This window comes from Chiloscyllium plagiosum, unplaced genomic scaffold, assembly GCF_037043375.1.
Source record: "Chiloscyllium plagiosum isolate Xiang-an unplaced genomic scaffold, Cpla_swu_hap1 HiC_scaffold_1, whole genome shotgun sequence".
In the NCBI taxonomy this organism is placed as follows: domain Eukaryota; kingdom Metazoa; phylum Chordata; class Chondrichthyes; order Orectolobiformes; family Hemiscylliidae; genus Chiloscyllium; species Chiloscyllium plagiosum.
In genome coordinates this window covers 146,059,236-146,203,414 of record NW_028270139.1, presented here as the reverse complement: position 1 = coordinate 146,203,414, position 144,179 = coordinate 146,059,236, and positions in this window count along the sequence as shown.

Below are 144,179 nucleotides of genomic sequence, written 5' to 3'. Positions count from 1 at the left end.
CCATTACTTTGCCTACCACCGAAGTAAGACTAACTGGCCTGTAATTCCCGGGGTTATCCCTATTCCCTTTTTTGAACAGGGGCACAACATTCGCCACTCTCCAGTCCCCTGGTACCACCCCCGTTGACGGTGAAGACGAAACGATCATTGCCAACGCTACTGCAATTTCCTCTCTTGCTTCCCACATAATCCTAGGATATATCCCATCAGGCCCGGGGGACTTGTCTATCCTCAAGTTGTTCAAAATGACCAACACATCTTCCTTCCTAACAAGTATCTCCTCTAGCTTACCAGTCCGTTTCACACTCTTCTCTTCAACAATACGGTCCCTCTCATTCGTAAATACTGAAGAAAAATACTCATTCAAGACCTCTCCTATCTCTTCCGACTCAATACACAGTCTCCCACTACTGTCCTTGATCGGACCTACCCTCGTTCTCGTCATTCTCATGTTTCTCACATACGCATAAAATGCCTTTGGGTTATCCTTGATCCAAAGATTTTTCATGCCCTCTCTTAGCTCTCCTAATCCCTTTCTTCAGGTCCCTTCTGGCTATCCTGTATCCCTCCACTGCTCTGTCTGAACCCTGTTTCCTCAACCTTATGTAAGCCTCCTTCTTCCTCTTTACAAGACATTCAACCTCCCTCGTCAACCAAGGTTCCCTCACACGACCATTTCTTTCCTGCCTGACAGGTACATACATATCAAGGACATGTCGTATCTGTTCCTTGAAAAAGTTCCACATTTCCACAACATCCTTCCCTGACAGCCTATGCTCCCAACTTATGCTCCTCAGATCCTGTCTTACAGCATCGTATTCACCCTTCCCCCAATTGTAAAACCTACCCTGTTGCACGCACCTATCTCTCTCCATAACCAAGGTGAAAGTCACAGAATTGTGGTCACCATCACCAAAATGTTCACCCACTAACAAGCCCATCACTTGTCCCGGTTCATTACCGAGTACCAAATCCAATATGGCCTCCCCTCTGGTCGGACAATCTACATACTGAGTTCTGTTTGTTGCTATTCATGATTGGGGGAGTCCCACCACTGTGTGCCACATCTGAATTTGGATTTTGCAAGCTTGGTGATGTTGGTTCTTAAAATGTACTGAACCAAGGTCAGTTCTTGCCTCCACATAAGCTGGTAAGAGCCCATGGTGTTAGGAGGAGAAAGTGAGGTCTGCAGATGCTGGAAATCTTCGAGGAGAAAGTGAGGTCTGCAGATGCTGGAAATCTTCGAGGAGAAAGTGAGGTCTGCAGATGCTGGAAATCTTCGAGGAGAAAGTGAGGTCTGCAGATGCTGGAAATCTTCGAGGAGAAAGTGAGGTCTGCAGATGCTGGAAATCTTCGAGGAGAAAGTGAGGTCTGCAGATGCTGGAAATCTTCGAAGAGAAAGTGAGGTCTGCAGATGCTGGAAATCTTCGAGGAGAAAGTGAGGTCTGCAGATGCTGGAAATCTTCGAGGAGAAAGTGAGGTCTGCAGATGCTGGAAATCTTCGAGGAGAAAGTGAGGTCTGCAGATGCTGGAAATCTTCGAGGAGAAAGTGAGGTCTGCAGATGCTGGAAATCTTCGAGGAGAAAGTGAGGTCTGCAGATGCTGGAAATCCCCGCCCTGCCGTGTGTTCACCATCCCTCCAGACTTGCCCCTCTCTGAGGATGAAAGATCAGTCCTCAGCAGAGGTCTCACCTTCATTCCCACACGTTCTCGGGTCAATGAATTCAATACACGGAGTGACATCGAACAATTCTTCCGCCGCCTTCGCCTCCGTGCCTTCTTCTTCAATCAAGACTCTCGCCCACCCTCTGACGACCCCTTCTCCCACCTCCAACACACCCCGTCCACCTGGACAGCCCGTGCTGGCCTCCTACCTGCCCTCGACCTCTTCATAGCAAACTGCCGCCGCGATATTAACCGCTACCTGAACTCCCACACCCCTCCCACCCACTCCAACCTCTCACCCTCGGAACGCGCAGCCCTCCACTCCCTCCGTTCCAACCCCAACCTCACCATCAAACCAGCTGACAAGGGAGGCGCAGTAGTAGTTTGGCGCACTGACCTTTACACCGCTGAGGCCAAACGCCAGCTCGCAGATACCTCCTCCTACCGTCCCCTTGACCATGACCCCACCCCCCACCACCAAACCATCATCTCCCAGACCATCCATAACCTCATCACCTCAGGGGACCTCCCATCCACCGCCTCCAACCTCATAGTCCCACAACCCCGCACCGCCCGTTTCTACCTCCTGCACAAAATCCACAAACCTGACTGCCCCGGACGACCCATCGTCTCAGCCTGCTCCTGCCCAACCGAACTCATCTCGGCATACCTCGACACGGTCCTGTCCCCATTAGTCCAAGAACTCCCCACCTACGTTCGTGACACCACCCACGCCCTCCACCTCCTCCAGGATTTCCGCTTCCCCGGTCCCCAACGCCTCATCTTCACCATGGACATCCAGTCCCTGTACACCTCCATCCCCCATCACGAAGGACTCAAAGCACTCCGCTTCTTCCTTTCCCGCCGTACCACCCAGTACCCTTCCACCGACACCCTCCTTCGACTGACCGAACTGGTCCTCACCCTGAACAACTTTTCTTTCCAATCCTCCCACTTTCTCCAAACAAAAGGAGTAGCCATGGGCACCCGCATGGGCCCCAGCTATGCCTGCCTCTTCGTAGGGTATGTGGAACAATCCATCTTCCGCAACTACACTGGCCCCACCCCCCATCTTTTCCTTCGCTACATTGATGACTGTATCGGCGCTACCTCGTGCTCCCACGAGGAGGTTGAACAGTTCATCCTCTACAGTAACACCTTCCACCCCGACCTCAAATTCACCTGGACAGTCTCGGACTCCTCCCTCCCCTTCCTAGACCTTTCTGTTTCTATCTCAGGCGACCGAATCAACACGGACATCTACTACAAACCAACCGACTCCCACAGCTACCTGGACTACACCTCCTCCCATCCTGCCCCCTGTAAAAACGCCATCCCATTCTCCCAATTCCTTCGTCTCCGCCGCATCTGCTCCCAGGAGGACCAGTTCAAAATACGTACAACACAGATGGCCTCCTTCTTCAAGGACCGCAATTTCACCCCGACGTGGTCGACGGTGCCCTCCACCGCATCTCCTCCACTTCCTGCTCCTCCGCCCTTGAGCCCCGCCCCTCCAACCGCCACCAGGACAGAACCCCACTGGTCCTCACCTACCACCCCACCAATCTCCATGTACAGCGCATCATCCGCCGTCACTTCCGCCACCTCCAAACAGACCCCAGCACCAAGGATATATTTCCCTCCCCTCCCCTATCAGCTTTCCGTAGAGACCACTCCCTCCGCGACTCCCTTGTCAGATCCACACCCCCCACCGACCCAACCTCCACTTCCGGCACCTTACCTTGCAACCGCAGGAGGTGCAACACTTGCGCCCACACCTCCCCCCTCACTTCTCTCCAAGGCCCCAAAGGAAACTTCCATATCCGCCACAGATTCACCTGCACCTCCACCCACATCATCTACTGCATCCGCTGCAGCCGGTGTGGCCTCCTCTATATTGGGGAGACAGGCCGCCTACTTGCGGAGCGATTCAGAGAGCACCTCTGGGCCACCCGGATGAACCAACCCAACCACCCTGTAGCACAGCATTTCAACTCCCCCTCCCACTCCACCGAGGATATGCAGTTCATTGGACTCATCCACCGCCAAACCACAACAACGCGACGGTCGGAGGAGGAGCGTCTTATCTTCCGACTGGGAACCCTCCAACCACAGGGGATGAACTTGGACTTCACCAGTTTCTTCATCCCCCCTCCACCCATCTTGTCTCAGCCGAATCCCTCCAGCCCGGCACCGCCTTCCTGACCTGCAGTCTTCTTCTTGACCTCTCCGCCTCCATCCTACTCTGACCTATCACCCTCACCTTGACCTCTTTCCACCTATCACATTTCCAACGCCCCTCCTCCAAGTCCCTCCTCCCTACCTTTTATCTTCTCCTGCTGAACACTCTCTGCTCATTCCTGAAGAAGGGCCTGTGCCCGAAACGTCGAATCTCCTGTTCCCTGGATGCTGCCTGACCTGCTGTGCTGTTCCAGCAATAAAGTTTCAACCCATGGTGTTAGGGGCAAGATAATGGTATAGATAGAAAATTGGCTGACTGGCAGAATGCAGAGAGTTGGGGATAAAGGGATTGTATTCATATGGCAGCTGGTGACTAGTTGAGCTCATAAGGGCCCATGTTAGGACCACAACTATTCATGTTATACATTAATGATCTGGGTGAAGGAATTGAGGGCATTGTTGCTATGTTTGCAGATGACACAAAGATAAAGAAGGGACAGGTAGTGATCAGGAAATGGGGAGGCTGCAGAAAGACTTGCACAAACAAGAAGAGTGGGCAAAGAAGTGGCATATGTAATACAATTCAGGAAAGTATGAGGCTATGCACTTTAATGAGAAGAATACAAGCATAGACTACTTTTGAAAGGCTTCAGAAATCTAAAACACAAAGGGACTTGGGAGTCCTAGTTCAGGATTCTGTTAAGGTTAACATGCAGATTCAATTAGCAGTTAGGAAAGCAAATGCAATATTAGCATTCATTTCAAGGTAGCTCGAATACAAGAGGGGAGATCTACACTGAGACTGAATCAGGCTCTGGTCAGACTGCATTTGGAATATTGTAAGCAGTAATGCATCCCATATCTATGGAAAAATGATTTGGCATTGGAGAGAGTCCAGAGCAGGTTTACAGGAATGATCATAGAATTCCTATGGTGTGGAAGTAGCCCAGTTGGCCCATTGAGTCCACATCACCCCTCCAAATAGCATTCCACCAGACCCATCACCCTCTTATGACTAATCCACCTAGCCGGCACATCCCTGGTCTCTATGGGACATTTAGCCTCGCCAAAACACAACCTGCACATCTTTCGATGGTGGGAGGAAACTGGAGGGCACTCAAGCAGACAAGGGAAGAATGTGTAAAGTCCACATAGACAGTTGGCCGAGGATGGAATTGACCCTGGTCTTCTGGCGCTGTGAGGCAGCAGTACTAACCACTGAGCCAGCATGCAACCCAGTTTGTGGCGGGGAGGGGGGAGTGGGGGGCAAAGGACTTGTCACGTGAAGAATGGTTGACTTCTCTTGGTCTCTACTCAAAGGAGTTTAGAAGAGTTAGGGGGTATCTGACTGAAACTTTCAAAATACTGAAAGACCTCGATAGAGCGGATGTTTCCACTGGTAGCAGGACAACCCTTTGGAACTGAGATTAGGAGGAATTTCTTCAGCCAGAGGGTGGTTGTTTGTGGACCTCACTGGCTCAGACGGCTGTGGAGGCCATGTCATTGAGTTTATTTAAGATGGAGATAGATAGGTTCTTGTTTGGTAAATGGATCAAGGGTTACAGAAGAAGACAAGAGAACGGGGTTGAGAAATATACCAGCTGTAATTGAATGATGGAGCAGGCTTAATGGAATCATAGAAACCATGCAGTGTAGAAAGATGCCTTTCAACCCAATGAGTCTATGCTGACCCTTAGAAGAGCATCCCACCCAGATCAGTCCCCTATCCTAACCCTCTAGCCTGCATATCCCTAGACACTTTTATAGAGTAATTTAGCATGCCCAGTCCACCTATCCTGCACATCTTTGGATTGTAGGAAGAAATCAGTACACCTGGAGGAAACCCACGCAGACATAGGAAGACTATGCATACTCTGAACAGTCACCTCGAGGATGTAATTGAACCGATATCCCTGACACTGTGAGGCAGCAGCATTAGCCATTAAGCCATGATGGTTTCTAAAATTGAAATTTATGGATGTTTGTCTTTATGCAGTAGAGCTAAAAATGTGTTGCTGGAAAAGCGCAGCAGGTCAGGCAGCATCCAAGGAACAGGAGAATCGACGTTTCGGGCATAAGCCCTTCTTCAGGAATATAGGAGAATCGACGTTTCAAGCCTTTCCTGAAGAAGGGCTTATGCCCGAAACGTCGATTCTCCTGTTCCTTGGATGCTGCCTGACCTGCTGCGCTTTTCCAGCAACACATTTTCAGCTCTGATCTCCAGCATCTGCAGTCCTCACTTTCTCCTCCTTTATGGAGTAGAGGCCAAAATGATGGAGGATCTTCTTGTTTGTGTTTTTTAATCATGTCATGAAACTGTCAATTTGAAACTGAGGTGACTTTGATGCATTCCAGAGCTTTGAAATGGCCCCTGTAGCAGATACTGGATTCTGCACCATGTATCAGAGTGATACGGACAATGTCCAAGAGAGTTTGGTTTCAGTCTTCAGCTTCCACATTGCTTCCAAACATGATCATGCGAACCCTAGATAGCACAGATCTATGGCATTTGTTCTCCTAGTTAGGAAGTTCAAACAAGTTTGTCAAGATCCTGCATTGCTGCATTATTAGATATGCTTCTGCCAGTTATGAGATATCCAATGCCTTTGTGATTACCAGTGGCATAAAGCAAAGATGATTTGTGACTCACTAACTTTTCAATCTCTTCTTTATTGCAATGCCAAAAGGAGTCACCAGACATACGCCTATGGGTTTCATGAGGTTCAGGAAAGTTTTGTTACAACTTTGAGATTTGTACCATCAACTATTATGTCCAAAGCTTCATATTGTGTACCTAAGCTGACCGAAACATAACCTTGCTTTTGGAGGCATTGATTGGGGAACCAAAGGTGTTCGCTGAACTTGAGAATTTATTTGCCATTGTCTGGATGCCTTCCTTGTTGACAGCTAGGACATGAGCTTATTAATTCCTTTTTTTCATGTTCAGAAGTGCTTTTTCACGCAACTTAACAATTCTTTTTCCCATTACCAAATCACCCTCTGTATTATGTTTTCTTCTGTTAACCAGTAAATTACCAATATTTTGCAACTGATTCGCTTGCATGTTAAGGGCAATGGTAACCATCAGAGGTGAGGAAGAGGGAGATGGAGTTACATCAATATGGAGCTGGAAGGGGGCTCTCTGATTACCATTTCTGTAACTTTATTGGAAGTACACAGATTGGAGAGATTAAATATCTTCCCTAAATAGAACCTCATGATATTTGTGGGTCTGTCACTGGTGATTTTGAATACCAGTTCAGATATTCTAGCTTGGAAAAGAAATGCCATAGACCAGGTCAGCTTGCACTGTCAAAAGCTTTAATTGGACCTACGAACAACAATATGTAGGTACTGATGTTGCTTTCTTGCATTTCTTGTAGTTGTTTTGCTGTTCCATTATAGTTAACCCAAAAGTTAGCTCTACAGTCAGAGGCTGCCTCACACATATTTAACAAGGTCTTAACCAGGATCCTTGTAAGGATCTTTCCTGTGAATGAATCTAAATATTTTCCTCAGTAGTTTCTGCATATATTTTTGATTCTTCTATGCTTCCAGTTGCTGACTATGTTGACATCTATGGTATCCTTTTGAATTTTAATCCCGTGCAAGATAATCTTAAAGATGAAATTAATTTTGTTAACTTGACATCTGTGGTCAGGAAATTGTTGGAATCTACGATTAAGGATTGGGTAACTGATCATGGAAGCCCATGAAGTTGAGGGTAAATTACTGATATAGATAGGAGATTGCTTGAGTAGCGGGAAACAGAGTTGGAATAATGGTTAAATAATCAGTTTGGCAGGATGTGATTAGTGGTCTCCTGCACAGATCTGTGTTGGGGCCTCAATATTCACAATATTCAGTAACGATAGTGGTGTAAGTCAAATATCCAAATTTGCTGACAACACAATATTGAGCAGTATTATAGATAGCATGGAATAACAGCATAAAATTACAATAAGATATTAATAGTTTAGGCGTATGAGCAAGTTATGGCAGATGGAATTTAATGTAAGCAAGTGAGGTTATTCATTTTGGACTGAAAAAGGTTAGATCAGGGTATTTTTAGCTAAATAAAAAGCGAAATACAGTGGGTGTCTGACAATTTTTGGGGGTTCAGGTGCATAACTATTTAACATACCACAAACAGGTACAGAAAATAGTCAAGTAGGCGTCTGAAATGCTGTCCTTCACATTTAAATGGCTGGAGTATAAGGATGCGAGCATCATGCTGCAGTTATATGCAACCATAGTTTGACACTACTTAGAGTACTGTGTGAAAATCTGGGGACCGTGCCTTAGGGAGGATGTTTTAGAGGTTTAGAAGGATGTTACCTGGACTTAACAAGTTAAATTATGAGGAGACATTAGACAAATCAATTCTTTATTGTCTATATTTTAAAAGAATAAGGGTAAATCAATTGAGGGAAAGACAGGGTGGATTAAGATAAACTACCTCTGTGGATTGAAGATTGTAGAACCAGGAGTATAATCTAAGAATTAGGGTTAGGCCATGCAGGAAAGATGTTAGAAAACACTTCTACAAGCAAAGAGTAGTGGAGGTTTGGAGCTCTCTTCCTCAAATGGTACTCGATGTCAATTCCTATCTTATATTTAAATCTGAGAGAGAAAAATCTTTATTAAGCAAGGATCAAGGGATATGGCAGTTAGGTGGAGTGAATCAGCCATGATCTTATTAATGGTGAAGCATGCTAAGGGGGCTGAATGGCCAAATCATAAAACATATAGAACATAGAACATAGAAGAATACAGTGCAGTACAGGCCCTTTGGCCCTCGATGTTGCGCCGATCCAAGCCCACCTAACCTATACTAACCCACTATCCTCCATATACCTATCCAATGCCCGCTTAAATGCCCATAAAGAGGGAGAGTCCACCACTGCTACTGGCAGGGCATTCCATGAACTTACGACTCGCTGAGTGAAGAACCTACCCCTAACTTCAGTCCTATATCTACCCCCCCTTAATTTAAAGCTATGCCCCCTTGTAATACCCGACTCCATACGCGGGAAAAGGTTCACACTGTCAACCCTGTCTAACCCCCTAATCATCTTGTACACCTCAATCAAGTCACCCCTAAACCTTCTTTTCTCTAATGAAAACAGCCCCAAGTGTCTCAGTCTTTCCTCATACGATCTTCCTTCCATACCAGGCAACATCCTGGTAAACCTCCTCTGCACCCGTTCCAGTGCCTCCACATCCTTCCTATAGTATGGCGACCAAAACTGCACACAATATTCCAGATGCGGCCGCACCAGAGTCTTATACAACTGCATCATGACCTCAGGACTCCGGAACTCAATTCCTCTACCAATAAAAGCCAGTACGCCATATGCCTTCCTCACCGCACTATTTACCTGGGTGGCAACTTTCAGAGATCTGTGTACATGGACACCAAGATCCCTCTGCTCATCCACACTACCAAGTATCCGACCATTAGCCCAGTACCCCATCTTTTTGTTATTCTTCCCAAAGTGAATCACCTCACACTTAGCTACATTGAATTCCATTTGCCACCTTTCTGCCCAGCTCTGCAGCTTCTCTATATCCTGCTGTAACCTGCCACATCCTTCCTCACTGTCAACAACTCCTCCGACTTTCGTATCATCCGCAAACTTGCTCACCCAACCTTCTAACCCCTCTTCCAGGTCATTTATAAAAATGACAAACAGCAATGGTCCCAAAACAGATCCTTGCGGAACACCGCTAGTGACGGCACTCCATGAAGAAACTTTGCCATCAACTACTACCCTCTGTCTTCTTCCATCCAGCCAATTCCTAATCCAAACCTCCAACTCACCCTCAATGCCATATCTCCGTATTTTCTGCAGTAGCCTACCATGGGGAACCTTATCAAACGCCTTACTAAAATCCATATATACCACATCTACCGCTTTCCCCTCATCAACCTCCTTCGTCACCTTTTCAAAGAATTCAATAAGGTTTGTGAGGCACGACCTGCCCTTCACAAAGCCATGCTGACTATCCTTGATCACATTATTCCTATCCAGATGTGCATAAATCCTATCCCTTACAATTCTCTCTAAGACTTTGCCCACAACAGAAGTGAGACTCACCGGCCTATAGTTACTAGGGTTATCCCTACTCCTCTTTTTGAACAAGGGAACCACATTTGCTATCCTCCAGTCTTCTGGCACTACTCCTGTAGACAACGAGGACATAAAAATCAAGGCCAATGGCTCTGCAATCTCCTCCCTTGCTTCCCAGAGAATCCTAGGATAAATGCCATCAGGCCCAGGGGACTTATCTATTTTCACCTTTTCCAGGATTTCCAACACCTCTTCTCTACATACCTCAAAGCCATCCATTCTACTTATTTGTGACTCAGTATTCACATCGACAACAATGCCCTGTTCCTGAGTAAATACTGAAGAAAAGTATTCATTCAGTGTCTCCCCAATCTCTTCCGCCTCCACACGCAACTTCCCACTACTATCCTTGACTGGACCAATTCCTCCCCTAGTCATTCTTTTATTCCTAACATACCTATAGAAAGCCTTAGGGTTTTCCCTAATCCTACCGACTAAGGACCTTTCATGTCCCCTCCTTGCTGCTCTTAGCTCTCTCTTCAGGTCCTTCCTGGCTACCCTATAACTCTCAATCGCCCCAATTGAACCTTCACGTCTCATCTTGAGATAGGCCGCCCTCTTCCATTTAACAAGGGATTCCAATTCCTTATTAAACCACGGCTCCCTCGCACGACCCTTTCCTCTCTGCCTGACAGGTACATAATTATCAAGGACACTCAATAGTTGCTCCTTGAACAAGCTCCACATATCGAAGGTATGTTCCTAACTATCTCTGTATTTTACACAACCAAATCTCAGCTGCTTATGAATGCAGATCTCTGTCTGGTCTATGGGCTTTGTTTTGTTTGGTTGATTTTGATTACCTTTATTATCTCTTTAGTTGAAGGAATGAAAGACAAGTGCTTTTTTCCTCGAGTAACTTCCAAATTTGATGGCAAGAATCTGGTGATTCGCAGAAGTCTCAGTTGAGAAGTTTGATAATGTGCTCATGTCATCTTCCCAATAGAGATGCCTTTATCAGTCATTAGTTCATTTCCATCAGATGTCAGGATAGGTTCAAATGTTATGGTAGATGGACCATATTCATCTTCAACATACTGGAAAAGCACTTGCCACTCAGCTGGATTTTGCAGGTCCGTCATGAAGAAGTTGAAAAATGTGGTGCTGGAAAAACACAGCAGGCCAGGCAGCATCCGAGGAGCAGGAGAATCGACGTTTCGGGCATAAGCCCTTCAGGAAGAAGGGTCACTGGACCCGAAAGTTAACTCTGCTTTTTCTCCACAGATGCTACCAAACTTGCTGAGTTTTCCAGCAGTTTCTGATTTTATGGAAGATTATCAGCTTTTGATTCTACAAATCATTCTACATTCCTCTTATAGCATGCTAGTACTTATGTTTAGCATTTTGAATCAGCTTGATGCAAAGTTTTTGACTGTGACCCTGTTAGCAAACTTATTTGTGTGACCTGTTTCTGTTTGTGGAGGGGTGAGATCAAATCCACATTGATGCTTGCCATATGCCAGAATATCTACCAATGTCTTGAAGATCAGATCATGGAGCTGTTTCTATTCATTTGCTGTATAACATGAGAAAGGATGATTAAATTATACAATAATGTTAAATTGTGTAGCAAGTCTAAGGCGATAGTTTAACTCCTTCAAGAGTTTGACATCAAACTTTGGCCACGTTTGGCAATTAAATTTATGATGTTTGGCTGGCTCCTAAAATCTTAAAATTCAGCTTGTCAGTATCTTTCCTGTCATCAGTATCTTGTGTGACATGAGATATTATGGTGTCAGTTTTTCCTTTTTATCTGAAAAGCTCAAAGATCAATTGTAGTCAGAGCTATGAACAGCATAAATGTAAGGTAGATTTGCGTTCAGGGGTTTTCAGGTAAGATTTTGTTCAAGGTCCAATATTATTCCCTGTGTTTAGTGTGGGAGTTAGTGACAATTTTGCTTTCTGTAAGTGGGTCTGGAATATTGTGGTTAAGTAATATTTCCCTCTTAACTAGTTTCACTCAGTTGGGAGGGGATAGCACAATTGGGCCATCACCTAATGTATAATTCCAATCTGATTATGTTCATACAGCCATTCACACAAAGGTACAAAGAAAATATCACAGTCACATACCTTAATTAATGGACAGCAATCTTTCAGAGCTCACCTATTAAACCTGGAAAGCATATCAAAATCTTTTAACTCTGATTCTTGCATGTGCTAATACTATGCCTGAGTAGTCACATGATAGGTATCTGAAAATTCAGAGGGACTACTCTAATGTGTCAGCATTGCTTTCCAATACCCATTGTACCCTAGTGCAGGGCATCTTTTAGACTTTCACATTAATACTGCATTTTCTTAATAGCTTTTTTTTGTGCTATGAGTGCATTAGATTAGATTACTTATGGTGTGGAAACAGGCCCTTTGGCCCAACAAGTCCACACCGACCCGCCAAAGCGCAACCCACCCAGACCTATTCCCCTACATTTAACCCCCGTCACCTAACACTATGGACAATTTAGCATGGCCAATTCACCTGACCTGCACAATTTTGGACTGTGGGAGGAAACCGGAGCACCCGGAGGAAACCCACGCAGACACTGGAAGAAAGTGCAAACTCCACACAGTCAGTCGCCTGAGGTGGGAATTGAACCCGGGTCTCTGGCGCTGTGAGGCAGCAGTGCTAAACACTGTGCCACCGTGCTGCCCACAAAATACATTTGTGAAATTATATGAGCTGATTTCACTTGCCATGCTAATATCCTTCAGAGATTTCATCTGTCTCCTGAAATAGTAGCACTCCATTCCAATTTGTAAAGCATGCTTGAGATCAATCTTCTGAGTCAAATGAACAAAGTTATAGGAATTGTTTTTCACCATAGTTGAATGTGGAATTTGATGCCATTGGAACAAACAGTCAATTTGATTGACACATCATCTGTCATCTTGATATTGTCTCTATCCACCACTGGTGCTTTTTGACTACAGTGAGTACCAACCACAAGATGCAGTCCCAAAACCCTTGACCAGTACTACTTATGAGAACAAGGCAAGCTGGTGCATAAATACAACCCCTTTTCCAGGTTATGGTCCATGTTCAACACCATTCCAACTTGGAAAATTAGCAACACCATGCTCTCAGTATTTTCAGGTCAAAATCCTGGAACACAAAAACTAAGAACACAATGGAAGTTACTTCATCACATGGACAAGTGGATTCAGGAAGGTGGCTTACCAGTAACTTTTCAAGGGCAATTAGGAATAAACACAAAACAGTGCCAGCAATGTCCCATCTTATGAATGATAAATACAAAAAAAAGGCAAAGTACACACTTTTTGTTTCCATTTTATTCCTTGTGTGAGGAAAATCTAATAACTGATGAGTGATGTTCTGCACAAAAGTGTAACTCATGAGTAAAATTTATTGACTTGTCTCTTTTCCTGACATGTAAAATACATTTTCAGGACCTGGTTTGCTTCCACTCCTACGCAAAAGAATTAAAGGTAAACTTGTATGGTACAATAAAATCCTTATCAAACAGCCTTGAATGAGAGATTTTCTTTCTTTTTCCCCAGCGCTGTGCCTGTACAAAATATAACCTTTGCTAGAGCAATTAATGTCAAATTAATTGCTTAAAGTAGGAGCTACATTCTACTTAATATTGAGCTTGAGGTATACAAAATTCAGCAAAAAATGCAGAATATTGAATATTTTGTGGTAGAATCATGGTCAACTCATGTTCAGAAAGGAAATTAGTCCTTTTTTTCAACTTCTCAACCATTTATTTAGTCTTTATCACATTGTTGTTTGTGAGAGCATGCTGTGCACAAATTAGTTGCAGTGTCATAGAATCATAGAAGAATAGAGATGTACAGCACGGAAACAGACCCTTTGGTCCAAATTGTCCATGCTGATCAGATATCCCAACCTAACCTAGTCCCATTTGTCAGTACTTGGTCCATATACCTCTAAACCCTTCCTATTCATATACCCATTCAGATGCTTTTTAAATATTGCAATTGTACCAGCCTCCACCACTTCCTCCATCACCTGATGAAGGAGCAGTGCTCTGAAAGCTTGTGACTTCAAATAAACCTATTGGACCTGGTTATAACCTGGTATCGTGTGACTTTTGTCTTTATCTATTCCAGTCCAACACCGGCACCTCCACATCATGGCTACGAGAACGGGTCAGTGCCTAGTAGTTCCCTGGACGATGACTTATGTTCTTGTCAGAAACAGTAGAAAAATTGGACCAATTTGTACTAGATCAAGCCATACTGGGTTTTGAAGGTTCTTTTTTGTTCAGAACTAGCTGAGGTAGACATCTTGCCTCTGAGGTCCTTTTTTTTTTGGCTTGGCTGCAATATTCATACAACGCAAGGAATTTGTCATCCTAAAACAATGATGTAATCTTTCGCCGTCTGGTTACTGTGAGTCAGAACCTTGCAGAATTTATGGTAAATTGGAATCATGTGATACCCCCATTATCAGTCTAGTAAAGTGCTAATCTTTCAGAATATTTAAGCAAGAAATTATAAATTCAAAGAGTACAATTTAGGATCTCTTTCTTCCTCCCTCTGACCATTACATTCCTCCAATCAGAAATAAAAATTAATATTTTTTTAGTTATATGTCTAAGGAAACAGAAAAGATGCAGTGCATTCATTCCATTCCCTCTCAAAAGACAAATATGGGTAGCAGGAGAAAGGTCAGTTTTTTGCTGCAGTCTCAGGCCACATAAGACAGGCACAGGAGATTTAGGTCACATTTGGTGGTGTAAGCTGTGGATCCCAACTTGTCTGTACATTCCTCAACTTATGGACTGGGACAATGATCTGTCCTGGTTACAGTATTTGCTTCTCAGTCTTGTTTTGTCCAGCTCCAGGATCAATCAGTGCACGAGGTGTTTCTGAGAAGTTGAACTATGTTGGGGAGCACCATTGGTTGGATTTCCTACCTGACCTGTTGGGACTCGGCTGAGAGGCATTTTGATTTATCAACGGGGGTTCTCCTATTATCATGTTCAAGGGTTATCATTTTAATCCAATATTTTTGCTACGGGAATATCCCAGTCTTGGATAAAACTTGTTTCAAACATAGGTTGTTCGTTCCAACACCAGCAAAGAGAGAGCTTTTTATTTCCACTCTTGAGACGTGGGTGTCCCTGGCTGACAAGAATTCATTGGCCATTCCTAGCTACCCTTGAGAAGGTGGTACTGAGCTGCCTTCTTTAACGACTGCAGTTTATGTGCTGTATGTAGACCCACAATTACCTGAGGGAGGGAAGCAAAGACAATATATTTCTGATTCAAGCTTGTGTGTGGCTTGGAGGGGAACTTGCAAGGAAAGTGCTGTCTAACGAACTTTAGTGAATTTCTGCAGTGCACCTTGTAGATAGTATACACTGCTACCACTGAGTGTCAGGGTTTGAGGGAGTGGATGCTTGTGAATGTGGTCTGAGTCAAGTGGGCACCTTTGTCCTGGATGGTTCTGAGCCTCTTGAGCTACACCCAGCTAGGCAAGTGGAGAGTATGCCATCATATTCTTGACTTGTGCCTTGTAGGTGGTGAACACGCTTTGGGGAGTCAGGAGGTGAGTTACTGGCTGCAGTATTCTTACTAGACAAACAGGTGGCTGGAAAAACACAACAAGCCAGGTGACATCAGAAAGTGGAGAAGCCTAACCCTTCTTCAGGACTCTTCAATAGTCTTAGCCTCGGACTTGTTCATATAGCCACTATCTTTATAAGGTAAGTCCAGTTGAACTTTCGGTTAATGATGGAGGGGTCAATTACTAGGGAATGCAGGTTTAAAGTGGGGGGGGGGGGGAATGTTTAAAAGAGATGTGTGAGGCAATGTTTTCTCACAAAAAGTAGCGAGTGCCTGGAATGCGCTGCCAGAGGAGGTGGTGGAAGTAGACACAATAGCAGCATTTAAGACCACCTGAACAAATACATGAATAGGAAGGGAATACAGGGATACGGATCCTGTATGTGAAGACAGTTTTAACGTGGAAGGGCAAAATGTGTCAGCGCTGACTTGGAGGGCCAAAGGGCCTGTTCCTATGCTGTATTGTTCTTTGTTAATTACTATTACTGTACTCTTGACAATTTAGAATGATTTTACACTGTACACTTCTGATCATATAAAGTCAAGATCAATGGTTTCGAAGGCCATATAAATTAAGTTAAAGGTTGTTTTGAAGCAGCCATTACCTAAAATAGCAAAGATGTTGAGGATGCTATTACATCTTACAGAATGAAAACATTTTCTTTTTTAATTGAAATGTGCCCAATTAGGTATTCTATAGTAGCTACTTGAAGTTCCAACCCAGGTAAAAGACATTTCATGTTAAGATGATGGTCACATCCCATTCTGTGAGGAATCACCATTCCCACATTTTGGTTGCATTCAATTTTTGTGAAGGGATGGTCTAGTAGTGTTACCACCAGACTATTAATCCAGAAGCTCAGCTAAGGTTCTGGGGACATGGGTTCAAAGTCTGCCATGGCAGATGGTTAATTTGAATTCAATAAAAAATATCCGGAATTAAAAATCTACCAATGGCCGTGAAAATGTTGTCTATTGTTGGAAAAGCGTATCTGGTTCACTTTTCTTCACGAAAGCAAATCTGCCACCCTCAGCTGGTCTGGCCTACATATTATTCCAAACTCACCACAACGTGGTTAACTTTCAACTGCCATCTGTAATGGCCTACCAATCTACTCAGTTGAATTAATCACTATGAAATCTCAACGAAGAACTGAAACCTGATGGATATCGCTTTCACTGTCGCTGGATTAACATCTACAAAATCCTTCCCAATGGATGTTGTGGGTCAATTTATAGCACATGTACTGCAGCAGTTTAAGATGGCAGCTCAACATCACCTTCTCAAGGACAACTAGGGATGGGCAATAAATACTGGCCAGCCAGCAATGCCTATGTCCCACAAGTAAATCTGAACAGAAATTTGGAATTACAAAAGACTGGATGACAATTTGTGAAGATGTTTTTTTCCAAGCCCATGAAGGTTTCATGTCAAGAAGAATGGATAATATTTTGTGAAGAATGTTCATAGCTTTTCTGGAAATGCAATTAGCTTTATCATCCTCCTCCAATGTGTGGAAGAGGATGCAACTTTTCTTCAGGGATTCTGAGCCAGGGGGATAAACTTGATAATCGCCAGGCTCAGTTTTGTCAATTCAGGAAGAAATTCCTATGGTAGCTGACTCTTTTGATCTTGATGCAACCCATCAAGACCTCTCTGATATTCTTACAGATCACCTGAATAATTACATTAATGATCAGCATTGTACATTAGATTAGATTCCCTACAGTGTGGAAACAGGCCCTCGGCCCTACAAGGTTACACCGACTTTCCAAAGAGCAACCCATCCAGACCCATTTTCCTCTGACAAATACACCTAACACTATGGACAATTTAGCATAGCCAATTCACCTGAACTGCACATCTTTGGACTGTGGGAAGAAACCGGAGCACCCAAAGGAAACCCATGCAGACACAGGTAGAACGTGGAAACTCCACACAGCCAGTCGCAGAGACTGGAATACAAACTGGGTCCCTGGCTCTGTGAGGCTGCAGTGCTAACCACTGAGCCAACATGCCACCTATCTGTTGAAGATTTGATGTAAGTTGCAATATTTTCTTCTTTGCAAGTTGGTCACAATGATCTTTCAACTAGCAATATGTGCAGAATGTGATGCGAACATTTAAAGAGTGCAGGGAACAGAAAATTCTACACATGCAGCAATATTGTACAGGAGGTTGATGGTAGTGAGGTCAGGGATAAGTTTACAAGGTCTTGAGAGGGCACAGGCAATCAGGGTGTTGGATTGAAATGTGTGTACTTCAATGCCACGAGCATCTCCATTTCAGTGTTGATTAGGAGGCAAACTCCTTGGCCCTTTGGCTTACTCATGCGATGTACTGAGGGACATAGATAAGATGCAGAGCTGGGCTGGGGAGTGGCAAATGGAGTTTAATGCAGAAAAGTATGAGGTAGTTCACTTCGGAAGAAATAACAGGAATACAGAGTACTGGGCTAATGGTAAAATTCTTGGCAGTGTAGATGAACAGAGAGATCTCGGTGACCAGGTGGATAAATCCATGAAAGTTACCACCCAGGTTGAGAGGGTTGTTAAGAAGGCATATGGTGTTTTAGTGTTTATTGGTAGGGGATTGATTTTCAGAGCCATGAGGTCATGCTTCAGCTGTACAAGACACTGGTAAGTCTGCACCTGGAGTATTGCATTCAGTTCTGGTCACTGCATTATGGAAGGATGTGGAAGCTTTGCAAAGAGTTCAGAGGAGATTTACGAGGATGTTGCCTGGTATGGAAGGAAGATCTTATGAGGAAAGGCTGAGGGAGCTGAGGCTGTTTTCGTTTGAGAGAAGAAGGTTGAGAGGTGACTTGATTGAGACGTATAAGATAATCGGAGGGTTAGTGAGAGATGTTTAGTGGACAGTGAGAACCTTTTTCCTCGGATGGTGAAGGTTAAATGAGGGGACATAGCTTTAAATTGAGGGGTGATAGATTTAGGACAGATATCGGGGACGTACCTTTACTCAGACAGTAGTAGGGGCGTGGAACAGCCTGCCTGCAACAGTAGTAGACTCGCCGATGTTAAGGTCATTTAAATGAGCACACATATGGATAATAATGGAACGGTGTAGGTTAGATGGTCATTAGATTAATTTCACAAATCGGCGCAGCATTGAGGACCGAAGGGCCTGTACTGCGTTGTAACATTTTATGTTCCATGTTCTATTTTTCTATATTCCTGAGGAAGGGTCACTTGACCTGAAAAGTTAACTCTGATTTCTCTCCACAGATGCTGCCAGACCTGCTGAGCTTTTCCAGCAATTTCTGTTTTCGTTTCTGATTTACAGCATTTGCAATTTTTTCAGTTTTTACTTGGATGAAATAAAAACTAGACTTAAACTTCCAGAGGGAACTGAGCTGCTGTGTGCTCTGTTTTACAGAGACATGGCTCACTCCTGCGACACCTTACTGTGCCTTACAAACTGAGGGTTTCTCCATACATCGCATGGACCACATAGTGTTTCTGAGTAAGCCAAGGGGCCAAGGAGTTTGCCTCCTAATCAACACCTTCTGGTTCTCAGACATGGCGATCCTAGCTCCCCAATCCGAGGATATCTAGCAATTAAATGTCATCCCTACTACCTGCTGTGAGAGATCTCCTCCACCAACAGTCTACATACCACCCTATAAAGAAGTGAAGAGTACTCTGGATGAGAATTATACCCTACTCCAAATGAACTTGAGATGGAATATCCTGAGACCTTCTTCATTGTCGCCAGTGACTTCAATCAGGCCAACCTCAAGAGGGTGCTGCCGAAATACTATCAGCTTCTCCCCTGTCCACTAGAGAAGAACATGCTTGACCATTGCGACACAACGATCAAAGGTGCCTACCCCTCCATATCCCGTCTGCTCTTTGGAAAATCAGATCACAACATTGTCTTCCTCCTCCTGGCTTCCAAGCAGAAGTTGTAATGTGAGGACCAGTGCATCCAGTAGTACAGTGCTGCTCTGAGGCAGCGGAAGAGCATCTGTGAGACTGCTTGGAATCGGTGGAGTGGTCCATATTCAAGAGCTTAGCAGCCACCTGCTGTATGCCACCACATTATAGACTTCAATATCAAGTGTGTAAAGGACTGCATGCCAAAGAAGACAATCCTCATGTTCCCCAACTGGAAACATGGATGAACCAGGAAATCCAGGTATACATTGCTCATGTCACATGACCTGGACCTTTACAGAAAATCCAGATACAACCTCCGTGAAGCCATTAGAAATACCAAGAGGCAATACTGGACTAAGTTGGAAACCCAGACTAGCCACACAGACACTGCTGTCTGGCAAGGTCTACACAGCATGATGGGCTATAAAATGAAGCAGATCAGAATAGCAGACAAAAATATATCCCTCCCTGATGTGTGTGGAGGACTTCATACTGAGGAATTCAATCCAGGTATTCCTCAACAGGAAACCCTGGATGAATCAGGACATACAAAACCTGCTAAAAAATAGATGTTAAACCTTCAGATCAGGAGACCAACTCAAATATAAGGAATCCAAGCATGACCTTTGCAGAGCCATTAAGACAGCCAAGGACCAATACCGATCTAAACTAGAGACCCAGATAGACACCTGGCGACTATGGCAAGGACTGAATGACATCACAGGTTCTAAAAAGAGACAGTGCAAGATAGCAGACGATGACATATCCCTCCCAGATCGTCTCAACGCCTTCTAGCAGAAGGCTTTGAGCATAATTTTGGCAGAGAGTAACACCTATTTTGACAAGTCCTGACATACCTATCCCAACAGTCACTACATCAGAGGATAGATTAGTTTTTCTTTGTGTGAATCCAAGGAAAGCGATGGGACCAGACGGAGTACCAGGCCATGCACACAGAGCATATGCAAATCAACTGGCAGAGGTCCTCTAGGACATCTTCAACCTCTCCCTGCAGCAGGCCACTGTCCCTGCCTGTTTCAGGAGGGCCAACACCATCCCTGTGCCTAAAAAGGCTCATGAAGCATGTCTCAATGACTACTGCCCAGTGACCCTAACTTCGGTGGTCATGAAGTGCTTTGAAAGGCTGGTCATGGCATTAATCAACTCCAGCCTCCCCAGTACTCTTGGCCCACTCCAATTTGTATATTGGACCAACAGATCCATGTTAGATGCCATATCACTTGCCCTTCATTCCTGCCTAGAACACCTTGACACCAAGAACAACAACGTAAGAATCCTACTCACTGACTACAGTTCAGCCTTCAACACTATTATTTCCTCGAAGCTGATTACTAAATTTAGTGATCTCAGACTAAGTCCCATTTTTTGCAACTGGATCCTTAGTATCCTGACCCACAGGCCACAACCAGTGAAGATTGGGGACCATATTTCATCCTCACTAACACTTAACACTGGAGTGGGGTTGCGTACTCAGCCCTCTACTGTAGTCACTGCATAGCCATGACTGCGTTGCCAAATACCAGACAAATGCCATTTACAGATTGCTGATGACACCACCATAGTTGGTCAAATCTCAGATGGCGATGAGACAGACTACAGATGGGAGGTGGAAGACCTGGAAAAATGGTGCACTGAGAACAACCTAGCTGTCGATGCCAGCAAAATTAAGGAACTCATTATTGACTTTCGGCAGGATAAGACTTATGCTCCCCCCCTACACATTAAATCTCAGAGGTGGAATGAGTGGAGAGTGTCAAGTTCCTTGGAGTAGTCAGCCACAATAAGCTTTCTTGGACTCTTCATGTGGAAGCACGAGTTGTAAAGGCACAACAACATCTCTTCTTCCTCAGGCAGCTGAGGAAATTTGGCATGACGGCAAATTTGGCATGGGCTATAAAATGAAGCAGATCAGAATAGCAGACGAAAATACATCCCTCCCTGATGTGTGTGGAGGACTTCATACTGAGGAATTCAACCCGGGTATTCCTCAACAGGAAACACTGGATCAATCAGGACATACAAAACCTGCTAAAAAATAAACGTTAATTCTTCAGATCAGGAGACCAACTCAAGTATAAGGAATCCAAGCATGACTTTTGCAGAGCCATTAAGACAGCTAAGGACCAATATCCATCTAAACTAGACACCGAGATAGACACCCGTCAACTTTTATAGGTGCGCCCTCGAGAGCATTCTGTCTGGATGTATCACTACCTGGTATGGCAACTGAACCATTCAAGATCAGAGACGGTTACAGAGAGTGGTGAACTTGGCCTGTATAATCACAAAGGCCAAACTCCCATCTGTAGAATCCATCTGCCAGGCCCGCTGTCAAGGAAAAACCACCAATATTCTCAAAGATCCATCCCTTCCTGGCAATGTTTTTCTACAACCTCTACCATCGGGGAGAAGATTCAGAAGCTTGAACACGCACACCAGCCAGTTTCAAAACAGTTTCTACCTTACTGTTGTTAGAATACTGAATGGACTCCCAAACTCTTAATATTTGCCTGTACTTGTGTTTTTTGTTTTTGCTGCTGTTTACCTATTATTTACTTATCTATGCTACTTGACTCTGTAACCTACCTGTATTGTTCGCAAGACAAAGCGGCACGGTGGCCCAGTGGTTAGCACTGCTGCCTCACAGCGCCTGAGACCCAGGTTCAATTCCCGCCTCAGGCGACTGACTGTGTGGAGTTTGCACGTTCTCCCCGTGTCTGCGTGGGTTAACTCCGGGTGCTCCGGTTTCCTCCCACAGTCACAAAGATGTGCAGGTCAGGTGAATTGGCCATACTAAATTGCCCGTAGTGTTAGGTAAGGGGTAAATGTAGGGGCATGGGTGGGTTGCGTTTCGGCGGGTCGGTGTGGACTTGTTGGGCCGAAGGGCCTGTTTCCACGCTGTAATGTAATGTAATCTAATCTTTTCACTGTGCCTAGGTACACGTAGCAATAAATTCAATTCCATGCATTCAATGCTTTTTCTATTTGGTTTGAACTGAAGGTCAGTGAAATGGTGTCACCTGCCCCAACAGCTTCTGATGCACTTGTTCCCTCAGTCACCACTGCAGACAGCAGATCGGCCTTCTTGAGAGTGAACCCATGAAAAGTGACTGGCCCAGATGGAGTCCTCAGTCATGCACTTAGATCTTGTACAAACCAGCTGGCAGATGTATTCACTGACACCTTTAAACTCTACTTACTATGATCTGAAATTCCCACTTGCTTCAACAACTCCACTATCATCCCAGTATCAAAGAGGTTAGCACTGCTGCCTCACAGTGTCAGGGGCCCGTTTTCAATCCCTGCCTCGGGTGACTGCCTGTGTAGAGCTTGCACATTCTCCCTGTATCTGCATGGGTTTCGACCGGGTGCTCCAGTTTCCTCCCACAGTCCAAAGATGTGCAGATCAGGTGAATTGACCATGCTAATTGCTCATAGTGTTAGGTCCATTAGTCAGGGGTAAATGTAGGAGAATGGGTCTGGGTGGGTTACTCTTTGGAAGGTCAGTGTGGACTTGTTGGGCCAAATGGCCTGTTTCCACACTATAGGGAATCTAATCTAATCTAAAACACATCTGACATGCCTCAATGACTGTCACCCAGTGGCTCTGATCTCCTGTAAATATGAAGCACTTCGAGAGGTTACTCAAGGCTCATATCAACAATAGCTTTCCAGCCTGCTTCAATCCCTGCAATTTGCCTACTGGAGAACAGGTCCACAGCAGACGCAATCTCCCTAGCCCTTCACTTATCCCTGGAACGTCTGGATTTTAGTGATACCTCCATCAGGCTTCTATTTGTTGACTATCGCTCCACCTTGATAATATAATCCCAACTAAATTAATCTCCAAACTCTGAGACCTAGGTCTCTGCTCTGCCCTCTACAACTGGATCATTGACTTCCTGACCCATAGACCACAATCAGTGAAGGTAGGCAATAGCACCTCCTCCACGATAGTCCTCAACACTAGCACCTCACATCAGGATCAAGGGCTTATGCCAGAAACATTGACTCTCCTATTCCTTGGATGCTGCCTGACCTGCTGTGCTTTTCCGGTGTCACATTTTTTGACTCTGACTCTCCAATATCTGCAGTCCTCACTTTCTCCCTGTTTACTCATGACTGTGTGGCCAAATTTCATCTGACCTTCATCTACATGTTCGTTGACGACACACCATTGTGGGCCAAATATCAAATAATGATAAGACTGAATGCAGGAAATGGATTGATTCCTTGGTGGTGTGGTGTAAAGATAACAATCTCTCCCTCAATATCAGCAAAACTAAAGAGCTTCAGGAAGCAAGGAGGAGGGCACACCCTTATCTACATCAATTAAGCTGACATGGAGATGGTCGAGACCGTAAAGTTCCTAAGAGTGATGATCACCAACAATATATCCTGGACTATCCATGTTGGTTTGATGTTCAAGAAGTCACAATGCCTCTTTGTCCTCAGGAGGCTAAGGAAATTTGGCATGTCCATAAGGACTCTTACCAACTATCTTAGAAAGTATTCTATCTGGATGGATCACGACTTGGTACAGCAACATTTAAAAGGCATTTGGATGGGTACATGAATAGGAAGAGTTTGGAGAGATATGGACCAGGTGCTGGCAGGTGGGACTAGATTGGGTTGGGATATCTGGTCGGCATGGATGGGTTGGACCGAAGGGTCTGTTTCCATGCTGTACACCTCAATGACTCTATGACTCTATAACTCCTCAGGCTAGGATCATAAGAAACTACAGGGAGTTGTGAACACAGCCGAGACCATCACGGAAGCCAACCTTCTATCCATTAGCTCCATCTATACTTCTCAATGTCTGGGAAAGGCAGCCAACATCAAAGAAGACCTCTCCCATCCTGATTATAATATTGTCCAACTTCTTCTGTCAGGCAGAAGATACAAAAACTTAAATACATGTACAGCAGGTTCAAGAACAGCTTCTTCCCTGCTGTTAGTAGGCTGCTGAATGGACCTCTCCAATTACAAATCTAGTATAGATCTTCCTTTTTGTGGACCTTCTTTGCAGTCGCACCTTTATATTCTTTGCTCTGTTCAATCACCTTATGATTTTTGTTATGAGCTGTCTGTACTGCATGCAAATAAAAACTTTTCACTGTACTTAGGTATTTGTGACAATAATAAATCAAATCAAATGAAAATTGTCAGATGTTTAGTAATCAATGCTGAAGTTAATTCCATGTCGTCTTTTGTAATGTCAGAATGTTTTGTAATAACTGACAGAAAATGCCCCAGACATTGATATCACCATCCCTGGGTATATCCTGTCCCAGCAACAGGACAGACCCACCAGAGGTAGCGGAACAGTGGTATGAAGTCCTGGAAGTTCCCATTTTACCCCATAAAGTCTTGTCACACAAGCTCAGGTATGGGCAAGGAAACATCCTGATGCTTATCACCTCCTGAAATGCATTCACTTAAAGGAGGGCAATTTCCTGAAATGTTTCAGTCAAAAATGTTGTGCTAATTGTATTGAAAACTCAGAAAGAATTTGAGAAGAGATGTAGAGATGGGGTTTAATGAATATGCAGCTGAGCCTTCAAGATAAGCTGTGACATAACTGTGACCTTGATAATCACACTGCCAGTAGCAGTGGTGGACTCTCCCTCTTTATGGGCATTTAAACGGACATTGGATAGGCATATGGAGGATAGTGGGCTAGTGTAGCTTAGGTGCACTTGGATCGGCGCAACATCGAGGGCCAAAGGGCCTGTACTGCGCTGTATTTTTCTATGTTCTATGTTCTATGCTGGTACTGTGCTCGGAGATTAGAGCTTTTGAAAGCACACAGCAAGCCTTATCATGGACAAAATCCTCCATTTATTCCTCCTCTCTGCATTTTATCCAATAATCAGTCTTCAAACCATGCCAATATATTAGCCCATTTATTCCTTCTCTGTGCATTTTATCCAATAACCAGTCATCAATCCATGCCAATATATTAGCCCAAATCACAGAGCTTTAATGTTGTGCAACAGTCTTTTGTGTTACATTACTGATTCCCTTCCAAGAATCCAAATAGACAATATTTACAGCTTCCTTTTTGTCAATAATACTGTTCACAACCTCAAAATTCTCCAATAGATATGTCAAATGGAATTTTCCGTCCATCAGACCATGTTGAATTTGTCTAATCATGTTGTGGTTTTTTTAGTTGTATCCTTCCTATACCTATTAGTAATAGATGTTTTTGTTAGTTTTCTATACTACAAATCACAGACTAATTTGATTTCCTCTTTTCCTCGTTTCTTAAAGATCAGGTTTGGATTATTGTATTTAATTCGCTGGAGTGTTCTAGAATCCTTGAAAGTTGGGAAGATGAAAAATGAAGCCTCCACTAACGCTGAAGCCACATATATCATAAGACCGTAAGACATAGAAATAGAAGTGCAATATTCAGCCCATCGAGTCTGCTTCAGTGTTCAATGCGACCATGGCTGATATAATAATCTTCAACTTCTTTTTTTGCCTTTTACTCATGAGTCTGTCTATCTCAGTCTTGAATATATCTTTTAAGAGAATAAATTCTTCCTCATCTTTGTCTTAAATGTTAGACCCCTTAATCTGAGATATTCCCTTATATTCTAAACTCTGTCTCATTGCGAAACAACCTTTCTGCATCTACCTGTCAAAGCTCAAAGATTATTTCTTTTTGCTCATTCACAGTCTGAAGGAATTGCTGGCTAGGCCAGCATTTATTGCTCATCCATAATTATTAAGAGGAGAAAGGGAGGACTGCAGATGCTGGAGATCGGAATCGAGAGTGTGGTGTTTGAAAAGCACAGCAGGTCAGGCAGCATCCAAGAAGCAGGAAAATCGATGTTTCGGGCAAAAGCCCTTCATCAAGAATGAGGCCTCATTCCTGATGAAGGGCTTTCACCTGAAATGTCAATTGTCCTGCTTCTTGGATGCTGCCTGACCTGCTATGCTTTTCCAGCACTACACTCTTGATCATAACTGTTAAGAGTCAACTGCATTGTTGTGAGTCTGGAGTCATATGTAGGCCAGACCAGGTAATGACGGCAGTTACTTCCCCTAAAGGATATTAGTGAATCAGATGGGCTTTTCCTGACAATGGATAATGGATTCATGGTCATCATTAGGCACTTAATTCCAGGTATTTATTGAACTTAAATTCATCAACTGCCATGGCAGAATTTCAACCCAGCTCCCCAGAATATTACCTGGGTCTCTGGATTAACAGTCCAGCGATAATACCACAAGGCTATCATCTACCCTTCAATGTTTCAATAATGTCACCTCTCATTCATCTATGTTCCAACTGCTACAGGCCCAATCTACTCAACGCTGACCCACAATTCCTTCATACCTGGTGTAGAGGGACTCCACCTCATGGTTTTGAAGGAAATATATGAGGGGATTGTGAGAGGCATTGGTGGTGATCTTTCAGGAATCACTGGAGTAGGGAAAGGTCTGAGAGGACTGGAAAATAGCTTATGTAACACTCCTTTTTAAGAAGGGAAGGAGGCAGAAAGTGGAAACTGTAGGCCAGTTAGTCTAATCTTGATTTTAGAATCCAGTATTATGGATGAGATTGGGGAGTATTTGGAAGTGATTGGCAAAATAGATTGAATCAGCACAAATCGATCAAAAGGAGGTTGGGCCTGACAAATCTGTTAGAATTCTTTGTGGAGATAATGGATGCATTAGATAAAGTAGAGATAGTAGATGTGATCTTTTTGGATTTCCAGAAGGTCTTTGACAAATTGCTGCACAGGATATAAGATAAATTGCCGCAATAAGATAAGACAACCCCCATGCTGTTAGGGGCAAGATACTGGCATGGATAAAGGATCAGCTGACTGGCAGAAGGCAGAGACAAGGGGACTTTTTCAGAATGGCAACCAATGATAAATGGAGCTCCTCTGGGGTCAGTGTTGGCACAGCTATTTATGTTCTACATTAGCAATCTGGATGAAAGACTGAGGGCATTGTTGCTAACTTTGCAAATGACGTGGAAATGTGCTGAGGTGGCAAGAAGGCTGCGAAGGATTTGGAGAAACTAGGAGAGTAGGCAAAGAAATGGCAAATGCAACACAATATGGAAAAGTGAGAGGTTATGCATTTTGGTAAAAAGAATAGAAGCATTGTCTATTTTCTGAATAGCAATCTGAAGTGCAAAGAGACTTGGGAGTCTCAGTTTAGGATTCTCTTAAGGTTATCATGCAGGTTCAGTTGACAGTTAGGAAAGCAAATGTATTGTTAGCATTCATTTCAAGAGGGCTAGAATACAAGAGCAGGGATGTATTGCTGAGGCGCTGTAAGGCCGTGGTCAGACTACATTTGGGATATTGTGAGCAGTTTTGGATCCTGTATTTAAGGAAATATGTGCTGGCCTTGGAGGGGGTCCAGAGGAGGTTCAAAAGAATGATCCTGGGGCTGAAGAACTTGTCAAAAGAGCAGTTGAGGACTCTGGATCTGTACCCAATTGACCTGGGGTAGATGTTTCTATTAGTAGGAAAGTTTAGGACCCAAGAGCACAGCCTCAGAGTGAGGGGATGACCTTTTAGAATTTGAATGAAGAGGAATTTCTTCAGTCAGAGGATGACAAACCTGTGGAACCCATTGCTGTGGAAGCATGTCAGCCAAGTCATTCAGAGTCTTTAAGGCAGAGATAGATATGTTCTTGACTAGAAAAATGATCAAGGATTACTGGGAGAAGACAGAAGAATGGGGTTGAGAAACATAATCAGCCATGTGCAAACATCGGAGTAGACGCATTTGGCCAGATGGTCTAATTATATGGTTTTATGGTATCAAGCCAATGAACCTTCTCTGGACTGCCTCCAATGCCAGTATATCTTTCCTTAAATAGGGGCCCAAAACTGTTCACAGTATTCCATCTGTGGTCTGACTCATGTCTTGTACAGTTTTAGCAAAATCTCCCTAATTTTATATTCCCCTGCCTTTGAAATAAAGGCAATTTGCCTTCTTCTTTTACCAGGTGAACTTGGATACCAGCATTTTGTGTCTTATGGATGAGGACTCCCAAATCCCACGATTTGTATCTTTTTGCATTTTTTTTAATTGAAACAATATTCCGCTCCTTTTATTCTTCCTGTTAAAATTTATAATCTCACATTTTCCCACATCATGTTTCATCTGCTAAGTTTTTTGCCTACTGCCTATCTATGTCCTGTTGCAGACTCTCTGTGTCATCCTCACCACTTGCCTTGATACTTATTTTTGCTGTCTGACAATTTGACTGAGTCCATTCAATTCCTTCATCCAAGTCATATTATGTTGTAGAAGATTATGCTCAGCACTGATCCCTGTGCCAAACAACTAGTTACAGGTTGCCATCTTGAAAACCGCTCCCCCCCCCCCCCCCCCCCCCCATCTTAGCCCAATTCTCTTCTTTGTCTTCCCTTAGTTGGCCAGTCCTCTAACCATGATAATATTCAAACCACCAACACTATGAGCTTTCATCTTATTAAGTAGCCTAATGTGGAGCACCCGATCAATCACCTTCTGAAACTCAAAATATATTGCATCCATTGCTTCCCTTTTATCTATCGTGCTTGTTACCTCCTGAAAGAATTGTTGTAAGTTTTCAGACCTGATTTCCCCTTCATGAAGCCATGCTGACACAGCGTGATCATATTGTGCATTTCTTAATTCTCTGCTATTTCATCCTTCAGAACAAACTCCAACATTTTTTCAATAAGAAATCTTAAACTCAATGTTTCTTTTAAAATCACAGTGCATAGTTCTTCAGGTATAGGACATTTGGGAGCTATTCATCCTTTTAAATTTTCCAGCACTTTGGCATTACTGATATTATTAACTTGAGTTTCTCATTCCTTTTGTCCCATGGTTCCCCAGTATTCCTTTATGTGCTTTGAGTCTTCAGTTATGAAACAAGGTATATTTAAGATATCTGATTCAAAGAGATTCATATTTACTTTCATTAATCTCTCCCTTTTAAAATATGTATTTACATATCCTATTTTCAGCTGTTTTAACATAGAAAGAGGCATAGGCCATTCAGCTCCTTGAACCCATTCCACCATTCACTGAGATCATGGTTAATCTGTGACCTAACTTCATGTACCTGCCTTTGCCCCGATATCTCAATACCTTTCTTTAACAAAAATGTATCTTACTTCAGAACTCAGTTCTGAAAAATAGTCACTAGACCCAAAACGTTAAATTTGATTTCTCTCCAGAGATACTGCCAGCTCTGCTGAGATTTTCCAGAAATTTCTGTTTTTGTTTCTGATTTCCAGCATCCGCAGTATTTTCTGCTTTTTAAAAATTTATCTGCTTCAGATTAAAAACTAATAACTGATTATCCTGAACTGCTGTTTGTGGAAGAGAGTTCCAAGCCTCTACCACATCAGTGTGTAGAAGTGCTTCTGAACATCTCTCCTAAATGGTCTGGCCCTAACATTTCATTTATTCCCCCCAAGTTTGAGAATCCTCAAGCAGTGGAAATGGCATACCTTAATCTACCCTGTTTTTTCTCGTTAATATCTTGAAGACTTTGATCAGATCATCCCTTAAATTCTAGACAAGACAGACATAATTTGTATAATCTCATCTCTTAGCTTTGCCCCTGAAGTCCAGGTTTAATCTTGTAAACCTACATTGTACTCCCTCCAAGGTCAGTATATCCTTCCAAAGTAGTGCCCACATTTGGTCACAATACTCCAAATGGGATATAACCAAGGTTTTGTATAGCTGTAGCATAACTTCTGGATTCTAACACTCTAGTCTGCTGGATATCAAGGCCAGCATACCATTAACCTTGATTATTTTCTGAACCTATTTAATGGTTATCCATTCACTTAAAAACACTGTAATCCTCAAATTCATTCTTTTTTTATCTTGATTCTGTGCTCTTCTTTCAATTTCTTGAGGTTCTTCGAGGCTGGCACATGTCTGATGCCAATGTCTGTGCATATGGGATATGTGACTGGTGCTCATGGAGCATATCCTGAGATATTGGTGCCCAGTGTCCAACTTGGGGTCTCTTTGAGCAAAAGCAGAGTTGAAGTCACCAGGTAGCTACACTGATTTCCATGTTGAGATTTCTCAACGTTATCTTGTTTGCCGTGTTTGGTAACATGGAAAGTTGAATATTAATGAGGAAAGTTGTGTCTTACTAAAGCACATAAAAAGCTGTAATCCTCATTCATTGGTAAATCATCATTCCCTAGCGAGAGAGGCCTTGTGCTCAGCAAAAGCATAAAGTTGCAGTGAAATGCTCCAGACACTGAAGTAGAGTTCACTATAATTCTTGTCCAATTCTGACAAAAATCTCATTATATCTCATTTATCCTCCTGAGACTTTTATAAGATTCTGCACTATTCTACTATTAATTTGGCTTATCATCTTTGTACTGCCTCCAGTGGGATTTTTAATTCCTCAAGGGAATGTATATCCTTTGAGTACAATGAATTAGCAGATGGAGATGAAAATTAAGCTCACATTTGGAAAAATGCCATGTTTCTGGTTCAACCTGAAGCAATAACAAAAGAGAGGCATGGAGCTGATGGCAAGCTAAATATAATTGTGGCATGGAGCTTGATCTTTATTTTGACAAATTTAGGACTCATCCAAGCTGTCTGATTGGGAAGAGGCAGCTGGGAAGGGGGAGCTCTGACTTAGGTGCATGGAAATATCTGTGAACTTTCTTGCCCAGGGCTTAAATCCGCAGGAAGGAGGTGGAGTCAGGATTAAATACCCTTTGCCATGGAATTCACCAAGGGGCAGAGCACAAGGTTTTGCCTTAATTTGTGGGAACACATTACAAATGGTAGAATACACCATTGTAGCTTACATAACTTTCATTTGTAAACTTGCTATTTATATTCGTTTACCAGTACATCTGTAGACTATTCATTAAAGATTTATTCATGAACTCAGAAGATTAATAAACTAGAATGTCTTTTCAGGAGGCACTTTCAAATTGTCATAAAACTAATTACATTTTAATTCAACCAATTTGTAGCAATCTTTCCCATTCTCCCTCTGGTTGTATATTTGATGCAAAGCATATTAAATTCTGTTAGATTTCTGGGAAGGCACTGGAAATCCAGATGTCATCTGTGGGCAGAGTTGTTTGGAAAATAAATTACATAATTTTCATTGTTTCTTAGTCTGCTAACAGTAAGAAAATATTTGTAACAGGTCTTCAGATTGGATATTTGTAATTTAAGAATGAGGCCCTACCAGGGAAAATCAACAAGGGGAAAAATGCTTCAACCCACACTTAGGTTAATCTAGATCCATTAAATACAATGCAATGCAGTCATAAAGAATAAGTTCATTCAGTTAATTTTCTATTTCTTTACATAGCAGCATAAGAAAGCGCAAACACTCAAAGGTGGCACAGTGGCTCAGTGGTTAACACTGCTGCCTCACAGCACCAGCGTACCAGGTCTGATTTCAGCCTCGGGTGACTGCCTATGTGGAGTTTGCATGTTCTCCCCGTGTCTGCGTGAGTTTCCTCCAGTTTCCTCCCACAATCCAAAGATGTGCAGGTGAGGTGAATTGGTCATGTTAAATTGCCCATAGTGTTGGGTGCATTAGTCAGAAGGAAATGTGTCTGGGTGGGTTAATCTTCGGAGGGTCGGTGTGGACTTGTTGGGCTGAAGGGCTTGTTTCCACACTGTAGGAAATCTAATTTTTTTTTCTCATAAGGTCTATTCCTTTCTGCAACACAATTATGATTTGCACTGTAATGAACTTACTGCACAAATAAAGGTTTCCAAAGAAGATAAATAAACCTCTAGGAAGATTGAATTGAGAAATATCTCATTGATGTTTTACTCTGTCATGGCCTCTGTGTGATCTGAACTTCTGAGGAAATTGCCTAAGTATCTCTCCTTGCAAAGGTATCTCAGAAAAATGGTAGAGTGTCTGGACAATAATATTAAGAAATCTGGAACATGGACCTATGTAAGATGGTGATGTTTAGAAGTATACTTTTCATTCAAAGTGAAATCAAGAAATCAGGATAAATGCATTGGATTGCAAACTAATGTGCAGTTCAAATAGAAACCCACTGAGGTGAAGTGACAGTTTGACATTTTTTCACAGTACTTCACAGAAAAAGGACACCTGAGATTTGAAATGCAAAGCAAAAAAAGACTAAATCTGGTTCTAGATATTTTCTAATCAATCAAACTGTCTGCTCCAACCTGATGGCAATGCTCTCAATGATGCTAACCTGATCCTATCATTCATTCTCTCCCGAGTACTTTCTGGGCGGCACGGGGGCACAGTGGTTAGCACTGCTGCCTCACAGTGCCAGAGACCCGGGTTCAATTCCCGACTCAGGCAACTGACTGTGTGGAGTTTGCATATTCTCCCCGTGTCTGCGTGGGTTTCCTCCGGGTGCTCCGGTTTCCTCCCACAGTCCAAAAATGTGCACGTCAGGTGAATTGGCCATGCTAAAATTGCCTGTAGTGTTAGGTAATGGGGTAAATGTATGGGAATGGGTGGGTTGCGGGTCGGTGTAGACTTGTTGGGCCGAAGGGCCTGTTTCCACACTGTAAGTAATCTAATCTACTTGCCACTGCCAGGATACCTTGGAATAGCCAACTATCCCTGGTGCCAGCATTAACTTTAAAAAGCCATTAGACACCTGGACAAGCATTGTCAGAGCAGAGTTGCGTTGCACACAATTGACCATTTACTCCAGACATGCAGGGAAGACAAATATCCCATAGGTCCTGATGGATGGATGCAGCAGAGAAGGGCTTATTCCCCAAGATCGGCAGTGAAGGCCACAATACCAGACTCTGTCAGCCTGGACTGAGTGGCCACTTGAGTCAGTGTGGTCTGGAGCAATGCCCAAAAGTGGAGGTAGAAAGTCAATGACATTCTCCATTCTACTCAGGCAAGAGCTATCTCCTTTTCTCTGTTATCTCATATTCACACTGCTCTACATTTCTCTCAACAAGGCTCATGATCTTCCAGTCTTATGATTGCAATGCATTCACTTTCATCACACTCAAACCTGTATTTCTGTACCTCAAGGAATATACAGCTCACCATCAGGCAGAAAGACCCAAGGCTGCTTTGACCTGCCCACATTCTTTCATCAACTTATGAGGAGAACACATAACCGCAACTACCCAAGTTGCTGACTGCCCATTTCCAAGTTCCTGGACTGATATCAGAGGCTGAGTCAAGACTGTGGTGCTGGAAAAGCACAGCATGTTAGGCAGCATCCGAGGAGCAGAGGAATCAATGTTCAGGCATAAGCCCTTTATCAGGAATGAGGGGATATCAGAGGCTACCCTATTCTGACTATGGCAGGACTCCATAACTGAATGCTATCTCCCTTGATGTGACTAAAGACTGCTGACAATTATGAAATTTTCCTTGTTTATATCTGCACTAAATGGCAAAGAATGACAGAATTACTGTATCCCTAGTAGCTCTGGCAGAGCGGGGAATGGAGGAAAGTGGAAGAGGAAAAGCAAGAGATGTATGGTCATCCACTTAGGTTTAAAGCACTAACCAAGTGAATGAACAACCTTGAGATGCATTCTGGCCTAATGTGTGAGCTGGATTTGTATCTGTGTGTGCAATATACCCTTGCAGTAGCATTTCAATGCCCAGGTTGCCAGTGCACCAAGATATGCTGTACTGAAATGCAGGAGCTTCCTGCAACTGATTTGGAGAGGTGTCATGAGGGTTCTGAGATGCTGGCACATACCAGATGCTAGCATCTGTAGGTGAAAGGTGCATGCAGCTGGTATCCAAGAGCTTGCCCTGAGGTATTGCTGTCAGGTGTCTAAGATCATGGCCCAGAGGTCAAATGGGAAGCTGGAGCCAGGCACCTGCTTAGACTTTCAAATCAGGAATTGTCAACATCTACTTTCCTTGTGATAGGATAGGAAGTTGCTTATTAATGAGGCAAGATTCATTGTTACTAACACTATTAACAAGCAATAATCTCAGTTAATAGACATTTCCCAATTGTCTAGCGAGAATTTCACAAACTCTACTGGAAAATGCAACCATTTACTCCTGATGTTGACTTAAGCCTGATTGGACTTCTCAAGTGATTCTCCCAGATTTTCCATGTTGGAAAGCTGAGAGTGAATGCTGGATTGTTTTAGTCATTGTCCTAATCTGTGAAAAATGTGATACCCAATGAAAGAGTTTCATGAGACGTGTTTTGGTTTTATTAGTTAGTTAATGTGAAAGAATTTTTTTTTGGTTTCATGTATTAGTTGCCCTATTTATTAATTTGTTAATTAACTTAATTTGATCCATGTTGATGTGAAATAACATGTGGTTAGCAGAGTTTTGAATGAGGCCAGATTTATGTAAGGGGGAGATGGGAAACTGGTCAGGAGGACATTGAAACAATCATATCAGACGAGCTGAGGAAGGGCAGAGCTGAATGATATCATAATGGTAGAATGAGATAAACATGGTAAGCATCTATAAAGCAACCTCTCATGAGCAGGAAGAGATTCCACTCTCTGAAGGATAATTTGTGACATCCTTTTGAGGATACTTCATTTCAAAGTCAGTAAGCTGCAGGAAAAGCTTTATCCTTGCACCTTTAATGGAAAAAAATGTCCTCATTACTCAAATAAGAACACTATATAAATGTATGGTCACTGGCGAAGAAGACATTGGCTTCAATAAAGACAGAAGGTAGGAAACTGCAATGATATAAAATAAAAGAACTGTGGTTGTCGAAGGTCTGAAACAAAAAAGGAAGTGTTGGAGAAACAAATGGATCAGGAAACATTTGTGGAGAGAAAAACAGCATTAAAACTTTGAGTCTCGTGACCCTTCACCAGAACTGAAATGATGAAATGTATGCAAATGATGGAGTTTATGTTTGTGGAGGGGCAGAAGGAGTGAGCCCAACGTGTGAAGATGGTGAAAAAGCAGAAGCAGACAAAGTGTTTGCTGATGATACATTTAAGACTCTAGGCTTCCCATAGCCAGCAGTCCTCACTCCACCATTGCTGCAGCTAATGCCCTGCCATCGTTTCAGGTGTCCGTGCATCGGGCTTACAAGCCAGGAGTCACAGCTCCACCACTGCTGACATCCTACTGCTATTGAAGGAGTCCACACATCAGACCGACAAGCCAGGATTCACTACCAACACCATTCTGGCCTCTCTTCAATCTTAGGTAGACGAAGTAAAGAAAATGATAAAGAGAAAAGCTGAGAAGGAGAGAGAAGAAGAATGTGGCTGGCCTAGGGCAGACTGGCTCAGCCGAAACACTACCGACCACGTGGAAAAGTGTGGTGCCATGCACTTTGGAAGGGAGAATAGAGGCATGGACTACTTTCTACAGTTTGGGAGTTCTAGTCCAGGATTCTGTCAAGGTAAACTTGCAAGTCAGTAGTTAGGAAGGCAAATGTAACAATGGCATTTATTTTGACAAGACTTGAATATAAAAGCAGGGACGTAGTTCTGAGGCTCTATAAGGCTCTGGTCAGACCATATTTGTAGTATTGGGTGCAGTTTTAGAACCCACATCTCGGGAAGGATGTACTGACCCTGGAGCATGATTAGAGGAGGTTCATGAGAATGGTCCCAGGAATGAAAAGCTTAACACATAGGGAACATTTGATGACTCTGGGTTTATACTTGATCGAGTTAAGGATGGGTGGAAGGGTGGGGAGATCTAATTGAAACGTACAGAATACTGAATGGCCTGTACCGATGTTGGGAAAATGTTTCCATTGGTATGAGAGACAAGGATCCAAGGGCATAGCCTTCGAGTAAAGGGAAGACAATTTAGAAGGTAAGGAGTGTGAGTATGAGCCGGAGTGTGGTGAATCAATAGAATTCATTGCCACAGAAGGCTGTAGAGGCCAGGTCATTGAGTATATTTAAGACCAAGATAGATCGGTTATTGAGTATCAAGGGGATCAAGGGTTATGGGGAGAAAGAGGGAGAATGGGGATGATAAACTTATCAGCCATGATTGAATGGCAAAGCAGTCTCAGGCTGAATGGCCTAAGTTTTGCTCCTATGTCCTATGGTCTAAAATCGACGTTTCAGCTGAGACACTTCATCAGGACTGACCTGCTGTGCTTCCCTAGCTCCACCTCTATTGACTCTGGCTCCCAGCATCGACAGTCCTTACTATCTCCAAAACTTTATGTAAGTCGGACTTAACAATATTCATTGCCTCTGACTTCACTACCTTTTGAGGCAAAATGTTCCTAAGTCACTCATCCATCTGAGAGTAAAACATTATCCTCATCTCTCTCATAAACAGGTGGCAACTGAGTGACACCAGTGTTTCCTCCCAGTTTTGGACACACCGCAAGAGGAAATATCTTTTCCATGTCCACTTGGTGAAAACATTTCAGACTCTTACATATCTCATTTAGATCAGTAATTTCAGTAAATGCAAAGCAATTTCTCTCTGAAGTCCTCAGACACAAAACAGCACTGTATATTAGAAACACAGCTATCACCATGGTTGTAGCTTGGTCTATTACTCTTACAGATCCATCTGCCAATTTAGGCACATATAGGTAAGGTAAATAGGAACTTGATAGTTAACACTGACATTTACCATGTCATGAAGAGCCTCACCTTCATTGTGAGAAGTCATCTAAAGACTAATGGAAACAAGCCCTGTCTGTCCAACCTTTTCTCACAGGAAAATAGGCACCAATCTGGTCAACCTCCTCTGAACTATTTCCAATGCATTTACATCCTTTCTTAAATAAGGAGACCAAAACTACACACAGTATTCACAGTGTGGTTTCATGAATACTCTGGAAACTGAAGCATAATACTCTTTTGTTTATGTTCAATTCCTCTCATTTTAAAGGTTACATTCCTATGAGCCTTCTTAACTGCTTGCTGTGCTCACTTATCAACCTTTTGTTATTCCACATTTTGGAATTCAATAGTTTTTCTATGTTGAAATAATACTGTTCTATTCTTTCTGCCGAAGTAAACATCTTCACATTTTTCAAGATTATACCCTATCTGCCAGGACTTTTTGCCCATTCTGCTAACTTATCCGTAACAGGGGAAACAATGACCTCATGGTGTTAGCACTAGACTTTTAATCCAGAAACTCAGCTAATGGTCTGTGGATATGGGTTCAAATCCTGCCATGGCAGATTGTGAAATCTGAATTCAATCAAGAATCTAGAATTAAGGGTCTACTGATGACTGGGAAACTATTGTTGATTGTCGGAAAAACTCATCTGATTCACTGATGTTCTTTTGGGAAGAAAATCGTTACCTGGTCTGGCCTATGTGTGACTACAGACATAACAATATGGGTGACTGTTAACTGCCCTCTGGGCAATTAGGGATGGGTGTTCAATGTTGGCTTAGCTTAGAGACATCCACATCCTGTAAGTGATTGAAAAAAAAGTGTGCATCCCTGTCCTGTCATGTTTGCAACATATTTTCCTACTTTTTGTCATATTGAATTTTTCCAGTATCCGATTATAACCTCTTTATTGATTAACACTAATCTTTTTGACAATGGACCTCAAGCTAACCGGCTTAGATGTTTCCTGATTCCTCCCTCCTCCATTCTTGAATAGAGGGGTTACACTTGTCAGTTTCTACTTTGAAGGAACCTCACCAGAATCGAATGGATTTTGGAAAATTAGCACCAACAGATTGATTTCCTCAATAGCCATCGCTTTCAAGTCTCTGGGATGAAATCCATCTGAATTCAAAGACTCATCGGAATGCAAGTCCATCAGTTTGATGTGTAATGTTTCCCTGGTGATTGTAAGTTCACAATGTTCCCCTCTTTCTTCAACCTCTTCATTTGTAGATATCACTGAAGTATTTGATGGCATCATCCATATGAAATTCAGAAACCATATTTGGTTCATTTCATCCATTACTTTATTCTGTTATTAATTCCTCGTAAGAACTAACACTCATTTTATTTAATCTATTCCTTTTTATCTATTTTTACACTTCCACCTAATTTTCTCCCAACATCTAATTTATTTGTCCTGATTATCTTTTCTGTCATTCTCAAATGTGATTTAAATTCTGACCAGTCAACTGACCTGTCACTCATCTTCACACAATTAATATTGATTTGATTTGTTTTCCGTAGTCACACGTACCTAAGTACAGTGAAAAGGTTTGTTTTGCAAGCAGTACAAGCAGATAATAGGAAACAAGGGTATTACAGATTAAAGGGTGCTTAGACAGAGCGAGGCATACAAGATTATGGCTGCACAGGAGGTGCACAAAGCAAGATCAACATTATTTGAAATCAGAGAGTCCATTCATCAATCTAATAACAGCAGGGAAAGAAGCTGTTCTTGAACCCATCGCTGCATATACTAAAGCTTCTGCTGGACGGAAGAGATTGTAAAAAGCATTATCGGGATAAGTGTGATCTTTGATGATGTTGGCACCCTTTCCCTGGCAACGAGAAATGTAAATGGAGTCCATGAATGGGAGGTTGGCTTCCTTGATGGTCTGGGCTGTGTACACAACCTTCTGTAGTTTCTTACAGTCCTGGGCAGAGCAGCTGCTGTACCACGCCATTATGCACCCAGATAGAATGCTTTCTGTGGTGCATCTGTAAAAGTTGGTGAAGCTCCTTATGGGCATGCTAAATTTCCTAAACCGCCTTATGAAGATGAGGTATTGTTGTGCCTTCTGAATTGTTGTATCTACATGGGAAGTCCAGGACAGATTTTTAGGTTATTGTCTCTCCAACGAACTTGACGCTCCAGACGCCCTCCACCTCAACTCCCTCGATGGGGCATATTCTCCTCCTTTCTTCTTGAAGTCTTGTGTTTCCAACATTGAGAGAGAGGTTGTTATCATTGCACCATGATACCAAGCACTCTATCTTCTTCCTGTATTCTGATTCATTGTTGTTCGATGTCCATCCTACCTATGTGGTGTCATCAGCAAACTTGTGGATAGCTTTTATAGGGAATTTGGCTGCACAGTCATAGGTGTACAGGGACTACAGTAGGGGGCTGAGAACACATCCTTGTGGGGCCCCAGTGTTGAGGATTATCGTGGAGGAGGTGCTGTTTTCTATCTTCACTGATTGTGGTCTGTGGGTCAGGAAGCTGAGTATCCAGTTGCAGAGGGCTGGCCTGAGACCTAGGTCTTAGAGTTTCGAGATTCACCTGGTAGGGATTAAGGTGCTGAAGGCTGAGCTGTAGTCAATAAGTAGGAGCCTGCCATAGGTGTCTTTGTCAATCAGATTGTCAGGCAGCATCTGAGGAGCAGGAGAATCGATGTTTTGGGCATAAGTCCTTCATCAGGTGGGCACCACACTCTTGGAGCATTGGTCCTTCATCAGGTGATTGAAGGAACAGCGCTCTGAAAGCTAGTGCTTCCAAATAAACCTGTTGGACTATAACCTGGTATTTTTTTTACTCTGTACTTTTAACTTTGTACACCCCAGTCCAACACCGGCATCTCCAAATCATGACCACATTCTCGACTCTGATCTCCAGCATCTGCAGTATTCATTTTTTCCTTGTTATTCAGATGTTCCAGGGATGAGTGCAAGTGAGGGAATGTGCTCTTTCCTTAAGTTTGACATTTTCCTTAACTACTTTAGTTAACCACAGATGGAGAATCTTTTGGTTGTTATTTTCTTTTTAAGTAAGACTGTACTTCTTCCAAGTATACTGAAATATCCTACTGAATGTCTGTCATTGCTTCTTTAAAATATATTTTCTGATTAAACTGTTCAGAAATATTATTACACACCACTGGAGTAGGTGGAACTTAAACCCAGGCCTTTTCGCTCAGACTTAGGGATATACCACTTCACCAAAGGAGTGTCTTCTGCCAATGCTTCTTTAGTGATTCATCTCCACGTTTGATATTCTTGAATATTATGTAACCCTCAGTGGATAAAGTAAAGGCGGTCAGATCATAGTTATTTCTTTCAGTATGCATGATCAATTTGTTCACATTGTTATGAATTCAACATGCATTCAGATCAGACACTTTAAGTTTGCCTTTTTGTTATCTTTATGGCATCTGGTTTTGACTCATATTCTGAAGGTTATTCTCTCTGTCCGTTCTTGCCATTTTCTGGCCTTCATTTCCCGCTTTACTGTTGTTACATTGACCCAAGTTTGAACCCTTACCCCTACTGTTTATTTTAATGCCCTCTCTAAATAATCACAACACATCACCTGCTCTGTCACCTTTATTGTTTTAATTAGAAAATTAATTAAATATACTATTCTCTCTGTTGCTGACTGCACAAGCCTAATCCATACAATCCAATAAGCTTTACCACTTAAGATTAAGATAAATAGTGAAATCATTAGTTTCTTACTTCCTTCTTGCCATAGTCTCAAATAATTATAAGTTAATTACAGGCTTTTGAGAAAACATGTTTCTCTCAATTTCAACATTTTATACATTGTCTTTAACAATACTTAGAGAAAATGAGGACTGCAGATGTTGGAGTATCAGTCAAGAGCGTGGTGCTGGAAAAGCACAGCCAGTCAGGCAGCATCCGAGGATCAGGAGAATCGACATTTTGAGCATAAGCTCTTCATCAGGACTGCTGTAGAGAGAGAGGAGGAGAACTTCTTCAAGGTAGGCATCCTTGGAAGAGACTTTGCAGTAAGGTTACAATCAACTGGGAGAAAGTGAGGACCGCAAATGCTGGAGTATCAGAGTTGATAATGTGGTGCTGGAAAAGCACAGCAGGTCAGGCAGCATCCGAGGAGCAGGAGAATTGACATTTCGAACATAAGCTCTTTATCAGAGGAGCTTATGCTCAAAACATTGATTCTCCTGCTCCTTGGATACTGCTTGACTGACTGTGCTTTTCCTGCACCACACTCTCGACCCTTAATAATACTTAGTCCTTAACCAAACATTTTTTCTACAATGTCATCTTTTTTTTTCAAAACTCAATGTATTTATCTTCCTCTTTGTTCCTACAGGCCTGCCTCTGTGTGCTCCACTCCCAATCAACTTACAGCTTTCTTGTGACGTGACTGTTTTTCTCTGTTTCTTTCAAAATATCTGCGCCCCCAATCTTTGGCTTGCTTGTTCCTCTAGGTAAAGAGTAAAGGGAAGACCTTTCAGAACGGAGATAAGGAGAAACTTCTTCAGCTAGAGAGTGATAAATCTATGGAATTCATTGCCACAGGAGGCCGTGGAGGCAGGGTCATTGAGTATATTTAAGTTAAGCTAGATGAAATTTTGGGTATCAAGGGGATCAAAGATTATGGGGAGTAAGTGGGAGAATGGGGATGAGAAACTTATCAGTCTTGATTGAATGGTGGAGCTGAATGGCCTAACTTCTGCTCCTTTCTCTTATGATCTTATGGTCATAGGTGCTGCTGACTGCTCTCTTGAAATGCTGTGCTTAGCCGCTTCTCCATGTGCTACAGTTTGCCTGTTGCAAGATCCTTCCCCCACTGTGTGGTTGACTGCCTGTCTTGGGATCCTGTGGTCCTTTAAGCGCTGCTGACAGCCTGTCTCCAATTCCTCTGTATACTCAGTCCTTCCAAAGCCTCAGTTTCTCTCAAAGCAGTTAAGAGCCAATTAAGTATTTTTGATGTATTATCACTGTTGGAATAAGGAAATGTGGCAGCTCATTTGTGCACAGCAATCTCCCACAAACAGTAAAATGATAAAATCATATAGCTTTTTTAAGTAATGTTGTTTGAGGAATAAATAGTGAAATGAGCAGTAGTGATGTCTCCCCTTCCTTCATAATAGTGCAAAGGAGTTCTTAATGTTTACCATAAAGTATCTCAGTAAAGGAAATAATTTATATTTTAAGCAGATGAACCCTTTATTAAAGTATTAGCGGAATACAAGTTCATGATGTTATGACTTAAGTCTAATATAAGTGGTGGAATATTTCAAAATATTTTCTTTTCAGGATTTCTTTGGTCTGGTATAAGAAATTCTGTTTCGAATTAAAATCTTAGAATAGCAAAAAATACAGGACTAACCCTAACCCTATTGTAGCTTGAGAGAAAATTGCTCAAGGCTTTCAGATGAGAAGGAGACTGGGGGAGCAGGAAATGAATCTGCTGAAGTTTTTCTGACTAGTCAATCAATCAGTTTGGGGTGGCACAGTGGTTAGCACTGCTGCCTCACAGCACCAGAGACCTGGGTTCAATTCCCACCTCAGGCAAATGTCTGTATGGAGTTTGCACATTCTCCTGTGTCTGCGTGGGTTTCCTCCCACAGTCCAAAAATGTGCAGGTTAGGTGAACTGGCCATGCTAAATTGTCTGTAGTGTTAGGTGTAGGTGTTGCTCTTCAGAGGGTCAGTGTGGACTTCTTGGGCCGAAGGGCCTGTTTCCACGCTATAAATAATTTAATCAATAACAATGTCCTTAGAGTATGGAGGACAGAAGGCTTTTCTCAGTGACTTTTTATTCCTCTGAAATCACGTTGCCGACAAAATGCAAGTAACCTGGACTTGGGAAATAACTGCATGAAATCAAAAATGGAAGTGCTTCACATTCCTATTGAAGGGCTCATTAATATCAAAAGCTTCTCGTTCAGTTATCTTAAGCGATTGCTAATCCTTATGTTTTTGTCAACAATACTTATTTTTGATTTTGAAATGGGACAATAAATATGAGGCTGGGGAAGTAGCTGGGGAAAATTTAATAGACTAAATTACTATTTTTTTTAAAGCTTATTGAGGTACAATGAAGATTGTGTTCTTAAATTTCATAAGAGAGACAGCAGCACTTCAAAGGTAATTCTTTTGAAGTACTTTGGGGTATACAAAGGACCTCGTGTAAATGTCAGTTCTTTCTTCCTTCTTTCCTTTTGTCATGGCGTAATGAAAGAACATTTTCATTAGAAGTCTCTCATTTGATTGCACTAACTACATTAGTGGAAATTGGTAGGCAAATTTTCCCTCCCCTGATATATGGCCTCAGGTGAGACACAGTATAGGATTATGCAGTGTTCAGGTACTAAAGCTGTTGTACTATGAACCTGATTTGTTAATACCTGAGCATTCGTATGAGTGATCTACAATTTTTACAAACACAGCGGTAGTACTTGAGTTAAGTAAAGATATAAAATAGGATATGAGACAAAATCATGCAATTTGATTAGGTTTTAAACCAGCATTGTGCATCTTTAACTCTGGTAATAATTGAGCTCTTATTTACACATGGAATTGATGACAAAGATCTCCTTGTTAGAAGTGTAAACTCCATTTTAATGTCGGAAACATAGCAACCAACTTGTGCACAGCAAGCTTCCATTCACAGCAGTGAGAGAAATGGTCAGATAATCTGCTTTAGGAATGCTGATTGAAGGAATAATATTGATCAAAACACTATGGTATCTTTTAGAACCAGGAGGAAACAGGACTCTCTGAACCATGCATCAGCTGCAAATGGATATTCTGGAGAAAAAGTTGGTCACAATAATCATAAAGTGTGTTCATGGCTGTGCAAAGTATCTGAATTGATTAAAAAGAACGATAAGAAATTCAGGAATTTTCTTTGTGCACTGTTGTAACAAAATCATATAAATTGGTTCATGATTTCATTACAATTAAGAAACCTTTTCTTAAGGGTTAGATTGCAAAACCATAGTCATTCTTAATTGATTTTGAAAGTTTTGAAATGTACGAGCTTGAGAAGACGACCTGATATGTTGTATTATTTCACATAACTTTTTATTATTTGCTGAAATATATCCAGACATAAGATTTATCTATATGTGGACCAAAATAGCAAGCATCAATCTTGAAGATGGACAAAAAAAAGTTTCAAGTGAATATGACAATGCTTTGTACTGTTGCCAAAATTGTTTAACCTGCAAAAAGAGCAAATATTCAGAGAATGAGAAAGATCTCCAGGAGTAAAAATTGGAGGCTGGAACTGATAAAATCCTGTGGTATGCTGATGACACAGCATTCTTTTCAGTCTGTGAAAGTCCCAATTCTAAATCAATTGTCCACTTTAAACCCACTGCAACATGAACTAGCAGAAGCAGAGACCAGTCATCAATAATCCTTTCATCTGCAATTACTGCAACTCACCCTACTTACCTGAGGATGTTTTCTAAAATGGACAAATTGCCCATGGAAGCATAAAGTGTTCACAGTGCTATGCTCATCTATAAAGATTTTAGTGGCACTGAAAATCAAGTTTAAATGTGAGTTATTTAATAAACAATAGTCACATGTTGCTGAAAATACTATGCTTCTTTGATTACTGACTAAGTATTAATTTATGTTGGAGACATAAATAATTGGACATGATTGACTTTACACTTATTAAATGAGGTAATTTATTTGCCCTCCTATTTCGATCATTATAATTACCACTTTAAATTAGATTTCCATGAATACTAAAAACAGTGATTTGCAAGGCTTAACAGTACTTGTGATTAAGATTAATGTAATGTGGCTGTTCCTAATTTTGTTGTCAAAATATTGGTACAGAACAAGCATGGATTATCCATATTAAAACAGAAAGATTAAATACCACTGTGCGTGGTAGCACTCTAACCTCAGTGTCAGAATCAAGTTTCACACCAGTGATTTGAGCACAATGTAGGCTGGAATTAAAATAAAAAGTGCTGGGAGTAATCAATGGGTGGCAGTATCTGTGGAAACAGAGCTAACATTCTGAGTGAAACGACTTTTCATCAGACATCAAAGGAGTTAGATATGTGATGGATTATATGCTGTTAAAAGGAGGAAGGCAAGAAAACAAAGATAACTGGAAGACCAGGTAGATGCCAGGAGATATTAAATTCCAAACATTTCTCAAGAACATAAGGCAAAGATAATACTTATAATAAAGAAACAAAGCACAAAATATAATAGCAGAATAATGAGCATACCTGGCTAAAAGCAAAATCATGAAAAACACAATTCAGACAAGTGCATGGCAAAAAAAAATCGAATGGGAGACAGAATTCATGAGTCTAGAAGCATGTAAAGTGCCTAATCAAAATATGAGATGCTGTTCCTTCAGCTTGTCTTGAGCTTCAAGGAATATTTCAGTAAGCTGAAAACAGAAATATCAGCACAAGATACCATAGACCAAATAAGGTGGAAGAGGAGAATTAGGCCATTCAGTCCATTAAGCTCCTTCACTTAATAAGCTCTTGGCCAATCTGATAATCCTCAACTCCAGTTTCCTACCTTTACCCAGGAACGTTTGATTCCCTTATTATTTAAAATATATCGATCTCAACCTTGAAAAGACCCAATAATCCATGCTTCTCCAACCCTGTGCAGTAGACAATTCCACAGATTCACTGCACTTGGGAATCAGACTTAAAATGGCAAGTGACCAGAAGCTCAGAATGATGCATGCAGACTGAGTGGAGATATTCTGCAAAGTGGTCACCCAATCTACATCAGGTCAGGTCAATATAAAAGACATTGTGAGCAGTATTCTAAAGTGAAAGAAGTACAAGCGAATCACTGTCTCATCTGGGAAGTGTGTTGGAGGCCTTGGATGGTGAGAAGAAAGGTGTTACACTTGCATGGGAAGAGGATAGAGTGTTAGCACTAACTGAGGAGTTCAGCAGAGTGTCACTACTCCAGTAATGTCCTGGAGCAGAGCTGATGATCTTTAGTAGCTTCAACCACTTTCTTCATGCAAAGTATGGCTTCAAAAAGTGGAGCGTTTGCCCTCTGATTCCCATTGACACTGGTTTTGCTCAGGCACCTTAATGCTAATCTTGGTCAAATGAGGCTTTGATGTCAAGAACAATTACTCTTGCCTCACCCAGTGGATGCTTTCTGTTGTTGGAAAATCTAGAATGAAGTGTCACTGTTAAGAAATAAGCTTCACCCATTCAAGGCAGAGATTAGAACTTTCTTTCCTGTTGAGGATGATAACATCCTTGAATTCTCTTTTCTTCAAAAGAAATTTCTTTAAATACCTTTATCGCAGGGGTAGATAGATTTTGATAAGTATCAGGGCTAACTATTATCAAGGATAGCAGGGAATGGAGGGTATTCAGATCAGTCATTATCCTAAATGGCAGAGCACGCTTGAGGGACTGAGTAATCTATACCTGCTCGTAACTTGGATCTTTGTAATGTGATTAATTTTCATAATTGTGATGATACTATAGCTTTAAGAGGTGTAATCCTGTTTTCTTAAATGAAGAAGGGTTGAGACAGAGGTGATGAATATTATACTCTAAGCCAATAAAGTAAACAGCTTGTGAGGCTCTAAGGTTTTTTTTTAAAGTTGGAACAACAGAAGGAGCTTCAATGGGTGGGGTCAAGCTCCCACAGAATCAGAATTTATAGTTTTAGTGTTCTGCAGTTGCTGAGGATTTGAAGCTGAGTGTGAAAGCTCTTATTCCACCCTCTGTTGGAGACAAAAACTGGGGTCCCTTCCTGCTGCTGGAAGTCTATTTTATTGAATTTGCATTTGCCAGGGAAGTGTTTATGGGATTTTACTATATTGGGACGGTTCATTAGTAGAGATAATATATTTATTATTTTGTTAAACATTTTTATAGAGTTATAGTTAAGCCAATTCTTTTATTTTTATTTTATCTATACTTAAACCCACCCAGATCCATTCCCCTACACCTAACACTATGGGTAATTTAACATGGCCAATTCACCTAACCTGCACATTTTTTGGACTGTGGGAGGAAACCCACACAGACACAGGGAGAAGTTGCAAACTCCACACAGACAGTTACCTGAGGTGGGAATTGAACCTGGGTCTCTGGCGCTGTGAGGCAATAGTGCTAACCACTGTGCTACCATGCCGCCCATTGGTAGGTTAATCTTTCATTCCATAAATCAGCTTTAGTGAATCTCTTTCAAATAGCTTCCAAAGCCAGCGTAGCCTTTTTTAAATACGGGCATCAAAACTGTACAGCATTCTCCATATAGGCCTAACTAACACACTGTAATAAGTCAAAATTCACACAACATCGGGTTATAGCCCATCAGGTTTATTTGTAACTGCTCCTTCCTCAGGCAGCTAGCCTGTTGGACTATACCCGGGTGTTGTGTGATTTTTGACTTTGTCTACCCAGTCCAACACTGGCACCTGCGCATCACAGTTGGAGAAAAATATACCTGCTCTTAAATTCCAATCCCTTGCAATAATCACCAAAATTCTAATTACTCAGTGCTTTCTTAATTACTCAGTGCAACATTTTAATACACGTTGAATAACTTTCCTGCCCCCCTTGTAGTCATTGCCATCTCCATCGCCAGATCATAGCAACACGATATCTGGAGGAAGAGCGCCTCATCTTCCGCCTAGGAACCCTCCAACCACAAAGGATGAACTCAGATTTCTCCAGTTTCCTCATTGCCCCTCCCCCGACCTTGTCTCAGTCCCAACCCTCGAACTCAGCACCACCTTCCTAACCTGCAATCTTCTTCCTGACCTCTCTGCCCCCACCCCCACTCCGGCCTATCACCCTCACCTTATTACCCTCACCTTAACCTCCTTCCATCTATTGCATTTCCAACGCCCCTCCCCCAAGTCCCTCCTCCCTACCTTTTATCTTAGCCTCCTTGGCACACTTTCCTCATTCCTGAAGAAGGGCTCATGCCCAAAACATCGATTCTCCTGCTCCTTGGATGCTGTCTGACCTGCTGCACTTTTCCAGCAACACATTTTCAGCTCTGATCTCCAGCATCTGCAGTCCTCACTTTCCTCTTGTAGTCAATCCTTATTTCTGTTGATGTTGGCACATCAGAGCTCAGTCACTCAGAACCCAACCATAAAGTCAGATTCTTGTTAAACTTGAGAATGCTTTTTCATTTCATACATTTTTTTTGATAACGGGCTAACTGGTTCCTTGTTAACAGTAAATGTCCTTTCTGGCTGTAACAAAAAGTGATTACATACTTTGAAAACTCTATAAATCTCTTCTACTGTTTCCACAAAATTTTGACAAACATAATTTTCTGACAAGAGGTTTTAGCTTTTGCTTATAGGCAGATTTGACGATCACTCTACTGTTCCAATTTAAATGTTGTTCTTTATTGTTAATTTAAATCCTTTTATAGGATGACAATCTTATACGTCCATGTGTCTGTACAACTCCCAGCAGTAATTAACTCACTTATCATACAGACAAGAGCTTCCTAACATTTGTCTCATTAGGATTAGATGGTTTGGTCTTCTGAAAAGATTTTCATTTCAAGTCTCATCCTCCTGGGACAAAATCTTCAGAATTTGCAGGGATCGTATATTTCAAAATTAGGACAGTTGTAATAAAATGTTCTTCTGCCTTAATTTGAAACGCGCAATTTACTTTTCTCTCTCCAATTTCTTTCACAATTCCTTGTAATATCAGTTTTGTGAGGCAGATGTTCAATGTTCTTTGAATTCTATATGCTTCAAGGCTGTATCGCTGACATTCCTCATATTATAGGGTCAATAATACTGGCAGATTGCAGCTCGTACCAATGATGTACGCCCTCACATTTGAGGGGGGTGGATTTTACTATAGCACATTGTGTCTCATTCATGGGGAAGATGAAATAGTGATAATTTTCTACCATGTAATCAATTGCACCACCTTCAATTCCTTTGGATTTGTGCTGCCCTTAATTCTTGGGCTAATTTATGAATGCTCACAATGCTTCAGCACAGAGGACAGGGAGAAGATGCATTCTTTCCCCATCTAAAATCTGAATTAGACGTTACTTGGGTCAGTACTCTACATCTCAAATTGTGTCCACCAGTCCCCATCCCCACAACCTCCCACAAATCGCTACTTCTCACAATGGGTAAGTTATGTGACTTCAATTCTGCTTCCCATTCCACCAATGCCTTGCTTTTAGAGTTTTGATCTTTTTGTTGAAAGTTATTCATCAAATCATCTCTCCCTGTCTGCTTCAAATCCTTCACTTCCAACTCTCTAACTCTGGCCTCTTGGGCATTGCCCATTTCCTTCATCCCACCATTAACCACTGGCTCTTCAAGTGTTTAAGGGTTAAGGTCTGGAAAATACCCTCCCAAAATTTCTTCAGCTTCCTACCTTTAGAACATGTATAGAACATAGAACGTTACAGCGCAGTACAGACCCTTCGGCCCTCGATGTTGCGCCGACCTGTCATTCCAATCTGAAGCCCATCGAACCTACACTATTCCATGTACGTCCATATGCTTGTCCAATGACGACTTAAATGTATTTAAAGTTGGCAAATCTACTACTGTTGCAAGCAAAGCATTCCATACCTTTACCACTCTCTGAGTAAAGAAACTACCTCTGACATCTGTCCTATATCTATCACACTTCAATTTAAAGCTATGTCCCCTCGTGCTCGCAGTCACCATTCTTGGAAAAAGGCTCTCCCTGTCCACCCTATCTAACCCTCTGATTATCTTATATGTCTCTATTAAGTCACCTCTCAACCTTCTTCTCTCTAATGAAAACAGCCTCAAATCCCTCAGCCTTTCCTTGTAAGACCTTCCCTCCATACCAGGCACATCCTGGTAAATCTCCTCTGCACCCTTTCCAAAGCTTCCACATCCTTCTTATAATGCGGTGACCAGAACTGTACACAATACTCCAAGTGCGGCTGCACCAGAGTTTTGTACAGCTGTAGCATAACCTCATGGTTCCGGAACTCAATCCCTCTATTAATAAAAGCTAAACCACTGTATGCCTTCTTAACAACCCTGTCAACCTGGGTGGCAACTTTCAAGGATCTGTGTACCTGGACACAGAGATCTCTCTGCTCATCTACACTACCAAGAACCTTACCATTAGCCCAGTACTTTGCATTCCGGTTACTCCGACCAAAGTGAATCACCTCACACTTGTCCGCATTAAACTCCATTTGCCACCTCTCAGCCCAGCTCTGCAGCTTATCTATGTCTCTCTGTAACCTACAACATCCTTCGTCACTATCCACAACTCCACCGACCTTAGTGTCGTCTGCAAATTTACTAACCCACCCTTCTATGCCCTCATCCAGGTCGTTTATAAAAATGACGAACAGCAGTGGACCCAACACTGACCCTTGTGGTACACCACTGGTAACTGGACTCTAGGATGAACATTTCCCATCAACCACCACCCTCTGTCTTCTTTCAGCAAGCCAATTACTGATCCAAACTGCTATATCTCCCACAATACCATTCCTCCGCATTTTGTACAATAGCCTACTGTGGGGAACCTTATCAAATGCCTTGCTTAAATCCATATACACATCAACCAGTTTACTCTCATCTACCTGCTTGGTCACCTTCTCAAAGAACTCAATAAGGATTGTGAGGCACGACATTCCCTTCACAAAACTGTGCTGACTATCCCTAATCAAATTATTCTTTAGTTGATGATTATAAATCCTATCTCTTATAACCTTTTCCAACACTTTACCAACAACTGAAGTAAGGCTCCCTGGTCTATAATTACCAGGATTGTCTCTACTCCCCTTCTTGAACAGGGGAACCACATTTGCTATCCTCCAATCTTCTGGCACTATTCCTGTAGACAATGACGATTTAAAGATCAATGTCAAAGGCTCGGCAATCTCCTCCCTGGCTTCCCAGAGGATCCTAGGATAAATCCCATCCAATCTTCTTCCTGACCTCTCCGCCCCCACTCCAGTCTGACCTATCACCCTCACCTTGACCTCTTTCTACCTATCACATTTCCGACGCCCCTCCCTACCTTTTATCTTAGCCTGCTGGACAAACTTTCCTCATTCCTGAAGAAGGGCTTATGCCCGAAACGTCGATTCTCCTGTTCCCTGGATGCTGCCTGACCTGCTGCGCTTTTCCAGCAACACATTTTCAGCTCTAAATTCCATCCAGCCCACGGGGACTTATCTATTTTCACACTCTGCAGGATTTCTAACACCTCTTCCTTGTGAACCTCAATCCCACCTAGTCTAGCAGCCTGTATCTCAGTAATCTCCTCGACAACATTGTCGTTTTCTAGAGTTAATACTGTTGAAAAGTATTCATTTAGTGCTTTTCCTATCTCCTCTGACTCCACACACAACTTCCCACTACTATTCTTGATTGGCCCTAATCTTACTCTCGTCATTCTTTTATTCCTTAAATACTTATAGAAAGCCTTAGGGTTTATCCTGATCCTATCCACCAACAACTTCTCATGTCTCCTCCTGGCTCTTCTGAGCTCTCTCTTTAGATCTTACCTGGCTACCTTGTAACCCTCAAGCGCCCTAACTGAGCCTTCACATCTCATCCTAACATAAGCCTTCTTCGTCTTGACCAGAGATTCCACTTCCTTTGTAAACCAGTGCTCCCGCGCTCTACAGCTTCCTCCCTGCCTGACAGGTGCATACTTACCTAGGACACACAGGAGCTTTTCCTTGAATAAGCTCCACATTTCTAATGTGCCTGTCCCCTGCAGTTTCCTTCCCCATCCTATGCTTCCTAAATCTCGCCTAATCACATCGTAAATGCCTTTCCCCCAGCTGTAACACTTGCCCAGTGGTATACACCTATCCCTTTCTATCACTAAAGTAAACATAACAGAATTATGATTGCTATCACCAAAGTGCTCACCTACTTCCAAGTCTAACACCTGGCCGGACTCATTACCCAGTACCAAATCTAATGTGGCTTCGCCCCTTGTTGGCCTGTCTACATACTGTGTCAGGAAGCCCTCCTGCACACACTGGACAAAAACTGACCCATCTTTAGTACTCGTACTATAGTGTTCCCAGTCAATATTTGGAAAGTTGAAGTCCCCCATGACAACTACCCTGTCTCTCTCACTCCTATCGAGAATGATCTTTGCTATCCTTTCCTCTGCATCTCTGGAACTATTCGGAGGCCTATAGAAAACTCCCAACAGGGTGACCTCTCCTTTCCTGTTTCTAACTTCAGCCCATGTTACCTCAGTTGACGAGTCCCCAAACATCCTTTCTGCAACTGTAATACTGTCCTTGACCAACAATGCCACACCTCCCCCTCTTTTACCATCTTCTCTGTTCTTACTGAAACATCTAAATCCTGGAACCTGCAACAACCATTCCTGTCCCTGCTCTATCCATGTCTCCAAAATGGCCACAACATCGAAGTCCCAGGTACCAACCCATGCTGCAAGTTCACCCACCTTATTCCGGATGCTCCTGGCGTTGAAGTAGACACACTTCAAACCAACTTCTTTCTCTGCTTAAAACTTAGCTCTGTAAACAAATATTTGATTACCTATCCTAATATACATTAAATGGTTACATCTGATGAGACCACAATTGCAAAAGCATATAGAAATGTGCAGCATACAAAGATGCATTCATGTTGATGTCAGGACTTCTTAACAAATTATTGATTTTCCATTGGGATATAACACATTAACCATTGAAGATATAAGCACACCCAGGTTGCTTTTAATATCACTTTTAATCAGTACATTTCTACCTATTATGTGCACAATTTCCTCCCACCTTACAAGTCCTAAATATTTGCCTATAGTAAATTACTCAAATATGCTATGTTGAAGTTGTTTTTAAGCCTTGTGTTGGTCGTGGGATTGCTGGTAAGACCAACAGTTTTTGGCCATTCCTAATTGCCTTTGAATCGATTGGCTGTCTAGCCATTTCAAAGGGCAGCTAAGAGTCAGATTTCTGTCAGTCCGGAATACATGTGGAACAAACCAGTTAAAGAAAATGGATTTCTTTTCCTGCAGAGACATTAGTGCATGATATGCACTTTTACAATAATCAACAATGGTTACATGGTTGACATCATACCAGCAGATTTTATTGAATTCAAATTTCACTATCTGTCCTGGTGGGATTCAAACCCATGTCTCTAAAACATTAGAGCTGAAAATGTGTTGCTGGAAAAGCGCAGCAGATCAGGCAGCATCCAGGGAACAGGAGAATCGACGTTTCAGGCTTAAGCCCTTCCTGAAGAAGGCTTATGCCCGAAACGTCGATTCTCCTGTTCCCTGGATGCTGCCTGACCTGCTGCGCTTTTCCAGCAACACATTTTCAGCTCTGATCTCCAGCATCTGCAGACCTCACTTTCTTCTCTAAAACATTAGCCAAGTTACAGGGGTTTAGTGGTTCAGTGACATTACCACTATGCCACATTTTACATTTGGTAGTTTACTGATGTTGCTCATGAATGAGCAACGTTTGAATAAACACAGCAAATACGATTGCGAAAACATCAACATTTCCAATGAATTTCTTCCTGTGAGTACTGTCATAGTGTAGTGCTGACTGAATTTAGATTCCAAAGTCATTATTCATGGTGATTGTACTTGGCTGATGTCAACAAATGTAAACCAATTAGAGAGGCTTGACATGATTCCTGTCATTGATAGAAGATCAAGGAAGGAGAGTGGGGAAAGGAATATAAATTTGTATTCGTGCCCTTGATTCTCAGTTTCTTAGGTTACTCAATGCATTGCTTTTAGAGGAAGGGCACTTTCTGAAATACTTTATTCCAACAGGATGTACATGTATTTGGAAAGGCAAGGACTGATTAGGGATAGTCAACATGGCTTTGTGCATGGGAAATCATGTCTCACAAACTTGATTGAGTTTTTTGAAGAAGTAACAAAGAGGATTGATGAGTGCAGAGCAGTAGATGTGATCTATGTGGACTTCAGTAAGGCGTTCGACAAAGTTCCCCATGGGAGACTGGTTAACAAGGTTAGATCTCACAGAATACAGGGAGAACTAGCCATTTGGGTACAGAACTGGCTCAAAGGTAGAAGACAGAAGGTGGTGGAGGGTTGTTTTTCAGACTGGAGGCCTGTGACCAATGGAGTGCCACAAGGATCGGTTTTGGGTCATTTACATAAATGATTTGGATGTGAGCATAAGAGGTGTAGTTAGTAAGTTTGCAGATGACACCAAACGTAGAGGTGTAGTAGACAGCGAAGAAGGATACCTCAGATTACAACAGGATCTTGACCAGATGGGCCAATGGGCTGAGAAGTGGCAGATAGAATTTAATTCAGATAAATGCGAGGTGCAGCATTTTGGGAAAGCAAATCTTAGCAGGACTTATACACATAATGGTAAGTTCCTAGAGAGGGTTGCTGAACAAAGAGACCTTGGAGTGCAGGTTCATAGTTCCTTGAAAGTTGAGTCACAGGTAGATAGGATAGTGAAGAAAGCATTTCGTATGCTTTTTTTATTGGTCAGAGTATTGAGTACAGGAGTTGGGGGGTCATGTTGCGGCTGTACAGTACATTGGTTAGGCCACTGTTGGAGTATTGTGTGCAATTCTGGTCTTCTTCTAATTGGAAAGATGTTGTGAAACTTGAAAAGGTTCAGAAAAGATTTACAAGGATGTTGCCAGGGTTGGAGGATTTGAGCTACAGGGAGAGGCTGAATAGGCTGGGGCTGTTTTCCCTGGAACGCCGGAGGTTGAGGGGTGACCTTATAAAGGTTTACAAAATCATGAGGGGCTTGGACAGGATAAATAGATAAAGTCTTTTCCCTGGGGTTGGGGAGTCCAGAACTAGAGGGTATAGGTTTAGGTTGAGAGGGGAAAGATATAAAAGAGTCCTGAGGGGCAACATTTTCACACAAAGGGTGGTACGTGTATGGAATAAGCTGCCAGAGGATGTGGTGAAGGCGAGGACAATTGCAACATTTAAGAGGCATTTGGATGGGTATATGAATAGGAAGGGTTTGGAGGGATATGGGCCGGGTGCTGGCAGGTGGGACTTGATTCTGTTGGGATATCTGATCGGCATGGATGGGTTGGATCGAAGGGTCTATTTCCATGTTGTACATCTCTATGACTCTAACTAATAACCCACTGCAATATTCTGAAATATCATTACCTTGTTTTACGAGTGATCGTCAGTCAGATTCTGTTGAAGTCACACTGGAAACTAAGAGGGAAGAAAGTAGTACATTCACGTAGCCCCTTTCATAACTTCAGCATGGCCCAAATTGCTTTACGCCCAATGAATTATTTTTGATGGCCAAATAGGCTGAGGATTGGCAGAATGAGTTCAATTTAAATAAATATGAGGCATTGCATTTTGGTAAGACAAATCAGGGCAGGACTCATACAGTTAATGGTAGGACCAGACTAAGTTCTAGGGGTGCAGGTGCATGGTGTTTTGAAAATAGAGTCACAAGTAGAGAGTGTGGTGAAGTCGGCATTTGGCACACTTGCTTTCATTGGTCAGTTTGTTGGGGTAAAGGAGCTGGGGTGTCATGTTATGGCTGTATAGGACATTGGCTAGGCCACTTCTAAAATACTGCATCCAATTCTGATCTCCCTGTGATAGGAAAGATATCTTTAAACCTGAAAAAGTTCAGAAAGGTCTTACACGGATGTTGCTGGGTCATGTGGTTTGAGTTTTAAAGAGAAGTTGGAGAGGCTGGAACCTTTTTTACTGGAGGTTACAAAGATTTATAAAATCATGAAGGGCTTAGATAAGGTAAAAAGCAAAGGTCTTTTCCCCAGGGTAGGGGAGTTCAAAACTAGAGGGCACAATTTTGAGGTGAGAGGAGAATGATTTAAAATGGGCTGAGGGGCAACTTTTTTCATCCAGAGGGTAGTTTTTATGTGGAATGAACTACCAGAGGAAATGGTAGATGCATATACAACTTTTCAAAGACATTTGGACAGGAAAGGATAGGAAAGATTAGGACCAGATAGGGATGTGATGGCCTCATGGTATTATCACTGGACTTTTAATACAGATTTCCACAAAATGTTTTGGGGACCCAGGTATGAATGCTGTCACGGTAGATGGTGGAATTTGAATTCAATAAAATAATTCTGGAATTAAGAGTCTAATGATAACCGTGAAACTGTTGTTTATTGTTGTGAAAAACTGATCTGGCTTATTAATGTCTTTTAGGGAAAGAAACTGTCATCCTTACCTGGTCTCGCCTACATGTGACTCCAGACCCATTGCAATGTGATTGACTGTTAACCTCTGGGCAAGTAGGGATGGGCAATAAATGCTGGCCTGGCCAGCGATGCCCTAATGCCATGAATGAATGAATAAAGAAAAAAATCAGTTTAGGATATCTGGTTGGCATGGTTGAGTTGGACCAAAGAGTCTGTTTCCTTGCTGTATGACTCCATGACTCTCGAAGTTAGAATATATTTGACAGACCTTTTGCATATTAGATCTCTTGTTCCAAGTGCAGCATTTCCTATGAACCTAACAGGGGAATTTATTGTACTATCTGGAAAATTAAAGGGAATTAGGCAGATTGACAAAGCATTACAAAAATGGCGATTGATTAGAGATTATACTCAATACTTCTTGTTTACATGTGGAAGCTTTGAACGACAAAGAAATAGATTTGGTTTACAATGATAGTTCATCTCATTACCAATTGATGGTGAACAATTTTGGTAAACAATATATGCCTGTAGTATTCTTAATTTCAGTTCAAAAGGGAGATATACAACCTCACAGGCTTCTCTTTTTGAACCCATTAAAATAATTTTTCTTCGTAAAAGATTTTGAGTTGCATTAGAATTTAAATAATCAGTCTTCAGAACAATCTGGGTCGATTGGAAAATCGAAATGGCTGCCTGTTGACAGTATCGTTTTGTGTATCCTTTTGTTCACAGTCTTGCCAATCAAATAATGGTGAGAGAGATGAGTGAGTGACAAATGCTGCATTGAGCCTTGTTAAAATTGCCTCCTGGTCTAAACAGTGACAGGCCAATAATGGAAAATTACCAACACAAAAAATTAACAGACTAATCCACAATAATGTAACTTTCTTGCAGATTACATCGAGGGATCAATTTATCTGACAACAAAACTGCAACATTCGACTTTTATGCCCTTAAACTCTGCAATACCTCCACTTCCATCTTGTAACTTAATTTCCGCGACCTTTCCCATCAGTTATAAATCACACAGATGATGGTTTCACAGTGGATGACATCCAATTTTCTCCTGTTGTTTCTCTCTTTTTGCTCAGTTGTCAATCTGCCTGGGCACAGAAATTTCTTTTCTTTATCCATTCATAGAAAGTAGGCTGTCCTTGCAAAGTTAGCATTTGCTGCCTTACTTAATGGCTTAATGGTGAATCATTTCAGGGGACATTTAAGAGTCAAGCACATTACTGTGGGTCTGGGATCACATGTACCACCAAATTCTTACAGAGCAGAAGGAGGCCATCCAGCTCATCATGTCTGCATCAACTTCCAGAGAATTATAACTTAGTGTCAATCTCTTGCCCTGTCTCCATAACCCTGCACATTGAATCTTTTTAAATAATCACACAATGCCCTCTTGAATACCTCAATTGAAGCTGCCATCAATATACTTCCAGACAGAGTATTCCGGACCCTAAATTTTCGCAGTGTGAAAAAGGTTTTTCTTACCTTACATTTGCTTCTTTTGAAAAACGCTTGAAAATTGTGCCACTGATTCTCAAACTTTCTACAAGTGGAAACGATTTCTTCTGATCCACTCTGTCCAGATCCTCATGATTTTGAAAACTTCTATTAAATCTCCTCTTAGTCTTCTCTCCAAGGCAAATAGTCCCAATTTCTCCAATCTTTCCTCATAACTGAAATGTTTTATCTGTAGACCTTGGTGGAAAAATTGCATTTTCAAGAAGAAATTTAAAGATAGGAAGAGGTGGGAAGTCACGGAGGAATTTAACAAGAAGATTTAGAGTGTGGCCAGCATAGCACAACAAAGACCTGAGACACCTCACAGAGGTGAAATCAGGAAAACAAACTGGAGGCCAAACTAAAGGAGTTATATGGAGGAACTTCAATGTCATAAAGACTATTTCTTATGAAGGTTATATCAGCATTATAAATCTCATCTGGCATTCAATTAAGCATATAAGTTAACTGGTGTAAACAGGGTTAGAGTGGTGCTGGCAAAGCACAGCAGGTCAGGCAGCATCTGAGGAGCAGGAAATTCAACATTTCAGGCAAAAGTCCTTCATCAGTAAAATTTTGTGGTTCCTGATGAAGGGCTTTTGCCCAAAAACTCGATTTTCCTGCTCCTCGACTACTGCCTGACCTGCTGTGCTTTGCCAGCACCACTCTAATCTTGACTCTAGTCTCCAGCATCTGCAGTACCCACCTCTGCCTGGTTAAACATGTTATTGACTCATCCCCATCTCTATGCAGTTTACAGATGCTGAGGTCAAATGTGCTGGACAATTTGGATGCCTTTCTAACCTGTATGATAAAGTTGCAACAGGTAACAATCTGTTCTCATTTAATTCTGGTGCAAAATAAACTCAGAAGACAACATAACACACTGGAAGGATCTGATCATTGCCAATGCTATTCTGCATTTAGAAATTATTCACAAAGGCAACCAATTTGAGGATATTTCATGAGTTATAGTTGCAACATTTTCAACTTTGAAAGAACAATCATATTGAAGCCATTGTGTAGACTATTAGATGCATTATTTAAATAGCTTTTGCTATTTACAAAGGAATGATATCCTTGTAGATGCACAGTCAGTCTTAAAGAGAGACAATAAGGGCTACCAGTAGCACAGATTTATTTTCCTGAAACATTTTTCTCGATTATCTAACATTTTTTTTAACTATTACTAAGCTTCCATTGATCCAAATTTGTAGGAGATGTGTCAACACAGCTTTGATTGACATGCTTTCAAATAATTCTTGTAATTGTCTGGAATATTCTTGCCTTCCTTTGGTGCCTCCAACTTATGTGGATCAGGAACTTTCTTATGCTAAATAGCCTGACCACAAAGTTGTATCCCACTGCTCACATAACACATTGATTAACTGAGGACTAAGATCAAAACTTTAATTTACATCTATTTAAATTCTACATCATCAAATTTTTGATGCAGTTGGTGCATACTAAACTTGCCCAGAAGGCCAAACAAGTAGCTTGAAAAGTGTTAGCACACTATAGATCCATGCCAATGTGCAAACAAAGACAGCATTAAAGGGTCATTGTTACCACATTGGGAAGTTTCCAGAACAGGCAAGGTTCCAGGAGCAGTGAACAATACGTTGTTCTCTCACATTGACTGCCAGGAGAAACTTGATGTGTCAGCATCTACAATGAGTTTTTTTCTCTAAAATGTTACTTTGTTTCGTTGATTTTCAAAGGCAGCTATCGATAATCCTGCTGTGATTTTAGTGTGTCACAAACTGAATCATGGAATGTCTTTTTTTACAACTGAGACATAATAAGATGTTCCACGCCAAACCATTTTCAAATTTATGAATATCTTGATTGGTTACTTCAGACCTCCCAGATTTTCATGGCTGTTTTCTTGGTTCCTCATCTTCTAGCTGCTTATTCCCTTATTCCATAACACTCTCTGCTGCTTCATCACTTTTTCCTCCTACACGAGCCTTTGAAAGATCATCTCTGACTAAGATTCTTGTTACTTGTTCCAGTATATCTTTGGGTCATTCAATGTCAAATTTTGTCTGATAATGTCACTGTTCAGCATCAAAACTATGCAAATGGTGATTGGCAAAAGATGGTGCTAAATTTAAACCATCAGGTGTCAAAAGACTGGGTTGAATGGAAATATCGCCCATTTATGAATGGAAACAGTCTAATTCATAGAAACAGAAAATAGGAGCAGGATTAGGCCATTTGGCCCTTCGAGCCAGCCCCATTGTTCATCATTTTCATGGCTGATCATCCAGCTCGATAGCCTATTCCGACCTTTCCTCCAAATCCTTCAATCCCTTTAGCCCTAAGTGTTATACCCAATTCTTTGAAATCATAAAATATTTTAGCCTTGACTGCTTTCCGTGGTAACAAGTTCCACAGGCTCACACTCTGAGTGAAAAAAAACTTCTCTCCAGTTCAGTCCTTAACAATTTACCCTGTATCCTTAGACTATAATGCCTGGTTCTGAACTTCCCTACCATTGGGCATATCCTTTTGAATGCTTTAATCGAACCTGCTTCTATAACATTATCTGGCAGTGAATTTGAAACCTTAATCATTTGTTGCCTTTGCTTCTTTTATTTATTGCTTTAAATCTGTGCCCTCTTGTTCTTGATCCTTTCACAATTGTGTGCAGTTTGTCCCTGTCTAGTCTATCAAGACTGATCATCATCTTGAATATTTCCACCAGATCTCCTCTCCACCTTCACTTCTCCCGGGTAAACAGTTACAACTTCTCCAGTCATTTTCATGATTGAAGTTTCTCATCTCTGGCACCATTTTTATGAATCGTTTCTATACCTTGTGCAATGCAGTCCTATCTTTTCTAAAATATGACGTTCATATGGCACTCTAAAATATGGCGGCACGGTGGCCCACTGGTTAGCACTGCTGCCTCACAGCGCCAGGGACTGGGTTCGATTCCAGCCTCGGGTGACTGTCTGTGTGGCGTTTACACATTCTCCCTGTGTCTGCGTGGCTTTCGTCTGGGCGCTCCAGTTTCCTCCCACAATCCAAAGATGTACAGTTTAGGTGGAATGGCCATGCCAAATTGCCCATAGCGTTCAGGGGTGTGCAGTTAGGTGCATTAGTCAGAGGTAAATGTAGAGTAATAGGTTAGGGGAATGGGTCTGGCTGGATTACTCTTCGGAGAGTTGGTGTGGACTTGTGAGCCAAATGGCCTGTTTTCTCACTGTAGGGAATCGATGATAATTAGATGCACCAGTTAAGGCTGAACAGATGACTTGCACAAGTTCAACATAACCTCCTTCTGACACTGTAGGTTTTATTAACTGCTTTCTCAACCTGTCTTGCCATCTTTAGTGTCTTATGCATGCATGCACCCAGGCTCCTCTGCTCCTGAGTCCTCTTTAGAGTTGTGCACTTTATTTTATATCGTCCCTCCATGTTCTTTGTATCCAAATTAATCACTTCATATTTCTCCAGATTGATCTCATTTTCTCAATCCATCAACTTGTTGATGTCCTCTTGAAGTTTTACACTGTCCTCCTCACAGCATACAATGCTTCCAATGTTTTTTAGTAAATGGACACTTGTAGATGTGCCTTGCGCACCCAGTTCTAATAATTATCAAGAAATACACTTTTCATGACCACTGTCGGTCTAAGAACTCTTTACAGTCAATTAAAATATTTCAAACATTGGCACTGTTAACGATGTTGAAAACACAACAGCTGGTTTGTGCCAAGCAAACCCCACAACAGCAATAAATCTGTTTTTGTGATGTTAATTAAATATAATTGTAGATAACTCTCCTGATCTTCTTTGAAATAGCATCCTCAGCCCGAAGAGGGCAAATGTGATCCGGTTTACCATTGTACCTGAAAGGAATTTCTTACATTACTGCAGACACTCAGTACTGTGCTGGAGTGCACTCAACTTGTGGAATGGTTCTTGACTAACAACCTTCTGACTTGGAGACAGGAGTGCTACAAACACTGAACTGATACTTGCAGTTAAATGGTGACCCATTGGTCAACAGACTATCTGGGGTCTTGGTCATTGATAGAGGTATTCAAAACCATTCGTTATCTATTGGTTGTGAGGATAGGTTGATGAAGTTGGGACTGTTCTCCTTTGATAGAAGATGGCTGAGAGGAGATTTGGTAGAGGTGTTCAAAATCAGGTGCAGGCTGGAAAGAGGAGATAGGGAGAAGCTATTCCTGCTGGTAAAAGGTAAAAAAGAATTGGTATAGATGTAAAGTGAGGTGCAAATGAAGCAAAAAAGTGATGAGAGAAAAAAAAACTGTTTCACACAGCAAGTGGTTAAGTTATGGAATGGAAATGTGGTGAAGGCTGGTTGAATTGAAGCACTCAAGAGGGCATTGGATCATTATCTTGGTTGTGGGTATGTTTGCTGAGCTGGGAAGTTGATTTGCAGTCATTTCGTCCCTTGTCTAGGTGACATTTTCAGTGCTTTGGAGCCTCCTGTGAAGAGCTGCCCATCTGTGTCTTCTGGAATTTATTTGGTTCTGTTTCTGCTACTTCTGATTACTGGTTCCAGTTGTTCGTTATAGTGACTGGTACATTGGGTCTAGGTCTGTGGGCTTATTGAGGGAGTCTGTGGATGAGTGCCATGCTTCTAGAAATTCTCTGGCTGCTCTCTGTTTGGCTTGTCCTATGATCGTTGTGCTGTTCCAGTCGAATTTGTGGTCTTTGTCATCTGTGTGTGTGGCCACCAGGGACATGGTGTTCAGTGGATAGTTGACGTTTGTGGATGCAGATTGCTAGTTGTTATACGTACAGAAGTGTTCAAATTCCCTGCTGGAGAGTTTGACAGATGAAGGTTCAAGTGAGGCATGCAAAAGGGAATTAGTCTGTTTGCATTCATAAATGAGTGTTATTTCCATTTAATGGCAATCTGTTGACACCCCAAGATGAGATCATCTCCTGTAAAACATGGAAATTATGCAAAATGGTCCAACTTATTATGTATACTTGAAAATAAAACTCCATAACAACCATCATGTTAATTTCCCAGTTTTATTGGTTTCCTGCTATTAAAAATGGCTTAGGAAAGGTTCCCTAGGTTGCCCTTCCTGTCTGTGTGAGTGAATCATTTGGCAAACAAATTGTTGAAGCAAGTATGGTTTAATTATCATTGAACCCAAGCATGTCACAAATGTGATTTGTACCTGGAATATTGGTGCAAGACAACAAAGAAACTGTCCCAAACATTAGAGAGAAAGTAAGCGAACTGCATCAGACATGATGAGCTTTAAGGCCCCTTTCGAATGCTGTGTCAGTTCTGTGGTTATCTGTAAGGCACTCCCAAAACAGAGGACACAAAGTAAATGAGCTGAAGCAGATGTGATGTGTGAACAGTCTTATTTTGTGCTGTAAAAATGTCAGTGATTAGATGTAAGATTCTTCCTGGAACAGAATATTGTAAAATAGGACAGCCAAGACACCCTTGCAGATTCAGAGTGGCACTGGCAGACATCGGTGAACAATAGGTCTGTCAATTAGTTGCTTAAAACAGGCAGAAAAAGGCTGAGAAAATGGTGCAGCGTGTCGACACACTGCAGTTTTTCCTCTGGGAATTGATTTTGAGTATTGCCTTAATTTATGGATGAACATTTCCACTGACAACTTCAAGGTCCTAAGTGTCTTTAACTTGGTCTATCTTGGTCATGAGCCAACAGGACAAGAACAATCATACTTCAGTTCAAATTGAGATGATAGTGTTTAAATCTGTTAAAAAAAAGTTGAAAAATTGACAAGACCAACAATCAAGCTGGGGTTTTGAAACAGCATTGCTCTCCATTTTGCCATGTCACGTGTGAAGTAACAATGGTCCCACTCTCTCATTAGCAAGAGACAACTGGTGGTGAGTTTAAGCTGAGGGCCCTCATGTGAGGAGCAAGGTTAAGACTGAGAATTTTATGGCAATCCCAGCAGGTGTGGGAAGTTAACCTTAGCTGTTGGTATCACTCTGCATTGTAAACCAACTGTACAGCTAACTGAGCTAACTATTGACACACAATGCAAATGGAAGGGAGGATACAAGTAGAGACATTTCACAACAACTGTACAGGATATTGGTGAGAACTCACTAAGAGCACTGCATTCAGTTTTGTTCGCATTCAATGAAGAAAATAATTGCATGAGAAGCATTCCGAGAACATTCTTGACTGATTCCTGGGATGAAGGGATTATATTATAAGGAAAGCTTACCCAGGTTTGGTTTGTGTCCATTGGAATTTAGAAGAATGCTAAGTGATATAGTGAAGCATACAAGGTCCTCGGGAGACTTGACAGGGTGAAAGGATGTTTCCCTTTTCAGGACAACTAGAATAAGGCAATACAGCATAAAAATAATTGGACCCTCATTTAAGACAGAAAATGATGAGAACACATTCCCTTAACCATTGATGGACAGTTGCAGCTCCAAGATGCAATGCAGAAACAATGAAGGAATGGTGTTTCTAGTTCCAGGTCAAATTATTTGATAAATATGTGGGTGGTAGTGTTCCCCACGCATCTGTTGGCCTTGTTCTTCTTGATGGTAGAAGTTATAGTCAGGAAGAAACCTAGATAAATTGCAGCAGTGTATCTTGTAGGCAGCACATACTGCTGCCTCTCTGCATTGGTGTGGAGGAAATGATTGTTGAACTGGGTGGATGGGGTGTCAATCAAGTAGGCTGTTTTGTCCGAAATTGTAATGAGCCATTTCTGTGTTTTTGGAGCATTACTCATTCAGGCAAGTGCAGAGCATTCCATTACAATACTGACTTGTGTCTTGCAGATGTTAGACAGGTTTTGGGGAGTCAGTAGTTTAGACCGTAAGTTCATAAGACATGGGAGTGGAAATGGACCATTCAGCCCATGGAGTCTGCTCCACCATTCAATGAGATCTGACCTGATAAGCCTCATGGGTGTGTCAAATATGGGTACCCATGTTGGCAAAGCTCTGTGCCAGAAGCAGATTTTTTTTTTAAAAAACCCTCCTTATAAGATAACTTGAATCTTAAATAAGTTCACTTTTAGCAGGCAGACATCAATTTTCTCCAGAATATATACCTTAGGTTGAGATTGTCCACAATATATAAGGCAAATTATTTTTCATAATTATTAGCAATTTTGCTAATGGGTTAGAAAACAATTTATCCCTAAATAAGACAGTGAACAAATAAATAAATAGCTGAAACTGCAAGAACAGAAGGAGATCTCAGTTATCTGTAAGTACAATAGGGTGGTTACAGTAGGGGATTTTAACTTTCCAAACATAAACTGGGACTGCCATAGTGTTAAGAGCTTGGATGGAGGGAAATTTGTTAAGTGTGTAGAAGAAACCTTTCTGATTCAGTATGTGGATGTAGCTACGAGAAAAGGTGCAAAATATGACCTACTTTTTGGAAATCAGGCAGGTGACAGAGATATCAGTGGGGCCAATTACCATAATCTCAACAGCTGTACAGGACATTGGGGAGAACTCACTGTGACAGAAAAGGATAGACTGGATCTAAAAGTTAAAGTTCTAAATTGGAAGAAGGCTAATTTTGACAGCATTTAGCAAAAACTTTCAAAAGTTAATTGGGGGCATATGTTCACAGGTAAAAGGGACGGCTGAAAAATGGGAGGATGTCAAAATTGAGATAATGAGAGTCCAGAAACAGTGTGCTCCTGTTAGAGTGAAGGGTGTTATGAAGTTGAAGGCATGCACTGTACCTTTAAGAGAGAGTGAGTGCTGTTCTGAACTGAAAGATTATAAGCACCTGTGTATATGACTAGATGGCAGTCTCAGAGTGTACTGAAAAATTGAAAATATGTAACAATAAGTTTGAATTTATTATTTTGCCAACATTGAACCAATGAGACAATCTGATGTTGAGGATATAAAAATACGGACATTTTGAAAATTGCAGAGAGAGCAACTGTCATCGAGAGAAAACCAAGAAATTAGGAAACACTCTCTATCAAAGGTACCTTTTCATATGAAACATATTTGTAGTAAAAAGAAAGACGACGGCCCAGGGAGATTCTCAACTGGAAGAAGAAAGACACTGAAGACAACAGCCACAATGTGGTTTTGAAATTAAGTTGATGTAATTTTAATAAGTACCTTATTGGAGCAACATATTGTTATAGAGTTGGAGGCAGGTAATAAGCAGTTAAGAGAAATGGGGTGGGGGGGGGAGCAGGGGGCTTAGAATTGTGAATAGTTGCTGTTTGACGTTCACTTTTAGAGTTAAAAAAATAAATTGATGTTATTTCCTTTAAATATGGAATTTGGGAGTTCTCTGTCACTCCTATTTTAACAGATTATGAGGTGAGGTGAGGTTTTCTGGGTTTTTGGTTTAATTAGCAGAAGGGTTGACCACTGTGTCAAAACAAGGCCAATACTGGTAGGTATAGGGAATGCTGAATGACTAGAGAAATTGAGGTTTTGGTCAAGAATAAGAAGGAAGCATATGTCAGGTTAAGACAACAGAGGTCGAATTATATCCTAGAATTTAATAAAGGCAGAAGGAGGATATTTAGGAGGGAAATCAGGAAGGCTAAAAAGGGGACATGAAATAGCTTTGGCAAATAGGGCTAAGGAGAATCCAAAGGAATTCTACAAATACATTAAGGACAAAAGGGTAACTAAGGAGAGAATAGGACTCCTTAATGGTCCATGAAGCCACTTATGTGTGGAACTGGAGGAGATGGAGTACTTTCCACCAGTGGAGAAGAATATGGAAGATAAAGAATGTAGGGAAATAAATAGCGACATCTTGAAAAATGCCCAAATTACAGAGGAGGAGGTGCTGGACATCTTAATTTAGATTAGATTACAGTGTGGAAACAGGCCCTTCAGCCCAACAAATCCACACCGACCCGCCGAAGCGAAACCCACCCATACCCCTACATGTACCCCTTACCTAACACTACGGGCAATTTAGCATGGCCAATTCACCTGACCTGAACATCTTTGGATGGTGGGAGGAAACCGGAGCACCCGGAGGAAACCCACGCAGACACGGGGAGAACGTGCAAACTCCACACAGTCAGTCGCCTGAGGCAGGAATTGAACCCGGGTCTCTGGCGCTGTGAGGCAGCAGTGCTAACCACTGTGCCACCCACTTAAGATGCGTAAAGGTGGATAAATCCCCAGTACCTGACCTGGTGTACGCTAGAACTCTGTGGGAAGCTGGAGATATTTGTCTCATTGATAGCTACAGGTGAGGAGCTGGAAGACTGAAGGTTGGGTGCCACTATTTAAGAAAGGTGGTAAGGAAAAGCCAAGAAACTATAAACTGATGAGCCTGACATTAGTGGTGGGCAAATTGTTGGATGGAATCCTGAGGCACAGGATTTACACATATTTAGAAAGGCAAGGACTGATTAGGGATTAGGAAATTGTGATTGTGAAATCATGTCTCACGAACTTTATTGAGTTTTTTGAAGTAGTAATGAAGAGGATTGATGAGGGCAGATTGGTGGATGTGATCTATATCGACTTCAGTAAGGTGGTCGACAAGGTTCCCCATGGTAGACTGATGAGCAAGGATATATCACACAGAATTGAGTGAGAACTAGCTATTTAGATACAGAACTGGCTTAAAGGTGGAAAACTGAGGGTGGTGGGTTGCTTTTCAGAATGGAGGCTTCTCACCAGTGGTGTACCATTAGGATCAGTGCTGGGTCTACCATTTTTCATCATTTATGTAAACAATTTGGATGTGAACATTGGAGGTATTGGTTAGTAAGTTTGCAGAGGATACCAAAATTGGAGGTGTAGTGGACAGTGATGAAGATTACCTCAGAGTACAATGGGATCTTGATCAGATGGGTCAATGGGCTGAGGAGTTGCCATGCAATGGGCTGAAGATAGAGTTTAGATGAATGTGAGGTGCTGTATTTTGGAAAGGCAAATCAGGGCAAGACTTATATATTTAATGGTAAGTTCCTGGGGAGTATTGGTGGACGGCATGGTGGCACAGTGGTTAGCACTGCTGCCTCACAGCGCCAGAGACCTGGGTTCAATTCCCGCCTCAGGCGACTGACTGTGTGGAGTTTGCACATTCTCCCCGTGTCCGCATGGGTTTCCTCCGAGTGCTCCGGTTTCCTCCCACAGTCCAAAGATGTGCAGGTCAGGTGAATTGGCCATGCTAAATTGCCTGTAGTGTTAGGTAAGGGGTACATGTAGGGGTATGGGTGGGTTGCGCTTCGGCGGGTCGGTGTGGACTTGTTGGGCCGAAGGGCCTGTTTCCACACTGTAAGTAATCTAATCTAAAAAAAATAAATCTAATCTAAAGAGACCTTGGAGTGCAGGTTCATATTTCCTTGAAAGTGGAATCGTAGGTAATAGTATAGTGAAGGCAGTGTTTGGTATTCTTGCCTTTATTGGTCAGAGTATTGAGTGCAGGAGTTGGGAGGTCATGTTGCGGCTGTACAGGACATTGGATAGGCCACTTTTGGAACATTGTGTGCAATTCTGATCTTCTTCCTATTGGAAGAATGTTGTGAAACTTGAAAACTTTCAGAAAAGATTTACAAGGATGTAGTCAGGATATCGAGAGAGGCTGAATAGATTGGAGCAATTTTCCCTAGATTGTCGGAGGCTGAGGGGTGACTTATAGAAGTTCATAAAATCACAGATAGGAGAAATAGACAAGGTCTTTTCTCTGGGGTGGGGGAGTCCAGAATGAGAGGGCATAGGTTTAAGGTGAGAGGGGAAAGATATAAAAGGGATCTAAGGGGCAACTTTTTCATGCAGAGGATGGTGTGTGTATGGAATGAGCTGCCAGAAGAAGTGTTGGAGGCTGGTACAATTACAACATTTATAAGGCTGGATGGATATATGAATAGAAAGGATTTAGATGGGTATGGGCCAAATGATGACAAACGGGACTAGATTAATTAAGGGTATCTGGTCAGCATGGACGAGTTGGACCGAAGAGTCTATTTTCATGCTGTATATGTCTGACTTGACTGTAACATATGGAAAAGAAACATTTGTAGTTTATAATCAGAGCTGAAAAGCAACAGAAATATTTTCCAGAGACCAAAGTAAAAGGCAGAAGGAAGAATTATTGCTCTAGATGTAGTTAAATATTCGAGTCACAGAGTAGTTCCAAATGACAAAGTTAAGTTCTGATCTTATTGAATGGCAGATCAAGTTTGAAGGGCTGATCAAATAGCATGCTCCGGATCATGCTCCCATTTCTGCAAATGATCCAACTAATGGCAACAATTGTATTTTCGTCTACTTCCTGCATGAAATTTTAAATTTCATATCTTTGCTTTCTCTGCTCATAAGCAATGTATGTAATTATATTAATTGGTTTATTTCCAATTTTTTTTCTTACAGAGGAAAGAAAGTCAACAAATTTTAGTCTATTAGTGTCTCACTCTCATTATAACAAGATTATTGGGTTCTGAGCATAATGCAAGTGACAAGAAAAGCCTTGCAACACAATCCAAAGAACAATAAAAACAAAAATTAAACATGGCTCCAGCATCCCTTACAGCACATTTACTCTTATAATTAGCCTGCATGTAATGAGGACCAAGGGTTCAGTCTCTGAGACAACTGACAAATTCATAGGTCCCTGAAGGATCAATTCAGAATTGGCATCAGAAATAGTACACTTTCTACGAATAATTTAGCATACCTAATAAACAGCATAAGTACTTGTCCATCAAGTCGCTGAGAGTAATGCATAGAGACATAAGTCTTTCTAAGAAGTCTGATGCTGTAGTTATGTGAGATTTTACCTGCTGTTGCTGTTTATTGTCTTCCATAATCTAAATTTACACATCCAACACAATAACAAAGAAGTACTTTGTTGATGATGAACAACCTACATGAAATCCAAAGCTATTTTTAAATTCTCCAAGTATCCTGGTTAATTGTTCAAGCCCACTGTTACTACATAGGGATAGCAAGCCAAACCAAATCAGCCTCACTCTCACTGTATTCACAACAGAATGAATTAAAACATTCAATGACCCTTTTAATTGCTCAATTGTTCTCAATCAGATTTTACAGATAGAAGATCTGAGATACCAAGTTTACAACTTAAACAAAAATTAACAATTTATTATTAAGAATAAACTTCAGTAGAACACGCATTATAAGGCAATTTATATAATGTCTATGGCCTAAACCAATTTTCTTTGAAAATAAATTCGCATTTATACCGACATATAAACACAGTTAAGGGATGAATTGAAGAAGCTTAGATTAGATTCCCTACAATGTGAAAACAGGCCCTTCAGCCCAACGGCCCTCTGAAGAGTAACCCACCCAGATCCATTTCCCTCTGACTAATGCACCTAACACTATGGGCAATTTAGCATGGCCAATTCACCTGACTTGCACATCTTTGGATAGTGGGAGGAAACTGGAGCACCAGGGGGAAACCCACGCAGACACTGGGAGAATGTACAAACTACACACAGACAATCACCCAACGCTGGAATCGAACCTGGGACCCTGGTGCTGTGAGGCACCGGAGCTAACCACTGAGCCACCGTGCCACCCAAGGAAATGAAAGAATTGTAACTTGCCAGTTTGATAACCATTTCAACAATAAATGCCAGGTCTTTATGAAATCCTCCCGATGATGGCTAATATTATAAGCATACAGGGCTTATAATCTTTCTTGCATTCCAAAGTCACCAGTCAATGAAAACAGCTTCTGCAGACCTCTAGAGACTTTTTAAACTGATTTCTTACAGAATGGAGTTTTATTTTCAGCAAGTCTAACAAGCCAATAACTGGAGAATAACAAGAGACCAAATCAGAAAACCCAGTCCACTCCAGTAGCTTCCAAAGCAAAAAGTGCCTCCTGACCAAAATAGAGTCATAGAAACGTACATCACAGAAACAGACCCTATGGTCCAACTTGTCCATACGGACCAGATAGGCGGAAGTAGGTACTACAGATGCTGGAGATCAGAGTCCAGATTAGACTGGTGCTAGTAAAGCACAGCAGGTCAAGCAGCATCCGAGCTGCTCCTCACATACTGATCAGATATCCTAACCTATTTTAGTCCCATTTGCCAGCACTTGGCACATATCCCTCTAAACTCTCCCTATTCATATACCCATCCAGATGCCTTTTAAATGTTATAATTGCACCAGTCTCCACCACTTCCTCTGGCAGCTGATTCCAAACATGCACCACCCTCTGCATGAAAAAGTTGCCCCTTAGGTCCCTTTTAAATTTTTCCTCTCATCCTAACTGACATCCTCTAGTTCTGGACTCCCCTAACCAGAGAAAAGATCTTGTTTGTTTACCTTATTCATGTCCCTCATGATATTATAAACCTCTACAAGGTCACCCCTCAGCCACTGATGATCCAGGGAAAACAGCCCCAACCTATTTAGCCTCTACACATAACTCAAATCCTCCAATCCTGGCAATAGTCTTGTAAATATTTTCTAAACCCTTTCAAGTTTCTCAACATTGTTCGGATAGGAGGGAGACCAGAATTGCACACAATATTCCAAAAGTGGTCTAACCAATGTCCTGTATAACTGCAACATGACCTCCCAACTCCTATACTCAACTAACTGACCAGTAAAGGAAAGCATGCCAAATACCTTCATCACTATCTGTGACTCCACTTTCAAGGAAATATGAACCTGCACTCCAAGGTCTCTTGTTCTGCAACACTCCCCAGGATCTTATTATTAAGTGTATAAGTCCTGCTCTGATTTGTCTTTCCAAAATGCAGCAACTCAAATTTATCTAAATTAAAATCCATCTGCTATTCCTCAGGCCATTGGCTCATCTGATCAAGATCCCATTGTACTCTGAGGTAACCTTCTTCGATGTCCAGTACACCTCCAATTTTAGTGTCATCTGCAAACTTACTAGCTGTACCTTATATGTTCACACCCAAACTACATGATGTAAAGCAGTGGACCCAGCACCAATCATTGTGGCTAAATATAGTCAATATAGGCAAAATTAAAATCACCCCCAACTACCCCGTTGTTTTACATTCTATCCAAAAATCTGTTGACATATCTGTTCCTCTATCTCCTGCTAGCTGTTGGGATTGCACAGTGATGGCACCTTTCCCATTCCTGAGCTCTCACCATATGGCCTCACTAGATGCGTCTTCCAAAATATCCCTACAGCTGTGATTTTTTTCCTGAATCAGTAACACAATTCCTCCACCTTTTTACATCCCTCTCTATCTCATCTGAAACATCTTAATCCTGGAGTATTAAGTTGTCTGTCTTGTCCCTCTCTCAACCCAGTCTCCGTGACAGCTACAACATCATACTTATAGGTGCTATTCGAAGCTCTGAGTTCATCTGCCTGAATGGTCATACTCCTCACATTAAAACAAATACAGCAGCCTGCAACTCCAGTCGTGTTCAGTCACACCTCATTGCATTTCCTCTGAGCCTTACTGGTCTTAATCTTCAACTCCTGCTTGGTCCTTTCATTTGCAGACCTATTGCTCTATTGATTCCCACCTACCTGTCGCACGAGTTTAAACCCTCCTGAGTGACACCAGCAAATGTTCCTGCCAGGATATTAATGCCCCTCCAGTTGAAGTGCAATCCATCCTTCTTGTACAGGTACCACCTTCCTGGAAGACATCGCAATGATCTACTTATCTGAAGTCCTTGGTCCTACAACAGCTCTTTGGTCATGTGTTTAATTCTAGTTCCCTATTCCCAACCTCAATGGCACGTGGCACAGAGAGTAATCCTCCATGAAGTTGTTATAATTCCTTGTTCCAACAGGGAGAAAGTGAGGATTGCAGATACTGGAGATCAGAGTTGAGAGTGTGGTGCTGGAAAAGCACAGCAGGTCAGGCAGCATCTGAGGAGTATTCAACAACCTGGCTGAGAGGGCAACCAGTATACCTGTTCTAAAACCTGCCTAGGTGGTGGTGATAGGAGATTTTAATTTCAACAACATTGATTGGGATTCACTTAGTGTTAGAGGTCTGGATGGAGCAGAATTTGTAAGGAGTATCCAGGAGGGTTTTCCAGAGCAGTATGTAAATCATCCAACTCGGGAAAGGGCCGTACTGGAGCTGGTGTTGAGGAATGAGCCCGGCCAGGTGGTTGAAGTTTCAATAAGAGTTTATTTCAGGAGTAGTCATAGAGTCATAGAGATGTACAGCATGGAAACAGACCCTTCGATCCAACCCGTCCATGCCCACCAGATATCCCAACCCAATCTAGTCCCACCTGCCAGCACCCGGCCCATATCCCTCCAAACCCTTCCTATTCATATACCCATCCAAATGCCTAATAAATGTTGCAATTGTGCAAGCCTCCACCACTTCCTCTGGCAGCTCATTCCATACATGTACCACCCTCTGCATGAAAAAGTTGCCCCTTATGTCTCTTTTATATCTTTCCCCTCTCACCCTAAACCTATACCCTCTAGTTCTGGACTTCCCACCTCAGGGAAAAGACTTTTTCTATTTATCCTATCCATGTCCTTCATAATCTTGTAAACCTCCATAAGGTCACCCCTCAGCCTCCGACGGTCCAGGGAAAACAGCCCCAGCCTGTTCAGCCTCTCCCTATAGCTCAAATCCTCGAACCCTGGCAACATCCTTGTAAATCTTTTCTGAACCCTTTCAAACTTCACAAAATCTTTCCAATAGGAAGGAGACCAGAATTGCACACAATATTCCAAAAGTGGCCTAACCAGTGTCCTGTACAGCTGCGACATGACCTCCCAACTCCTGTACTCAATACTCTGACCAATAAAGGAAAGCATAGCAAATGCCTTCTTCACCTGTGACTCCACTTTCAATGAGCTATGAACCTGCACTCCAAGGTCTCTTTGTTCAGCAACACTCCCTAGGACCTTACCATTAAGTGTATACGTCCTGCTAAGATTTGCTTTCCCAAAATGCAGCACCTCACATTTATCTGAATTAAACTCCATCTGCCACTTCTCAGTCCATTGGCCCATCTGATCAAGATCCCATTGTGATCACAATTACATAAATTTTAGAATACTCATGGACAAAGACGAGAGAGGTCCTAAAGGAAGAGTGCAAAATTGGGGGAAGGCCATCCAGGTGGGTTTTCTGGTGCAGTATGTAAATAGTCCAACTCAGGAAGCGGCCATACTGGAGCTGGTGTTGGGGAATGAGCCCGGCCAAGTGGTTGAAGTTTCAGTAAGGGATTACTTCAGGAATAGTGATCACAATTTCATAAGTTTTAGAATACTCATAGACAAAGATAAGGGTAGCCCTAAAGGAAAAGTGCTAAATTGGGGGAATGACAAGGTTAGGGAACCATGGATGTCAGGTATAGTTGTGAGATGAGCTCAGGAAAATGGATGTGTATGTAAGGTCTCGGCAACTTAGGACAGAAGAAGCTTTGGAAGAACATCGGGAGTGTAGGATTAATCTGAAATGAGGAATTAAGAAGGCTAAATGTGGTCATGGATGGAAATGTGTTCCTGGAAAAGCGCAGCAGGTCAGGCAGCATCTAGGGAACAGGAGAATCGACGTTTCGGGCATTAGCCCTTCTTCAGGAATTAGCCCTTCTTCTCCCTATCTGCAGACCTCACTTTCTCCTAAATGTGGTCATGAGATATCGTTAGCCAGCAAGGTTAAAGAAAACCCCAAAACCTTTTATTCATATATAAGGAACAAGAGGTTAACTAGATAAAGGGTTGGCCCACTCAAGGACAAAGTAGGAAAGATTTGTGTGGAGTCAGACAAAATGGGAGAGATTTTTAATGAGTACTTTGCATTGGTATTCACCAAAGAGAGGGACATGGTGAATGATGAGGTTAGGGATTGATCTTTGATGACTCTAGGTCAAGTCAGCATAAAGAGGGAGAAAGTGTGGGTATTCTAAAAGGCATTAAGGTGGACAAGTTCCCAGGTTACTAAGGGAAGCGAGAGAGGAAATAGCTGGGACTTTAACAGATATCTTTGTAGCATCCTTGAAAATAGGAGGAGGACTGGAGATTGTTAATGTTGTCCCCTTCTTTTAGAAGGATAGCAGGAATAATCTGGGTAATTACAGACCTGTGAGCCTGACGTCAGTGGTAGGGAAGCTACTGGAAAAGATACTGAGGGATAGAATCTGTACCCATTTGAAAGAAGATGGGCTTAACAGTGATAGGCCGTGTGATTTTGTGCATGGAAGTTTGTGTCTTACAAACCTAATAGAATTCCTTGAAGAGGTGACAAAATTGATTGATGAGGGAAGAGAGATAGATGTAATATACATGGATTTTAGTAAGGTGTTTGATAAGATTCCCAGTGGTAGGCTGATGGAGATAGTGAAGTCATATGGGGTCCAGGATGTGCTAGTAGATGGACAGAGAACTGGTTGGGCAACAGGAGACAGAGAGTCGTAGTGGAAGGGAGCTTCTCAAAATGGAGAATTGTGACCAGTGGTGTCCCACAGGGATCCGTGTTGGGACCACTGTTGTTTGTGATGTATATAAATGATTTGGAGGAAGGTGTAAGTTGCCTCATTAGCAAGTTTGCAGATGACACTAAGGTTAGTGGCATAACAGATACTGAAGGGGATTGTCAGAGAATACAGCAGACAATAGATAGATTAGAGAGTTCGGCAGAGAAATGGCAGATAGGGTTCAATCCGAACAAATGCGAGGTGATGCATTTTGAAAGATCCAATTCAAGAGCAAGCTATATAGTAAATGGAAAAGCCCTGGGGAAAATTGATGTACAGAGAGACCTGGGTGTTCAGGTCCATTGTTCCCTGAAGGTGGCAACACAGGTCAGTAAAGTGGTCAAGAAGGCCTGCTTTCCTTCATCGGACGGAGTATTGAGTACACGAGTTGGTAGGTCATGTTACAGATGTATAAGATTTTGGTTCAGCCACGTTTGGAATACTGCATACAGTTCTGGTCGCCATATTACCAAAATGTAGGCTTTGGAGAAGGTGCAGAGAAGGTTCACCAGGATGTTGCCTGGTATGGAGGGTGCAAGCTATGAGGAGAAGTTGAGTAGGTTAGGATTATTTTCCTTTGAAAGAAGGCAATTGATGGGGTACCTGATTGAGGCCTACAAAATCATGAGATGTGTTGACACGCTAGATGGCAAGAAACGTTTTCCCAGAGTGGAGGATTCAAATAATAGGGATCACAAGTTCAAAGTGAGAGGGGAAAAGTTTAGGAGAGATATACGTGGAAAGTCTTTTACGCAGAGGGTGGTCGGTGCCTGAAATGTATTGCCAGCGGAAGTGGTAGGGGTGGCAATGATAGCATCATTTAAGATGTATTTAGACAGATAGATGAATGGGCAGGGAGCAAAGGGATACAGATCCTTAGAAAATAGGCAGCAGGTTTAGGACCTGCATCGGCACAGGCTTGGAGGGGCGGAAGGGCCTGTTCATAACTTGTAATGTTCTTTGTTCTTTGATCTGTACACCAAAATCCTTGTTCACTAAGGTCCTTTTATTTCTCAGTACTCCCTAGAGACCTAGCATTCATTGTATAAATCCTTTCCTTATTTTCCCTCAAGATGCACTACCTCACACTTATTAGTATTAAATTCTGTCTGACATTGTTCTGGCAAATTTACCAGCTGATCAATATCAGACTGTAGGCTGAGACCATCCTCCTCACCATCACCAATGCCCCCACTTTTTTTGTCACCTGCAAACTTACTAATTATACCTATTACATTCACATCCAAGTAGTTAATGGACATAATGTAACATTATTTAAGGAGGCATTGAGCAATTTAGTAAAAGGAGAGCCAATGGAAATGATCTATTTGGATTTCCAGAAGGCTTTTGAAAGGTGCCGCACAGGTGTCCGCAAAATATGATGAGAGGCAATGTGTTCGGGCATGATATTGGCATGAATAGAGATTGGCTGACTGCCCGAACGCAGAGAGTAACGACATAAGATGGTAACTGGTGACTAGTGGAATTCCATAGGGGTCAGTGTTCAAACCAGAGCTATTAATGATCTGGAGAAAAGAACTGAGGGGATTTTTGCTTAGTTTGCAGATGGCACACAGATAGGTAGTGGGAGGCTGCAGAAAACTTGGACAGGGTAGGAGAGTTGGCAAAGAATACAATGTGAGCTGAAAATGTGTTGCTGGAAAAGCGCAGCAGGTCAGGCAGCATCCAGGGAACAGGAGAATCGACGTTTCGGGCATAAGCCCTTCTTCGGGCTTATGCCCGAAACGTCGATTCTCCTGTTCCCTGGATGCTGCCTGACCTGCTGCGCTTTGCCAGCAACACATTTTCAGCTCTGATCTCCAGCATCTGCAGACCTCACTTTCTCCTCAAAGAATACAATATGGGAAAGTGTGAGGTGATGCACTTTGCTTGGAAGAATAGAGGTGGAGACTACTTTGTCAATAGGGAATGGCCTCAGAAATTTGAAGCCCAAAGTATTTAGGAGTCCTAAGTGAGGATTCTCTTAAGGTTAATATGCATGTTTAGCTGGCTGTTAAGAAGGCCAATACAATGTTTGTATTAATTTCATGAGGGCTAGAATATAAGAAGAGAGATGTACTTCTTAGGCTATACAATACTCTGATCACACCATATTTAGAATATTGCAAGCAGTTTTAAGGAAGGATGTGCTGACCTTGGAGAGAGTCCAGAGAGTTTTGAAAGAATAATCCTGGGAATTAAGGGCTTGTCATATGGCGAGCAATTGAGGAGTCTGGGTGAGTACTCATTGGAGTTTGGAAGTATGAGGGAGATCTCATTGAAACTTACAGAATACTGAGAGACTTAGATTGAACATGGAGAAGATGTTTCTACTAGTAGGAGAGACTGAGATCCAAAAGCACAGCCTCAGAGTGAAGGAATGACACTTTAGAACTGAGATGAGGAGGAATTTCTTCAGCAAGATGATGGTGAGTATTGCTGTATCAGGCCACAAAGGCCAATCACTGAATGCCTTGAAGACAGAGGTAGATAGATTCTTGAGTAGTAAGGGGTTATACGTTTGTGGGGAGAAGGCAGGAAAGTAGGATTGAGAATATATCAGCCATGATAGAATGGCAGAGCAAACTTGTTGGGCTAAATAGTCCATTGCAATAACTGCATAGAGGCCAGTATCCCGTCACCAAGTAACCCTTTATTCATTTGTGCACAGTACACTGGTTGTGATCAGCCAGCTTGGAGTCACTCCCCTGAACTGAGGAAATTTTAAATCCCCTGTTAATATTGGTCAGCCAGTGCCTCCTCAATGGCCCAGTTTAACAACTCCAATCAAGGATCTTGTAGTCAACGAAGTCCACCTGGTTCCAATCGCTACATCTATCCCATGGTCTTATTGCCTATCCCGCCCTCCCCCAAATTCCTTGATCCGTTATCCACGAGAGCTATGTCTAACTCCTTCTTGAAAACATATAATATTTTGGCCTCAACTACTTTCTATAGTAGTGAATTCCACATGCTTACCATTGTCTTGGCGAAGAAATGTCTCCTCATCTCAGTCCTCAAAGGTTTATCCCTTATCCTTAAACTATAACGTCTGGTTCTGAACTTCCCCCTACCATCAGGAATTTCCTTCCTGCCTCTAACCTGTCTCGTCCTGTTAGAATTTTATAGGATTCCATGAGATTCCCCTCATTCTTCTAAACTCCAGTGAATACCGAAACCTGAAATAATTCTATTTCCTCATATGTCGTATAAAATTAAAACATTGAAACATTTAACTTCCTTGACTAATTCCTTTATTCAATGATATCGTGATTGATAGTTGACCTAACTCCATGTATGCATCTTTGCCCATTATTCACATATTGTGGTGAATTTATCCATTGACCCATTGGGATGGCTCAGATGTGTCATTTTAATGAACTCTTTCAGCAACATATTCCAATATGAGCAAAGTGGAACCAGAGTCTAAGATTCGTTCTTTTAACACAAGCAATTCTATGATGGAATTGAATGCAATTTGTTTTGCACTTTAACATGTTAATGTTGAATCTGTAAAATACAACATTATGTACATAGGTATGAAAAGTTAGTGCCCTAAGATGTGCACATTGATGGATGTGGCTGGGTAGAAGTGGAAAGAAATCAATGATTGATACACATAATGATGTATTATATATAGAGGCATTACTCATGGATGGAATTCACAGAATCTCAGTGTCCCTGAGCTATTAAAGGGTATTTTCAACATCACTATGCTTAGCTGTGAAGCTGCATGAACAGACGGCTGACTGATATTTGAATGAAGATATAATGATGAGAATAGTGCGTGAACACTGTTGCACAATCTTTACTACCTCAGGAAGCTACAAAAACAAAGTGACAGTGACAGATACTCCTACTGATACTGAACAGTGAAATGTTTTGTAATCTTAGAAAGCAGAGAATAAATGGTCTGTCAAGTTGTAGAATCGAGAGCACAGATAGTCAGCCCAACTGGTCTGTCCTGAAGATACCATCCTCTCCACAAACTGCCATTTTTGTTATGGTCCACGCTAGTTTCTTTCCCTAAGAAGCCTGAAGATACAATGCTTAAGTGGCCATCCTATGAGCTGCGAGTGTGAGTAAACAGTAGCTGAATCTAATCCTACAGCAGCTCCTGCTTTGTGGTCCAAAACAGGATATATGTTCCTTTCTCTCCATCTGGAACCAAAGATGTTAATTGTGCTTCCTCAATTGCGATTAATGAAGATGCAACTGAATTTATTTGAAGCTTACAATTTCACAATCATTTATGATTTGATTGTTATACCAATTCATTACATTTTCATAGCCTGAGTTTTGCCTTTTTTTAATATAAGGAAATAAACTTCTTTGGGTTGTGCAGCAATGACCCAGCAAGTAAAAATGGGTTAGAAAGATCATTGGCAAAGCTTCATCCCTTTAAATGGTCACTGTAATATCTCTCTCGTGCCCCTAATGTGATTGATCCTGATTCCACCCTGAAAGATTTTCCACTGCCCAGTGTCTCGCGGGGTTTTCCTCTATTTTCATGCACTCAACGCCTCTGAAAATTGTTTCCACTGCAAAGGTGGCTGTATTAAATATGGTACCTGGCAACTGAAGATTGGAAAGGCAAAATTTCATATTATTGGAATATATTTGGGCAACTTTGCTCTGACTGGATTGCCTATTCATTCTATTACCTCAAATGTCCTTTTGTTTCCAGTATCCGAGCAATCTAAATGACTTGCCTGAAAGTTTGAAGGTCTCTACCAATCCACATCAAAAGTTTAATCTCCCACATGTTTTAATTAAGCATCATGGTGAAGATTTATAATATTTTCCTTACTTCCCATGTCTTAGAAGATCCTAAACAACACATAACAGAAATGGTAAAAAACAGAATCCAACATTTTGATTAGCCGATGGTAAATGGCATACTTGGGTTTTCATTGTCATGACTGGTTGCCAGGCCTCCCTCAGTACTCAGTTCAGTCTGATTGTGGATTTGATCCAAATAGCAATGCTCATAAGGGAGGAGGAATGTATAGGTTTCCCGTCTGAATTCAACCCTTTGCTTGATTTGTCTCAACAAGTTTAATTCAAAAAGGATCCCTTCCCTTGTATATATTTTTTCAAAGTCGAAATGTATATTTTAAAAGGAGTAAAATTAGCCAGGTTTCCTTGAGTTAAAGAAAGGCATAGTTTCTTAGTAACTAAACATGAGGAAAGATAATAAAACACGGCACGTATACACAGAGATTGGAAATGTAAGTAGAGAAAAAATAACAGTTTAAAAGATGTAGGAATTAGTTTATAGGTTCTATGGAGAGTAGAAGGTAGAATTTTGCACTTGTTAAGTTGGATAATGATAGTAACATTGATGTTAGCAATGAAACAGTTATTTTCAAGATTCTTGGGTCTGTAGGTTAGTAAACAGTTTGTTATCCACTTTCATCCCTACAGTGTGAAAGCAGGCCACTCAGCCAATCAAGTTTGCACTGATTCTCTGAAAAGCATCCCACCCAGACCCACATTCCTCATGGCTAATCCACCTAGCCTGCCCATCGTTGGACACTATGGGCAATTTAGCATGGCCAATCTATCCAATCTGCACATCTTTGGACTGTTGGAGGAAACTGCAGCACCCTGGAGGTCACCCACACAGGCGCAGGAGCATGTACAAACTCCACATAGACAGTTGGCCCAGGGTGGCATTGAACTTGGTTCCCTGACACTGTGAGGTAGCAGTGCTAACCACTGATCTACCGTGCTATTTCCTTTTCAACAGTAACTTCACTGACTGGCCTGAATTCCAGCACTCAGGTAAAGAGGGTCTTTTGTTTACCTGCAGGTATGTCTAATAGCTATCTTCAAGCTGTGACATTCACAGCACATTAGTCCGCATTAGGAACCTCAATTATGCAAAGGACACGGGTGGGGAGTATTTCGTTCAGTTGATCGAATTCCAAAAAAATTGAATGCCGGATAACATAGTTTAGCCAAGCATCGGGACCTTGTAGTCTTGCCAGATAATCCAATAAATGGATAATCAAATGCCGCATAATTGAGGTTCCTCTGTAATTGGTTTTTAATGTCTTTATTCGAATATTCCTGGAAGGATAAAACACAAACGTGTTTGTATTTTCAGATATAATCCACAGGAAATGGTTTTCTGATAAGAGGGATAGTCAGCCCCTTGTTATCACTGTAGCTGTATAATATCACAGTGTGGGTTGTTTTCATCTGCTTCTCACCCTTGAGTCTCTCTGCTTGAAGTTTCCCTAATACTCCACAGTGTGATATTTTGTGGGTTCACAGAGGAATTTTCAACAGTCTGTGAGTTCTGCTGTCAGGGTTAAATTATCAACCATTCTCGGCTTGTTGGTCCTTTATTTAAAAAAAAACATGTCTATGTTTTGCAGTTCATTATTATCTGGAGGTAATTTGGTAATTATGATATGTGGCCTTGACATTGTGAATCAGACTTGACAAATATCAGATTTATGGGCAGTGGTTTACCTTTACAGAGCTTACACGTAGAATATTTATAAAAGTAATATCAAAACCCTCAAACCAGTGCATCAACAGTGTCTGAGGATAGTTTTGAAATTAAGTAGGAGACTGGAAGGACCAAATGATTGCCCTCCAAGATCCTGGTATGCCACATATAAACACCATATTAATTCTACATTACCTGTGAGTCATAGGATATGTGATCAGAATGCTCAAGGCTGATCAACTGGTGTTCTACTTTGAGCCATGTCAGGACACTGCTCAAGCAGAGGTCAAAGGATACATTTCAGTGATGATCTCAAAGTCTCATGAAGGTCTGCTGTATTAACACATGAGAAGCCCAATCATGACCAAAATAGTAATCAATCATTAAAAATGGTGTCAAGGCTTCTTTATCAACAACAGCAGCCACTCAGAGAAAGAATTGTGAGAGAGTTAGGAAGAAAGGCACAACGTTTAAGTCAACAATCCATGACACTTCTTGGCTGACAACTGATGTCTTCACTGTGGGATAGGTTGCTAAGTAAGCCAGGATGGGGCTTATAAGCCACTCTAATGTACACTGACATCTCATTTCCACCCAGTCAACTCCAAGAAAGTATCATTCTTGTCAAAGGGATTACCAGTAAATAACATTTTATGAAACTTGCTGGTCATTTAAATTTAAAAATAAAATTTTGTGAAATTCTGCATATTTCTCTTTGATAAATGCTTTTAGGAAGAGGATATTGACAGCACAGAGAAGAAAAGCATGAAAAGCAGGAAATTGCAATATTATTCATGTGAATCAAAGATATAAGTGAGGCAGGTTCTACTGGCTGTGGAAAATCTACATGGATCCTTCCTTTAAGTGGTGTCTGTGACATCCTTCAGGAGAAATAGAATGTGACTTGCAGCCTCTTTTCACTGAGTGCACTGCCATATTTGTGGCAGTGAACAAAAGAGAAACATTTCACTTTCATGCATCCCCTGACACACTCTGGTAATATTAGTTGCATCAATTAGCAGCTCATGGTTGAAAGAGACAGATCTCAGATGCCCCATTCAGGTCTGCTTTTCAATTCATTCAGTTCCATGTGGATGCAGCAAAGCTCAGAGGCCCAACCGTTTTGAGTGGCTGGATTCCCGCAATGCAGTGGTCACTAATGTAACTCATTGGTTAAAAAGGCAATTGTCATTCGTGATTATAAATGTCTGAAAGTCATCTTACTTTGATCAACAAGATTGAATTTAATTTCCTGTGTGTACGGATAGTGAGTGGCAATTGATATGCATTTCTGATACCTAACGGCTGTTTGTGGAAGTGTAGCAGTGACAGTGATAGTCAATGGCACTCCCTCCATCTTTCTGTAAGTATTGTAATCATACAGCTCCAACGGAACCCTTTCAGCCCATCATGCATGTGCTAGTTGTTTCAGAAAGCTTACATAGCTCTCAGGAAAGAATGTTCCTCAGCTCCCGTCAATGTTTTATTATCAGTCACCTTAAATCTGTGTTGCTGTTTATTGAACCCTGTCAGTGGAAAGAGTCACCGTGTGAAAAGTTTTCATTTCTCTGAACACTCAACATAAACATCGAGGGTACTAAAAACAACAAGATATGGCAGAGTCAGCAGATCTGGCAGCATCTGTGGAGAGAGAAAGAGAGAGAAAGAGAGACAGAGACAGACACAGAGAGACAGCGTTAATGTTTTAAGTCTGATGTGACTGATGTGACAGTTCTGAAGAAGACTCTTATCGGATTCAAAACATTAAATCTGTTTCTCCCTCTACAGATGCTGCCATACCTGCTGAGATTCTCCAGCACTTCCTGTTTTCATTTCAGAGACTTCCCTATGCTCACAGTGTCCTCATTGAGCTTGGGAATATTTGTGCCTTTGTTCCCATGAAGTGTTCTTCATGTTGCCATCAATTCCTAACTCAAGCATGGCTTCAGCTCTTTCTCTCTTTCCCATCCCAGTCCATCCTTCCCACAAGCTGCCGCCATCATCAGTGGGACCTGCTGTACATCAAGCCATTTCAACTTTAACAGCCCCTTAGGATCAGGGACAGCTTTATTTCAATCTGGTGTTGTGGGTCCTGAAGTGACACAGTAATGTAATATAGGGCTCATTAAAAGATAGGGCAGGTAGTGTTTGCTGAAGGAGGGAAACTCAGGTTCTCAGACTCCTTCAACTGTTTTCACTTAGCCTCCGTCTTGGACTGTTGGAGATACTCTAAATAGTTGGCATCTTTGTAGATTGCTTCTCTCCAGTTTGGCTGGCCTTGGGCTAGAATTTTCCTTGGGTCAGTGATGATATTAATTTTTTTTCAAAGAGACTTTGAGATTAAATGTTTCCTCTACACTCTAGGTAACTGCTTACTATGACAATGCTTGGAGTAGCGAACTCATTTTGGAAGAATTGTGAATAATACGTGGATGATATGGTTTGCCCAACAGAGCTGATTGACTGTAACAGAACAGAAGAACATACAAACAAAGGACAAGAGTTGGCCACTTGGCCCTTCCTGTCAGCTTCAAAATTCAACAAGATCATAGCTGATCTGATTTTAACCTCAACTCTCTATTACTGAATGTTCCTGACAATCTTTCACCTCTTGATAGTTAGGAATCTATCTACCTCTGTCTTAATCTTTAGAGATTCCACATCCACTGCCTTTTGTGGAAGGGAATTCTAAAGGCTACCATTTCAATTGTATGAGACTTTTAGATATTCTGCGGGCACGTCAACCTCTTCCCCACATCAACCATTTACTTTCCCACAAGAAGAGATTCCAGCGAAGATGAGAAATGGAGGTTGGGAATTTTCCCCACTGTGATCCCAGCTCTGTTTTAGAGGAGCTCACCTCACCTCTTTTCATATCAGAGAGGCAGCCGTGGCCCACAGATGTGCTCACCACCTCCAGAGGCAGAAACAGGTTGAGGCAGTCAGCTGCTGACGTGGCCTGGATTTTGAGGTATATCTTTGTACATAAAATCATTGGCAGTTCAAAACAATAAAGTGAAACCCAAGCAAAACTGAAATCAACCATTGGAGTCGTACCATCAGAAGTTGATCGTAGTTGCTGGAAGTCTATTATCTCAGCTCCAGGGCATCTCTGCAGGAGTTCCTCAGGGTAGTGTCCTCGACCCAACCATCTTCAGCTGCTTCATCAATGATCTTCCCTCTACCATAAGGTCAGAAGTGGAGATATTTACTAATGATTGCACAATGTTCAGCACCATTTGAGACTCCTCAGATTCTGAAGTAGTCCATGTTCAGATGCAACAAGATCTGGACAATATCCAGGCTTGGGCTGACAAGTGGCAAGTAACATTCATGCCACACAAATGCCAGGCTATGACCATTACCAAAAAGAGACAGCCTAATCACCACCTGTTGACATTTAATTGTGTTACCATCACTGAAAGCCCTACTATCAACATTCTGGGGTTGGGGGGGGGGGGGGCGGCTGCAGAGTTACCATTGACCAGAAACTCAACTGGATTCTCCAGGTAAACACAGTCACTACAAGAACAGGTCAGGCACTTGAAATACTGCGGTGAATAACTCACCTCCTGATTCCCCAAAGCCTGTCCACCATCTACAAGGCACAAGTCAGGAGGGTGATGGATATATTCTCCACTTGCCTGGATTAGTGCAGCTTCAACAGCACTCAAGAAGCTTGACATCATCCAGGACAAAGTAGCCCGCTTGATTGGTACTATGTCCACAAGCATCCACTCCACTATCTATAAGGTACACTGCAGAAGTTGTCCAAAGATCCTCGGACCAGCATCTTCCAAACCTACCACCACTCCCATCTAGAACGACAAGGGCAGCAGATACTTGGGAATACTACCACCTTCCAGTTCCCCTCTAAACCACTTCCCATCCTTACTTGGCAAAATATTACTATTCCTTCATTTTTGATGGGTCAAAGTTTTAGAATCCTCTCCCTATTGGCATTGAGGGTCAACCCACAATACGTGGACAGCAGCACTTCAACAAGACACACCACCTTCTCAAGCAAAGCTAGGGATGGGCAATAAATGCTGGCCGGGCCATCTAGCGATTCCCACATCCCTCAAATGAATTTTAAAAAATTGAAATCGGATCGCCCAAAATTCATGTTGCGACAAAATTGGCAGCCATGCCCTCTCTTATCAGATTACATTTTAATGCTTAACAAGAAATATCTAATGGTGGAAAGCGGAGCAAGGAATGTGCCAACGTGGATGGCACCAAAAGTCTGTTGCTTCTTGAGACAGGAAAATTCAGACTGCCATACTGCTTTGTGAATGTCAAAATGCTATCCATGTAGTATGAGACAAAGAAAATTGCCTCGTTAATCTCCACCATTTTCAAGGTATGGACTATGAAAGTGGACAAAATGTATCAATGAAAGGAATGGAAGATCATAATCCTCATAAACCCCTCATCTTCCAAACAGTACTGGTAGCTTTAAATACCATGTGGCTAGGTGTCACAGCCTGACCTCTTTCCAGTGCTGCTGAGAGAGCCAACTCTGGGAATGGAGGGGAGACTTCCAGGTTTGGAATCCAGCTCCCATTTTATTCCTGGACTTGTCTCCCATTTTATTTCTGAGTGCGACTATGAAAATCTGATTCCCAGTCAGGAACAGAATCTTGCTGAAATCTTGATTGCCACTTTGCAAAATGTGGTCAGGGTATATGTGCAGGTACAAACCACATTGCTGTGGGTGTGGAGTCATGCAGACTCGACAAGATCGGGGCAGCAGATTTCCTTTCCAGGAAGACCTGATTGAATGAGATAGGATTACAACCATCAGGGACAGTGATCATGAAACTTATTTCTGAGACAAGCTTCTCATTCCAGATTTATTAATTGAATTAAATTTTAATTTCAATAGCTGTCAGAGTGGTTTTTGAACTTGTATCAGAACATCACCTAGTTCAGTGACATTACCACTATGACATCATTTCTTCCTGAAGTACAAAGTTGTTAGATTGACCCTGTAGAAGGTGCTAGGGGAACCCTTGGGGGTGGGGCAGGGTGGGGGGGGAAATGTTTCCCTGAACTAGTCCTAACCAATTGACCTGTAGCAGGAACGTCAGTATATGGCAGGATTGTTAGGATTGATCATTGCACAGTCCAAATAGAGCCATAGTCACATCTTATACCTTTTACCATGTTGCATGAGACTATTACATAAATAGCAAAGGTTTTAACTGAAACATGGGAGGCAATAGTATGCTAATATTTTCACTAGGTCTCAAGCATTACCTGGACAAGTAATAGATAGGAATCCTGGTTCAAATCATAACATGGTAGATGGAATTTTATTTTATTTTTATCTGAGATCAAAAGTCTAATGTTATGAAAGCATTGCTGATTTGTTTTTTTTTATATAAACATGGGCAACACGGTGCTCAGTGGTTAGCACTACTGCTTCACAATGTCAGGGGCTGAGGTTCGATCCTAGCCTTGGGTGACTGTGCAAACCCCCATAGACATTGTCCCTGTATCTGCGTGGGTTTCCACCAGTTGCTCCAGTTTCCTCCCACAGTCCAAAAATATGGATTAGTTGTACTAAATTGTCCCATATTGCCAAGGATGTGCAGGCTAGGTGGATTAGCTACGGTAAATGTGAGGTTGTGGGGTTAGGGTAGGGGACTGGATCTGGGTGGGATGCTCTACAGAGGATTATTGTGGACTCAATGGACAAAATGACTCTTTCCACACTCTGGGGATTCTATGATTCCAAGTGATGCTGAATCATTTTAGTGTCAGGACAATTCAAACTGGCTGGTTTCATTAATTTTTCAGCAACAACAGGAGATTATACTCCCACTGATTACTTAGCAATGTCAAGTCTCCATTGAAATGGTGGTCCAAATCTGTCTGCTTTTAAATCAGTTTGCATTTAACAGAATATGTTCAAGTTTTAATGTTTATATACGATGTGTTATCACTGATGTGTAATGATTTGTATTGTTAAAGCCTAATGTACTGGCTCCTGTTCAAAGACAATAAAATATTTATTCATGGAATTGTGATGAGTTTCAGAGAAAACCTGCCATACATATTGTTTTAGCTGTGCTCATTGGAACATGCAGCTACATTGAAACCAACATTTTTCAGCCTAGGTCAAAACTAAAATATTTAAACATCTTACATACCTTTTCCATAGGACATGCTTCTTCTATAGCATAGCAGATTTACATCCTTTCTGTCATTGTTATATTGAGATAGCCATTCTGTGTGGTCTAATGCTAGCACTGTGTTGACAATGTTTCCTCTGATTATTGGTTTTCACTGCACAGCTTACTTTCTAATATTGTGATGGCAAGTACCATTTCTTTACAAGGTATTTAGTAGTTGTCCTTATTAAAGGATAGAAATTTGTTATCTACTGACCTGTCAATATAATGCTGGTATAGCGGTCTTGTCTCACTCGCATGACCCTCACTTACTTGAAATTTGATTAAAGGTCAGCTATTCCTTTCTCTTATTCATTCTGAGGATGTGGGAATCAATGATATGGGTAGAAATATTGGTCATCTCTGAGGAAGGGTCACTGGACCTGAAATGTTAACTTTGATTTCTCTGCACATATGCTGCCGGACCTGCTGAGCTTTTTCAATTATTTACTTACAGTGTGAAAACAGACCCTTCAGCCCAACAAGTCCACACCGACCCACCGAAGCGCAACCCACCGAGACCCGTTCCCCTACATTTACCCCTTCACCTAACACTCCAGGCAATTTAGCATGGCCAATTCACCTAACCTGCACATCTTTGGACTGTGGGAGGAAACCGGAGCACCCGGAGGAAACCCACGTAGACACGGGGAGAACGTGCATACTCCACACAGTCAGTCGCCTGAGGCGGGAATTGAACCCCGGTCTCTGGTGCTGTGAAGCAGCAGTGCTAATCACTGTGCCACCATGCTGCTCCAATAGCTTCTGTTTTGCTGGTCATCTCTCATCTTGAAAAAGGGCTTACAATTTGATAGATGAGAATGGAAGTAAGCATTCTACCCAACCAGATGCTGGAGAACTGTGGTGTCAACTTTGTTGAAAGCTCGAGACACTTACTTTCAAAAATAATTTCAAGCTGCTCAGCAAGAAAATCAATACTAGAAACAAAGAACTTTTTTAAAGCACTGATATAAGAAGAAAATAAAATAGATGACCAAAAGCGAGAACACCAAAGTCAATTCTTAGGAGTATATCAAGAGGAAGGAGAGGTGGAGAGGTAAAGAGAGCCATTTTCAGATCTTAAGAAGGCACAGCTATAATTGGTGGAGTGATTGAAATTAAGGCCTTGCTGGTGGAGTGCTGCTTTTCCATATACACCTAGGAATCACTGGCCCAGGACCATCCAAACTGGAAAAGGAACATTCAGGAAGGCTTTGAGCACCTCGAGATTTGCCATCAAGAAAAAGCGGAAGCCAGGTGAAAACAGCATAAGGAGGGTGCTGCTACATTAATGCCCCACAATGCCTTCCTGTGACCACCTTCTGCCCCAAGTGTCACAGAGCCTGAATTGATCTGTACAGCCACATACGGACTCACCCTGAGAGTGGAAAAGAGTCATCCTCATCTTCAAAGGACTGCCAATGATGATGGTAATGCTGAATAGATTAGGATTAGAGAACGCAGAGATCTCAAAGGCTTTCACAGATTTGAAGGGAACTGAACAATTCTATCCAATCAGAGAATGGCATTGAAACAGATTGGTGTGGCCAGCTGTGTTAAAAATTAGAAACCAGTTGAGAACAATGAGAAGGGATAATATATCGCTGTCACAGTATTGACACAAAGCTGTCTTTTGTGACTTTAACCCTAATTTGAAAGTTCATGCATGAACATTTAGGAATGATGGTACAGATTTATAAAATGACAACACCTTCAGGGATTTTGAATAGGAAAAGTAAGTCTATAAGATGAGCAATAACAAAAATTGCTGGAAAATATCAGCAGGTCTGGCAGTATCTGTGGGGAGAAATCAGAGTCACCGTTCTTAAGAAGCGTCATTGGACCCGAAAGGTTAACTTTGATTTCTCTCCACAGATGTTGCCAGACCTGCTGAGATTTTCCAGTAATTTCTGTTTTTGTTTCAGGTTTCAAGCATTCACAGTTCTTCCAGTTTTCTTTGAGCAGAGCAATGATTTCAACTACACGGGAGTCAAGATTAGGCTTTTTTCAGGAGATACTGGATCAGTGTTGCTGGAAGAGCACAGCAATTCAGGCAGCATCCGAAAAGCTTCGAAATCGACGTTTCGGGAAAAAGCCCTTCATCAGGAATAAAGGCATTTATTCCTGATGAAGGGCTTTTTCCCGAAACGTCGATTTCGAAGCTTTTCGGATGCTGCCTGAACTGCTGTGTTCTTCCAGCACCACTGATCCAGAATCTGGTTTCCAGCATCTGCAGTCATTGTTTTTACCTCTTTTTTCAGGAGATAGTTAATGCCTGTAAGTTTGATCAGAGGGGAAAATATATGAGAAAAGGGAACCAGTCACAATATCAACTAATGCAAGCCAAGTAGAGAAAATTGAGTGGTTAACTATTTGGCGTAAGTCTGTTTAATGGGATACATAGCTTCAGTGCTCAGTTCATTATTTAGTTATTTCAGATTCAACTGGCATTTCTTTAGTACTGATGTAAGCTGCTACAGCTGGCAAGGAGTTTTGGCAATTTCATTCTTTTGGTCAATTTTCTTCTTACAAAAGGATAACACGGGTTTTGTGATGGGATATTTTGGTAAAGTTAGTGCATATTCAAAAGACAGGAGTTCATTCTCTTGGTATTGTTGTGCAATTACAAATTAGATGACCAGATGTGCCTCTACACATCTCCACACTAAAGTGAAACTTGTTTTGACAAACTAACCATTTTTGGACTTAATTTTGAAGTAAACTCACATGCTTCAGCAGTAAAGGAGTGGCTTGGCTTTAAATTTTTAATATATGTTTAATCATCTCTCTTTAATATGCTATTCAATTTAAAATAAACTGCAGAATGACAGAAGACCTTCTGTACTACCATTGCCTCAATCAAGAAACAAAGCAGGTATTGAGTGAGAGACAGCAGCAGGCATAGAAATGAGAAAATACTTGAAGGGGAAACAATTGCAGGGTAATGAGGCTTGAGTAAGAGAGTGGGACTAACTGAGTTGCTCTTTCAAAGAATCAGCACAAGCATGATGATATGAATCCTACATTGCACTACTCTATTAATTCTATTATTTGATGACTGCATTGTAACTATCACCATTCAGAACTTTGGAAACACAGCTACAGCACAAACCTTTAGAGAGAAGGCTTAGCCAAAATAAAGAGTCTGACCCAATAATAACTTCGTAGGAACTATAGTAGAACTAAATAAAAGCCACTGATTACAGCATTGATGGATTAACTGGAAGTTGCTACAGTGAAATTGAGCATTAGATACTTTTTGGGGATTTATTATTGCAGAGAAGAGGGTATCAGTGAGATGGCCAGCATTTATTGGTCATCCCTAACACCCCTTGAGAAGATAGTGGTGAGTTGGCTTTTTCAATTGCTGTAGACTTTGTAATGTCAGATTCTTACAGTACTGATAAAGAGGGACTGAGTATTTTCACTCAAAAACAGTGATATATTTCTAAGTTGGGATGGTACATGGCATTGTGCGCTTTCCCATGCATCTGCTGTCCTTGTCCTTATTGTGGAAAAATTTGCAGCCTTCAGTTTTTCAAAAATGTATTCTCTTGTGGGCGTTGCTACCTGGTCAGCATTTTTTGTCTATCCCGAGTTGTCCTTGAACAGGTAGTGGGAAGCAGTTTTCTTGAACCCTTGTAATCCATGGTGTTATTGAAGGAGACTTAGTGAATTGCTGCAGTGCTGTTCCCCATTAATCTAGAGCTTATTAGGGCTGTTTAAGCCACACTTGGTTAAATGCTGCCTTGTTATCAGAACAATCAATCTTACCTCACCAATGGCAACCAGCTCTATTAAAGATGTATTTATATAGTACCTTTTATGACAGGATACTCCTCCTCAAAATACAGTTGGTTCTACTATAATGTGTGTTTTCTCAATTCGATTTGGCTATAATTTGTGGAACACAAGCTTTCCTTACTTGGATTGGCTATAATCAATTCCTGCTCTTTGATTTAAGTAGTGTTACTGTTATGCTTTTTCTTATAACACAGGATTGTGTGGGAATGGAAGTATCGTGTTCTATCAGAGCAGACAGTAAGAACAGGAGTAGGCCATTCAGCCCTTCAAGCCTGCTCTACCATTCAGTATGGTCATGACTAATCATCCAACTCAGTACTCTGTTCTTTCTTTTTCTGCATATCTTTTGATATCTCCTTCTTCTTCTTGAAAACATTTAATGTTTTGACCTCAATTGCTTTATGTGACAGAAAATTTCATAGGCTCACCACTCTCTGGGTGAAGAAATTTCTCCTCTTTTAAGTCCTACGCTGCATTCTTGAAACAGTGACCTCTGGCTTTGGACTCCCTGGTAATCAGAAACTGACACTGACACTGAACTCATGGAACTTCAGTATGCAGAGGACAATATCATCCTTGCTCTCTCTTGAAAGATTTTAAGTTTCAACAATGTGATCGTCCTTTTCTTATTTTTCAGTTCCATCTATATAACTTCACTGGATGATCCCCCAGAAATATCCTCCCTAAGTGCAGCTTTTACATTATCCCTAACCAAACATAGCACTCCGCCTTGAAATAACTCTGCAGAGGCCGACATCCCCTCACCAATGTGGAAAGTCCTGTATCATCCTCCCTAGTTTCCTGTATTTTCTCTGCAGAACCTCATCCCCTACGTATATCGTTGGTACCAATGTGCACAACAGCCTCCTGTTAGTCACTTTCTCCTTTCAATATATTCTGTACCGTCTCCCAGACATCCTTGGCCATGGCACCAGGGAGGTAACACACCATCCTGATGTATTGCTGAAGGCCACAGGAACATCTGAGGCCCAAAAGATTGGGACTCTACTTGGTGGAGTTTAAAAGAATGAGACTTCATCTGAACCGTGTTCGGATTAGAGTCCTAGCGAGTTACATAAGTAGGGCTGTAGATAGGGCTTTAAAATAAATGGGGGCAGGGCTTAGTTATAGAGGAAATTAGAAAAATAAATTAAAAGAGTAGGTAAGAGTGCAGAACTCAAGATAGGTTATTAAAATCTCCAGCACAGACACAAATAGAACAGAGAGTATGGAAAGGGTTAAACTTCGTGCACACTGGACAAATGAATGACAATGAGAAGAGGAACGGTTAATGTAGGACTGAAGGTGTTATCCCTGAATGCACGCAGTATAAAGATTGGCACAGATTGAAATTGGGCAGGTATGACGTGGTGGGCATCATGAAGGTGTGACTACAAAGGGATCAGGATTGGGAGCTGAATATTGAAGGATATACATTCTATCGAAAAGATAGGCAGGTAGGCAAAGGGGGTGGGTTGCCTTATTCGTAAGAAATGAAATTAAATCAATAATAAGAAACGAAGTAAGGTCAGATGAAATAGAATCTGTGCGGGTAGAATTAAGGAATCAAAACAGTAAAAAAAAAACAGAGTTATGTACAGGCCTTCAAATAGTCATCAGGAGCTGGGCCGTAAGACACACCAGGAGATAGAAAAGATGTTTAGGAAAGGCACAGTTACAGTGATCATGGGGGATTTTAATATGCAGGTGGATTGGGAAAATTAGGTTGGCAGTGGGTCACAAGAAAGGGAATTTGTAGAATGTCCATGAGTTTTTTTTCAGGCAGCTTGTGGTGGAGCCCACTAGGGAACAGGCAATACTGGATTTAGTGTTGTGCAATGAGGCTTGATCAGGGAGCTTAAGGTGAATGAATCCTTAGGAGGCAGTGACCATAATATGTTTGAACTTAGCCTGCAATTTGAGAGGGAGAAGATAGAATCAGAGGTAAGGGTATTACAGTTGAATAAAGACAACTACAGAGGCATGTGGGAGGAGCTGGGTAGAATTGATGAGGAGAGGACCCCAGCAGGAAAGACAGTGGAACAGCAATGTCAGGAGTTTTTGGGTATAATTCAGGAGACACAGCAGAGATTCACTCCGAGGAAAAAGAAGCATAGTACAGGGAGGATGAGGCAACCCTGGCTGACTAGGGAAGTCAGGGATAACATAAAAGCAAAAGAGAAAGCATGCAATGTGGTGAACAGCAGTGGGATACCAGAGGATTGGGAAGCTTACAAAGACCAACAGAGAGCAACAAAAAAAGAAATTAGGAGGGAGAAGATTAAATATGAGGGCAAGCTAGCCAGCAATATAAAGGAAGACTGTAAGAGTTTCTTTAAATCTATAAAGGGCAAAAGAGAGACAAAAGTGGACATTGGGCTGCTGGAAAATGACACTGAAGAGATCACAGTCGGGAACAAGGAAATGGCTGAGGAACTGAATAATTATTTTGCGTTAGTCTTCACAATGGAAGACACAAGTAATATCCCAAAAATTAAAGAGAGTGAGGGAGGAGAACTCAGTATGGTGGCCATTACCAAGGAGAATGTGCCAGAAAATCTGAATGGCCTGAAGCTTTCTATCAGGAATAAAAGAATGACGAGAGAAAGATGACAGCCAATCAAGGATAGTAGTGGGAAGTTGTGCATGGAGTCCAAGGAAATACGGGAAGCCCTAATGAATATTTTTCCTCAGTATTCACACTGGAAAACGAAAATGTTTTTGAGGAGAATACTGAGATACAGGCTACGAGACTAGATGGGATTGAGGTTCATGAGAAGGAGATGTTAGCAATTCTGGACAATGTGAAAATAGATAAGTCCCCTGGGCCAGATGGGATTTATCCTAGGATTCTCTGGAAAGCCAGGGAGGAGATTGCAGAGCCTTTGACTTTGATCTTTATGTCATCATTGTCTACAGGAATAGTGCCAGAAGACTGGAGGATACCAAACATTGTCCCCCTTGTTCAACAAGGGGAGTAGAGACAACCCTGGTTATTATAGACCTGTGAGCCTTATTTTGGTTGTGGGTAAAGTGTTGTAAAAAGTTATAAGAGATAGGATTTAAAATCATCGAAAGAAGAATAAGTTAATTACGGATAGTCAACACGGTTTTGTGAATGGTACGTCTTGCCTCACAAATTTTATTGAGTTCTTTGAGAAGGTGACCAAACAGGTGGATGAGGGTAAAGCAATTGATGTGATGTATATGGATTTCAGTGAGGCGTTTGGTAAGATTCCCCATGGTAGGCTATTACACAAAATATGGAGGCATGGGATTGTGGGTGATTTAGTGGTTTGGATCAGGAATTGGTTAGCTGAAAGAAGAGAGAGGGTGATGGTTGATGGGAAATGTTCATCCTGGGGTTCAGTTACTAGTGGTATACCACAAGGATCTGTTTTGGGTCCATTGCTGTTTGTCATTTTTATAAATGACGTAGATGAGGGCGTAGAAGAATCGATTAGTAAATTTGCGAATGACACGAAGGTCGGTAGAGTTGTGGATATTGCTGAAGGTTGTTGCAGGTTACAGAGGGACATAGATAAACTGCAGAGCTGGGCTGAAAGCTGGTAAATGGAGTTTAATGTGGAAAAGTGTAAGCTGATTCACTTGGGAAGGAGCAACAGGATTAAAGAGTACTGGGCTAATGGTAAGATTCATGGTAGTGTAGGAGAGCAGAGAGATCTTGGTATCCAAGTAAATAGATCCCTGAAAGTTGCCACCCAGATTGATAGGGTTGTTATGAAGGCATATGGTGTGTCAGCTTTTATTGGTAGAGGAATTGAGTTTTGGAGCCACGAGGTCATGCTGCAGCTGTACAAAACTATGGTGCAGCTGTGGTTGGAGTACTGCATAATGTTTTGGTCACCGCATTATAGGAAGGATGTGGAAGCTTTGGAAAGTGTTCAGAGGAGATTCACTAGGATGTTGCCTGGTATGGAGAGAAGGTCTTATGACGAAAGAATGGGGGACTTGAGGCTGTTTTCATTAGAGAGGTGACTTAATTGAGACACATAAGATAATCAGAGGGTTAGATAGGGTGGACAGTGATAGTCTTTTTCCTCGGATGGTGATGGATAGTACAAGGGGACATAGCTTTAAATTGAGGAGTGATAGATATAGGACAGAGGTAGTTTCTTTACTCAGAGAGTAGTAGGGGCGTGGAACGGACTGCCTGCAACAATAGTCAACTCACCAACTTTAAAGGTATTTAAATGGTCATTGGATAAACATATGGATGAAAATGGAATAGTGTCGGATAGATAGGCTTCGGATTGGATCTACAGGTAGGCGCAACAAAGGGCTTGTACTGCGCTGTAGTGTAGATGGAGTCAGTGGTTATGAAGGCAAATGCAACAATGGCATTTATTTTGAGAGGAGTTGAATATAATAGCAGGAATGTACTTCCAAGGCTCTGGTCAGACTACAGATGGAGTATTGTATGCAGTTTTGGGTTGTATACCTCAGAAAGGACATACCGGCACTGGAATGTGTTTAAAGGAGGTTCACGAGAATAGTCCCAGGAATGAAGAGTTTAACATATGAGGAACATTTCAGGGCACTGTGTTTTTACTCAGTGGAGTTTAGAAGGATGATACAGAATTTAAATTGAAATATACAGAAAACTGAATGGTCTGGTTGGAGTAGATTTTGGGAAGATATTTCCATTGGTAGGAGAGACTAGGCATAGCCTCAGAGAAAAGGAAAAAAAATTTAGAACGGAGATAACATCTTCAGCCAGAGGGTGGTGAATCTATGGAATTCATTGCCACAGAAGGCTGTGGAGGCCAAGCCTTTGAGTATATTTCAGACTTAGACAGAAACGTCTTTGAGTATCAAGGGGATCAAGGGTTACCAGCATTCAGCAAGAAAATGTGGTTGAGAAACTTATCAGCCATGAATGGCAGAGCAGAACAATGGGATGAATGGCCTAATTTCTGCTCCTACGTCTACTGGCTTTATGATCTTATGAGAAGCGATCTCATTGAAAGATATGGGATTCTTATGGGGCTTGACAGGGTAAATACTGAGATGTTGATTCCCCTTATGGGAGAGTCTAAGACCAGAGGACATAGTTTCAGAATTAAAGTCACCAACTGAATATCTCTTCCCAGATGGCTGAGTCTTTCTACAGAGGACTGTGGGGAAAGAGTCCATGTGCATATTTAAGGCTGATATAGATAGATTCTTCGTCAGTAAGGGAATCAAGAGTTGTACGAAATTGCAGGAAAGTCAACATGAGATATGTTGGATTAGCCATGATTCTAATGAATGACTGAGGAAGCTCAAGAGGCTGGGTGGCCTATTCCTGTTCTTATTTCTTATGGTCTTACGGAAAGGATATAGTTGCACTGGACGTGGAACAGAGGAGATTTATGATGATACTCTGCTAATTACAGCTGTGAAGAAAGATTGAATACACTGGTGTTATTCTCCTTGGAGGGAAGAATGAAATATGATGCCTAATGCCTCTGTAATGTCGAATTTCCCTTCCTGCAAATTCCATTGGAGCAAACCAATTGTGAATGGTCAAATAATCTATGGTGGATCTTTTTTTACGTTCTGATTGGTTAGAATCTGGAAAAGGAGAAAGTGAGGACTGCAGATGCTGGAGATCAGAGCTGAAAAATGTGTTGCCGGAAAAACGCAGCAGGTCAGGCAGCATCCAAGGAGCAGGGGAATCGACGTTTCGGGCATAAGCCCTTCTTCAGGAATGAGGAGGGTGTGCCAAGCAGGCTCAGATAAAAGGTAGGGAGGAGGGACTTGGGGGAGGGGCATTGGGAATGCGATAGGTGGAAGGAGGTTAAGGTGAGGATAATAGGCCAGAGAGGGGGTGGGGACGGAGAGGTCGGGAAGAAGATTGCAGGACAAGAAGGCGATGCTGAGTCCGAGGGTTGGGACTGAGATAAGGTGGGGGGAAGGGGAAATGAGGAAGCTGGAGAAATCTGCATTCATCCCTTGTGGTAGGAGGGTTCCTAGGCGGAAGATGAGGCGCTCTTCCTCCAACTGTCTTGTTGCCATGGTCTGGCGATGGAGGAGGCCAAGGACCTGCATATCCTTGGCGGAGTGGGAGGGGGAGTTAAAGTGTTCCGCCATGGGGCGGTTGGGTTGGTGCGGGTGTCCCAGAGGTGTTCTCCGAAACGTTCCGCAAGTAGGCGGCCTGTCTCCCCAATGTAGAGGAGGTCACATCGGGTGCAGCAGATGAAGCAAATGATGTGTGTGTGGAGGTGCAGGTGAATTTGTGATGGATATGGAAGGATCCCTTGGGGCCTTGGAGGGAAGTGAGGGGGGAGGTGTGGGCACAGGCTTTGCATTTCTTGCGGTTGCAGGGGAAGGTGCCGGTAGTGGAGGTTGGGTTGGTGGGGAGTGTGGACCTGACGAGGGAGACGCGGAGGGAGTGGTCTTTCCGGAACACTGATAGGGGGGGGAAGGAAATATATCCTTGGTGGTGGGGACTGTCTGGAGGTGGCGGAAATGACGAAGGATGATACGATATATCTGGTGGTTGGTGGGGTGGTAGGTGAGGCCAGTGGGGTTCTGTCCTGGTGGCGATTGGAGGAGCGGGGTTCAAGGGAGAGGAGCGGGAAGTGGAGGAGATGTGGTGGAGAGCATCGTCAACCACGTCTGAGGGGAAATTGCAGTCTTTGAAGAAGGAGGCCATCTGGGTTATTCGGTAGTGGAATTGGTCCTCCTGGGAGTAGATGTGGTGGAGGCGAAGAAATTGGGAATATGGGATGGCGTTTTTACAGGGGGCAGAGTGGGAGGAGGTGTAGTCTAGGTAGCTGTGGGAGTCGGTCGGTTTATAGTAAATGTCCGTGTTGAGTCGGTTGCCTGAGAGAGAAATGGAGAGGTCTAGGAAGGGGAGGGAGGAGTCTGAGACGGTCCAGGTAAATTTGAGGTCGGGGTAGAAGGTGTTAGTAAAGTGGATGAACTGTTAAACCTCCTCGTGGGAACACGGGCGGCGCCGATACAGTCATCGATGTAGCGGAAGAAAAGGTGGGGAGTGGTGCCAGTGTAGCTGCGGAAGATGGACTGTTCCATATGTGGCGACATATCTGCTTTTCCAGCAACACATTTTTCAGCGAGAATCTGGAAAACACAACTTGATGGAGGTAGTTTCACTGCTTTCCATTGTTCCTGGTTAGGCTCATGCTGCATCTCAGAACTATTCAGAACTACCCCTCCAGACCAAAGGGGTAGCCATGGGCACACGTATGGGCCCCAGCTATGCCTGTCTCTTCGTTGGCTACGTAGAGCAGTTGATCTTCCGTAATTACACCGGCACCACTCCCCACCTCTTCCTCCGCTAAATTGATGACTGCATTGGCGCCACCTCGTGCTCCCGCGAGGAGGTTGAGCAATTCATCAACTTCACCAACACATTCCACCCTGACCTTAAATTTACCTGGACCATCTCTGACACCTCTCTCCCCTTCCTGGACCTCTCCATCTCCATCAGTGACGACCGACTTGACACTGACATCTTCTACAAACCCACCGACTCCCACAGCTACCTGGATTACACCTCTTCCCACCCTACCTCTTGCAAAAATGCCATCCCGTATTCCCAATTCCTCCGCCTCCGCCGTATCTGCTCCCAGGAGGAGCGGTTCCACCATAGAACACACCAGATGGCCTCCTTCTTTAGTGACCGCAATTTCCCTTCCCACGTGGTTAAAGATGCCCTCCAACGCATCTCATCCACATCCCGCACCTCCGCCCTCAGACCCAACCCCTCCAACCGCAACAAGGACAGAACGCCCCTGGTGCTCACCTTCCACCCTACCAACCTTCGCATAAACCAAATCATCCGCCGACATTTCCGCCACCTCCAAACAGACCCCACCACCAGGGATATATTTCCCTCCCCACCCCTCTCCGCCTTCCGCAAAGACCGTTCCCTCTGTGACTACCTGGTCAGGTCCACGCCCCCCTACGACCCACCTTCCCATCCTGGCACTTTCCCCTGCCACCGCAGGAACTGTAAAACCTGCGCCCACACCTCCTCCCTCACCTCTATCCAAGGCCCCAAAGGAGCTTTCCACATCCATCAAAGTTTTACCTGCACATCCACTAATATCATCTATTGTATCCGTTGCTCCCGATGCGGTCTCCTCTACATTGGGGAGACTGGGCGCCTCCTAGCAGAGCGCTTTAGGGAACATCTCCGAGACACCCGCACCAATCAACCAAATCGCCCAGTGGCTCAACATTTCAACTCCCCCTCCCACTCTGCCGAGGATATGGAGGTGCTGGGCCTCCTCCACCGCCGCTCCCTCACCACCAGACGCCTGGAGGAAGAACGCCTCATCTTCCGCCTCGGAATACTTCAACCCCAGGGCATCAATGTGGATTTCAACAGTTTCCTCATTTCCCCTTCCCCCACCTCATCCTAGTTTCTAACCTCCAGAAACTCGATCCCCTGACCTGTCCGGACTTGTCCGACCTGCCTAGCTCCTTTTCCACCTATCCACTCCACCCTCTCCTCCCTGACCTATCACCTTCATCTCCTTCCCCACTGACCTATTGTACTCTATGCCACTCTCTCCCCACCCCCACCCTCCTCTAGCTTATCTCTCCACGCTTCAGGCTCTCTGCCTTTATTCCTGATGAAGGGCTTTTGCCCGAAACGTCGATTTTGCCTGTCCTCGGATGCTGCCTGAATTGCTGTGCTCTTCCAGCACCATTGATCCAGAATCTGGTTTCCAGCATCTGCAGTCATTGTTTTTACCTTGCTTCTGTAGTGTGCTACATCAGTCGCACACCTATGTCATGTGACAAACACACTGCATATGCAGCAAGTGAGCAGCAATGTCCCAAAGTCTAACAGCAAGTATTCTTCAGTGAAGTCCATCGAGACACCTGTCAGTCAAGGGATCCTGGTATGGTACATAGAACATAGAAGAATACAGCGCAGTACAGGCCCTTTGGCCCTCGATGTTGCGCCGATCCAAGCCCACCTAACCTATACTAACCCACTATCCTCCATATACCTATCCAATGCCCGCTTAAATGCCCATAAAGAGGGAAAGTCCACCACTGCTACTGGCAGGGCATTCCATGAACTTACGACTCGCTGAGTGAAGAACCTACCCCTAACTTCAGTCCTATATCTACCCCCCCTTAATTTAAAGCTATGCCCCCTTGTAATACCCGACTCCATACGCGGGAAAAGGTTCACACTGTCAACCCTATCTAACCCCCTAATCATCTTGTACACCTCAATCAAGTCACCCCTAAACCTTCTTTTCTCTAATGAAAACAGCCCCAAGTGTCTCAGTCTTTCCTCATACGATCTTCCTTCCATACCAGGCAACATCCTGGTAAACCTCCTCTGCACCCGTTCCAGTGCCTCCACGTCCTTCCTATAGTATGGCGACCAAAACTGCACACAATATTCCAGATGCGGCCGCACCAGAGTCTTATACAACTGCATCATGACCTCAGGACTCCGGAACTCAATTCCTCTACCAATAAAAGCCAGTACGCCATATGCCTTCCTCACCGCACTATTTACCTGGGTGGCAACTTTCAGAGATCTGTGTACATGGACACCAAGATCCCTCTGCTCATCCACACTACCAAGTATCCGACCATTAGCCCAGTACCCCATCTTATTGTTATTCTTCCCAAAGTGAATCACCTCACACTTAGTTACATTGAATTCCATTTGCCACCTTTCTGCCCAGCTCTGCAGCTTCTCTATATCCTGCTGTAACCTGCCACATCCTTCCTCACTGTCAACAACTCCTCCGACTTTCGTATCATCCGCAAACTTGCTCACCCAACCTTCTAACCCCTCTTCCAGGTCATTTATAAAAATGACAAACAGCAATGGTCCCAAAACAGATCCTTGCGGAACACCGCTAGTGACGGCACTCCATGAAGAAACTTTGCCATCAACTACTACCCTCTGTCTTCTTCCATCCAGCCAATTCCTAATCCAAACCTCCAACTCACCCTCAATGCCATATCTCCGTATTTTCTGCAGTAGCCTACCATGGGGAACCTTATCAAACGCCTTACTAAAATCCATATATACCACATCTACCGCTTTCCCCTCATCAACCTCCTTCGTCACCTTTTCAAAGAATTCAATAAGGTTTGTGAGGCACGACCTGCCCTTCACAAAACCATGCTGACTATCCTTGATCACATTATTCCGATCCAGATGTGCATAAATCCTATCCCTTACAATTCTCTCTAAGACTTTGCCCACAACAGAAGTGAGACTCACCGGCCTATAGTTACTAGGGTTATCCCTACTCCCCTTTTTGAACAAGGGAACCACATTTGCTATCCTCCAGTCTTCTGGCACTACTCCTGTAGACAAAGAGGACATAAAAATCAAGGCCAATGGCTCTGCAATCTCCTCCCTTGCTTCCCAGAGAATCCTAGGATAAATGCCATCAGGCCCAGGGGACTTATCTATTTTCACCTTTTCCAGGATTTCCAACACCTCTTCTCTACATACCTCAAAGCCATCCATTCTACTTATTTGTGACTCAGTATTCGCATCGACGACAATGCCCTGTTCCTGAGTAAATACTGAAGAAAAGTATTCATTCAGTGTCTCCCCAATCTCTTCCGCCTCCACACGCAACTTCCCACTACTATCCTTGACTGGACCTATTCCTACCCTAGTCATTCTTTTATTCCTAACATACCTATAGAAAGCCTTAGGGTTTTCCCTAATCCTACCGACTAAGGACCTTTCATGTCCCCTCCTTGCTGCTCTTTCAAAGGTAACACCGAACACCCAACTATGGGATTGGCCACATTTCACTGTCTGGTTGAGGTACCCTTAATCTTTGAGTGGTGAAGTGGGATTTCTTACATCTACCTATGATGGATAGCTGGATCTTAGATTTTGTTATACAATATAATGATTATAAAAATGCTAAGATCAGAGACTGCATTATGTTCCACCCAGTCTGATGATGTCACAATATCTTGGGCAGAGAATTCAGGATTTCGCCTCAAGATTCTGATGGGGTCAGACGTATCATCCCCCACTCTGATGGTCTTTGTAATTCTGTCTAACCAGTCAATATAATTTGTACCAGGGAATTAACTGCAATTCTTTTATTCAGGCAAGTGCCTCCTTTTGATAAGACTCACCAGTGGACCATCCCCTAACATTGTTAATCCAATGGGCCCAGTATTAGAAGGAAGATTGGTGTCACCATTCTACCCCAACCATTTGCAGGTAGAGGTTGGTTCTGTAAAAATATGGCAAGTTACACACCGTGAGTTGAATCCACAAATACTTGACTCATAGGCAAAAACACAAAGCTCCAGCTGACATTTAAAAGAATAATGCTTATAATGTGATGAAGTTAAGCTCATCCAGATTTCCTGTTCAAATGACCACAGATTTGTCAAATAGCCTGCAGGGACAGCCAGCCACTGAAGCAATATAAATATCATTGCTGCGGTTGTAGCACATGAAATAAATGAACCATGCCTATTTCTGGAGGCAGGAACTGCCAAGCAACAGCTGATCACCTCACTTTATACCTCGCTGAGGTAACATTTAGAAGGAGCATATGTTTGAACAAAATAAAAGGCACACTACATGCCATCATTAAAAAAACAAACAGCTGAACACTGCATTGCACACAGTTAGACTTAACTGCTGATTTTGGATATGGCAGAATTTGATAATTGAGGAAAAATGCTGTTTTATTAATAGGGCATTGTGAAAAACCAGGAAATGGTGGTGATTTATTTGGTCAGGATGTGAGCTCCATCTGTAAATGATTGCTGAGGATTGGAGATTTCAGTCAGTTGTATGAATCAGTCCAAAGATGTGCAGGTTAGGTGGATTGGCCATGCTAAATTGCTCCATAGTGTCCAAGAATGTGCAGGTTAGGTGAATTAGAAATGGTAAATATTGGAGAAAGTGAGGACTGCAGGTGCTGAAGAAGTCAGAGTTGAAAAGTGTGGTACTGGAAAAGCACTGCAGGTTAGGCAGCATCCAAGGAGCTGGACAATCGACGTTTTGGACATAAGCCATTCATGAGGAATGTAAGCTCATTCCTAATGAAGGGCATATGCTCGAAGCGCCGATTCTCCTGTTCTTTGGATGCTACCTGACCTGCTGTGCTTTGCCAGGTCCAAACTTTTCAACTATGGTAAATATAGGGGTTGTGGGGATAGGGTGGGTGCCTGAGTCTGCTTGGGATGCTCTTCAGATGTTTGGTGCAAACTTGATTAGCCGAATGGCCTCTTTCTACACTGTAGGGCTTCTATGATTCTATAAACTGGGAGTGAAATCCTTGGGTTCGTAATCAGAAGCATAAAAATACAACTGTTCTTTGGACAGTGTTTGTCATTGTCAGGTTCCAGTTATGGGGTATCTTAGGACCCTGAATCAGGCACAGGTTGATAACCTTGTTGTTACAGTTCACTTTGAGGAAAGAGTTGGGGCAGTAGCAGGGGTGAGTGGGTAGGTGATTTTTCTGGAACCACACTGGAAAACAAAAATAAACAACCCATCAATCAGCCTTTCGAAGGGAACTGGTAAAACTTTCATCATATATGATATTTTTGTTTTGGCCACTAATTTTCCCAAAAATGATATCTTCTTTCTTTTTCACTGATAAGTTACTTGGCCAACTGTAACCCAAAAGAAGAGAATTCTCCTGGTTCGCGAGTTCCTGTCACCTACTTTTAATGGATTATTTTTTGAACTGGTAGAGATTCCAACCCAAAAATGGTTGTTGGATGCTAGGGGCAAAGACAAGAGTCCAGGTTGTGTTTTTCCAAAACAACTTTGCATGCCTGCTTCTGGCCTATCACTTGAGCAGAGGGAACTCTCTGGGCCCTTCTGTATGTTTGAGCCTGTTACAATTTATTATAATATATTTGAAGGACAGGAACAGTCCATTCCACCCAACAAGCTTCGATCTATGCTTATGCTGCACACAAGCCTGGTCCCACTCCTGTTCATCTAACACACTAACAATTCTTTTTTTCTTGTGCATTTATCTAGCTTCTCACTGATTGCACCAATGCTATTTCTCTCAATGTCTTCCAATGGTTTAGTGAGTTGCATATTCTGGTCACTCTATTGGGGAAAGATTTTCTCCTGAATTCTCTTACTTGTTTATTACTGTATTTAAATTTGTCGCCCCTAGCACCGGTCTCGAAAGCATGAAGAAACATTTCCTGTTTATCTACCTCATCAAATCACTGATTAATTTTATAATCTTAGTATGTTCCTATGGCAAGTGAAAATATTGATCTGGATCTTCCAATGGGAAGATAGTCATTGCTAAAGTGAAGACTGGAGGTGGATGAGGCAGAAGTTCCAATTCAGTTGACTCTGAGAGAAATACATGGGAAATTAAAATATCAGGTCAGCAATTACCAATGTGGGAAACTCTTTTGCAAAAGTTAGAGTTAGAGTTAGAGTCAGAGTTTGGAGAGGAGGATTCCAACTTACCAACCTGAATGCTGATCTAGAAAATGTTAAAGGGATTGAAATCTTCTGATACCAGGGTAACTCTAAATCCGACTCTCCTAATGCACTACTGACTGCCCTCCACGATTCCCCCTCTGACCCACAACTCCACTTCCCACTAACAGCATGCACCCCCTCCAATCCCATGCAAGACCCTACTCCAGTTTCTCCCAATTAAATACCCCATGACCTTCAATAATTATCCAACACCATCCCCAGCCACTCCAGCCTACATTGTGACCTGGACACAACACCCACTCTCCCATGAGCTGATGCCAAACCCCATGGATCTGATCACCCCCTCCGCTGACACCATCTACTAAAACCACCCACTACCTCCTTGGGCCCTGTCCCACCACTCACCTGATCTGACCCTCACAGATCCAAGCTCACCCAACAACTCCTCCTCAACTCTCCTTTTCATAAAATAACAAACTGAGCAGAACTGGACACCGTACTCTATTTTACTTCTAATTTAAGTTATAAACAGGTTTAGCATAACCTCTGTTCTTTTTCAATTCTATTCTTCTAGAAATGAAATTGGTTTACCTTTCTATGGATTTGCTAATCTGCTTCTTTGTTGCAATCTTCCTCAGTATCGAAAGCCCCATGAAACCTGGTGTTTTAAAAAAATTGATAAGTTATATTTTTGATTCCAAAGTCCAAAGTATTAATATGTTATGAACAGCAGTAGTCCCAGCATTCATCTTTGTGGAACACTATGGTCTACATCTATTTTCAGGCTGAGATAGACAGGTTTTTAATCAGGAAGGGAATTCAGGAGTTATGGGGAAAAGACAGGAGATTGGAGTTGGTGATTATCAGTTCCCCCATGTTTTCATTAAATGGTAGAGTAGTCTTGATGAGCTGAATGGCTCGTGCTCCTGCATCTTATGATCTTACGGTCTACCTCAGCCACCCACTGACTTGAAGTCAGCAAGCAATCCATTCTACCACTTGTTTCCTTATTCCACGTTCTCTGACCTTTTCATTAATTTATTATGAGGAACCTTATCAAAAATCTTTTGAAAATCTGGGTAAAATACATTTATTGCATTACCATTGCCTTCTCTCTGATGTCCCCTTAAAACATTCTATAAAGCTGATTAAGCAGGATTTTTCCTTTTGAAATCTATGCTGACTATTCATTACTATTCTTTCTGTTTCCACATTTTTTTACACTCGTCTTATTAAGGATTTCGTTACTTTTCCTAACACCAATGTTAAGATGCCTGGTCAGTAATTTCCTTCTTAAATATAAAACTTTCTCCCAGTCTTCAGGTGTTACATCTTTTTGTAATTAATTATTCAATATGTTTTGTCATATGTCTGCTATATTTCCCTAGATTCCATCAGAATTTATCAAAGCTCCATCTCCATTAATTCTCAAATGTATTCACTACAGTGTTCTTTTAAAAAATTTAAATGCACTAACTTTATTACTCATCATTCAATTTAAAATCTCTTTATTTTATCACATTGCTGAGTATCAAGGCTGGTGACAGGTCCAGGCTGGTACTCTGTTTCTGACTTCTGTCCTGTAAGAAGCTGTGTTTGATTTTTCCTTTTGTGCCAAGGGGTGTTTTTGAGGGTTGTTGCAAGTACTTGGAACAGTATCATTAAGTTGGGGTAGCTTGTTGGGGTAGCCTGTTGGGTTTTCATATTATTCGGTATTCTGTTTTCTGTTCTTTGTGTTTCATTCAGAATCTTGTAAATAAATTCTGTTTTGTTTAAAACCAAGTGGTTTGACCAGCTGATTCTCTCCTGGAATACCCAGTTTACACCTGCTTAAACAACTAGCAAAGTTAGAGTCTGGGCTATCTTCTTGAAATGTTTTGAGGGGTCTGGCCTGGTCCATAACAGTACGGAGTTTGCACATTAGTGTCCTGCAGGGTTACAGGGATGGGTAGGTCTGGATGGGATGATCTTCGGAGGGGAGATGTGGACTTGATGGGCCAAATGGCATATTTCCACAGACTGTTGTGATTCTATGAATGATTCCATCTATCTTTTATGGTCCTATTCCCACAACAGCCTTGCTTTTCTTATTGATATATCTATAAAATACTTAGATATTTTGTTTTGATATTTTCACTGTTTTATTTTGACTTTCTAAATTTGTATGCTGTCTATATACTTAATGTAAGCCATAAATGATCTGCTAATCTGCCAGACATCTACCTGGCATCAACTGAATATCCAATTTTCCCGTTCCAACACCACAACTTACAGAAGACTATCCATTGTTTTGATTTAGAAAGGCCACAATTAAATTGATATCTGTGGGAAACTGGAACAGATGGCTGATAGGGTTAAAAGCTTTACTGCACCTGGCTTCAGTTGTTACAACCCACAGTATACATTGCAGAAACTCAACAGGATTTTTTCTGGCAGCAAGCCAGTCAAGTGAGTATATGAGAATGCCACCAGCTTCCCTTCCAAGTCATACAATATACTAATCTGGAGTTACATTAGTAATTCTCCATTAATTCTTGATCAAATTCCTCGAACAACCTATGTAACAAGGCTGAATGAGTACCTTCATCCCACAGTCTGCAGCAGTTCGAAACGGCACTTTGTAAAGGGCAATAAGTACAACTTAGTAAGAATTAATTTTAGAAAAGGTCCATTATTTTATTTTACCAATGCATTCAGTGATTCTATGTCTATCTTGGGAGCTTTTAATCGAGCATTTGTTCAGTTTTGATGCTTCTTTTCCTGTCTTTTCTTCAGCTGTCAACTGTGGCTAGCACGCAAATCCACACTGACACTACCACAGTATCATACCCAATTGGAAAGCCACCATACAAGGGGTCAGAATCTCTTGGAAAACATTCAGGAAGCATTTACCTTTTCTAAAAAAAAAAAACAGCCTCTGCCATCTATCATAAACTTTTAAAAAGTTATTGTAATTTTTAATCCTAATACTTGCACAAGAAGAATTTTTCTCATTTTCATAAACCACATCATGGTCGATGCTGTTATGAACTAGGACTCCCAGAGAGCAGTGAGGAGAAGGATGTTTTTCAGGTCTCTTGCTGTGCAAGGTACATGCAGAGGGAGAAAGTGAGGACTGCAGATGCTGGAGACCAGAGTTGAAAAGTGTGGTGCTGGAAAAGCACAGCAGGCTAGGCAGCATCCGAGGAGCCGGAGGATCGACGTTTCGGGCATAAGCCCTTCTTCAGGAATGACATCAGTTTCCCGAAGAAGGGCTTATGCCCAAAATGTTGATTCTCCTGCTCCTCGGATGCTGCCGGCCTGCTGCGCTTTTCCAGCAGGTATATGCAGACTCTAACATTAGACCATGTTTAACTCCACAGTAAGATGAAAATAAATATGAAAATTCCTCATTATCATTAATTTATATTCTTGATCGATATTCACATTTGATCCATCTATCTTTGCTGTGCCCTTTGATGTGAAGGGCACTGCTTGTCATTGGCCACTTGGGTTTTTCTTTTCTTCCTGGTGGTGGAAACTGAATAAAGATTCATGCACCTTGTGTCTTTTACTGTGTCTCACACCTGCACACACACAACATGGGTGCTGGGGAAAAAATAAGCACGACCCCAGTTAGGCGGTAGGGTGGGGGCAATTAAAAAAAGGAAAACAAAAGAAAGAGAAGAAAAAATATATGTTCTAAGAAAAAGGAAAAAAATGAGCAGGAGTGTAAGAAGTTCTGTTCTTTCTGAGAGCTGGCTATGAGGAAGGTGGACTAATGTCAAGTACAAATATAATCACGGGATGACTTGGTGATGGGGTACTGGCCTCTGTGGACTTATTTCAGTGGCGATAAGAGAAAATGTATGCTCCTGAAGAAATTTGCTCACAATAGTTGTCTTTGAGTTGGGGTAAGCATTTCTGATATCATGCTATTATTGGGAAGCTTGAGCTATTCGATCCTGCTGTTGAAAACTGGGCCCAGCCTGTGGAATGAATGTGTATCTTTATTTGTGCAAACAACATTGGGGCAGATGAAAAACAATAGGTAATTCTCCTGACAGCCTGTGGACTTACAGCTTTTTTGGTTATTAGGACTCTGATGTTTCCTGAGACACCAGATACTAAAACCTCTCAAGAGTTGACAGATTTAGTTTAGGGATATTATGACCCCCCAGTATCTTCTAATTCAGAGACATTATCAGTTTACTTGGCAGTTTGAGAACCAGGGGAATCCGTGTCAGAACTTTTGATGAGGTTAAGATGATTGTCAGAGTCATGTGATTTTGACTTAACCCTTAATGAGGCGCTGAGAGACAGTTTGGTATGTGGGATTAATAGTGTACCTATGCAAAAATGCCTCCTACCTGAAGTTCAACTGGACTTCAAGCAGGCATTACAATTGGCTTTGCCATTAGAAAATGCAGCAAAGAGAGCATATGAGTTACAGGGTGTGCTGATGAAAGTTGACATCCTTGTCAGGCTGACAGAGCATGGGGTCACTGCTTGAGTGAAGACAATTGCACAGCCTCACTGAGGACATATCCTGAAAAGAGGGACTTTAAGTCAGCCCCCAAAACAAAGCCAAGCCTTGGCCTAATGATTAACATTTGCTTCTGTGGCCGGCAACCCAACATTTGCTTCTGTTGCTGCCAGCGTGCTGACTCGAGACAGCATCGAACCATCGACAGTCATAGAGTAATCCAGCATTGAATCAGGTCCTTTGGCCCAAACTGGTCCACACCAACCATGGTGCCCACTCAGCTGGCTCTAATTGCCCTCACTTGGTCCATCTCCCTCCAAACAGCTCCCAACAGGTACCCATCTAAATGTTTTTAAAATGTTGCTGTTGTATCTGTCTCAACCACTTTCTCTGGCAGCCCATTCCATAAATGCACCACCTCTCTGCATGAAGAGGTTGCTCCTCAGGTCCTTCATAAGGTCCCCTCTCACCTAAACCTATGCCGTTTGGTTTTTAACTCTCGATCTCTAGATAAAAGGCCATATCCACTTATCCTATCTATGCCTCTCATGATTTTATACACCTCAATAAGGTGATCTCTCATTCTACAATGTCCCAAGAATAAAGTTCTATCCTGGCCAACTTCTACCTATAGCTCAGGCCTAGTCCTGGTGACATCCTTGTAAATCTTCCTTACGCATTTTCCAGTTTAACTATGTCTTTTTGATAACAGGGTGATGAAAAGTACACAATACTCCAACGACTTATACAACTGTAACATAACGTCCCAATTCCTTTAGACAGTGCTCTGACCGAGGAAGGCTAGTATGCTAAATACTTTCTTCACAACCTTGTCTACCTGTGATACTGCTTGCAACAAACTATGCACTTGTACTCCTATGGGCAGGAAACATCGATTTTCCTGCTCCTCGGATGCTACCTGACCTGCTGTACTTTTCCAGCACCACTCTAATCTCGACTCTGGTTTCCAGCAGTCCTTGTTTTTACCTACTTGTACTCCTACGTCCTTTTGTTCCATAACACTCCTCAGGAACTTACCATTTATTTCCTAAGTCCTACTTTAATTCAAAGTCCAACACCTCACACTTATCCTTATTGAATTGCATTTGCAAATCCTCAGTCTACTTCCCCAACTGATCAAAATCCCTCTGTAACCTTCCTCGCTATCAATGATACCTCCTAATTTTGTATCATCTGCAAAGTTACTAATCATGTCTTCGACATTCACATTCAGATAATTTATGTGAATGACAAATAACAAAGGTCCCAGCACTGACTCCTGTGGCACACCACCGGTCACATGCCTCCAGTCAGAGAAACAACCTTCAACCATCACTCATTGCTTCCTACCATTGAGCTAACTTTGAATCCAATTAGCTAGCTCTCCCTGGATCCCATGCAACCTAATCTTCATGCTGTGCAGGATCTTGTCAAAGATCTTACTAAAGAGTATTTAGACATCATCCACTGTCGTACACTCATCTATCCTCTTGGTTAACTCTTTAACTAACTCTAAAATATTTTTCAGACATAACTTCCTGTGCAAATCCATGCTGATTATCTCTGATCAGACCTTGACTTTCCAAATGTTGGTTGATCCTGTCCCTCATCCTCTCCACAATTGGTTACCATGGATGTCAGATTCACTGGCCTGGAGTTCCCTGGCTTGTCTTTGCTACCTACCTTAAACAATGGAACAACATTAACCACCCTCCAGTTTTCTGGAACTTCACCAGTGATTAAAGATGAAGCAAAAGTCTCTGCTCGAGGCCAATTAGGCCTGAAATGAATAAGGGAACTCATAGGTCATATCTAAGAGAGTGCACGCCCTAGAAAGCCCAATTACAGCTGGAGTGAAACAGTTAAACAGCTCAACAACATCCAAACCAGAAGCAATCAAAATCAACATGTGGTTAGCAGGGCAGTGGTAGACGTCCGGTACGTGGCCACCGCCATCCGACGCCTTAAAATGGCGGTGCTCGGACCCGACGTAATGCACCAGTTGGAGGACGCTCAGGTGTGCGGTGGGATCCCGTCCGTGCTCACCCCAGCCCGGACGGAATTTCACATTGGCCCCAAGGTCCCGTACCTCCCGCAGGAGCCTGTGCCCACAACCTGAGCCGCCTCCAGAATTTTAATTTTGTTTCTTTCAAGGATGTGAAAAGGAGGGCCCTGTATAGACTGCTGCTGCACACCGTCCACCTCTTCTCCCTCATCCACCGTCGGGACATGCCTTGGCGTGCGCATTTGCAACCGGGCGGTGGGGATCCCCAGTGGAGGGCTCTCTACGTGGGAGTCCTCCCCCTTTCTCTCGGAGATCTGGGGTAGAGGGTGCTGCACGCAGCAGTCCCCTGCAACCGCAGGTTGCTGTGGTTCACGGACTCCCAGCCCAACTGCTTTCTCTGTGGCGCTGTGGAGTCCGTGGACCACGTGTATATTGGGTGTGGGCGTTTGCACTCCCTTTTTGATTTTCTGAAAAGCCTCCTCCTCTGCTTTTGGTTGCACTTCAGTCCCACTCTCTGATCTTTGGGCACCCGGTACGGAGGAAGGAGGGCAGGTCTGAAGACCTCCTCGTGGGTCTGCTTCTGGGCCTGGCCAAACTGGCCATTAACAGGTCCAGGCAGCGGGCCGTGGAGGGGGTCGTTAGGGCCGACTGCCTGCCCCTCTTCCGCAGTTACGTTAGAGCCCGGGTGTCCTTGGAGAAGGAGCACGCGGTGTCGACCAACACCCTGGAGTTGTTCAGGGAGAGGTGGGCGCCGCAGGGAGTGGAGTGCATTATTTCTCCCTCCAACTCTATTTTGATTTAGTCCCTATCCTCCCCCTCACTGTTTTGATCACACAGCACTGCCCCTTTGTGTGAAGGGCAGTGTTTGTCACTGGCCACCCGGGTGTTTTCCTATCTTCCTGGTGGTGGAATTTGAATAAAGATTCATGCACTTTGTGTCTTTCACTGTGTCTCACACCTGCACACACACAACATGGGTAAAAGAGGACATCAAATAAGCACTACCGCAGTTAGGCAGTAGTGTGGGGGTTAATAATAAAAAAAAATAAAAAATAAAAAAAAAATAAAAGAGGACATCAAATAAGTACTACCGCAGTTAGGCAGTAGTGTGGGGGTTAATAATAAAAAAACAGAAAAAATATATAAAAAAGAAAAAAAAGTAACATGAGTAAAAAAAAATAAACATGTGGTTAAATGGTCAGCCAGTTCTAATAGAGTTTGATACTGGCACAGCTGTATCAGTGATTGCAGAACAAACAAATTCACACTGGATTCCAACCTAAGTTTGCGTAAGACCTTGGCTGGACTGAGAATGCATACTGTCATAGAGATGTACAGCATGGAAACAGACTCTTTAGTCCAACCCATCCATGCTGACCAGATATCCCTTTACAAATTAAGGTTACAATTTTGGCTCCAGTCTCATACGAGAATCAGCTGGTACCACTGATCATAGTAAAAGGCTCGGACCCAAGCCTGATGGAGCAAAAGATTCACCTTGATTGGCTCAACATTTTTAAATTAGAAAATGGCTGCCTAAGTGAAGTCCTAATTAAATATCTGGAAACTTTTCAGGAAGTTCGAGGGACTATCAAACCAGCTAAGGCCTCCTTGCACATTGACCAGGAAGCAAATCCATGCTTCTGCAAGGCTCACCCATTTTAAACAAACGGTCAACTGCTTCTAGAAGCTGAATGAATATCTCATTCCTCACAGAGGCCGTTCTATACAAAGCTAGCTGGGCTTGGGGTTTGTCCTTCATGAAGCTAGACGTGAACCATACACACGCTTTGATGAGGATGCTACAATTAATACCCATAAGAGGTTTGTACCAATGTACGAGACTATCATTTGGAGTTGATACCAAACTGATGTCAGATTAGCAGATAGTTTATGGTCTGCATTGAGTATATAGACAGCAGTGGAATGTACATGAGATGATGCAAAAAGATGAGGCTAAAAATAAAAAGAAATTTAGGAAGTCAGAGTAAAACTTTGAAATTAAAATATCAAAACAAAACAAAATACCTAAGTATTTTACAGACATGTCCACAAGAAAAGCAAGGCTATTGTGGGAATAGTACCATTAAAGATAGACGGAATCATTCATAGATTCACAACAGTCTGGAAATACACCATTCAGCTCATTAAGTTCACATAGCCGCTCTGAAGAGGATCTCACCCAGATCCACCATATCCCTAGTTGCCATCAGACACTGGCTGAACTCCAACAAAGTCATCTGAGTTATCCAAAATGAAAATATTGGTGAGAAGTTATGTCTGGTGGCCAGGATTGGATGCAGACATAGTTCTGTTGGTGAGGCAAAATGCAGAATGCTAACAAGGACTAAAGTTTCCACCATTTCCCCCACATTAATGGGAATGGCCAGGTAAATCCTGGACTGTTACACGTTGACTATGCTGGTCCTTTCATTGGCTCAGTTCTTAGTCACTGTAGAAGCCCATTCAAAGTGATTGAGTGTGCACAGAGTTCATTTGTGAAACTAGGGAACAATGATAGAAAAGCTGTAAGCATTTACATGGGCTCCCGGAAGTGTTGGCCCCAGACAAAAGGCCATCATTTACCAGCAGGGAATTGGAGTATTTCCTGGAGTTGAATGGATTCAGCATATAAAGACAGCTCCACACCATCCATCATCCAATGGTGTGGTGGAACTAGCAGTCCATGCTTTGAAGTCAGGTTTAAAGAAACAGCCTACAGCTTTACTCGATACCAAACTGTCTTGGTTCCTATTTAATTATTGTACCACCCCTCATGCAACGACAGGGATAGCTCCAGCAGAGTTGCTAATGGAGAGGAGACTCTGCACCGGTTTAAATCTGATCTTCCCTGACCTGGGGTGGGGGAGGAGTGAAATGGCATCAAGCACTCCAATGCCAGACACAAGACTCGTCTAAGTAAGGGGCACAGTTTCCTTCAGGGGATGAAGTTTGGTGCTGAGACCATTGAAATCTTCTGACTGGGGCTGTTAACTTAATCCAGTCAAGGAGCACTGGCTGACAGATTAAAATAGGCATTTCAGAGGTTCTGATCACTCTGAGAGCTGGCTCTGGGGAAGCTGGACCAGTTACATGTACTATGAACATGTAAATAAAGGGTGACTTGGTGATGGGATACTGGCCTCTGCGGAGTAATTTCAATAATCTCAAACACTTTTATAACCTAAGTTACTTTGTGACACAGCAGGTGAAGTTTCGACATCATTAAGCTCCTGTGAAGTGTGTGATGTTTACCCACAGGTTTTCAGTTCTTTTCTATTGGTTTTTCTATTCAGCAAGGCAGTGGGTGTAAAACCATTGATATTTAACTGAATTTTAGAATAGTTCTTCTGTTTTTAAGAGACAGCATATTATAGGTTGTTGGTTTAATGTTGGAATTTGGAGCGGTGGTTTATACAAGAGAATTTGAGATATATTGGAGATTAAATAAGAGCAGAATGTGCTGGAAAGTCACAGCAGGTCATTAATTATTTGAAAGACAAAATATGTTGAAATTTTGAACCATTGTATCTTTCAATGCTGTTACAGTAGGTTGTGAATGCTTCACTGTCAAAGGGGCTGCCCTGCAGATGTATTAACTGGGTTTGTTGTGTACTCCTGAAACAACCATTTACAATTGAGTAAAGTTCTCCGTCAAGAACATCTATGATCTAAAATCTACTTAGGGATGTGGCAGCTTTCTCAAGTTTTATCGTATTTAACTGCTGTTACTTCTCTCATGTAAAGTATTTACTTGAAAGCTGTTCAAGATTTTTCTCATGATTTCATGTCAGCCAATAAAATCATAACTTTTTTCTATGCTCTAGTTTTCTGCATATTTTATTCAGCAGCATTAAACAAGGTGACAGCACCAACAAAGACAAGTTAGCAAGGTCTCAAAATCACTTGACAGCTGTTCTCACTCACTAGAAGCCAACTGATTTAAAATCTGCTATACAATGTGGATGGGCTGGAAGAAAGGAATCAGTCAGAGTCAGAGATTGTTGAACTGTTTTTGAGAGACATACATTGCAATAAGTAAGGTTCATTTCATTGAACAGGCTTGAGGGGCTGAATGGCCTACTCCTGTTCCTATGTTTCTATTGTGGAAGAACATACTTTGCAGGAGAACCTGTTGTCAACTTTATAGATAGATGACCTTTATAGATAAGCCAAATTTGTGATTATGGCAGTTTACCATCAGAACTAATTCAAGACAGATTTATCATCGGAATTTCTGATACATTTCTTTCAGATTTGTTACAATTAAAAGAGGATATCACACTGACAAAAGCTATCCAGACATTGGAAGCAGAAATCTGATAATAGCGCAAGAGGATTTTGAGAACACAAAATAAGCCTCGCTCAGGAATATCATCAGATACTGTCAACTTTCTAAGGTACAATGACACCACAACATTGCATGATAGGCCAACATAAACATTTTTAAATCTCTTGATATTAGAAGTCATTGTTTCAGATGTGGCGTTCACACAAAAACCGTACAGAAACTATGCCCAGTGTTATCACACTGATGCAACTTTTGAAAGAAAGTGGGATAGTTCCAGGGGAAATAAAAAATTCAAAATCAATCTTCAAACCACAGAAGAAACAATGCGTACTTTTACAAAGAGGTTAACACATTACATCAAACACCTTTGGAAGAAATCCAAGATTCCCATGAATACCTCTATGAGAATGGATATCTTTATCTGATGATACACTGCATTTATAAGATGCAACTAAAACATTCCTGTGGGTGATAGGTGATCCAAATATCTTATTCTCTAGCCAATTGTAGCACTTTCTCCTCAAAGTCAGAAGGTTATCAGTTCAAGTTCCACTCTCAAGAAATGAATGTAAGATCCTGGTTGACATGATGTTGTTGTTGTGAGTCAGTGCTTTATTGTCAGAGGTGCTGCATTTCAAATGTGATATTAAGCTGGGGTTCTCTCAAGAATGTGTCTCACAGAAATGTGGGTGACTCTTGACTACTATCCAGACAATTCGGAATGGGCAATAAATATTGGTCTAGTGAGTAAAATCAATATCCCATAAATGAATAATAAATAGATGGAGATCACATGATAAGATGATCAATTGACTGCTCCCTGGTTTGCTGGGCAGTATTTATTCTTCCATCACTAACTTATTGCTGTTTGTGGGAGTTTGCTGTGTTCAAATTGGCTAGAGTGTTTCGTAGGTTACAACAGTGACTCAACATCCCAGAGGATAGAAAAGTATAAATGCAGTCTTTTATTGCAATCTGGATACCTTACATACCTATTGCACTTTCCTTTTAACTAGCAGGAACTTTACTTATTGCATTAAAATCTACTCAAAACGGTTTCACTAATCTCTATTTGCTCTGACTGATACACTTCTTCTAGCCCATCCTAATAGAATAACAAGTTTTAAAGCAGTTGGCATCTCATGGGTGAGAGCAGCTGTCAATTGATTTTGAGACCTTAATAGTTTGTCTGTGTTGGTGCTGCCACCCTGCTTGATGCTCCTGACTAAATTATGCAGAAAACTAAAGCATAGAAATAACAGTGATATGGGCTAAGAGATGAATTTATTCATTTAAGATTTCTCTGCCTACTATTTAAAGAAAATGTTGTTTGGATTACTCAGAACAGGTTACAACAACAAGCTGCAGTTCTCCACACTGCTTTTCATGAATCAAAATGAACTATGATATTTTCGGAAATTTAGTGACTACCTATGGGCAGCAGAGTGGCTCAGTGGTTAGCACTGCTGCCTCACAGTGCCAGGGACCTGTGTTCAATTTCCACATTGGGTGACTGTCTGTGTGGAGTTTGCACATTCTCCCTGCATCTGCGTGGGTTTCCTCCGGGTGCTCTGGTTTCCTCCCACTCCAAAGACGAGTTGAGCAGGTGAATTAGCCATACTAAATTGCCCATAGTGTTTGGTGCGTTAGTCAGGGGTAAATATAGGGTAGGGGAATGGGTCTGGATGGATTACTCTTTGGAGGTTAAGGTCAGTGTGGACTTGTTGGGCCGATGGGCCTGTGTCCATACTGTAGGGAATCTAACGTAATCTATTGGTTTGGCCACAGCTGGAGTATCATGTGCAGTTGTGGTCGCCACACTGTGGGAAGGATATGATTGCACTGGAGAATTTGCAAAGGAGATTCACCAGGATGTTGCCTGTGATAGGGCAATTTGAGTATGAAGAAAGATTTGACAAACTTGGGTTGTCTTCTTTAAAGTGGACATGGCTAAAAAAGGGACCTAATTGAGGCAAACGTGGAGAATGGATGGAGTGGAGAGAAAGCAGCTGTTCCCTTTTGTTAACAGTCAAGAAAAAGAGGGCATAATTTTAAGATGAAAGGCAGGAGATTTAGAGGGGAGTTGAAGAAAAACATTTTTATCCTGAGGCTAGTGGAAATCTGGAATACACTGGGAGAGTATTTGAGGTGGGAAACCTCATAACCTTCAGTCGGCACTGCAATGTAACACTTGAAATGTCATAACATTCAAGACTATGGTCCAAAAAGATTAACACATCACAACAAGCACCTTTGGAAGAAATCCTACATTCCCAAGAATACCTCAATTGGATGCTGGAAAGTGGAAGTAGTATAGGTTTAGATTAGTTTTTTTGGTTCAGATTTGATGCACCAGTGGGCAACTCTACTGTGTAATTCAATGAAACAAAATTTGATATTGAACCATATGAGGTGTCATCAGGACAGATAAACAAAGAGAGTCATTTTAGGGAGATCCTTGGAGGAGGAGAGGAATGCAAAAAGATGGAAATATTCAGTGAAGGAATTCCAGGGGTTGGAATCTAGGCAAATGAAAACATGGCCATTAATGGTGGAATGATGCGGTTTGGTTATGTACAAGATGTCAGATTTAGAAGAATGCAAACTGTATTGTAGGAATCAAAGAGGCTGAAGAGTTAGTAATGAAATACTCCATGGATGCTGGGTTGAGGTGAAGAGTCAGGTTAAGGAGGCCAATATTAAAGGGGGGGGGGAAGAATCTGGTTGAGGTGGGGGGCATATTTTGGGGTGTGAGTTATGAATTGGGTAGGAGGTAGGTTTAGTAATTATCTGTAAATTGGAACCTTTGAAAATCTCTGTGTCTACTTGTACGTTAGTGACCTCTTTGGAGGGTTCCAGAGGCAAATCTCCAGACTATACTCTCGAAATGGTTATTCAGAAAATCTAATTTACTTTTCCCCTGGATGTGCTGGTGGGGTGACTTGATTTACCTCAGTTCCCACTCTTAACAGCAGTTAAGTGCAGTACCAGGAAAGCCAAAATCCACTGAATCACCTCAATAGTATTGACAGTTAATAAAACATTAGATAAAAGCCAGAACAACTGTCGATGCTGTAAATCAGAAATAGAAACCAAAGTTGTTGGAAAAGCTCAGCAGGTCTGTGAAGAGAAATCAGAATTACCATTTCAGGTCCAGTGACCTTTCCTCAGAGCTACTCAAAGTTCTGAAGAAGGGTCACTGGACCTAAAAAGTTAACTCTGATTTCTCATCACAGATGCTGCCAGCTCTGCTGAGCTTTTGCAGCAACTTCTGTTTTTGTTATAAATAAAACATTAACCCTTACAAAAAACATTTTTCATCTGGTCAATTGCCAAATATTATCTTTCTTGTGCCATTGGCACAGTTCCATTTCCATTCTACTTAAAATGATCCATGTGGCTTGCTATATAGTCATCCAAGCTACCTTGAGCTGTGATTCCAATCCCATATGCCCTTTATCACAGAGACTTCCACCCATATTTCTAATATTGGTGATTTTTCATCTCTCATGAAAGCCTCATCATGCCCATGATCCCCACACTCAAATATTCCACCGATCTTCATAGCCTCCTATACTTCCCACTGGAGACTTCATCTTGTCCAAAGATCTGCTGTTCATTGCCCATGGTGCAACAAGTTTTAGATTTGAAAAATTGACCAAAATTGAATCATATTTTTCCAATCTCAAATTTTCATCTTTAGATTTAGATGCCTTCACTTCCAGATATTGCATTCAAGATATTCACTTTACAACCTTGAAGGGCTTTGGCCTCTGACTCTTGACCTTCTACGTATCCCATCTTTTTTTCAACTTTTTAAACTCTTTTATCACTTCAGGTCATCTTCTCTTTTACGTCCTTCCTGAAAACTTGCCTTTTTGCCCCAGATTTAAATCACTTCTCCTTTTACCTCTTTCTTTGGTTTAGTTTTCATTTCTAACTAACTCAGCCTCTCTAAATTAGGATATAGAGCGCGAGTTATCGAGTCATACAACACAATACAGACCCTTTGGTCCAACTAATCCATGCCGAACATAATCCCAAACTAAACTGGTGCCTCCTGTCTGCTCCTGGCCCATATCTCACCAAATCATTCCTATTCATATATTTACTCAAATGTCTTATAAATGTTGTAATTGTGCCACATCCACCACTTCCTCAGGAAATTCATTCCACATGTGAACTACCATCGGTGTAAAAAAAAAAGCCCCTCATGTCTTTGTCCTTTCACCTTAAAAGTGTGTCCCATGTCTTGAATTCCCTGATCCTAGGGAAAAGACATCTATCATGCACCCTATCTATACTTCTTATCTTGCTGTGATAAAAGTGTTACACCAAAGGAACAAGCTGATAGTCATAACAAATGCTTCCTCTCTTTTAGTCTTGCTTGGTTTGAGTTGAAAATGGGTGAGGTTGAAGCTAATATGTGATGACTGTCTAGCAGGTTAATCAGGCTGCTGAACAGATGGTACGCTAACAATTGCTGAATTGTCAGCTGGTTTTATATCATTGTGACCACAACAGATTTCCAGCAGACTGAGAAGTAGCTTAACACTAATAACATGTGAACTTCTCGGAATAAGTTTTCACATTTTACAACGGGATCTTGATCAGATGGGCCAATGGACTGAGAAGTGGCAGATGGAGTTTAATTCAGATAAATGCGAGGTGCTGCATTTTAGGAAAGTAAATCTTAGCAGAACATATACACTTATACATGAGGGAGTGTTGCTGAACAAAGAGACCTTAGAGTGCAGGTTCATAGCTCCTTGAAAGTGGAGTCACAGGTAGATAGGATAGTGAGGAAGGTGTTTGGTATGCTTTCCTTTATTGGTCAGAGTATTGAGTACAGAAGTTGGGAGGTCATGTTGTGGCTGTACAGGACATTGGTTAGGCCATTTTTGCAATATTGCATGCAATTCTAGTCTCCTTCCTATCGGAATGATGTTGTGAAACTTGAAAGGGTTCAGAAAAGATTTACAAGGATGTTGCCAGGGTTGGAGGATTTGAGCTACAGGGAGAGGCTGAACAGGCTGGGGCTGTTTTCCCTGGAGTGTCAGAGGCGGAGGGGTGACCTTTTAGAGGTTCATACAATCATGAGGGGCATGGATAGGATAAATAGACAAAGTCTTTTCCCTGGGGTGGGAGGAGTCTGGAACTAGAGGGCATAGGTTTAGGGTGAGAGGGGAAATGTATAAAAAAGACCTAAGGGGCAACTTTTTCATGCAGAGAGTGGTATGTGTATGGAATGAGCTGCCGGAGGAAGTGGTGGAGGCTGGTACAATTGCAACATTTAAGAGGCATTTGGATGGGTAGATGAATAGGAAGGGTTTGGAGGGATATGGGCTGGGTGCTGGCAGGTGGGACTAGATTGGGTTGGGATATCTGGTTGGCATGGACAAGTTGGACTGAAGAGTCTGTTTCCATGCTGTGCATATCTATGACTCTATGACTCTATCACATGATGTGGGATAGATCAACATTTACTGTCCAAACCTCACTGCCCTAGAGAAGTTGGGATGCCTCCTTGAACTAAAGTACTGTTAAAGGGAATTTCAGCATTCAGACTCTGTGACCTTGAAGGAATGACAATACATTTCCAAATCAGGATGGTGTGTGAATTGGTAGAGTGGAGGAGGTGGGGTAGGAGGTTAGAGGTGGGGATATGGGAGAAACCTTGTAGGTGATGATGTTCCTATGCATCTACTGCAATTTTCCTGCTAGGAGCTAGCGGTCTGAAGTGCAAAGAGGCTTGGGAGTTCTCGTCCAGGATTCTCTCAAGATAAACTTGCAAGTTGAGTTAGTAGTTAGGAAAGCAAATGCAAGGATGGCATTTATTTTGAGAGGATTTGAATATAAAAGCAGGGATGTACTTCTGAGGCTCTATAAGGCTCTAGTCAGATGATATTTGGAGTATTGTGCACAGTGTTGGGCCCTATATCTCAGGAAGGACCATAAGACCAGAAGACCAGAAGACATCGGAGTGGAAGTAAGGCCATTCGGCCCATCGAGTCCACTCTGCCATTTAATCATGGCTGATGGGCATTTCAACTCCACTTACTCGCACTCTCCCCGTAGCCATAATTCCTTGCGAGATCAAGAATTTATCAATCTTTGCCTTGAAGGCATTTAATGTCCCGGCCTCCACTGTGCTCCATAGCAATAAATTCCACAGGCTCACCACTCTCTGGCTGAAGAAATGTCTTCTCATTTCCATTTTAAATTGACCCCCTCTAATTCTAAGGTTGTGCCTACAAGTCCTAGTCTCCCTGCCTAACAGAAACAACTTCCCAGCATCCACCATGCATTATCTTGTAAGTTTCTATTAGATCTCCCCTCAATCTTCTTAACATGAATAAATACAATCCCAGTACTCTCAGCCGTTCATTGTATGTTAGGCCTACCATTCCAGGGATCATCCGTGTGAATCTCTGCTGGACATGCTCCAGTGGCAGTATGCCCTTCCTGAAGTGTGGGGCCTAAACTTAGACACAGTATTCTAAATGGGGCCAAACTAGAGCTTTATAAAGTCACAAAAGCACATCGCTTCTTTTGTATTCTAACCCTCTTGAGATAAATGACATTACATTTGCTTTTTTAATTACAGACTAAACCTGCAAGTTAACCTTTCAAGAATCCTGGACGAGCACTCCCAGGTCTCTTTATACTTCAGCTTTATGAATTTTCTCACTGTTTGAAAAATAGTCCATGTCTGTGTGCTTTTTCCCAAAGACATCACATTTGCTCATGTTGAATTTCATCAGCCATTTCCTGGACCACTCTCCTAAACTCCCTAAATCTTTCTGCAGCCTCCCCACCTCCTCAGTACTACCTGCCTAACTTCATATCATTGGCAAGCTTCCCCAGAATGCCCCCAGTCCCTTCATCCAGATCATTAATCTATGAAGTGAACAGCTGCGGCCCCAACACTGAACCCTGCGGGACACCACTTGTCACCGGCTGCCATTCCGAAAAAGAACCTTTTATCTCAACTCTCTGCCTTCTGTCAGACAGTGAGATGTACTGGAGCATATTCAGAGAAGGTACATGAGAATGGTCCCAGGAATGAAAAGCTTAACGTATGAGGAACATTTGAGGACTCTGGGACTATACCCGATGGGGTTTAGAAGGATGTGGGGGGAATCTGATTGAAACGTACAGAATACTGAACAGCGTGGACAGAGTGGATATTGGGAAGATGTTTCCATTAGTAGGTGTGATTGCACCAGAGGGCACAGCCTTAGAGTAGACAGAAGACCTTTTAGAACAGGGATCAGGAAAATCTTCTTCAGCCAGAGAGTGGTGAATCTATGGAATTCACTGCCACAGAAGGTTGTGGAGGCCCGGTCACTGTGTATTTTTAAGACCAAGACAGATTGGGTCTTGATTGTCTAGAGGATCAAGGGTAACAGGGAAAAATCAGGAAAATGGGGTTGAGAAACTTAGCAGAGTCGAGAGTCTGGTGCTGGAAAAGCACAGCAGGTCAGGCAATATCCGAGGAGCAGAAGAATTGACTTTTTGGACATAAGCCCTTCATCAGGAAGTTGAGAAACTTATCATCCATGATTGAATAGCGGAGCAGACTCAATGGGCTGAATGGCATAATTTCTGCTCCTGTGTCTGATGGTCTTATGGCCTTATGGTCACAAGTTTGGGTGGTACTGTTTGAAGGAGCCTTGGTGAATTACTGTAGTGCATCTTCTTGATGGTACACGCTGCTGCCCACTGTGCACTGACGGTGAAGGGTGCGAATAAAATTATGGATGGGGCTGACAATCAAATGGGCTATTTTTTTTCTTGGATGGTGTCAAGTATTCCCATGAATTAATAAAAGCAAAAGTTCATGACTTGCACTTTGTATATGGTGACAGATTGTGATAAGTTAGAAGGTAAGTCTACAAAAGAATACAGACAAGCTGGTCAGATCAGCTGATCACAATAATCTTGATAAATATGTGGTGATGCGCTTAGGCAGGACAAACGAGGCAAGGGAATACATGATTAATGATAGGAAACTGGCAAGTGCTGAGGATCAGAGGGACTCAGTGTGCATGTATACAGATCCCTTGAGGTATCAGAACAGGTAGTTAAAGTGGCTAAGAGGTCATATGGAATACTTCCTTTTATTAGTCGAGCTATAGAGTTTAAGAGCAGGGAGTTTATGCTGGAACAGTTGCTTAGAAGAAGTATTGTGTGCAGTTCTGGAATCCATATTGAAGGAAGAATGTGATAGCACTGGAGATAGTGCAGAGGGCATTTATCAGGATGTTGCCTGGGATGGTGTGTTTCAGTAATGAAGAGATTGGACAGACTGGGGTTGTTTTCGTTAGAGGTGAGGAGATTAAGACAGGCTATGACAGAGATGTATAAGATTATGGAAGGCAGAGATAGGGTAGACCTTTTCCCCACGATAGCTGGATCAGTGACCTGTGAGGGATGGGATGGAGGAATTAAGGTAAAGGGCAGAAGTTTAGAGGAAATGTGAGGAGAAACGTTTTCACCTCGAGGATGGTGGGAATCTGGAACTCACAGCAATAGAGGCAGAAATCATTATAACATCTCAGAAGTATTTAGATGTGCACTTGCAATGTCAAAGAATGTAAGATTGTGGTCCAAGTAGTGTAAAATAGGATTTGAAAGGTTGTTTTTGACTGTCAATGATCAGAAGGACATTTCCTTCTGCTGTAGATCTCAATGACTGTGAGTTAGTCGTCGTTGTGGATTTGGGATTTTTAATGAGGAAGATTTAATAACTGATATTATAGTAAACGATCTCTTCAAAACATTGACCATAATGTAGTCCAATTTAACATTCAGTTTGAGAATTTAATGGGAACTTGTGCCCATTAACCAGCCTCTAATCTATGCAATTCCAGTTTCTTCTGAAGCAGGAAGATTGTTGAGTGGCCAACCTAGTAAGATTTCCTAAGTGTTGGGAAACCAGGCTATTTCATCATCATGAAGATTTGGGATGTATTGAGTGCCTTAATATCTAATTTCCGACTCCATACGCCTGCATAAAGAGCCTCTGTCATTGTCCACCTTTCCCACTCTCACATCCTGTCCCACAGTACCATCACCTCTTCCATCCCCAAACACTGCACACCACTCTCTGATTCCAATATAGAGTCTCTGCCTCTTACCAATCCCCTCTCTCAACATGGCCTTGTGGTATTATCACTAGGCTGTTCATCCAGAAATCCCAGGTAATGTCTTGGGGATCCAGGTTTGAATCCCACTATGGTAGAGTTTGAATTCAATTTCTGAAAATCTGGAATTAATATAGATGCCAGCTATTGATATCTCTTAAAAAAAAAGAATATAACCATTATTACTTGACCTTTAATGGAAATACCATTACTGTTTCTCCCACTATCAACTTCTTGGCATTGACCATTGACCAGAAACTGAACTGGACAAACCATGTCAGGATCGTGACTGGAAGATCAGGACAGAGGCTGATCCTGCAGCCAGTCACCTCTTGGCTTCCCAAGGTTTGTCCACCATCTACAAGGCAAAAGTCTGAGGAGTACTCCGCACTTTTCAAGATGAGGACAACTCCAACAACACTCAAGAAGCTTTACATTATCCAGGACAAAGCATCCCGCTTGATACAAACTCCCACCAATTGGATGCACAGTTTGAACCATCTACAAGATGCACTGCAGAAGTTCACCAAAGGTCTTTAGACAGCACCTTCCAAATCCAAAACCATTACCATCTGGAAGGGCAATGACAGCAGATACATAGGATCACTACATGTTCTCATCCAAGCTGACTTAGAAATATATCAGCATTCTTTCACAGTGGCTGGGGAAGAACCACAGAACAGTACAGCATAGGAACAGACCCTTCGGGCCATCAAGTCTGTGCCAATCAAGTCCAAATCCCTCGGTTCCCTGCCTGTACATATGCCTATCTAAATGCCTCTTAAATGTTGCTATTGTATCCGCTTCTACCACTTCCCTGGCAACACATTCCATGCACCTACCACCCTCTGTGTAAAACACTTTCCTCACACATCACCTTTAAACTTCCTCCCTTACACTTTAAACCTACGCCCCCAAATATTTGACATTTTCACTCTGGGAAAAAGGCTTTGACTATCCACCCTATCCATGCCTCTCATAACTTTATGTACTTCTATCAGATTACCGGCTCAGCCTCCCCTGCTCTGACAAAAATAATCCAAGTTTGTCCAAACTTTCCTTATAGCCCATGCACTCGAATCCAGACAACATGCTCGTAAAATTCTTTTGCATACTCTCCAAAGGCTCCACTTCCTTCCTGCAGTGTGGTAACTAGAACTGCACACAATATTCCAAATATGGCCTAACATAAGTTTTATGCAATTGCAACATAATTTGCCAATTTTTATACTCAATGCCATTACTGATGAATGCAAGCATATCACATCTTTCTTTACCACCTAATCCACTTTCAGGGAGCTGTAGACTTGCATCCCAAGATCCCTCTGTATATCAATGCTCCTAAGGGTCCGACCATTTACTGCACACTTGCCCTTGCATTAAACCTCCCAAAATGCATTATCTCATACTTGTCTGGATTAAATTCCAATTGCCATTTCTCCATTCAACTTTCCAACTGATCGATGTCCTGCTGTATCCTTTGACAGCATTCCTCGCTATCCATAACTCCATCAATTTTTGTGTCATCTGCCAACTTATTAATCAGACCCCATACATTTTCATCTGAATCGTTGAAATATATTACAAACAACAGAGATCACAGCACTGATGCTTCTGGAGCACCACTGGTCACAGTCCTCCAGTCAGAAAAAATACCGGTCCACAATTACCACTTATCTTCCATGATAAGCCAATTTTGTATCCAACTTACCAACTAACCATGTCTATTATGCATTTAATCTCTTGGACCAGCATACCATGAAGGATGTTGTCAAATGCTTTAGTAAAGTCCACGTGGACAACATGCACTGTCCAACAACATCAAACATCTTCATCCCTTCTTCAAAATACTCAATCAAATATCTCCCACACACACAGCCATGCTGACTATCCCTATGAAGTCCATTCTTGCCATGATATGAGTGGATTGTATCCCCAAGAATCTTCTCAAATAACTTCCGTAAGACTGACCGCCTACAATTTCCTGGATTATTTTTATTGCCCTCCTTTAACAAAGGAACAACATTGGCTGTTCCCCAGTCTTTTGGACCTTTGCCTGTGCCTAAATAGGATGCATAGATCTCTATCAAGGTGTCAGTAATCTCCTCTTTTGCCTCCCTCAATATCCTGGAAAACAGCCCATGAGGCTCGAACTTAATATTTTTCAAGATGCCCAACATCTTTTTAACATCTACATACTGTAGAACATCAACATACTCCCTCCATAACTTTACCATCATCTGTGTCCTCCTTGGTGAATACCAATGCAAAGTGCTCATTAAGGACCTCTCCCATTTCTCTGGCTCCACACATAAATTCTCTCCTTTGTCCTTGTTCTTTCCTGCTTTCTTTACATTCCTCAAGCCTTGCCTGGCTTCCATTTCTTAAACCTTACATTCACTTCCTTTCTCCCTGGACCTCGTTCCATAACAACATTGTGGGTGTATCTGAAATGGTTCAAGAAGGCAACCCACCATCATCTTGTCAAAGGCAATTGAGTTTGGGTAACATATTCTGGCCTCGCCAGAGTTGTCTAGATTACCTGAATGAGGACATTTCAGATATTGTGGGCGAAATCAAACATCTCCAAGCCTTGAGGACCTATTTGTATTTGACATGGTCTTGGCCATGCCTGGAGGATGTGTGGCATTAATAAAGGGACTGATGGAGTGATTGGTGAAGTAACAAGCATGCCAGAGGACAGCTTGCCAGAGGACAGCAGGGCTTCTTCTCTGGAGACAAGGCCAGTCTTGTGGGACTGCATCTCATCACTCCTACATCACCACATGAGAATGGATTGTAGGAGTGATTTGACACTGCTGAAGCCTCTGTTCACACTGGCTGCAAAACCAAGATGAGTTTTCATGGCAGCAGTGATCACAGTTCATGGGAGCTGCCAGTGTTGTTAACATGGGGCACACAATGAGAATTATTGTATTTGCTCATTAAGGATTAAAAATAGAGAAACATGGGGTCAATAATTGAAAATTTATTGCCAGAAATTCCTCACTCACTCCTCAGGTGGTCCTCAGTTTTATGGAAGTGTTACTTGAGAAGCCTTCCTACTTCTATACATGACATTTGACATGGGTCTCTGACATGGTAGCATGGGTGAACTATTTGGATCTGTTTCAGTTAACTATACAACACTTTTCACGGTATTTTTTAACAAAATGCAAGTGACAATAAATCAAATCAAATCAATCTGGGGAAATTGCCACATGTTATCTGTCAGCTGAATGCATACTCCCTTGATTTATGTCTCATACCCAGCATCCTGCTCAGAAAGAGTTGAGCAACCACATAATAATGCAGGTTGCCTGCCTGAATCATTTTAACAAATTTTCTCTAGTGCATAGCACCTCATGGGCAGACATGCATCTGATTGAAAATAGATCTGTTAGCTCGACATTTGCAAAAGGTGAATAGACAGGTGAGATTTAACTACTGTATATAGACAGCAGTGAACATATTCTTACAGGCTGCCCTCCCTGGCACAGTGAGTGGACAGTAATGAAAAGAAAAATACATTATTCATGAAACAACTTTCATAATCTCAGGATGTTTCAACTTACTTTCTGCAACCAAGAAACTACTTTCTGGACTGGTTAAAAATTGAAATTGTACCAATTTTCCTCAGAGAAGGAGTTTAGGTAGAAAACCACCTCAAGATCTTTGCCATCTGGGCACCTAAATAACAGATTATATTTTACATTGATTAATGCAACAGCAAGAAGTAAAGTCTTGGCTTTAGCCAATGAAGTTGAATAAGGGAGACAATTGCTCTTTTTCAATGTAAGGTGGAGACTGAGGATAAAACATGATTTGGAGGTGCCCGTGTTGGACTGGGGTATACAAAGTTAAAAATCACAGAGAACCAGGTTATAGTCCAACCACCTGATGAAGGAGCAGCGCTCTGAAAGCTAGTACCTCCATATAAACCTGTTGGATTATAACCTGGTGTTGGGTGAATAAAACATTTTAGCTTCCTCACGGTGGCACAGTGGTTAGCACTGCTGCCTCACAGCACCAGAGACCCGGGTTCAATTCCCGCCTCAGGCAATTGTCTGTGTGGAGTTTGCACATTCTCCCCGTGTCTGTGTGGGTTTCCTCCGGGTGCTCCGGTTTCCTCCCACAGTCCCAAAACAAAACGTGCAGGTTAGGTGAATTGGCCATGCTAAATTGCCGGTAGTGTTAGGTGAAGGGGTAAATGTAGGGGAATGGGTCTGGGTGGATTACTCTTCAGAGGGTCGGTGTGGACTTGTTGGGCCGAAGGGCCTGTTTCCGCACTGTAAGTAATCTAATCTAATAAAGTGGGCGGCACGGTGGCACAGTGGTTCAATTCCTGCCTCAGGCAACTGACTGTGTGGAGTTTGCACATTCTCCCCGTGTCTGCGTGGGTTTCCTCCGGGTGCTCCGGTTTCCTCCCACAGTTCAAAAAATGTGCAGGTTAGGTGAATTGGCCCTGTTAAATTGCCCGTATTGTTAGGTGCAGGGGTAAACGTAGGGGAATGGGTCTGGGTGGGTGCGCTTTGGTGGGTCGGAGTGGACTTGTTGGGCCGAAGGGCCTGTTTCCATACTGTAAGTAATCTAATCTAATCTAAAAATATTGTCACAGGTTCTTTGATGCCCACTTGAATGAGGAGATAGGTCCTCAATTTAATATCTCGTCTGAGAGACTGCATCTCTAAAACTAGATCTTCATTACTGCACTGGGAATGTCAGCAGGGGTTTTATGCTTCTGTCTCCATTGTGGGATTTGATCCCACAGAATCCTTTAAAGATGAGAGTGTTACCTCTGTGCTACAATTGACACAATCTAGGTCGAAAGTAATAACTCTTGATACAATAAAAAGTTCAGAGGTATAATGGATCAGGTACAATACAATCTATTCTGAGTGTTGAAATAATTGGCCCACAATTTGTCTTGCCCTTTTCCCACTACACTATATTGCTAGGACATTAATGATGGGTGAAAGATTTGAGGATTGCAAATGAAATTGCTCAAGCATGCTGTGTAATAATTCAGTAATAAAATAAGTCATGTGCAATAACTGATTTTACGAAAGGTATCTCATACTAACCAACATTTTTTTCACGGACTATGGAGTGCTATTGAGGTCATTTTTTACCACATGTCTTAATTTTTAGAAAATCATTCAATTTGTTCCATTTCAAGACACATTTCAATGAAGTGAAAATTGACAAAATCTAAGATGAAATGTTGTAAACTGGATAGCTAATGGACTAAATAATAGAAAATAGAACGCACTGATCAAAGGCTCCTGTTCTAATTTGGTAGCTGTGATCAACCTCAAAACCATTCCAAATGATTGACTATAACCTTTATGTGATAAAATGAAAATACATGAATGTGAGAAATCACAGCAAGCTCATCAGCTTGTCAAAGGAAAAGAATGGTTAATGATTAGAAATGAGCTCAAGATCAGAATGACTCATTTCAGTATTTTTCTTCAACAATCAGTACTGGATAAAAGCTGAAAGACTGTGTCTGGGAACTGGTGAGGGAAAGCAAAAGGGATCACTTTGAAAGATACTTGCAGACTTGGTATCTGGACAATTAAATGACAAATGGCATCTTACATTGATCAATGCACTACAATGGTTCAAGAAAAGTACAAAATATTGTCAGTATCATTAAGTAAGGTGTCTTTGAGCTGAATTCAATTCCATTCTAGTTACAGCCTCTTGGACTTGAAGTTTTAATTTATGTTCAAGAACACACACCCTTCCTCACAGTGTGAGGCCTGAATTGGCTTTCTAACAGTGATTTGGAAAGAAATAAAATAAATAAATGAATAAGCAGTCTGAGCCAACTACCATATTACAAACAAAATGGAAATAACAACTGAAAGACCTGGGAAAGAGGAGAATGAGGGAAGCCTTCCCAGAATATTCCGTGCGCAGCTTGATATGGGCATAATTTCAATAAAGAATTCTATTGGCACTAGAATCTGATAAAGCTCCTGGGCAACTGCTGATATTCTGCCCATTTGACTCTTACATGATTCTCAATGGATCTCTGGCCGACTGAGAACTGGTACAATTACTGTTGATTCAGTTTGAAAGACTCCTTATGCTTAATCAGATCAGAATAGTCAATCCCAACTGGCATTATTTGCCTTCTGCCAAAGATAGAAGGACTGTTTCCCCAGAGCTGAAGACTATTATAAGTGATGGATCACTCTGCCTTACAAGCATGAAACAGGCATTAGTGGCCCACCTGATTACGCTTTACACCTTTGGATGCAGGGAGACATTAGCTTCCGTGTGTGAAATAGGAGTTCTAGTCGCTGCTTTTAAAATGTCTGCTCTGTCATGTGTACAGCAGTTTGCTTCAGTGTAGTTTCTCTTCTAAATTACCTCACATAGGTTTAACCAATCATATTGAATGAGCAGTCAATAGTCAACAGCTAAACTTAAAAAAGGAACAGTACATATTTTCCCCCTTTTAAAACTAAATATTTCAGTTGAACTGAGCTACAAACATGTGTACAATGATTTATTTGAGAAAGTTGACCTCAACAGTGCAACATATGAGTTAGGAGAAGAAGTAGGCCACTTGGAGTCTGCTCCACTATTCATCAAGATCATGGCTCATCTGGTTACACTACCCACATTCCTGCCTCCTGTCCATTGCCTTTCACTTCCTGACTAATCAAAACTCTATCAACCACTACGTTAAACATATTGAAAGACTCAGTTTCCATTGTGCTTTGAAGAAGAGAGTTCCAGAACCTGAGAGAGCAAACCACCTCTCCTCTGTCTTAAATGGGGCAACCTCTTATTTTTTAACAGTAATCCCTAGTGCTAGATTTCCCAACGAATGGAAACATCCGATCCATATTCACTCTGTCACGACCCCTCAGGATCTGAGATCCTTCAATTAAATCACCTCTAGCTTTTCTAAACTCCAATGGATACAAGCCTATTCAATGTTTCCTCATAAGACAACCTACCTATTCCAGGTGCTAGTACAGTAAACCTTTTCTAAACTGCTTCAAATACATTTATGTCCTTCCTTAACTAAAGAGGCAACAGAAGTACACAAATACTCCAGGTGTCTCATCATGCCCTGTATAACTGAAACGTAATTTTCTCACATTTGCATTCAATCCCCCTCATAATAAACAAAAACATTCTATTAGCTTTTCTAATTATTTGCTGTATGGGAATACTAACGTTCCTTTTCATAACTCACTTTCCTTCTTACCTATGTGTTATCAGCAAATATAGCAACCATACCTTTGACCTCATCATGCAAGTCATTATATAAATGATAAAATGTCATGGCCGTAACTCAGATCCCTGTGGCACAAGACTCATTACAGCTTGCCAGCCAGAAAATGACAATTTTGTGACGCATCTGTTTTAATTAACTGGCTATTCTTCATGTATGCCAATATGTTACCCACAACATGATGAGTTTTGACTGTTTTCTGCAATAACCTTTGATATCTGTGCTGACAGGATTGAGTTCTATGAATTTGGGCTGCATGATTGTTTTGATCACCCGTACTGCTGAGAAAATCAACCAAATTTGTATTGATGAAGATGATGTGACCATTTGGAAATGTGCACAGATCAATATCGTGATCCTGACATGATGAATAATGTCAGTTTTTGTGGAAAATGAATTTTTCACCGTGGAGATTTAAAAAAAAATTGTCTGCATGATGTGGGTGTCATTGCTCACCCAGTATTTGTTACCCATCTTGATTAGGATCATACAGTACAGAAGAGGCACTTTTGCCAATTGAGACTGTACCAACAAAAGAACAAAGAACAGCACAGGAACAGACACTTCAGCCCACCAAAACTGCATTGACACATGATGCCTCTATTCCCTGTTGATTCATATATCTATCAAGTGAAAACAAAACAAATTTGATTTCTCCTCATACCTAATAACCCCCAAACCAGGCAACATCTTGGTAAAGCATTTCTTTACCTTCTCCAAAGTCTCACCATCCTTCTGGTAATGCAGTGATCAGAATTGAACATAATATTCCAAATATGGCCGAACAAAAGTTCTGTACAGCTGAATATTATTAATATACACTCTCTGGACCCAGCATACACCATGTCCTTCTCCTTTATGAACAAGGACGTCATCACTTAGAGTCATAGAGCTGTACAGCACAGAAACAGACCCTTCGGCCCAACTTGTTCATGCCGATCAGATATCCCAACCCAATCTAGTCCCACCTGCCAGCACCCGGCCCATATCCCTACAAACCCTTCCTATTCACATACCCATCCAGATGCATTTTAAATGTTGCAATTGTACCAGCCTCCACTACTTCCTCTGGCAGCTCATTCCATACACGTACCACCCTCTGCGTGAAAATGTTGCCTTTTAGGTATCTTTTATATCTTTCCTCTCTCACCCTAAACCTATGTTCTCTAGTTCTGGACTCCCCCACTCCTATCCATGCCTCTCATGATTGTATAAACCTCCATAAGGTCACCCCTCAGCCTCCGACGCTCCAGGGAAAACAGCCTATTTAATCTTTCCCGATAGCTCAAATCCTACAACCCTGGCAACATCCTTGTAAATCTTTTCGGAACCCTTTCAAGTTTCACAACATCCTTCCGATAGGAAGGAGACCAGAATTGCACGCACTATTCCAACAGTGGCCTAACCAATGTCCTGTACAGTCGCAACATGACATCCCAACTCCTGTACTCAATACTCTGACCGATAAAGGAGACCTTCTTCACTATCCTATCTACCTGTAACTCTACTTTCAAGGAGCTATGAACCTGCTATGAAGCTATGACTCCAAGGTCTCTTTGTTCAGCAACACTCCCTAGGACCTTACCATTAAGTATATAAGCCCTGTTAAGACTTGCTTTCCCAAAATGCAGCACCTCACATTTATCTAAATTAAACACCATCTGCCACTTCTCAGCCCATCTGATCAAGATGCCATTGTAATCAGAGGTAAACTTCTTCGCTGTCCACTATACCTCCAATTTTGGTGTCATCTGCAAACTTACTAACTATACCTCTTATGCTCACATCAAAATCATTTATATAAATGATGAAAAGTAGTGGACCCAGCACCGATCCTTGTGGCACTCTACTGGTCACAGGCCTCCAGTCTGAAAAACAACCCTCCACCACCACCTTCTGTCTTCTACCTTTAAGCCAGTTCTGTATCCAAAAGGGTTAGTTCTCCCTCTATTCCATGAGATCTAACCTTAATAACCAGTCTCCCATGGGGAACCTTGTCGAAAACCTTACTGAAGTGCACATAGATTGTGTCCTTCGCTCTGCCCTCATCAATCCTCTTTATTACTTCTTCAAAAAATTCAATCAAGTTTGTGAGACATGATTTCCCACACACAAAGCCATGTTGACTATCCCTAATCAGTCTTTACCTTTCCAAATACATGTGCACCCTGTCCCTCAGGATTCCCTCCAACAACTTGTCCGCCACCGACATCAGGCTCATTGGTGTATAGTTCCCTGGCTTGTCCTTATCACCTTTCTTAAATAGTGGCACCATGCATGTGTGGCTCAGTGGTTAACACTGCTGCCTCACAGCATCAGTGACCTGTGTTCAGTTCCTGCCTTGGGTGACTGTATGGAGTTTGAACATTCTCCCTGTGTCTGTGTGGGTTTCCTCTGCATGCTCCGGTTTCCTCCCACAGTCCAAAGATGTACAGTTTAGGTGAATTGGCAATATTAAATTGCTATAGTGTCAGGTGCATTAGCCAGGGCTAAGTGTAGGAAAATGTAATGCTCCCCTTGGCAATCAAGAACTTACCTATCTGTTTTAAATATAATCAATGACCTGGCACCACAGCCTTCTGTAACAATGAATTCCACTCTTTGGTAATAACATTTCTCCTTATCTCCATTCTCAAGGGTCTTCCCTTTACCCTGCGTCCTCGGGTCCTCGTCTGTGATGCCAATGGAAACATCCTCCAAACATCCACTCTGTCCAGGCCATTCAGTGTAAGTTTCAATCAGAGTCCCCCCCTCATCCTTCTAAACTCCATCGAGGAGAGTCCCAGAGTTCTCAAAAATTCTTCATATGTTAGAAGGAGTAGCTTTTATTTGTCATTTCTACCATACACAACTGAAACAGGAAAAACGAGACAGCATTCCTCCAGGACTGAGGGTGCTACATGAACAGCACAAACTATACGGCATAAAGTGCATAAGAAATGCAAAACACACAAGTTACATTGTAACAGAAGAATGATAAATAATAGACATTTTTCGAGCAGCAATTCAAAGTCGTGCAAAGAGTTTCAGATGGGAAAGAGTCCGATCATACTATGTTAAGGAGCCTGATGGCTTGGGGGAAGAAACTGTTGCACAGTCTGGCCGTGAGAGACCGAATGCTCCAGTATCTTCTGCCAGGTGGCAGGAGGGGAAAGAGTTTGAGTGAGGGGTGTGTGGGGTCTTCCATAATGTTCCTTGCCTTTCGGATGAAGCATGTGGTGTAAATGGAGGGGAGAGAGACCCCGATGATCTTCTCAGCTGTCCTCACTATCAGGTCTTATGATCTGAGACAGTGCAATTCCCGAGCCAGGCAGTGATGTAGCAGCTCAGGGTACTCTCAATAAACACTCTGTAGAATATGATGAGGATGGGGGTTGGCAGGTGGGTTTTCCTCAGCCTGCTCAGAAACTAGAGACACTGCTGGTCTTTCTTGACTATGGATCCAGGCGAGATTCTCTGCCAGGTGGATGCCAAGAATTTTGGTGCTTTCCACAAGGGAGCCATCGATGTCCAGTGGAGAGTGGTCGCTCTGTGCCCTCCTGAAGTTAACAACCATCTCAGAGACAGGTTGTTGGCTCTGCACCAGTCCGTTAGCCGCTCATCTCCTCTCTGTATGCTGATTCGACACTCGTGCTGATGAGTCCCACTACAGTCGTATCATCAGCGAACTTGATGATGTGATTTAAGCAGTGCACCACTGCACAGTCATGTGTCAGCAGGGTGAACAACAGGGGACTGAGCACACAGGCCTGGGGGGGCCCTCATGCTCAGTGTGATGGTGTTGGAGATACTGTTCCCAATTCAGACTGCTCCTCGCCAGGAAGTTCAGGATCCAGTTACAGAGGGCGGTATTTAGACCCAGCAGACTCAACTTTCTGATCAGGTACTGAGGAATGATGGTGTTAAATGCAGAACTGAAGTCTGTGAACAATAATCTGATGTAGGTGTCCTTCTTCTCCAAGTGGGTGAGGGCCAGATGGAGGATGGTTGAAATGGCATCATCTGTGAGCAATTGGGTCAATATGTGAACTGCAGTGTGTCCAGTGAGGGGGCAGCAGGATCTTAATGAGCCTCATCATGAACCTCTCAAAACACTTCGTGATGATAGGTGTTAGCGCAACAGGGCGATAGTCATTGAGGCAGGATGCTGAAGACCTCTTCGGCACGGAGATGATGGTAGCGGCCTTGAAGCACTTTGGAACTATGGCGCAGCTCAGGGGGATTAGATTACTTACAGTGTGGAAACAGGCCCTTCGGCCCAACAAGTCCACACCAACCCACCGAAGCGTAACCCACCCGACCCATTCCCCTACATTTACCCCTTCATCTAACACTACGGGCAATTTAGCATGGCCAATTCACCTAACCTCTGCACATTTTTGGACTGTGGGAGGAAACCGGAGCACCCGGAGGAAACCCACGCAGACACGGGGAGAATGTACAAACTCCACACAGAGAGTCGCCTGAGGCGGGAATTGAACCCGGGTCTCTGGCGCTGTGAGGCAGCAGTGCTAACCACTGTGCCACCGTGTTGAAGATGTCCGTGAGAACATCCACCAGTGTGTCAGAGCATCCCCTGAGCAATCTGCCAGGGATGTTAACTGGTCCAGCAGCCTTATGTGAGTTGACTCTGCATAGGGTTTACCTCACATCGGCCGTGGTAAGACACAACACCTAGTCCTTGGGAGGGGATGAGGACTTCCTCTCTGCCATGTCATTTCGTGCCTCAAGCCTTGCATCGAAATTGTTCACCTCATCCCGGAGGGTGGCATCACCAGCACACACAGGTGATGCTGTTCTATGGTTGGTGGTGGCCTGAATGCCCTTCCACGTGCTCCTCGTATTGCCGCTGTCCTGGTGGCTGTGTTTTCTCTGTGCGTGTGCACACTTTGCCTCTTTGATAACCAGGATCAGGATGGCCTTCGTTGTTGTTAGGTCCACCTTGTCATCTGCTGTGAAGGCGAAATCATGGGTCCTCAGCAGCACACACACCTTTGCGGTCATCTTTGGTTTCTAGTTAGTGCGAGAAGTGATGGACACAGTGACGTCATCAATGCACTTGCTAATGTAACAAATCCCCGACACTGTGTACTCCTCTAAGTTGATGGAATCACCATTCATTGCCACCTCTCTGAATGAGTGCCAGTCAGGGCGCTCAAAACATTCTTGAAGAGCAGAAACAGCTACTGCTGACCAGGTTTTCACCTGCTTCAGAACTGGTTTGACAAGTCTGACAAGCAGTCCGTATGCTGGGATTAACAGAACAGAGATGTGACCTGAGGAGCCGAGGTGGGGCTGGGGCTCTGTCCTGTATGCATTGGAGATGTTTATATTCACCAGATCCAGCGCGTTCTCCCCTCTAGTCATAAAGTCCACATGCCGATGGAATTTAGGGAGCACAGTCTTGAGATTCGCAAGGTTGAAATCTCCAGCAACAATAAGCAATGCATCAGGGTGTGCGTTCTGGGTCCGCTAATAGCCCATACAGTTCACAGAGTACTTCCTTAGCATTAGCATTGGGAGAAATTTACTCCCCAGCTGTAAGGACAGTAGTGAATTCCTTTGGCAAATAAAAAGGTCTGCATCTAACAGTCACAAACTTCACCATGATGAGAAGTAACTGGAGACTAGCACAGAGTCTTTTGCAGCATCTCATGTTGATGTAGCCACACAGACTCTGAGCCTTACTGCCTTTTGGAAGTTCAGATAGATACCACCCATTGGCTCTCCTTGGTCTAATTTGCTCATTACGTCCTTAAAGAATTCAAATAGATTTGGCAGGCATGACCTCTTTTTGATGAAACCATACTGACTTTGGCCTACTTTAATATGCACTTCCAAGTATTCAGAAATCTCATCCTTCACAATAGACTCCAAAATCTTACCAATGACTGAGGTCAGGATAATTGGCTGATTTTTTCCCCATCTTTTACCTTACTCTCTTTTTAAACAGGAGGGTTACATTAGTGAGTTTTCAGTCCTCTGGGACCCTCCCTGATTCCAATGATACCTGAAAGATCACTACTACAGCCTCCACTATCTGCTTAGCTATCTCCTTCCGAACTCTAGGGTGTAGCCCATCTGGTCCAGGTGATTTATCCACTCTCAGTTTTTCTAGCATCTTCTCTTTGGTGATGGCCACCATACACATTTCCGCGCCCACGCCCCACCACCACGATATCAACTCCACCCTCTCGCCCCAACTCTCTTGAATTTTTGGGATATTTGTGTCATCCATTGTGAGGACTGACACAAAGCACTTATTCAGTTCCTCAGCCATTTCTTTGTTCCCCATTACTACTTTTCCAGCATCATTTTCCAATGTCCACTTTTGCTTTTCTTTTGCCTTTATATATCTAAAGAAACTCTTGCAATCTTTCCTAATATTACCGACTAGCTTACTCTTATATTTAATCTTCTCCCTCCTTACTACTTTCTTCATTGTCCTCTGTTGGTCTTTGTAGGCTTCCTGATCCTCTGGCTTCCCACTGCCCCCTGCCACATTATGTGCTTTCTCTTTTGCTTTGATCAGCCATGGTTGCCTCATCGCCGTGTACCATGCTTCTTTTTCTTCAGGATGAAGTTTTGCTGCATTTCTCGAATGACTCCTAGAAACCCCTGCCATTGCTGTTTCACTGTCTTTCCTGCTAGGCTCCTCTCCCAGGCAATTCTGCCCAACTCCTCCCTCATGCCTCTGTAGTTGCCTTTATTCAGCTGTAATACCGTTAACTCTGATTACAACTTCTCCCTCTCAAATTGCAGAGTAAATTCTATCACATTATAATCACTATCTCATAAGTTTTCCTTCACTTTAAGCTCTCCGATCATGTTTGCGTCATTGCATAACACTAAATCCAGTATTGCCTGCTCCCTAGTGGGCTCCACCACAAGCTGCTCCAAAAAGCCACCTCAAAGACATTCCCCAGATTCCTTTTCTTGTGACCCACTACCAACCTGATTTTCCCAGTCCACACATATATTGACTTCACCCATAATCACTGTAACTTTACCTTTCCTACATGTGTTTTCTATCTCTTGGTTTATCTTATGCAGGGAGATGGAAGAAAGCATAGGTCGGCAGATTTTGGAAAAGTGTGGACGTAGTAGGGTTGTTGTAATGGGTAACTTTAACTTTCCCAATATTGATTGGAACCTCCTTCGAGCAGATTTGAATGGAGCTGTTTTTGTAAGGTTTGTTCAGGAGGGTTTCCTAACTCAGTACGTTGACAGGCCGACGAGGGGAGACGCCATTCTAGACTTAGTGCTCGGAAACGAGCCAGGCAGGTGTCAGATCTTGTGGTGGGAGAGCATTTTGGTGATAGTGACCACAACTGCCTCACATTCTACATAGCTATGGAGAAGAAGAGGATTAGGCAAAATGGGAGGATATTTAATTGGGGAAGAGGAAACTATGATGCGATTAGACATGAGTTAGGAAGCATGGATTGGGAGCAATTGTTCCATGGAAAAGGCACTATAGACATGTGGAGACTGTTTCAGGAACAGTTGTTGCAAGTGATGAATAAATATGTCCCTCTGAGACAGGCAAGAAGTGGTAAGATAAAGGAACCTTGGATGATGAGAGTGGTGGAGCTTCTCGTCAAAAGGAAAAAGGTAGCTTTCATAAGGTGGAAGAAGCTAGGGTCAAGCTCAGCTCTACAGGATTACAGGCAGGCGAGGAAGGAGCTTAAAAATGGTCTGAGGAGAGCCAGGAGGGGGCACAAGAAAGGCTTGGCAGAACGGATTAGGGAGAACACAAAGACGTTTTACACTTATGTGAGGAATAAAAGAATGGTCAAAGAAAGAGTAGGGCCGATCAGGGATAGCATAGGGAATTTGTGTGTAGAGTCTGAGGAGGTAAGGGAAGCCCTAAATGAGTTTTTTGCTTCTGTCTTTACGAAAGAAACAAACTTTGTAGTGAATGAAACCTTTGAAGAGCAGGTGTGTATGCTGAAATGGATAGAGATAGAGGAAGCTGATGTGCTGAAAATTTTGTCAAACATTAAGATTGACAAGTCGCCAGGCCCGGACCAGATTTGTCCTCGGCTGCTTTGGGAAACGAGAAATGCAATTGCTTCGCCACTTGCGAAGATCTTTTCATCCTCGCTCTCCACTGGAGTCGTACCTGAGGACTGGAGAGAGGCAAATGTAATTCCTCTCTTCAAGAAAGGAAATAGGGAAATCCACGGCAATTACAGACCAGTAAGTCTCACGTCTGTCATCTGCAAGGTGTTAGAAAGGATTCTGAGGGATAGGATTTATGACCATCTGGAAGAGCATGGCTTGATTAAATGCAGTCAACACGGCTTTGTGAGGGGCAGGTCATGCCTCACAAACCTTATCGAGTTCTTTGAGGATGTGACTAGAAAAGTTGATGAGGGTCGAGCTGTGGATGTGGTGTATGTGGACTCCAGCAAGGCATTTGATAAGGTTCCCCATGGTAGGCTCATTCAGAAGGTCAGGAGGAATGGGATTCAGGGGAACATAGCTGTCTGGATACAGAATTGGCTGGCCAACAGAAGACAGCGAGTGGTAGTAGAAGGAAAATATTCTGCTTGGAAGTCTGTGGTGAGTGGTGTTCCACAGGGCTCTGTCCTTGGGCCTCTATTGTTTGTAAGTTTTATTAATGACTTGGATGAGGGGATTGAAGGATTGGTCAGCAAGTTTGCAGATGACACAAAGGTTGGAGGTGTCATTGACAGTATAGAGGGCTGTTGTAGGCTGCAGCGGGACATTGACAGGATGCACAGATGGGCTGAGAGGTGACAGATGGAGTTCAACCTGGATAAATGCGAGATGATGCATTTTGGAAGTTCGAATTTGAAAGCTGAGTGCAGGATTAAGGATAGGATTCTTGGCAGTGTGGAGGAACAGAGGGATCTTGGTGTGCCGATCCCTTAAAATGGCCACCCAAGTGGACAGGGTTGTTAAGAAAGCATATGGTGTTTTGGCTTTCATTAACAGGGGTATTGAGTTTAAGAGTCATGAGATCTTGTTGCAGCTCTATAAAACTTTGGTTAGACCACACTTGGAATACTGCGTCCAGTTCCGGTCGCCCTATTGTAAGAAAGATGTGGATGCTTTGGAACGGTTCAGAGGAGGTTTACCAGGATGCTGCCTGAACTGGAGAGCTTATCCTATGAGGAGAGGTTGACTGAGCTCAGACTTTTTTCATTGGAGAAAAGGAGGAGAAGAGGGGACCTAATTGAGGTATACAAGATAATGAGAGGCATAGATAGAGTCGATAGTCAGAGACTATTTCCCAGGGCAGAAATGAGGGGTCATAGTTTTAAGCTGGTTGGAGGAAAGTATAGAGGGGATGTCAGAGGCGGGTTCTTTACACAGAGAGTTGTGAGAGCATGGAATGCGTTGCCAGCAGCAATTGTGGAGGCAGGGTCATTGGGGACATTTAAGAGACTCCTGGACGTGCATATGGTCACAGAAATTTGAGAGTGCATACATGAGAATCAGTGGTCGGCACAACATTGTGGGCTGAAGGGCCTGTTCTGTGCTGTACTGTTCTATATTCTATGTTCTATGTTATGCCCAAATCCTGACTTCTATTTGGAGGCCTGTAGATAATTCCCATAATGTTTTTTTTTAACCTTTGCTGATCCTCAACTCTACCCGCACAGATTCTGTATCATCTGACCCTACTTTGTTTATTGCTATTGATGTAATTTTATTTTTTATTAACAAGGCAACCCCACCCTCTCTGCCAACCGACCTGTCTTTTTGATGGGACGTATATCCTTGGTTGTTTAGCTCCCAGTTCTGATCCCCTTACAGCTACATCTCCATGATGCCCACCATATCATACTTACCAATTTTGATTTGCACCATAAGTTCATTTATCTCATTTCATACACTGCACGCATTCAGATACAGCACCTTCAGTCCTGTATTGATCCTCGCTCTTCTCATTGCTATTCATGTATCCAGTGTCTTTGAAGTTTGATTCCTAACTCTTTCAAAATACTTTGTCCTATTTTGTGTGCTAGAGACTTTAATAACCTCTCCTGAATTCTCCTTTCTTTTCATTTTTTTCATATTTTTTCAATGCAGTTAAATCCACCCCCACAGATGTTAACCTGCAGCTTTGCTTCCCATTGGTTATTATACTTCTTAGAGTTTTACCCTTCTCTTCCTGGCCACTTCCTCGTTTCCCCTTTTCGCTAGAACACTGGTCTCAGCTCGGTTCAGGTGCAGACTGCCCCAACAGTGCACATCCCTCCTGTTCCAATACTAAAATCAGTGCCCATGAAAAGGAACCCCTCTTTCCCACACCACTCTTTTAACCACATGTTTACCTTCCTTATTTTGCAATTTGCACGTGACTTGGATGGTAATCCGGAGATTATAACCCTTGAGGGCTTGTCCTTTGATTTGATTCCTAGTTCCTGAAAATCCCTGAACAGGTCTTATTTCCCAGTCTTGCCAATGTTGTTTATCCTGACATGGACCACAACAACTGGATCCTCCCCCTCCCGCCCCAATATCCTTTCAACCTGGTCAGAGATGTCCTGCACCGTGGCACTGGACAGGCAACACACCATTCGGGACTCTCAATCTGGCTTACAAAGGATATTGTTTCTCCCCCTAATTATAGAATCCCACACACCCATCACTTGTCTTTTTTTCTCCCCCACCCTCCTGAATGGCTTCCTGTAGCACAGTGCAGTGGTCAGCTGGCTTATCCTCCCCACAGCTCTGTTCCTCATCTACACAAGGGCCAAGTATCTCATACCTGTTGGGCAAGATCAAGGCTGAGGCTCCTCTACCTGGATTCTTCTACCTGCCTAATTTGTCCCTGCTAATTCCTTGTTTGAATTCTTTCCTGCTTTCTTTGTGTTCTTCAAGGGCTCTGTCTGTCTTCAGTTTCCTACACCTTACATATGCATCCTTTTTCTTTTTGACGAAACTCTCAATTTCTCTTGTCATCCAAGGTTACCGAATTTTGCCATCCTTATCCTTCATTTTCACGGGAACATGCTGGTCTTGAACTCTAATCAACTGACCTTTAACAGATTCCCACATGCTAGATGTGGATTTACCCAAACATAACTACCCTCAAACTACACTCCCCAATTTCTAATATTGTGGTAGCTAGCTTTTCCCCAGAAGAATATTTTACCTGAGGACTACTTTTGATCTTATTCAAAATAACTTAGAACTTAGAGAATTGTGGTCACTGTTTCCAAAACGATCCCCCCCACTGAAACTTTGAGCATGGGTTCATTCCCCAGTACTAGGTTTCGGATGGCTTCTTCCCCTTACAACAAAATCCCATATGATTATGGTCCTACGAGTCTTTTTTCCACCCTACTGAACAGCAGTGCCTGCCATGGTGCCATGTTCTTGGCAACTGCTGCCCTCCCCTGGTGAGCCATCTCCTCTGGTGAATCCCAGTAAATAAAGGAGAAGTTAAAATCGCCAACCACAATAATCCCATTGTTATTTCATTATTCTGTATCTGTCCACATATCTGTTCCTCTATCTCCCAATGGTTGTTGGGAGGCCTCTAGTATAATCCTTTCAAACTGATTGCATCATTCCTATTCCTATTTGGCCTAGCTGGATGAATAGTCCAAACTGTCCTCACTCGGTATAGCTGTAATATTCTCCCTAATCCATAACACAACTCTCCCATCTCTTCCACTTTCCTCTGTATCATGCCTGAAGCATCTAAACCCTGGAATGTTCACCTGTCACTCTTGTTCCTCCCTCAACAAAATCTCTACAATAGCCACATCATCATAGTTATCTCTACTAAGCTAAGCTTTAAGGTCATCTGCCTTATCTGTCATACAAGTTCCATTAAAACAAACACACCTCAGACCATTCCTGACATGTTTCATAATCTCTAAATGTCTGTCCTTCTTCATTGTCTTACTGGCCTTAGTCTCTGAGTCTGCCTCAGTCATTTTACTTTCTGCCTTGTGTTCTCAATTCTGACACACACACACACAGACACATCGCTCTGTCTGTGAATGTTGTTACGAACAATATGGACCACAACCTCTGGCTGCT